General features: G+C 34.4%; 1 pseudogene; it reads left to right on the top strand.

The window, feature by feature from the left end:
* The first annotated feature begins 78061 nt into the window (after positions 1-78061).
* LOC124237283 (polyadenylate-binding protein 4-like) lies at positions 78062-140016 on the top strand (annotated as a pseudogene).
* The last annotated feature ends 4163 nt before the right edge of the window (positions 140017-144179 follow it).

Here is a 144179-nt window from a genome sequence, read left to right as displayed (position 1 = left end):
TCCTGATACCAAAAGCAGACAAGGACAACACAAAAAAGAAAATTGCAGGTCAATATCACTGATGAACAGTGATGCAAAATCCTCAACAAAATATTAGCAAATCAAATACAACAATTAATTAACAAGATCATACACCAGGATCAAGCAGGATTTATTCCAGGGATGCAGGGATGGTTCAACATCCACAAATTAATCAATGTGATACACCACATTAACAAAATGAAGACTAAATATCACATGATCATCTCAATAGATGCAGAGAAAGCATTTGATATGACACAGCATCCATTTATGATAAAAAATATAAATAAAATGGGTATAGAAGGAAAATACCTCCACATAATAAAGGGCTTATATGACAAACCCATAGCTAATATCATTCTCAATGGAGAAAAACTGAAAGCTATCCCTCTAAGAATAGGAGCCAGACAAGGATGCCTACTTTCACCACACTTATTTAACATAGTATTAGAAGTCCTAGGCAGAGCAATCAGGCAAGAAAAAGAAATTAAAACGATACGAATTGGAAAAGAAGCAGCCAAACTGTCACTCTTTGCAGATGGCATGATTTTATATATATAAAGCACTAAAGAATCCACTAAAAAACTTTTAGAAATAACAAATGCATACAGTTAAGTTTCAGGATACAAAATCAAAAGACAAAAATTGGTTGCATTTCTATACACTAACAACGAAGTAGCAGAAAGAGGAATTAACAATACAATCCCGTTTATAATTGCAACACAAAGAATAAAATACCTAGGAATAAGCTTAACCAAAGAGGTAAAAGATCTGTACACCAAAAACTATGAAACATTGTTGAAAGAAGTTGAAGAAGACACAAAGAAATTGAAAGATATTCCATGCTCTTGAATTGGAAGAATTAACATAGTTAAAATGTCCATACTTCCAAAAGCAATCTATAGATTCAATGCAATCCCTAGCAAAGTTCCAATAGCATTTTTCAACAGAAATAGAAAAGAGAATCCTAAAATTTATATGGAACAACAAAAGACCCTGAATAGCCAAAGGAATCCCAAGGAAAAGAAAAAAACTGGAGGTCTCACACTCCCTGATTTCAAAATATACTACAAAGCCATAGTAACCAAAACAGCATGGTACTGGCACACAAACAGACACACAGATCAATGGAACAGAATTGAGAGCCCAGAAATAAACCCTCGCATCTATGGACAGCTAATTTTCGAAAGGGAGCCAAGAGCAATGGAGAAAGAAGACTCTCTTCAATAAATGGTGCTGGGAAAACTAGACATGAGCAAAAGAATGAAAGTAGACCATTATCTTACGCCATGCACAAAAATCAACTCTAAATGGATTAAAGACTTGAATGTAAGAGCTGAAACCATAAAACTTCCATATAATCCAGCTATTCCACTGCTGAGTATTTATCCAAAGAACTTGAAAACACAAATGCATGAATATACATGCACCCCTATGTCCATTGAAGCATTATTCACAAAAGCCAACACTTGGAAGCAGCCTAGGTGCCCATCAAGGGACTAATGGATAAAGAAGATGTGGGACATGTACACAATGGAATACTACTCAGACATAATAAATGATGAAATCTGGCCATTTGTGACAATATGGATAGATCTCGAGGGTATTACGCTAAGCGAAATAGGTCAGAGGGAGAAAGTCAAATACCCTATGATTTCACTCATAAGTAAAAGATAAAAACAATGACAAACAAAAAAATAGCAAAAGAGATTGGATTAGTGGCTACCAGAGGGGAAGCGGGGAGGGAGAAGGATGAAAGGGGTGATTAGGCACATGAGTGTGGTGATGGATTGTAATTAGTCTTTGGGTGGTGAATTTGATGTAATCTACTCAGAATTCGAAATGTATTACCATGTACACCTGAAAAAACATACGATGTAAACCATTGTCTTAATAATGGTACGTCTCTGCTTTTGTCCCGTGGCTATCGCCTCTGCTTTTTCTTACTTCGAGAGAATATTGTTCTGATCATTTTCTGCATGCTGTTCCTTTATGTGTCCTTCTGCTCTGGAATGGTTGGTTACATCTTTGTGCTAATATTATCAGAAAATTCTTCTGTGTCTGCATAAGCATATTTCAAACTTGTTTTTAACTACTTAGTTTTCATCACTAATGTACTTGGGAGGATTCCATTGCTCTCATTTGCTTTGTAGAAATGTTAACCATTAGTTCCTTATGAATAAGAAATGACTTATTCTATTTAGGATATCTTACATCTGTAAATGTCTCTAATATGGTTTGTGCTTCTTGAACAAGTTGCCACAATATTCTGCCTAATTAAAATTCTGCTTATTGTAGCGGTGTGTGGGATATTATCAATTTGTTTTCCTTTGGATGAAAAATAATAATGCCTGGTCTGTGTTGGCAATGGGTATCTTACATGTTGCACAAAACAATTGCTGCCACAGGATTTTGTTTTGTTTTGCTTTTAACAAAACGTTAAACTCCCTCACAGACTGAAGTAGCTTTTAAAGTTATCTTTTCACTCCAACTTGGTGACAACCATAAAAGTTGGTAAGAAAGAATTCTACCCTTGAGCTTACAAATGAGTAGGCATAATCAGAAGGAAGTGTAATTTTTTCTTCTCAATACTTTTAATGATTCTATAAACCTGAGTTTAAATGACATGATTAAAATTACATGCAATTTTGTCTCTCACTCATCCATCTTTGCTATAGCTTCCTACAAAGACACTCTTAGATGCACATAGCCAAGGTATGTGCACATAACATAGCGCTCATAGCCGAGTGTCCAGTGACAGGACAATATTTGTCCAATAGACAAATATAGCTGGGAAAGGATCACTTTTATTTCATGATAAAAACTTTTTCCAATCAATTATCTTTCTTATATATGATTCTAGATTTAAGACAAAAACATACTTGTGAGAAAATGGTGCTGATATATTCTCACATATGGGCAAACTGGATGTGGATGATTCCAGCTGTGGGATGAGGATGGAACCAATAGCATCACTGAGTACTTAGAATGGCAGTGATGTGTATAATGTGAGTGCAATGAGTAAAGCTCTGTGACAGTGAAGGGTGGGGTTTCACAGAGCTTGTGTGTGAGCTAATACACTTTGAGTTAAACAAACTTGCAATTGAATTATTTCTTTTTTATTTAATCAGTTTTAATGTGTGTTAACTGAGGTTAGAAATACCTGCTTCCACGTGTTGAAGTTGTGTTAATAAAATTAAGTAAAGTGTAAAAATGCCTAGTTTACTCACCAGTCATTGTTGCTTTTCTTAATTGAAGTCCAGAGACCACTGATAAATGAATTGTTAGGTTTTAGGAATGAAAATTTTCCACTCAAGTTTTTTATATTAATTTTTTTTTTTAAATGAGACAAGGTACAATTATATTGCTCTGCTAGCCACTAGATTGTCCAGGAGTGATTATAGTCCCTGAATTTGTATAACTTAATACACCTGTAAAAGTCTCAAAACTACAGAAACTATGTCATATGGAAAGCTTAATGATAATTCCATGTTACTATAAGTGATGATAAAATCATTCCAGGTAAAAGAACTTTACATGTGATTAAAATAACTATTTCAAAGCCATAAAGTTTAAAACTAAATTCATTTTGCTCATGCCCAGAAGGCATTCACAGTTCCTCAGCTGTTTGATGAAAGCTGTCCTTGCACATTAACTATTTGATTTTTCCTAATAACAAAACCGTGAAAAAAAAAAAAAACCCAAAAACCCTAGGTTTGAAACTCTTGACATACCAGCTGTTTCCAAAGGTAAACCTAGGCACTTCTGATGTTTCAATTCGTTCCAAGAGTTTTCAACCAGCTCTTTTTTGCATTATTTTCTGGAAGTTTTATGATATGGCAGTGATATGCTTGTCTTCTTCATTGTATGGGTCGAGATGAATAAAACTTTTGTTTTTTGTTTTTCCCTTGTGTTACATGAGATAATTAACTTTAAAAAAAAAAGAAAATAGCAAAAGAATGAATGAAAAGACAAAATAGCTGGTTTTGAATGACCAGACAAAGAAAAGAACTCAATATGACTAGATCTCTTTATATCAGAATGGAATGGTGGCTTTAATTTGACGTCCATGGTTTATTTTTTACATTTCACTTTTTTTATAGATAATACATTCACATGATTGCATCAACCAGTGAAATTCTCACTTCTTTCCCTGTGCTCCAACATTCCCACAATTCCCACAGATAAATGTATTTCTTTCTTATATGTCATTCCAGTGTCTGAATAAAAATTCTTCCACTTATGAGTGTATACTTATCCTTCACTTTTTATACACAAAATAGTAAACTATATATATACTACTTCTTGCTTCTTGCTTTCTCATTTAATATATCTTGCAGTCTATTTTCATATAAGTGCACCAAGTGTTTCCTCATTCATTAGAACAGCATGTCATAATATCATTTGTTGCATTGTAATCTATTTCAACATTCTCTTGCTGAAAGACATTTAGATTACTTTATTTAGTTATTCTTTTTGCTATTACAAGTAATGCTGCAATTAATGGCCTTAATGAGAAGAGTATATACGTAGGCTATTTCTCAGTTACAATTGCATCGAAGAGTGAATCCATTTGTAATTTTGGTATTAAACTGTAATTATAATAAAACTAATACATCCTCCTTACAGATGTAATGGTTTGCGCTCCCACAAGCATTATAAGGGATTGCCTATTTCCCAGCAGCCTCATTAACAGGGCACATTGTCATTGATGTCTCAGGTCAACAAGGAATAAAAGGGACCAGATATACTTCCAGAAGCAAAGGTCTTTGTTCTGGCCTTCCTTTGATTAGTGTTAGCATGACCAACAGTTTTCAATTATTTTCCTTTTAACCTATGAGAGTCTTTATATTTACGTTTATATTTGAAGCAAGTTTCTTGAAGGTAGAACACAGTGAGTTTTTTTCAGATCTCCATTTTCCACCATCAACAAAAGCAGAGGTATTTCAAGTGGAGAGGAATTAGTGGTGGTAGATGTATCAACGAGATGCTGCTTATGCTGGAGAATTTGTTATATTAGGGCTTGAAGAATAATGTGTGATATGTGTACTGTCCCAGAGGAAATAGAACTGTGATGTATGGTTCACCATTTACATAACAATTTTCATATGCTGTTGTCTATCCTGCTCTAGCCCATTTCAAAGCAAACTAATTCTATTCTCCTCCATGTTTTATTCTCCCTTATGTTTATTCTCCTTTTTGCATTGTGACCTATGGAGGTATTGTTAAACAGAAATTGTGGGGCTCTGTGCTCTCTCTCCCCATTTCCTAATATTTAGTCTCAGTACAACAGTCCCCTTGAAGATGCAGTGGCAGATTTTTACTTTCAGATCTTTCCCTTATTTGTATGTGCAATATCTTGAGTAAAGGAGGGCATGAAATTCAATGTAACCCTGTTTATTATAAAACACTTTGTTTTTCACAACGGAATCCATTTTTAATTGCTAAGTTCAGGCAATTCAGATCCATTGTTGGAGTGAGAAGAACTTTTCAACACAATTCATGAAAAGTTTGCAAATTTTTAACCTTCTATTTTTTTCTTTTGTGAAGTTAATTAAGGGAAAATTCTTGCTTCGAAGGTTAATATTCTTGTTAGAAAAACCACTATTTTAGAAAAAATAGGCTGCTATTTGAAGAATATCAATATTTGGACAAGATAATAAAGAACTTCAGTTTTTGGGAAAGTATTAATAAAGTAGTGTATTTCTGTCTTTCTTGGGACTATGTTACTAACGCTATTACAACATTTAATCTCCAGATATTGAAGACAACTTTCTTTAGAGAAGGATACTCAATTAACTTCATGGAAAATATTTAGCATATAATCCACAATCCATTCAAGTTGAATAATTAGTTTCAGGTTATACCAAAGCATTACAAAATGACAATAATTTTTAAAAATTTTCTAAATTGACAACTAATGATTATTTCACAAGAGTTTTAGGTTTTATTATTTATATACCATATATATTCCATGTTATATATGATATTTATTAATATATTAATATATCATGTACATGTTAACTGTGATTAAAATAACTTTATATCTTAGGGAACACTATGGTGCTCCTTTATGACAAAGAGGTACAGAATTTAAGCTATACTGAGAAGTATTATTTAGCATTTTGCCTAGAGTATCTTTGAAAATATGTTTCAATTGCTTCATTTTATAGGCTTGATTTTGATGTTCACTTTAATTCTTTAATTCATTAATGCTTTCAAACCATACACATAATTAATAATAATACGTTTTTACTCACTGGCTTATAAGAAAAAAGCAAAAAAAAATGCTTAAAATGATAACTATACTGTCAGAGTGTATCCAGCCTATGCCTAAGCATCGCTAGTTTTGGGGAACTTTTCTTACCTGAGGAAACCCATTCCATTTTGTGCAGTCTGTTAGCGCTTCCGGCCACAGGCCCCCGTATACACGTATTTTCAAAATAGAGATCATTCTAGTTTTCTGCAGCAAGCACCCCACTGCCCTTCAAGTTTATTCCTAAGGACCGAGAAGCAAAACCAGCATTTAGCATGTTTCTCCCGTGTGAGCCGCTTCTTTCTCTCTTAACTTGTTTGTTTTACTTAAATACATTAATTTACCCTAAACTTCCTTAATCAGATAACTAAAGATTTACCCAATATTTCAGTTGTGGCACGTTTCAAACAGACTAGTACCATTGCATCAATCCTAAATACATTTACGTTAGTATAATGGTTGATTAAGCTATAAAGTCTATAGTAATCCCATTTGACTTTTCTCTGAGAAACGAGTAAGTTTTCCTTAAATAGTCATATTTTCACTAATATTTAAGAAAACGAATATCGACAATTTACCCACGTTATAAGTTCATTCCCTAAACTTCAAACTCTGTGCTGAAAACATTTATTTTATTTTACTTTCTGTTGTCAGAGCTCTCACTAGAGCTATGGGCCAAATCAAACAGCAAGAAAATATGAACCTTAAATAAATTAAATGCACCAATGGTTTATAAAATGACTCTTCTAATTTAAATTGCAATCCTTTACATTATAAAAATAAGATGCATTTATTTATACATCCATTCACGACATGAAATAACCTGACATATTTAATCTTAAATACTTTTAAATCAATCTAATTATGTAGGTATTTTAATCATAATACAGTTTAGTCACATTGTATTAAAAGCTAATTTAATTTTTTTCAGTATCCACATAAAATTTGTACTTTATCTTGGCAGCAATGAGGAATGGTTAAAATACTTTCTACATGGAGTGACTCACCACATTGGATATGGCTAAATCATCAAATTGGTCAACTACCAAGCGTAAAAGACTCTTCCTTTATATTTATTATCATCAACTTCTTACCATTATTTTTTTTTTTTTTTTTTTTTTGCTGAAGAAGATTTGCCCTTCAGTGGACCTAACATCCGCTGCCAATCTTCCTCTTTTTTTGCTTCAGGAGGATTATCCCTGAGCCAACATCTGTGCCAATCCTCCTCTAGTTTTTCACGTGTGGGATGCCTCCACAGGTTGGTTGATGAGTGGAGTAGGTCCACGCCCAGGATCTGAATCTGCAAACCTGGGCTGCTGAAGCAGAGCATGCAGAACTTTAACCACTTGGCCATGGGGCCTGGCCCTCATCAATTTATTATTAATGTTATGGTTGTCACTATTTAGTGTACTCTTGCTGAATCTACAGTTAGAATAAAATAGCAGAGATAATATACTTTACACCATGCCAGGAATAATTACATCTATAGACAAATTTTTTTAATTCTTTTTTTTTAATTTTTATTTTTTTCAGATGTACATCATATTTCGAATTCTGTATACATTACATCATATTCACCACCCGAACACTAATTATAGTGCATCCCCTCACATGTGACCCTAATCACCCCTTTTGCCCCCCCCCCAATGGTAACCACCAGTCCAATCTGCAATGCTATGTGTGTGGTTTTTTTTTTTTTTTGTCGTTTTTATCTTCTACTTATGAGTGAGATCATATGGTATTTGACTTTCTCCCTCTGACTTATTTCACTCAGCATAATACCCTCAAGGTCCATCCATGTTGTCACAAACGGCCGGATTTCGTCATTTCTTATGGCTGAGTAGTAGTCCATTTAAGTCTTAAATAGCAGTAGTCCATTTAATTCTTAAATAATAGTAGTCCATTTAATTCTTAAATATGAAAACAAGGGTCATAATGAATATACTTGGAGGGGCCAGTTTGTTAATACAAATTAAAGAAAGAGATGAGGTCTGTGACAAATCGGAAAGCACATTTATCCTCTAAAAGAGGTCACTAATGCTTAACTACATCCCATCATTTCTTCTAAAGATTGTGGACCAGTTGTGGCCAGATCTTATGATATTTTAAGGGAGGCCAGAATCTTAATTTTTTTAACTTTACTATACTTATATTGTTGTCATGAAATTATGAAAACAAGCAAAAAAACACTATATGAGCTTAAGTTAAAAAAAATATTTGAAGTAGTCTACTCTGCCAATTTCCATGGTGTAAAACTTCCAATAAGGCCGATTTAAATCTATCAGCGTGATGCCACTGAACAGGGAGCTGAGAAGAGTTGCACGCAATCACTTCTCACAAGCATGTACAATTCACCTTCGGCACACCACTCCACAGGCCATGGACTTGCTACCTCAGCATTAAAGAGCTTGTTGGCCATCCACAAGCACCAAGAAGTCTATCAAAGGGGGTCCAGCTGTATGTCAGAACCTTTGGAAAATTTTAACTTCCTCTTTATTCTCTCCAACCTCCTTGGTCTTATTACATTTCCTCTAATTTGTATTCACTTGTTGTCTTCTTGCACTTGTTGCTCCTCTCCTTTGCCCTCCAAATTTTGTGTTTATAGTGGCCAGTATCTTTTTTGTTCTCTAGGCCACTTTTACTGAACACACGGTTTTCTATGTTCAATTCTTTTTGCTCCCCACCAACATATTCGAGACAGTCCTGCCTCTTTTCCAGTCCCATACCCAGTGCCAGAGGCTGCTGGACTTTGCTCAGGAGAGGACAATGGAAAATATATGCAGTTTGTACTGAAAAATAGCTTTTGTTATTACCAAACTGGAATAAATACCGTAACAAAGGTATGCACTAAGTATTATGAAAGTGTGAAAAAGGGGCATGTAAATGATCTGTGAGGTGGTTAATAAAGGAGAGAGAAGACACTCCAGGAAGAAATTGGGACGTCAGCCTCTTCAAGGAAAAGAATACTAGCATTAGTCCACGGGATGAATCGTTAAATGTGCCCTCACCTTTTATAGGCAGTGACTGTAATGCATCTCAAATCCCAAGTCCATTATGGAAGAAAAAGTTTAATACGCACACACATGCATGTACACCAACACACACACACACACACACACACACACACACACACACATCCCACATGAGAGGTATTCAACTTGGGCCTGGACTTTGGCTTTAAAACAAATAAACCTCTAAAGAGGTGGGAGTACACAGAAACAATTGCAAATTAAAGAACTGAGCAAATTTTCCAAGTTGCTTTATAACTCTCAAAGAGAGAAAGGAACATTTACCTCTTGTGCTGGAGTGGGACTGGAAGACCAGATAAAGGAAATTGCAAAATAGTTAGTCACAGAATGATGGGAACAAAGAGAAAGCTGTCATAACACACATATGTGGACTCACACACATGCACTCAATTCAAAATGAACCCACAAACCAAAATTCTAAAACACATAAAGAAATCTTAGGCTGGGGCCTGCCCAGTGACGTAGCGGGTAAGTTCACGCACCCTGCTTCCATGGCTCAGGGTTTGCAGGTTCAGATCCCAGGCAAGGACCTACACATTGCTCACCAAGCTATACTGTGGCAGTGTCCCACATACAAAATGGAGGAAGATTGGCACAGATGTTAGCTCAGGGACAATCTTCCTCAAGCAAAACATAGGACAGCTGGCAACAGATGTTAGCTCAGGCCAGCTTCCACGCCAAAAAAAAAAAAGAGGAAATCTTAGGCAGCCAAAAAAATCAACTATTTAAATCTGCATTTATTGAGGTAAAAAATAATTTTCTAGTCATGTCTAACAAAATCTTCTTAAGATTTTTTTCTTTTTGATGAAGATTAGCCCCGAGCTAACATCTGCTGCCAATCCTCCTCTTCTTTTTGCTGAGGAAGATTGGCTCTGAGAGCTAACATCTGTGTCCATCTTCCTCTACTTTGTATGTAGGATGCCTGCCACAGCATGGTTTGATAAGTGGTACCTGGGATCTGAACTGGTGAACCCCTGGCCACTGAAGCAGAGCGTGCCAATGTAACTGCTCAGCCACAAGGCTGGCCCCAAAGTCTTTTTTAAAAACACACTTAGGGGCCAACCCAGTGGAGCAGTGGTTAAGTGCACACATTCCACTTCGGCGGCCTGGGGTTCACTGGTTCAGATCCCAGGTGCCGATACAGCACCGCTTGACAAGGCATGCTGTGGTAGGCATCCCACATATAAAGTAGAGGAAGATGGGCACAGATCTTAGCTCAGGACGGGTCTTCCTCAGCAAAAAGAGGAGGATTGGCAGCAGACGTTAGCTCAGAGCTAAGCATCCTCAAAAAAAAAAAATAGAAAAATATACTTAAATGGTGAAAAAGATTTTTATTTACAAAAGAACTAAATATTTTTAAAAGAAGCAGTTTAAGCAAAACCAAGTAAATATGGAAAATAAATATAAATCTTAGTATTAAAAATATGTTAATTTAATTGAAGAGCACAGCATACATTCTATATTGAATACCAAAGGAGTTTGTGAATTCCAACACAGCATTGAGCAATATTTTGACTAAAAGATCAGCTTAAAAAAAAAACTGGAAGGATCTATGAAAGGCCTTTAAAAAATATTCAATAAAATCTTTTTAAAAAGGAGAGAACTTACGAATTGACAAAGAAACAACATAGCAAGAATTTGTGTTTGAGAAGTTCCTGTAATCGAAGGATGGTGCATTTCAAATCAAAGATAAAGGTATACCCCCAAAATCAAGTAGAATGAATATAAATCTACATTAATCAAAATTGTGATAAAATGATGAAATATCAAAGGGGTAGAGAAAAATTTAAAAGTTATTTAAATTTTATCAAAAGAAAAAAATAGTCATTATTTGGGTTGGCCTGGGGGTATAGTGGTTAAGTTCGGTCTACTCTGCTTCGGTGGCCCAGGGCTTATGGGTTCACATCCCAGGTGTGGAGCCACACCATGCATCAAAGCTATGCTGTGGTGGCAACCCATATACAAAATAGAGGAGGAGTGGTAACAGGTGTTAGCTCAGGGCCAATCTTCCTCACCAAAAAAAAAGTCTGTATTATGCCTTTTAAACAAACAACAATTATGTGGACTAAGTTTTCTCAGTACTGATGATCGTAGAAATCAGTGGAGTCACATCTTTAAAGTGTAAGGGAAATTCACTGACAATCTATAAGTTTTTTTATACAGATAAACTATGCACCAAGACTGAGTTTTAAAAAAAGACATGTTTAGGCATACAGGCTCTAAGAAAATTTATCACCTACATACTCTTAGGAAAAGTAATACTAAAGATACAATTCAGCAAAAAGCTAAATGAAACTGAAGAGGGGTGTAGAAAAAATTCAAATATAAGACAATCTTAAAAGTGTCAGAAATGTTAATCTGGTTAATATAAAAATTAAAAGCAATAATTTTTTTAAAGATAATATGTAAATACTAAACTAAAATACCAAGATATGGATAAGAGTATTGGATAGTTAAATCTTCTAAAGTCCTTATTACAGTTCGAAATGGATGTGGATAATTAATAACTATAGGATTTTATTTGAACTTTGATTGTTACAATTTTAAAGCTAATTACAATTAAGAAGTATACAATATACAAATAAGAACTATAAAATAGACAGCTTTTGAAAACTTTATTAAAGCAAAACAGGGAAAAGGGGAAAACGAATAAGAAAAAAATAATAAAGTGAAAACACAAGGTGAATTGATAGTAAAAATTCCACATACATCAGTAATCATAATAAATGTAAAATGGGGTGAGCAGATAATAAAAATATCCAACTACGGGTTATATATAATGACACGTCTAAAAGATAAAACTGAAAGATTAAAAGTAAAAGCACGGGGACAATTTACTATGTCTAAATTCTAAAATACAAATAAAAGTCTTTGTCTCAGTATTTACATCAGATAAAACAGATTTTAAGGCAAAGATTTAAAGGAACAAGAGAGATTCTACATATAATAATAAAATAAATCATTCAAACGTGTAAAAATTGTGAACATGAATCCAATTACCATATAGCCCAGAAATATATAAAGTAACAATTAACAGAAATATGAAGTGAAATGAACTCCAAAACTAGAAAACGATAGACCAAACAGCCAAAAAATTCATTACTAAGTATATAGAGTATTTGAATCAATTTCACTGAAACATATGGTGAAGTTCACTCATTTTAAATGTATAGTTTAATGCATTTTGACAAATGAATGCCCCTGTGATCACCAACACAATCAAGATAGGCAAACATCCAAAAAATTCCCTCCTCTTTTTTTTTTCTTTTTTTTTAGGACAACTCCTCTTTTTGCTGAGGAAGATTGGCCCTAAGCTAACATCGGTGCCCATATTCCTCTACTTTATATGTGGGACACCGACCACAGCATGGTGTGCCAAGCGGTGCCATGTCCGCACCCGTGATCTGGGCCAGGGAAGCCCGGGCCGCCGAAGAGGAACATGCAAACTTAACCGCTGCACCACCTGGCCGGCCCCTCCCTCCTCTTTTTTGGAGAAAATTCTCCGTACACCTGGGCACCTGAAACTGTATGGATATATTTTAATTTCTCTGGGTTTAATAAATAAGATTACAGAATTTTGAAGCACATTTAAAACTTTTTAATATGACACTAGGTACTATATTACAGAGCCATGTTTAAGATCGATACAGTATATATTATTATAGCATCCAAGATAACATTGAGTGCACAATGCAGCATTCATTTAAGTATCACTAAGAAGGAAAAATTGCTCCCATTTAATTGTGACATGGTGTTTATTCTATAATTTAAAATTGCTTTATTCTTTTTAAAGAGTTATTTTGGATTAATTTAGGCAAAGATGTTTTAAAAAATCACATTGCACAGTTGAGCATACATTAAAGGAAAGTATCAGTAATAGCAACATGTATTGATGTGACAGTTGCTTATGCATGAGAAGAAAAATAGTACAAAGTTGGATTAATGTTATTAATTAAAATACACCAAGAAGTGGAATAAAGCCCAAAGGTATGTCTTTAAAACTTTTAGAAGAAAAAGAGAATTTAAGAAAGACTGTTATAACACAAGACCAAAGAAGGGACAGTATTCTGAATACATATAGAATTTCTACAAATAAATAAAAAATAAATAAGCAATAGAAGAAAAACAGAGTCAAATATATGAATAAGCATTTCACAGAAAAGGAAACCTGAATACTCAGTAAACTCACAAAAATTCTAAAGAAAGAAATGATCAGGCAAATATACATTTGAAAAGACAATGCATTTTCCATAAATTGAACTGGGAAAAATAAATTAAATGGTGGATATACCTGGTATTGGTGAGAATATGTAGAATTGGGAGTTCTCTAACGATGACAGTGCAAAATTAAATTGTAAATGACACTATGGACGTAAATTTGAAAATATCATACAACATTAAGGATTTTCAATGTACAATCAACCAGTATTATTTCTGAGTATATTTTTTTAGAGTAACTCACATATGTTCAATATGATAGGTTCAAGAAAGTTTATTGTAAATTTGATATTGGTTTTCAAAAATGGAATTAACCTGTATGAATATCAAGAGAAAAATAAGCAAATAAATTGCAGTATTGTCGATTTTACAATTGTCAGTGCTCTCCAGTCAGAGAGCACTCAGACCTCACAACAAGTTGGGTGCGTTGCTCCTTGCAGGATGGCCAGTCACACCCGGGGAACTGGCGGTGTCTAATAAGGAGATATGAGAAGGGAATCCTACTTGATTTGGATCTGTGTCAGGTGATGTTGGGGAGGGTTTAAGGAAATGCATATGTTCCATATTGAAGGCTGTTAAGAAACAAGGGTAATTCTATAATTTGATATCTTAATAAATCCTGTCCAGAGGGAGAGAAGACTAACATGAGACTGAAAACTTAATTGGTAAAGAAGCAGCACTCACTCATATTAGCCAGGGTAGGGGTACATTTGGTGTTTTTGTGATTTGCACAGTGTGTTTATTGCTTTTTTCTGAGTGTAGACAGCCACTTTGTCTTACTTCATCACAGTCACAGTGTGTCCTTAATTGATGTTCTGTGAAATTCTTGATGTTTAAAAGGAGCACATAGCGCTTAGCTCTGAGTGCTGGGACAGCACCTGGATGTCTGCTTTTGTCTTTCTCATAGGAAATAAAATATGGGAGCTAAAACACAAGAAAATACACGTATCAGCTTGTATTTATTGTAGCCCCTCCCCCTCCTTCAATTTCAATTTCTCTTCTTTTGAAAATTCTATGTCCTTGTGCACTATCACTCTGAGATACAGCTCATCCTAATCCTGCTGATTTCAGTTAATTTCCAGTAACCTTGATTTTGGGCTTCTTTTCTCTCATGTTTGATGGAAAAAAAAAAAAAAAAAAAAAAAAAACCTTTGCTTTAATGTTCAATGCTTAAGTCCACGCTAGTTAATATATAGCACTGACATTGGGTAGCAAGTTAGTAATAATGTGATGATTGTTTTTATTTGAAATTAATTTGGGAGACATCATAGATCTATCTTGGATACTTTGATTTGGTTGTATAATGAATATCTTAGCAGATGGTAAGAAATTTTTACTTAATTAGACATATTAAGAATAATTAAATGACTTTGACTTTCAAGATGATATTGCTCTTGTCTTCAGTAGCTCTCATAAAGAATAGAAACTAACCGATTAATAGGGAAGGAGGCGGGCCAACTGTACATAATAATAATCTATAAATCAATAATCTATGAATGTCCCTGTCTGTGTCTTGGATATTTACACACATGCACACACACATACAATTTTTTTCCAAATCTGAGAACATTGTTAAATATATTGAGTCATTATCAGTACTAGAAAGTACCAAAGGAAGCAGAGACCTAGCATGGTCTGTCTAAAATTATTTCTTACTGCTTATTTTATTTGCTAACCTTCTAGCATCCAATTCCTAGATGCATAAAAATCTCAAGTCTTAAGTGAGCTAAACCTGTATAGTGCACATAGCTGTGATTTACTAACAATAATACTGTGAAATTATTAATATGATGTTACCTTTTCGTATTTTCCAGTACCAACATTCTCCTTTATCTGCTCAAAGTATCAGTCTTCCTGGAAGTAGATGAGTGTTTGCTACAGAAGGAACATATAAGAAAATCAAGGCAATCCACAATTTCAGAATTAAAAAAAAAACTTAACACGAATATTTCCATTGGAAACAAGGTAGTTTTTTCTCTAAAGATAGTAACAATTTCTTTCTCACCTCATTTGTTTTTTATTTTGAGGAAGATTAGCCCTGAGCTAACATCTGCTGCCAATCCTCCTCTTTTTGCTGAGGAAGACTGGCCCTGAGCTAACATCCATGCCCATCTTCCTCTACTTTATATGTGGGATGCCTACCACAGCATGGCTTGCCAAGCTGTACCATGTCCACACCTGGGATCTGAATCAGCAAACCCTGGGCAGTCAAGAAGCGGAATGTGCGAACTTCACTCCTGCACCACCGGGCCAACCCCTCACCTCATTTTTATATCTAGTACCTGGCTTACTCTTTCCTTTGTCCAATTGGGTAACCACTAGTCACATGTGATTTTTATAAATTTGAAATATAACTAGTCCAAATTAATATATGCGGTAAGAATAAAATATGAAATTTGAAATATCCAATATGAAAAAATATATAAGTACCTCATTAATGGCTTTTTAAATTATTATATGTTGAAATGCTAATTTGGGAATTTATTGGGTTAAATAAAATATATTATTACAATAAAATTGACCTAGTTGTTAATGTGTCTATTAAATTTAAAATCACATATTTTGGCTCCATTATATTTTCATTCGGCAGCACTTATCCAGAGCTTTTATAAGAAAGGTACAGATGGAGAAAGGAAAACGAAAGGAACTTCAGAGCCTGGTGAAGCTGAGATGGATACCTTCTCAGTTGGTATCACTGAAATGAAGGAGAAAGAAGAGGAGCAAATGAGCAACTGAATAGCAGGCTTTAGGGAAAATACACATAAACACACAACTGAAAGCATGCATCTCTTCCTACTAACCTTTGCATTCTATATGAGGAAGAGAATGAAGTGTGAAGGTCGTGGTGGGGGGATAAAAAGTGAAGCAATTGTTTAAAGTATAAGGTCAGGGTTATTGAGCACTTTCTCAGTTTTATTTTTACGAGCCTAATAGCTGTTGGGGGCTTGAAGTGTGCTTGCCAAGCTAGTAATCTTGTGCAGAAAGAGTATTTCCTGTGTAAAGTTAAATGGTAGTGAGATGTTTTTTATTTCTTCTTTTGTTAAACAATTTTATTGTGATGTAATTCAAAATAAAATAATTCAATTCACCTATTTAACATGTACAATTCAACGGTTTCTAGTGTATTTCCAGACATGAGCAATCAGAATTACAGTCAATTTTAGAACACTCTCATCACCTCAGAATGAAACCCTGTACTCTGTAGCTATCACCCTCTATATGTTGCTGGATCTGATTATTAGCATTTTGTTGAGGATTCTTGGAGCCATATTTATACGATACATTGGCCTATAGTTCTCTTGAAATGTCTTTGTCTGGTGTTGATATCAGAGCAACGATGGCCTCATAAGATGAGTTGGGAAGTGTTCCCTCCTCTTCTGCTTCTTACAAGAGTTCATGAAGAATGAACTTTGAATGTTTGATAGAATTCATTGGTGAAGACATCTGGGCCTGGGCACTATTATGCATCATTTTGATTACTACTTCAATCATTTCCCTTTTTCTAAGTCTATTCAATGTGTCTGTTTCTTCTTGAATTAATTTTGGTAGTTTCAGGTATTTGGCTATTTCATCCAAATTATCTAATTTACTGGCGTACAATTATTCATAGCATTACTTGCAATCCTTTTATTTCTAGAAATTCAGTAGTAGTGCTCTATTTTCTTTTTTTTTAAGATTTTATTTTTTTCCTTTTTCTCCCCAAAGCACCCTGCTACATAGTTGTATATTCTTCATTGTGGGTCCTTCTAGTTGTGGCATGTGGGATGCCATCTCAGCGTGGTCTGATGAGCAGTGCCATGTCCACACCCAGGATTCAAACCAACGAAACACTGGGCCACCTGCAGCGGAGCGCGCCAACTGAACCACTCGGCCACGGGGCCAGCCCCCAGTCTTCTGTGTTTTTCTCTTCGTCATTGTAGCTCAAGGTTTGTCAATTTCGTGGATTTTTTCAAGGACCAACTTTTGGTTTGTGGTTTTTCTATTGTTTTTCTATTCTTTATCTTATTATTTTCCATCTTTATTACTTCCTTCTTTATGCAGTTTAGTTTAGCTACATCTTTTTTTTTTTTTTTTAACATTGGCCTTGAGCTAATATCTTTTGCCCGTCTTCCTCTTCTTCTTTCTCCTTAAAGCCCTGGTACGTAGTTATGTGTCCTAGTTGTAGGTCATTCCAGTTCTTCTGTGTGGGATGCTGCCACAGCGTGGCCTGATGAGCCGTGTGTAGGTGCACATCCAGGATCAGAACTGTTGAACCCTGGTCCACCAAAGCAGAGCATGTGAACTTAAGCACTTGGCCATGGAACCGGCCCCTTCTTTTTAGTTTCTTAAGATGTTTTAATTGTTCCTTTCCAATCTGGATGCCTTTTATTTCTTTTTCTTGCCTGATTGCTCTGGCTGGAAATTCCAGTACAATCTTGAATAATAGCAGCAAAAATACTATCTTTGTCTTGTTCTTTATTTTAGGGGGAAAGTTTTCATTCTTTCACCACTGAGTAAGCTAGCTATGGGTTTTCCACAAATGCTCTTTATCATATTGAGGAAGTTCCCTCCTATTCCTAGTTATCGGAGTAATTTTGTTATGAAATAGTGTTGGATTTTGTCAGATACTTTCACCGTGTCAATTGAGATATACATGTGTTTTATTTTTTCTCTTCATTCTATTAATGTGGTGTTTTATATTGATTTTCCTGTGTAGAACCAATCCTGCATTCCTGTGATAAATCCTTATTGGTCATGGTGAATAATCTGTTTAATATTCTGTTGGAGTTGGTTCACTAGTATTTTACTGAAGATGTTTGTCTCTATATTCATAAGGAATATTGGTCTATAGTTTCTGTTCTTGTGGTGTCTTGGTCTGGCTTTAATATCATGGTAATGCAGACCTCATAAAATGGTTAGAACTTATTTTCTCCTAATCTATTTTTTTGGGAGAGCTCAATGAGAATTGGTCTTAATTCTTATTTAAATGTTTGGTAGAATTTACTGGTGAAGCCATCTGGTCTTGGACTTTGCTTAGAGATTATAATGGCTGTTTTAAAATCTTTTTTTCTGCTAAATACAGCATCGAGTCACATACACAAGCAATTTGCATTACCTGCTTTTTTTCTGGTGTATGGGTCATACTTTCTGGTTTCTTTACAAGCCTCAAGTTTTTGTTGGAACTGGACATTTTAGGTAGTATATTGCAGCAACTCTAGGTGCTTTCTCTCCTCACCCCCTCCACAAGGCTGGTTGTTGTTTTGTGCTTGTTTACCTTTTAGTAACTAGGTGGATTGTTTTAGTGAAGTCTGTTTATTCCTTCTTCACAGTGTTAAGCCTTTGATGTTGTTCCTGAGGGTGGAGCAGCTATGGATGTGCCCCTAGTCTCCCAGGGAAGTCAGGGTATGGACAGAGCTCTCTTTCTCTCTTTCTCTGACCATGTTCTGCTGTTAAACTCCACTAACTGCAGGCAGTTTGCCCAAGTGTTTTCAGCAATGCCCTGGGGCATCAGTTGCTCTAGGAACTAATCCAATCACACTTGACTCTGACGGGTTAGTTTCTGGGCTCCTTGGTTGACATCTATTCTGGCTCCAGGAGAGCTCCCTGCAGCTATCTCCTTACCTGGTTCTTTCCTACAAACTAGCCAGCTTACAGTCTGGACTGTATTTTCAATAAGTCCGTGAATCTCCACCTTGCTGGCTTTCGCCACACTCCACTATCTTTGAGAGGGCCTTTGGGTTTGAACTTCTCCATATTCTGCTGGAAATGAAGTCAGTTGCTTTGGGAAGAAATTAGGAACTATCTATTTAATGGCTTGCCACTTCCCTTAGGCAAAATCTGACCAAGGGATCTGGAGTTTGAGGTAGGGACATGCTACTCTCTGAGTGGCACCTCCACTTTTGATTAGGAGCTGAACACTAGGAATTGAGCAAACTGCCCACAATTTGTGGAGTTTAAAGCAAAGTGTGGTCAGAGAAAGTGAGAAAGAGATATTTATTAATGTGACATCCCAGGGAGACAGGAGGCATATCCTCACCATTGTCCTGAGGTCCTCTTGGCTTGCCTCTCCTGGTTCAAAACCACCACCACGTGATCTGGTGCAAGGACAACGGAGGCCTTAGTATCAGTAATGTGCTGAGCCCAAGTTAGAGCCTCTGTTCCATGAGTGGCTGCCTACACCTACCAAGAGAGACCCCACCTCCGAACCGCACCAACCCAGGACTTGGTCTCATCAATGAGCACCTGGGAAAGGATGAGAAACGCTGAGGTCCTGCACCACCCAGGAGGAAAGCCCTTTGAGTGGAGGCTGAGGGGAAGGGAGCCTTGTATTCTTGGCTGAAGCAGGCTGGAGCAGAGTCTGATGCTTGGAACTGGGAAGGTGGAGAGAAGCGGTTTTGGTTCAAATATCGTAGATTCTTGAATTTCTTACAAATTTTTATAGATTTTTATTGAATAGATGTTTCTTCCTTTGCTATTTTCTCTTAGGAACACTTTGGTTTTAAATGGTTGTTTTTTGTTTCTGTTTTTTTAGACTTTATTTTTTAGAGCAGTTTGAAGTTCATAGCTCAGAAAGACCAGAGAGTTCCCCATATGCCGTGTCTCCCCCATAGGCAGAGGCTGCTCCTCTAACAACAGCCTTCTCCACAGTGGTATGTGTGTTATAATCGATGAAACTACCTTGACGCTTATTGTCACCCAAAGTCCTCAGTTTACGTTAGGGGTCACTGTTGATGTTGTACATTCTATAGGTTTGGACAAATGTAATAATGAGACGTGTCCACTATTGTAGTATCATGCAGAATAGTTTCGCTCACTAAAAATCCTGTGTTCTGCCCACTTATCCCTCTCTGCCCCCTAATCCTTGACAGTCACTGATCTTTTTACTGTCTTCATAGTTTGCCTTTTACAAAATGTCATTTCGTTGGAATCATACAGCATGAAGTTCTTTTAAGACTGGCTTCTTTAACTTAATAATATGCATTTAAGGTTCTTTCCTGTCTTTCTGTGATTTTCCAGCTCATTTGTTTTTAGCACTGAATGACATTCCATTATCTGGATTTACTCCAGTTTTCATTCATCTACTGAGGAATATCTTGATTGCTCCCATGTTTTGGCAATTATGAATAAAATTGCCAAAAACATCCATGTGCAGGTTTTGTGTGAACATAAGTTTTCAGCTCCTTTGGGTAAATATCAAGTTGAGTGACTGCTGGTTCATATGGGAACAGCATGTTTAGGTTTGTAAGAAACTGCCAAATGGTCTTCTAAAGTAGCTGTACCATTTTGCATTCCTGCCAGTACTGAATGAGAGTTCTTGTCACTCCACATCTTTGTCAGCTTTTGGTGTTGTCAGTGTTCTGGATTTCGGCCATTCTCATAGGTACGTGGTGGTATCTCACTGTTGTTTTAATTTACAATTGCCTAATGACATTTGATATTGAGCATCTTTTCGTATGCTTATTTGCTGTCTATACATGTTCTTTGGTGAGGTGTCTGTTCAGATCTTTTCCCATTTTTTAATCAGGTTGTTTTCTTATTTTTAGTTTTAAAAGTTCTTTATATATTTTGGATTAGCAGTCCCTTATCAGATATGTTTTACAAATATTTTTCCCCTGTCTGTGGCTTATTTTCTCATTCTCCTGACAGTGTTTTTCAAAGAGAAGTTTTAAATTTTAATAAAATGGTTCCTTTTTAAAAATAGTTATCATCACTTTTGCTGAGGAGGAGGTCAGTGGAGCTCCTTATGCTGTCACGCCAGAAGTCAATTTCTGAGATATTCTTTGTATATCATAAATTAATAATTGTGGAAATAGTAGACTAAACTATTCTCTAGCGGAAGAAAATCTATTAGTTGCAGTATATAGATATTTTACTGCATATCTGCTACTGGCTACAAACATAGGTTCTTTACCTGCTACATAAGAGGGGCCAAATAAAAACCAGAATGCCAGGCTTATAGCAAGGAAATGGTTTTTATTTTGTGTGCTGTCAGCTGGGAGACAAGAGTGAGCCCTCAAATTTGTCTTGTCTCCCTGAAAGATGGGAGGCAAGGGGTTTTTAAAGATTGCAAGGAAAGCAGCTGCTTGTAGGGAGGGGCGGCAGTCTGTAGCCTTGCTTGTAGGCCATTTCCCACCAGCCTTCTGCTGATTGCAGTGGGGGGGCAGGAGGGAGTCTGTGACCTTGTAGGTGGCTGTCCCTGGTTGTCTACCTCCATGCTGGATGGTGGATTCTGGTACCAGGAAGCCAGGAAGTAAGTAGGACAAGGAGATGAGTGTTTTTATTTTAACCTCATAAATGCTAGGTTTATGTAGGGGAACTGACATCAGGACCAGTATCATATCCACATATTTCAATGTTTAGGGGCTATAAACTTACCCGTAAAAAAGTGAAGATCACATCCTTCTAGACTCCAAACCCAAATTTGTGTCTTGGGGAAGCAGTGAGGAACTTAAATAGAGACTATCAAAGCCTCTTCAGGCATGCAAAACTAATGAGGGATAAATGTATTGAAACATTTGGGCCGTCGTCTGCACCCTGCACTTTATTATGGACTGAGAACAAAAAGAATAGGTTGGAATACGCTCTAATACATGTAACACATATATAAATAGTTATTCAAAACTCCAATCCATGCAATGTTTCTAAACAGATTTTCTTTTAATGATGAAATAACAGAGTCTATCTCTTCTTGCTTTCTTCCTCTTCGAAACATACTGAGAGATCCCTGTAAACAGGGTATCCCTGTTAAACATTTGGAATATATCATGATCACAACTATTTCCAAGCATGGATCTGCACATAGGGCTTCTAGTTCGGGCAACTGTGCCCATCTGCCAGCAAGATGGAAGTCACTAAAACCATCTTTTTAATAGTAGATACAATCTTAAGTGGTTATTAGCCTAAGGCAAAGATTTAAAAACAACTTCTTTCTACTTATTTTACCTCCCCAAAGTAATCTTGGTAATAGTTCCTTATATAAAACATAGAGAATGAAATTAAATTATAAATTTACTAAAAAAAGTAAAAAGATGCTCTGTTTCTTCATTTAGCTCAATGTCGCATTGCATCTAACATATATTTTTAATAATTTTCTTTTAAAAATTATTTTCAATAGTAGTTGGAACATATCTACCTTAAAAATTTATTTTGTTCTATTTTCTTGTTTGGGTGAATATTATATTCCATGTTTTCTTGCCAGTCTTTGTCATCAAATACTGCTCAGTGACTAATATATGGGTATGTGTATGTGTGCATATATACAAAATTTTAAATGATTATATTCTTAATGCTATGATTTTATAACTTTATAACTCAATTGTTCAAAATTTTTGAAATTTACGTGTTTAAAAATGCCTAGATTGTATCACATGACATTTATTCAAATTATCCCATGTTGTTGGTCAATTAGGAAAATTCCAGTTTATTGTTAATATAAACATTGTTGTAATAAATTTATTGTAGATCTTTTCATTGACATAGTTGTTTCCTTAGGATATATTTCTCAAGTGCTATTTCTTGCTCATTTTTAAGGCTTTTGGTACTCATTACCGAATTGCCTTCCAGAAAGTTCATACCAATTTATATTCTCATATTAATACAGTGTGAAGAAGACATTTTTATGTTTTTGATTGGGAAGTTAATTGGCAAATGCTTTCTATAGTTTCAAGGAAAGCAATTAGCCTGTAATTCTAAATTAAAGCAAAAATACTATAAATGGATGTTATAGCATATATAATTACTAAAGGATTTTCTTCCTATAAACCAGGATGTGGAGATTAGAAATACGCCCAAAGTTCACATAGTCCTCCTCCTGCATTTTCCTCTTATGAGGATGGTAACTTACTGAGGTGACTCACTCCAGAGAAGAAAGCGTTCGTAATATTCTGTAGTCCAAGTTGTTCAACAGGTAGAAAGTTTCAGTTGTGCACGATGAGTAAGTTCTAGACATCTACTGCACAACAAAGTGCCTACAGTTTACAACACCGCACTGCACCCTGAAAAATCCGTTCAAAGGCTAGGTCTAGTGTTAAGTATTGTTACCACATTAAACACAATAATGAAATAAGATAAAGTAAAACAGAGACAGGAGGAAGCTTTTGGAGATGATGGATATGGTCATTGTGATGATAGTTTCGTGGGTTTATGCATAGCATCAAATTGTAAATATGTGCAGTTTTTTTGTATATCAATCATACTTCAATAACCTGTTAAAAAATAAAGTCTATAAGTAGAAAACATCAAAATTTGTACCTCTGTATCTAATTTGATAGATGATAGCTGTGCAACCTAGCCCTCTTGTCTGCTCAAGAAAGCATGTGGGAATGCCAGTGTATGCTCAGTGAAGTTTTGTATAAATACCATTGACTCTATTATATATACATTATGTAAAGGTGGGTCTGTGAATCTTTACACATATTGTGGTCTTTGACAACCTGCTGAATTACTTGAGGCAGATGAAACAAATAGATTCTTCAAGACAAAAGACCATGAGCAGGTTTTATCACTGCTGATGACACCAAAATACTATTTCTTCAAGATTAAGCTGGTTTTTAGCAATCACTGCCTTGCCATATCTGGTACTAATTGATCTATTTAAATTTGGTCTCAACTTAATTTAGTAATTTGCATTTCTTCAGTTTGTTTTTATACTTATACTATTATTCATATATTTGCATTTTTATGTAAAACTAACATTACATGAAACTTGTGGCTGTGTTGTGGGGGTGACCTACATACAAAATAGAGGAAGACCAACAAGAGATGGTAGGTCAGGGTGAATCTTCCTCAGCAAAAAGAAAGAACAAAAGAAAGAAAGAAGCATATCAACCAATTTTATTTTAAAATATGATTTTGCTGTGTTCATAACTCTAAGTTATAAGTGCTACACTTTACCATACTATAGAGGTCAAGAGCCCAAGCTCTGGAAATCTGTCTTTGTGACTTAGAGAAAGTCATCAATTCAACCTCTGGGAAACTGGGGTGTGTATGTATGTATGTATGTGTGTATGTGTAAAATCTTAGTAGCAACTGAGATATCCATGCACATCTCATATATATGTGTGTTTGTATGTATGTATACACACATATATATGTATCTGTCGCTATCAAGATTTAATGAGACAATATTTGTGAAATATTTAGTACAATGAATGCCTAGCACAAAACAAGGGCTCAGTAAATATTAGTTATTATTTTTCATGGATTTTCTGCATATTTTTATGATAAAGTAACTTATCATAAATTGCAAAACACATTTTATACAATATTTTGTAATAAAAGTATTATGTTCCTTATCACTGTGAATAGTAATATGACATCCATTAATTCTCATTTGTATTTGCTATTATGAATATTAAGTAAAACCAAAAGGAGATTTCTTTAAACATGGCAATTTTCACCTCTTTTTTCTAAATGTATGGAAAAACCTTTAGTCAAATATTGCATTTCTATAAATAGTTTAAAACATTTTTTTACCAACAAAGGGAGTTAAAGGGATTCAATATATTTGAGAAAAGAAAATAAGAGCTGAGAAAATGTGGCACAGAATGGCTCTGACATGTATATTATCTTACCTGGAATCATTTCATTATGAGGTCTAAAAAAATAACTGTTCTCTGGGACTGAGTGAATATAGCTCTAATTTCAGCTTCTAATTTCAGGTTCTCATATATAATTACTCTCTCTATGAGTGTAGTGTGGAAGGTTTCTGTTACCTTGGGTATGAGCTTTAATTTAAATCCTCAGATTTCCAAAATTCTAATTTAAACTGCAGAGCAGCACAGCTATGATCAGATTGTTCTCTCACAAATGGGGTTTATAATTTGTGAATCCCAAATGAAACAAATCATTTAGCAGAACTGAAAGAAGCCAGTTAGTCTATGCTGTAATTTTTTTCTTTTACAAAATGAAAGAAAAGTAAAGCTTAAATACTAATCTGAGAACCTAATCAAGAAGAAGAACTATAGAGTTACTCTTGAATTATATGCCCAATGGTAATTTAAATTCAATCCTTTGGAGAAATATTAATAAGTTAAAGAAATAGCATAATGAAACAGTCTGAAAACTTTAGTATCATGTATCTGATTTTTTCTAGTTTATATTGAAGAGAAAAGACTTTTCCTCTATAGATTATATTGCACAAGTTAGATGACATTGCTACTATATAGGGAAGAATCCTCTATTCCTTATATTCAATTCTCAAGGGTATTTAAAATGTCAGGTATCAAACATTGCTAGTTCTTTGCATTTGTCTTCTTTCTTCCTCTATTCTGCATCCCCTGAAGAGCCACTGGCCCTAAAATTGATGAGAAGAACAATCCAACCAGATATAGAAGGTCAGAGAGATTCTTTTTTTTACAGGAAAAAATAACCAATATCTGTCTGAGAGAGGAAAAAAAATACTTCACAAGCACAAAGTGAGTTCAGGGGTCTGAAGGAAGGAAGATCAAAATCAAGCCAGAAAGCAGTCTGCAAGTCTTTTTAAGAGAATCAAGTTGGGCCAGTCCTGCTCATGTGGGCTCTAGGTAGAAGTTAGCTGACATAAAGATGTCAAGAGAGACGTATTGCCCTACTCTTAGTTTATCTCTCCTGACGCTATAGTTCAGGACTTTGGTATTCATAATGGACAGATGTTGCACAAAGTAGATCTTTTTTGAAGATGAATAGCTGTGATCACAAATATTAATCTCATCCATACAAAGTCTACCACATTCGCAATCGCTTCAAGTCCCAGGAATGGCCTAAGTAGCAGCCCAGATGTTGAAAATATTAGAAAATGTATTCCTTATGTTTATTTGAAATCATAAAGCAAGCTGCATAGTTATAAGTAGTTGAAAGGAGAAAAGCAAGTTTGAGCAGAGTGGATGTGCCAAGAAGTAGTAGGTCACAATAGCTATGCGCGGACAGCTGAAGGGAGAATCTTTAATCAGTAAGTTGTATCTTGATTATCTTATTGTGAATAGGCCCAAGAAATGACTCTTGAATTACCAATGTGATAGAAAAAGAGTCAGAATAAGTTTTCAACTTGAACATTTTCCTCTGGAGCCTGGAGCTCAATAAAATGCTATGTTCTAGTTCCTTTTGGTGTGGCCATAATTAACTTCAATTGATGAAACGGAGTTAGAGGTCCAGCATGTGTTTCAGGAGCTCCAAATGGAACAAATACAAAGTGGAATGGCTCTAGTTCTATTTTCAGTAGGAACCGGGGTGATTCTCTCAGCTTAAAGGTGTTTGATTGCTCCCGGTAAATAATCAAATTAAATACTTGAGTAAATTTGATGACCCTGAATGATGAAGACAAACATATATCAATCCCAACCAGGCAGATCTTGAAAGCTCAATTAATTATATAAATGTGTGGACATCTAAGTGGAGTGAGATCTGTGAGCGAGTGTGAGAAAAGCAAGAAGCATAAAATGTAGAGAGTGGTGGAGATTTTTTACCAAATCTAATATACGTTAATGGAGAATTTTAAGCAGGTTTTTTAATCTATAAAAAAGGATTACCAGAGTACATGAAAGTGATGTAGGTCTCACATAAAACGTCAGGCTGCAATATTCAGTTATACTTAGGGGATGTGAAAAAAATTGATGGAGGATAGTCCAGTATGCAGACTACAGGAGAAGACGGATTCAAAATGTCATATTTCTATAGGTACACAAACTTTGGGAAATCTGTTGCTCTTTTGGAACTTCAGCCCTCTGTGTCTGAGAAATGTTACATAATTTGAATCTCCTGGGGCTGGTGAAGGATACAGAGGAGTATCCATATAACCCACAAGGAGTTTAACACGTGAGGATTATTGATAGGATAATCCTAAACCTTCTATCTTCATTTTATCTATGTAATATGTATATTATGTGAAGCTTTTTGTGGCAAATTTCTTTTTGAATCCAGAATGAAGCAAACAAACAAAAAACTATACCTGACAAAAAACTAATGTTCTTCTTTTTGGATATCAAGACTGAAGCTTCAGGGGCCAGCCTGGTGGTCTATTGGTTAAGTTTGTGCAGTCCACTTCCACAGCCCAGGATTCACAGGTTTGGATCCCTGGCATGGACCTACACACTACACACTACTCATCAAGCCATGCTGTGGTGGCATCCCACATCCAAAAATTGAGGAAGATTTGCACAGATGTTAGCTCAGGGTCAATCTTCCTCACCAAAAAAAAAAAAAAAAAAAAAAGACTGAAGCTTGATTTAGTTCTTTATATTCCTTATTCTGACTCAGTACTCCAGATTGCCCTACACTTCCCTCTTCTTTACTCAACCCTTTAGTTTACCTTTTCTTAATTTTATGACATACGTTTTCTTGAGTTACTTACCTTCAAAATTATCATTCAGAAAATAATTCTACATATATTGATCTACTGATTTAAAAGTGAAAAAATTCCAATTTTTTAAAATAAAGAATATTTAGAAAATATTAATATAGTTATCTAACAACCAAGACTTATTTTTCAATTAAAAGTAATGGTTCTACATAATGATTACATGCAATATTTGAACACATTCATTTAAACTGTATGTATCCATGTTCACAAAGGTTGAAATGGCAGCAGGAATTTATCTTATATCCTCTAATTGATGTCCATGGATAACATCTTTCCATTTTTGATATATTTAATCAAAGCTAGCATGAATTATTCCACTACACATAGAATTTATATAATCAAGTACTCTTGTGAATCAATTTGGTTAGGAATAAACCCTACAACATTTTATGCAACACAAGGACCTTCAAATTAGCAGTAATGCAGAAAAAAATTGTTATTAATATTTGATCATGATGGGGTTTTTGTCAAGCTGTAGCATATTCTTAACCATCTAATTCAAATTTCAATCACTTGTTTCCAAATTATTCAATCTATTGATTGAACTTGACAAAGACAGTTAGGGCAAAGAAAAACTAAAGATAGACATTCTTCAGTTGTCCAAGTATTGACATTTTTATTAGAATGATTAGTTCTATTTATCACTAAACCATTAGTGCTACTCTTTCAAAATACCCCATGACAAACTTCTAAATTAAATATATACACAGTTCATGACATTCAAAGACATTCTAGACTTTAATAAACCATACTATTAGACCTCAGGACCCATAGCCTAGAAAAATATGACTTTTCTTGAAAGAGTAGGGGAAATAACTCCTGCTTTTAGAAGACAGTACCTGGCTGGGGAATTACCATGATCTATACTTGGTTACCCAATTAACACTTTGCAGTTGTTGGGGCCCAGGGCAGGCCAGCCCAAAATACCCCACAATAGCATATTGATTACTTCGAATTAAGGTTACTGAGAAGCAAAAAGGGTATTCTGCCCCTCCTGTGTCTGTTCCCCCGACAGCAGGAAATAAACCTCCCCTGTGAAAGGTTCTCTCCTGCATCCTGACCTCCAGAGCTGGGGGATTCAAGGCCAAGAAGCCTGCAGAAACAACCCTGCTAATTTACTACCTTAGCCTAAACTCTGGTTAAATTCCTCGCTAACTACATACGTCAAATCTGAGTTTCTTGGTCCTGTCATTCCTCACAAATTTATGTTTCTTGGTGTGAAAGATGTATATACTGCCTGCTCTGTTTACTCCCCGAGCACCGTTTCTTTATGGTCTCCAATACACTTGTATTAAACTGGATGTTTTCTCCTGTTAATCTGCTCTTGTGTCAATTTTACTGTTAGTCCATTTAGGAGAACACAAGAAGAGAAGAAAGAGGACTTTCTCCCCACCCCGACAGACTCATTTTTCTTTATCTCTTACTTTTTCTCTAATCCTAAGAAATGTAATATTTGAAATCTGGGCTATTATGGAAGTGTAATGAGAATTTAAGAAGAGTAATGAGTGAGTGTGTTAACCCAGAAAATTCAGCTCCAGGTGTCTATTTTCCCTTCCTGTCATGATTTTCAACTCAGGGGCCCTTCTTTCCATTCAGGATTCTGCTGACGTGATACAGTGGCCTAGCGAGCCCATCTGGGTAGTGTGGCTTCTCTGCCTGTAACATCAACCAACACAGCCCTTCACATCTCAGTGGAGATGGTATTGGCACTTAGGTAGAATTCCAAACATTATCTATATCTTGTAAAGCCCACATCGTTAAGGCTACACCAGAGATGAAAGGATTAAAACTCAAAGTTTTAGTCCTTTATAAGCCTACTATTAGACATAAAGTCATATAATTCTTATAATAAATTCTGGCAAGTGAGAAAACTAACAAGAAGAAAAAGAATAAAAAGGAAGAAGAAGAGAATTTAGAAAAAATCTCCAAGTGCTGACATTATTCACTTCAGATTAAATAAGAATGTAGAAAATATCATTATGTCCTAAGAAAATTTACCACACTAAAACATGGTGACAAAGACAATTAAGTAAATTTGTCATTTTATCGCAATATACTAAGTGAATTTTGATTCGGATTAAATTAATTTTATGGATAGATTTACAGAAAATGTATACAGGATAATAAAGTAATCCAGTGCAGGAATACAGTGAAACATGCCACTTATTTAGATCTTCTGGAATCAATTGCTGTAATATATTGCTATTTTCTATATGCGGATCTTACACATATTTTGTTGTATTTATTTGTTATATTTATTTTGTTAGATTTCAGTATTTGATATTTTGATGCTACAAAATAGTGTATAAATTAAACACATAAAATCATTGTTTTTGATGTCTAGAAATACATTTCTATATCTATCTTTATCCACCCTCCAAAATAAATTCACTAATTAATTCCAATGCTAATAATAAATGTTTTACATACCTCCATAATATGTGTGATTTCATTTCTGTTTTATGTCTTATTGCACTGACTGGAACATCTGAAATACTGTTGAATTGCAGTAATATTTTACTATTTACTATGATTATTTACTGTGTTTTTTTTTACTGTATGCAAATATCCTTAATCTTATTAATGAGGTTCTCTTTCAATGCTGGTTTGCAATTTTTTTAGGATAATTGAATAATGGGTTTAAGTAAATACTTGCCTTACATCACTTGCATTGATGATATGATTTATATCTCACATTCTGATATGTTGGCAGATTATATTCACTGATTTTTACATGTGAAACAAACTTGCAATTCCTGAAATTAACCCACCTTCATTGTTACATACTTTACTTTCTTATATTACTGAGTGGGGTTTGTTTATGCTTGGTTTAAGTTTTCTAAATTTATGCAGTTAAGAAAGAATTGCCTTTGACTTTTCTTTTCTTGTAACGTCCTTGTAAGGTTATAGTATCAAGATTAGCTGGCCTCATAAAGTGAGTTGGGAATAGTTCATCCTTTCATAGTATCTTAAAAAATATAGGATTTCTGTAATTTCTTTCTAAAATTTAGTAGAACTCATTGGTGATAATTATAATCTTGATATATTTGCTTTTGATATTTTAAGTTATAGATTCAAACTGACAGAAAATTCCAATTTTCCATTTTATTTAGTGTTAATTTTGTAAATGGTGCTTTGAGTTTTAGGATTGTTTTTTCCATTTCACATAAGTATTCAATTTATAGTCTTACAATTATTTATAAAATGTCCTTTATTCTTTTTTTAATGTCTATAGCATTTATTTTTATTCACAATAATTTTTAACTTTTGCCTTCTGTCTCATACACATGGACTCTTACTCTATAGCCATTCTCACCATTTATCAATCTGTTTTATTTGTTTTCTTTCTTTTAATAGCTTTGGTACTTCATGGGCTTCATAGAATAATGTTAGCTACCTAAACAAAAATGTCTCCACACATGTTCCGAAAATCATAGAGATCAAAAGGAAGTACATAAATTCACATATCACCATCACCTACATCCTAAAATACAGACATTGAATATTTTTTTAAAAACATAAATTATGCATATCGAGGGGAATAAACAGTAGTAGAAATAAAGATTAAATTGTACTAAAAGTATACACAGAAATTAATGAGGTAGGAGAAAAAGTAAACTAATTAACAAATCGATGTGCTGAATTCTTGAAGAAGTTAAAATGTATAGACAAAGCACAAGCTATCCTAATCAAGAAAAAATGCAAAATATAAATATGAAATATAGGGAATGACATCAGGAAAATAATGATTGAAACAGAAGAAAAATAGTCATACAAAGCTTTGCATAATTCTTCACAAATCTTTTTGAAAGCCAAGATTAAACGGGTAATTTCTCTGCAAAATGTAGAAATTAAAATTGGCACCAATTTTAAAAAAATATTCAATAGATCAACTTCCATCAGATAAATGGAGAAATATATCAGACATGCTTGTCAATTATTTCCTTTTGGAATTTTGATGGTAATCCGTTTCTTTTTTCTTCGATACTTCCTATCTTGCGGTTGCTTCTCTCTGGGAAATACTATTTTTTCCTGTAGCTACATTTTTCACCAGTTCAGTTCAATGGGCCCAGAGGAGGTTTGCTTGGTGTTGATCTCGTTTTGTAAGTGTGCTTCTCTCTGTGGCTTGTCTTTCAACAGATTTGGAAAATATCAGCCATTATCTCTTAAAACATTGTTCTGCATTTTCTCTCTCTTCTCTGCTCTTGGCACTTAAATTGCAGATGTGTTAGATTCTTTCACAATATCTCACAGGACTTTTAGTCTCTTTGATGTATTGTGTTTTTTGTCTTTCCGTGATTCAGTCTGGATAAGTTCTCATATAATTTATTTTATCTTTCTATTTTCAGTAATGTATGATTTTTAATTTCATTCATAAACATCTTTATGTCAATTTTTAAAAATTTTTCCGATGTAGAATATCTATTTTGTTCTTTTTTATAGTTTTTGTTCCTGTTGTAATTTGCCAATTCGTTGTTTAATTCCTAGAACTCATTAATCAGAGTTACTTTTAATTAATAATCTGAAAATTCCAAAATAACCATTTATTCCAGAAAACTACTTCTTCTTGGAACTTAAATGACTAACTCTCTTGTCTGAGCACCATAAATACTTATGAGGATTATTGTGATAGCTCCTAATTACTCTGTTTCCTTTATCATATATTTCACAGAATAGCAAGAGTTATCCATTTATTTTAAAAAAAATTTTTTTAAAGATTTTATTTTCTTCCTTTTTCTCCCCAAAGACCCCGGTACATAGTTGTATATTCTTCGTTGTGGGTCCTTCTAGTTGTGGCACATGGGATGCTGCCTCAGCGTGGTTTGATGAGCAGTGCCATGTCCACGCCCAGGATGCGAACCGACGAAACACTGGGCCGCCTGCAGCGGAGCGTGCGAACTTAACCACTCGGTCACGGGGCCAGCCCAAGACGTATTTATTTAAACAGAAGTGATTATCATGTTGCTTCTTTCCCAAATATCCTCCATGATTCCCCAATTACCACAGTAAAAACCATTGTCTTTTAGTGGTTTACAAGGCCCTGTAGTATCTAGGGTTTTATTAACTCATCTCTTACTATCTTTTCTCTAGCTCACTGTGACTCAGTCATTTGGGCTCCTCATTGTTTCTCAAACGCAAGTCAGGACTTTGCAAATTGGCTATACCCTTTGTCTAGAATGATCTACCCCTAAACATCCACTTCCTTCACCTCCATCAGTTCTTTGTTTAAATAACACATTCCTCATGAGTTCTACCCCAAATACCTTAACAAAAATTGCAGCCCTGCCATGCACCCTGATGCACCCAAACTTTAACTATCATTACATAATTATGTAATATGTTTATTGTCTGTCTCAGTAATAAAAACATACAAACAGCAGAATTTTATAATGCTTTGCCCCTATTAATTTATTTAATCCACAAAATCATTCCTATTTTATTTGTGGAAACCTAAGTGCATAGAATTTAAGCAATTTTTCCACAATCACTCAGCTATGAGTTTCAGAGGCAGAATTCAAACACAGACTTTCTATCTTTTCCCTTAATTATTATTGTAGATTGCCTCCAGATTGTAAGTTTCACAGGTGATGTAAACACAGCCGGATGAGGGACCGTGGCTTGTTATTTACTGGTTTATCTACCTTGTTCAACGATAGCTGATACACTGTGGAGACTCAGAAAATATTTGTTTATTATATTAAAGACAGGTTCATTAAGAAATTTGATAATGGATTGTTTAAACAGAATATTTAATATAAAACACCTAGAATAAACTCAAGAGATATTTTGAGGATTCACTAAGAAAATGAAAATTCTTCAAAACTATTGAAAGATCAGACTTGAGGGAAAGTTACATCATTCAGGACATATATACAGTAGAAACTTTTTTTATAATGATCAATTCGAGCAGTCTTTTTTGATCATTACATTAAAAAATGATCAATATATAAAGAAAAGTTAATAATTAATTTTCCCATAAACCCTGAATAAAAAATTAAAACATTCTAGTAAGAAAGCAGTAGATGAATCAAATTATAAATAATTTGAGACCTCTCAAAACCATCAGACCATTGTGAAATTTTTATAGTTCTTTTCACAGACTGTCATTTTTTACTTAAGTGAAATTTATCATTTAAATGATATAAAATATATATTGATTTTGAAAATTTTGGATTAGTTAATTTTCCTTCTTATCTTTATATATATAATTGAACCAAAATCAGTATAGACTTATGCCAAATATATTTACACAGAAAGAGAATCATATTCAAAATTGAGATTTAATTCTTTTGGACAAATATTTATTTTAGATACAGTCGAATTCAAGATATATTGTATAATACATTGTACAAGAAACTCTATTTTAACACATTTCAACTTCTCTAAGCAGCCCTCACCACCCACTGGATGGAAATAACTTTTATAGCAATATATTCCAAATTGTATATTTCAAAATAACATGTTATATATTACCAGTTATGAAAGGCAGAAGTAAGGGTGGATGTCCATGCCTATTATGAAAAAAAATCTGTCTTAATCTTAGTATGCGTTTACAAGGGTATTGAGTCAAGAGCAGGAAAGCACAAAGTTTGTATGAGTTAAAGAGAATTTTAATAATGAAGAAAGTGGGAAGATAAAGATAGAAAAGTGTGTCTCAGTTTTTACTGCAAAATCACAAAGCACAAGCTTTCAGTGGCATGGAACACTAAACATTTATTTCAAATATGTGTGTGTGGCCGGACAGTGGCAGAGCAGCTTTGCAAAAGCTGTCTTCATTCTCCGCCCTGGACTGAAGGAAAAGCAGTTAGCCCTGGAAGCTTTCCTCAAGGCAATAACAGAAACACAATGGTGCGTGAGTGCGTGCTGCATTCTGCTAACAAATCTTGCTTTAATTTTTTTTTTTAATCGTGTGTAAGTGTTGAATTGCATCAAATTATTTTTCTGCAAAATTGAGTTTGTAAAATGAGTTTTCTGCTGATTTATTTTCTACTATTTAACCACTTTCCAGTTATGGTAGAAACCCAAATTCACTATAATTAGTATCCATTTTTATATATTGCTTGTTTCCATTTGCTAATATTTTGCTTATAATTTTTGTGTCCTATCTTGTAAGTGAGATTGGCTTATAGATTTCATTTTCTCTACAGTCCTTTGTGGAGTTTGGAGTCAAGGTTATGCAATCTTCAATTAACACATTGGGAGTATTTGAATAACATAGCATTACGATCTAGCAATGTTAATAGCACTCTACAGAATGACGTGTCAAAATGATCCATTTAAAGACATCTTTTTATTTTTGAGGAAGATTAGCCCTGAGCTAACATCTGCTGCCAATCCTCCTCTTTTTGCTGAGGAAGACTGGCCCTGAGCTAACCTCTGTGTCCATCTTTCTGTACTTTATATATGGGACACCTGCCACAGCATGGCTTGACAATCGGTGCCATGTCCACACCTAGGACACAAACCAGTAACCCAGGGTCACTGAAGCAGAAGGTGTGAACTTAACCGCTGCGCTACTGGGTCAGCCCCTAAAGGCATCTTTTGATTCCAAAATATGTTGTTTCTTCTAATATTATCCATAGATTTGTATAATGTGTACTAGAATTATAAACTTAAGAATATTTATTTTTGGGCCCTGTCCTGTGGGGTAGTGGTTAAGTTTGGAGTGCCGCAGTTTGGCAGCACAGGTTCAGATCCCAGGCATGGACCTACACCACTCTCCAGCCATGCTGTGGCGGTGACGCACATACAAAATAGAGGGAGCCTGGCACAGATGCTGGCTCAGGGCTAATCTTCCTCAAGCAAAAAGAGGAAGATTGGCAATAGGTGTTAGCTCAGGGCCAATCTTCCTCAACAACAACAAAAAGAACATTTATTTTATCTGTAAGAATGGTTCACCTTTAACAGCAGAAAAGTACACATACATTTATAATGTGGCAAAAGTGACCAACAAAACTGACTGATTACATCCTGACCTCTTCTCTTCCATGTGCTCCCAACCGTGGTTCCTGAAATGTCAACCTAGCATATTATATATAATATGTATATATATATGTAAAATTCCAGTAAGGAATTCCCACATGGAAACCTTAGTAAAACCTTTTCTACAATTACAAAATAGCACTAGTCAGAATTTCCTAGGATGGGGGCAAGAGATTAATTGCAAAGGAGTAGAAGTAAACTTTTTTGGTGAATAAAAATGCTCTATATCTTGATTGAGGTTGTCATTATGTGGATGTAGACATTTGTCAAAACTCATCAAACAATGAGTACATTTATTATTTGTAAGTCAGACTTTAATAAAGTTGATTAAAAAAGGAAAATACTTCTTTTTTGGAGTTTACTAGCTAGTAATTAACTAGAAGTTCTAGTTAATCTAGTATCCTTTGAGGGATACAGCATGAAAGGAATTCAAGAAGGTGATATTGATTAGAGATATCTTTTTTCACACTAATTATTATTATAGGACTTCTCTAGGTAGCATTAGCTAATAAATTTTATTTGGCCAAATTTACACTCAGGACATTTGATAGGAATTGAATTTAACAAAATTAATTTGGGCAGTGTGTTATGAAACTCTGTTGGAAAATATCACTTCAAGCTGGGAAGGTGGCTTGTCTTCTGCAGGTTACATTAGCATAATATAGAAAAAGCTAATTTGGTCATACTATAGAAAAAACAAATACCCCCTAAATTACAATTTTGTCTCACTTTTTTGGCCCTCAGCAGCAACTGATTAACTTTCAAAACTAGTTACCACCCACCAGATAATACACCAGGATTCTATGCTTGTCAATCATTGAAGACAAACCAATGGCTTTGGAATATATATTCAAATTTGTATATGGTTAAAATATATAGATTGTATAAACACCATTATTTTTGCAATTGAAGTATATATTAACAGATCTTAGCATAATTGATGATCTAGAGATTGATCAATGAGTCTTCGATGCAAATGACCAGGAAGGAAGGAGAGTAGGCCAGGCTAAATGTCATATTATGTGGGCGAACAAGATCTCTCACATAAACTGAAAGTTCCACACAGAAAACTTAGTCTTCGTGTCTTTAGGCTGCTCTTTTAAATCAGAGGTCAGCCAACTTTTTCTCTAAGGGACCAGAGAGTCAATATTTTAGCCTTTGCAGGCCATGTCATCTCTGACACATTATTCAATTTTGCCACTGTAGTCTGAAAGCAGTCAAAAACATTAATTTATTTTCAGACTTTCCTTCCAGCACTCATTTTCTGTCCCATTTTTGTATGTTTGTTTCAGTTATGTTAGTTTTCTTTTCACACAGGAGAGCTAGTAATAAATGAATGAGTGTGGCTGTATTTTGATACGAACTTCATAACGAAAGCAGGAGGCTGGCTGGAATTGGCCCACCGATTGTACTTACCCTTGTCCTAAATTATCATTAGGAAACTAACAGTACTTGAACATTCCTTAGGGCTGATATACTTTATGCTTGTCTTACCTAAATTTAGGAATATTTAGATTATATTAGTACCAGAGCTGATAAGTCAATGCTGTAATTGTAAAAGCTATTTTCTATTTCCTAAAATAAGTTCAGAAACGAGTTTAAATATGGGTAAATGTTTAAGGAAACTTGGTCGAGTCTTATAGATTATAACACTAACTGAGCAGTGTTGACATCTCTGATACCTCCAAACATGCTATATCTCCATTTCAACCAAGTTCTTCATACTGAGAAATAAATCAGAGGAGTAAAATAGAAACTAAAATGTCAAACATATTTCTGACAGAGGCCAGGTCAAAGGACAGTGCTTAGTGGAAAAGCCACATAGCATTAAGCATATTTATCCTCCCCAGAAAGCGGTGCTTGACCTAACAGGGCTCTGCCCTTTAGAGGCAGAGAGCAGAGCTGTTCTGTCCGCTGTCAACGTCAAGACAAAGATGGTCCGAGTTGAGATGAGCACGCCCGATTAGCTCTCCCAAATTTGGCTGTCCCATCATGCATTTCACCTCCCAGGACCTGAGTGATTATAATGAATAGATTATGAATCTCCACTAACGAATAGATTATGTCTCTTAGAGATTTTACATTTAGTAAAGATGTTTTACCCATATATCTAACTTGCTTCTTCTGACAAGTAAACATTATTATCAATATCTTAACTTCAAAGGTCACTGTTTGATACGTAACGTGTTTTAGCCATTTTTCAAAAATCATTAATCTTTGATGGATTGTAAATAATTTTTTCCAGTTGTTGCAATAATAGTCATAAGACCCATTAGTAACTTTAATGACTATGATACTAACTGATTGTAATGGACTCATCTGAGATTTATGCAGACTAACATTTATTTCCCTAAAATATTCTACCATAATATAGAATTAGTTGAGTTCTGCTGATTTCTGCAGTTCTGGAAGGCTGCCAAAACTGAGTCTTTTTTTTGGTCTCATTGTTAATTGTGTTAAATAATATTCTCCTTTTACACATTATGAAATTTTATTGCTAAACTAAGCATATTACAACTGTCAGAAATAATGAATGAAATATTCTAATTTTATGCTGATATATGGATTAGACGAATACAACAAAACTGTCTCACATTAAATATGTAGTTGTAACTTTACATGTATATATGTATCATGTATAAAAAGATGTCATTGCTTTTATTATTTTTTCTCCAGTTTAAAAGGAAAATAAATAAAACAAATAAACAAACACAATAATAAGATAAAGTCTCAGAAGGAAAAAGCTAAGAAGTAAATTAAATGAGTTTTTGTTTGCATGTATGTAGATAGGTGTATATTTTTGCCTAAATTAACTAAGACTAGGAATTAGTTGGATAAATAAAAGTTAAAATGGAATACAAATGTGTTATGAATAAAGTGTCATGAAAATGAAAGGATATTTTCTTTATGAATCACAGTGTTTATGTAAAAGGACAGATTTCAAAATTTGGATAACATTTTTCCCAAAAAGATGCCTCTGACATTCTTTGGCTTGGTCAACACTTGTTTTTTCCCCTGAACATATATATCCAGTAGATGATATTTAAAATACAAATGGATAGATAGATATGTATATATAGAAAGAATTTTTTTCTCTCTCTCTTCTTTTGTTTTGGTGAGGAAGATTGGCCCTGAGCTAACATCTGTGGCAATCTATGTTATGTGGGATGCTGCCACAGCATGGCTTAGTGAGCTGTGCTAGGTCCACACCTGGTATCTGAACCTGTGAACCCCCAGCCACTGAAGCAGAGCGTGTGAACTTACCAACTACGCCACCATGCTGGCCACAAGATGGCACTTTTTGTATTAACAAACTCTGGGAAACAGAATTGCATTTATTTCACTGTCATATTTTAAGTTCAAGGTAGTATAACTTTAACAAGAGTGGGAAGAAGCCACTGGTAATGTTGGTCTATGTTTCTAAAATGCACCTCAGCACAGTAGGATGCTCCCTCTGTGCTTTCATTTGGATTTATGATAAATGTTCCGTGTGCTTGTTTTTGGCCTGACATCATTTTCTATTTTGGGTAATAATTTAAGTATCTAGAACATCATAATATATTCAGCTTGTTAATCTGCTCAATATGTAGCATTTTGTTTATTCAAAAAAAAACATCTTCAGAGGCCCCTCTGCATTGTGCCAAACCCCCTGACAGTTTCTCCCTTCCCTCAAGTCATTGTTATGATGAATTCAGAGTTCATTACCCCCTGGATGTTTATATACTTTTACTCATATGCAAACATAATCTGGCATTGTTATGTATGTTTAAATCTTTATATAAAGTATTCCTACCGAGTGTGCCATTCTAAATTCGCTTTCTTTCATTCAAAGGTACTTTTCAGAGATTCCAAGTTAATAGATGTAATGCTAATTAGTTTTAATTCCTCAATAGAATTCTATTGGATGGATATTAAAACACATATTTATCCAGTAACTGTTGAGGGGCATTAAAGGTATTTGAAAATTTCTCTTTTATAAACAATGTTACATTGAAATATAAGTGCATGTTAATTCTAGTGCTCATTTGCTACTTTTTCTATAGAATACATACAGAAATGAAATCTTCAGATACAAGGGTGCAAGCCTATTCAATTTTAATTGATTTCAGCAAATACCAATCAAATTCATCAATCTTGCTATTATGATTTTTGCTTTGGTGGTTTGTCAAAGAAAAGTTTTCCTACTTACATATCACATAGCTTATCTTCTGTTTTCTTTTACATTTAAATTTTGTCTCTATTCATTATGACAACCATTGAAATTTATTTTATTTGTGGTATGTTGAATGAATCAAAATTTATTTTTCTTTATGTATCACCAGTTGTCTCAGAATAGTTATTGACATTTAATTTTGCATTTGTCATATAACAAGTTTCCACATGTTTTTCTGATTCTGAGCTTTTTAATCTTAGCTACTTATCCATTTGTGTATCCTAAGACTAATAATAATAATGATAATAATTCAACTTCAGACTTTTTAATGTGTCAGATACTGTTCTAATCATGTTATAAATACTTAATCGTTTAATCTTACAATCATCCTATGAGGTAGGTAATTAATATCCCCGTTTATTGGATGAGGGGCAGAGAGTTTAAATAATTTGCCTAAAATCACACAGTACATAATAGAGTCAGGTTTGAACACAGACATTTGGCTCCAGAGTTTAGACTTTTAACCCTACAGCTCTCCTGCCAGTCTAACATCATCTGGTCTGTGAGAGACACTGCTATGTTTTACCAAGACCCAGCGCATTTTCCTCTTGATTTAGTAAAAACCTCTAATTCCTCAGCCTCCTTCTTAGCAAGATATGGTTGTGTGATTGTGTTCGGACCAATGGACAGTGAACAGTGATGTGTGTCATCTTGAACCTTGGTTCATAAGAAGTTCTCGTGTATAATCTTTTCTTCCTCTGTTTACTAGCAAGATGCCGAGGATGAAGTAGAGGATTACGAGATCCTACAGTCTAGAAGATGCTTTGAGCTTCATCTCTGAATCACAGTGTGGAACACAGATGCCAAACCATTGTTTTGGAGATTTAGGTGGGCAGGAAATAATGTTCTAGAGATGTGCTGTTATATACAGTAGCCACTGGCTACATTGGCTACTAAATTTAAGTTAAAATTAATTAAAATTAACTAAAATTAAAGTTTTAGTTACACAGTCGTAGTAGCCACAGTTCAAGTACTCAGTAGGTGTATGTGGTTATCATAGTGATTATCATATTGGACATCACATATACGGAATATTCTAATAAACACAGAAGATTCTGTTAGAGAGTACTGTTCCAAAGTGTTAACCTCCTGAGATTTTGGACACTGTGTATTACAACATTCAAATTACTTTCACAAAATTTTTATTACAAGTACTAAAAATTTGTCATTAATCTTAAAATCTTGTAAGTGAAGTCACAGAATAACCTTTATTTTTCAAAATATTCTTGGATTTTATTTTCCCACTAAATTGTTATGCTAATTTAAAATCCTAACTAGTAGTGTGTGATAATCCCCAGTGTTTCATGTCTTCACTAGCACTTGTTACTGTAAGTCATTTTAATTTTAGCCATTACGGTAATGTTTCTTTTGTGTTTATTGATAACTAATGAGGTAGATGTTTTTTCATATGTTCATTAACCATTTTGATATCCTCTTTTGTGAAGGACCTACTCAAATCTATCATTCAATAGTCTTCCTTTCTCTTATCAATGTGTAGTGTGCCTTTTTATGTCTGTTATCAATCCTTTTCAGTTAAACATACTTCATATTGAAAAGACTTAGAAAAGTTGTGCAAAATTCATATTTTATGTAAGAAAGTTCTTACTTCGTTTATCTTTCTGACCATCTTAAAGATAATTATATAAATATGATATAAAAGTAAGTTCTAATTATTAATGTTGCTGTCATCTCGCTCTGTCTATTCGTCCCTCCCTCCCCACCCCCAACTCCTGGCGACTAAAGATATTTTGACGGTCTCCGTAGTTTTGGCTCCTTGAGAATGTCATAAAGTTGGAAACATCCATTATGCCGTGTTTTCAGTTTGGCTTCTTTTACTTAGTTAAATGAATTTTACTTCATGGCTTTTTGTGAATTCAGACCTTATTCATTCATCAGTTGATGGGCATTTGTGCTGCTCCCACTTTTGGGCTATAATGAATAATGCTACTGTGAACATTCATGTACAATTTTAAGTGTTGCCATATGTTTTCATTACTCTCGGTTATCCTTAGGAGTGGAATTTCTTGGTTTTATGGTAACTTTGTGTTCAACATTTTGAAGGACTATTAAACTGTTTTCCAAAGTGGTGACATCTTTTTACATTCCCACCAGCAATGAAGGACAGTTTTGATTTCTCCAAATCCTCACCAACACTAGTTATTGTCTATCATTTTGATTATAACCATACTAGTAGATGTGATTTTTTTTTTTGTGCTTATGATTGGCATTTCCATAATGACTGATGATATTGAGTATCTTTTCATATGCTTGTGGACCATTGGAATACTTTCTTTGGAGACGTTGATTCAGGTGCTTTCTAAAATTAATTTTTTCATTAAAGAAAATATTTTTAGAACAGTTTTAATTTCACAGCAAAATTAAGAGGAAGGTCAAGAAATTTCTCTTTTACTCCTTCCCCCTACACATACCTATCCTCCCCCATTATCAACATCCCCCACTAGATTGGAACATTTGTTGTAATTCATCAGCCTACAGTGATACATCATAATCACCCACAGTCCGTAGTTTACATTAAAGTTCACTCTGGTGTACATTCTATAGGTTTGGCTTCTTTTATGTAGTAATATATACCACAGTTTACTTATCCATCCTGTACATTGATGTTTAATGACAGCCTTATTCATAATTGTCAAAACTTGGAAGCAACCAAACTGTCTTTCACTTAGGTGAATAGATGAATGAACTGTAGTACATCTGCATAATGGAATTGCATTCTGAACTTAAAAGAAATGAGTTATCAAACCATGGGGAGACATGGAAGAATCTTAAATGCATATGACTAAGTGAAAGAAGCCAATCTGAAAATATTACATACTGTCTGATTTCAATTATATGACATTTTGGAAAAGACAAAACTATGGAGTCAATCAAAAGATAAGTGGTTGCCAGGGGTTGAGGGTTGGTGGGATGGATGAATAGGTGAGGCAGAGAGGATTTTTAGGGCAGTGAAAGTAGTTTGTATGATAATATAATGATGAACACACATCATTATAAATTTGTCCAAACCTACAAAATGTACAACATCAAGAGTAAACTCTAAGGGAAACTATGGACTTTGGGTGATCTTGATGTGTCCATGTAGGCTCATCAATTATAACAAATGTACCACTATGGTGGGGGATGTTGATAATGGGAGAGGGTATTATGTGTGGGGCAAAGGAGTAAAAGGAAAATTTCTTTACCTTCCTCTCAGTTTTGCTGTGAACCCAAAACCGCTCTAAAAATATTATCTTTAATTTAAAAAGTAATTTAGAAGGCACCTGAATTGACATTTCTCCTAAGAAATTATTCCAATGGCCAGAAGCGCATAAAAAGATACACAATAGCATCAGTCGTTATGGAAACGCCAATCATAATCACAAAAAAATACCACTTCACATCAACTAGTATGGATATAATCAAAATGATAGACAATAACTAATGCTGGTGAGGATTTGGAGAAATTGAAACCATCATTCCTTGTTGGTGGGAATGTAAAAAGATGTCACCACTTTGGAAAACAGTTTAATAGTTCTTCAAAATGTTCAAAACAGAGTTGCCATAATACCCAGAAATCCCACTTTTAAGGATAACCAAGAGTAATGAAAACATATGTCAACACATAAAATTGTACATGAATGTTCACAGTAGAGCTATTCGTTATAGACCAAAAGTGGGAGCAGCACAAATGCCCATCAACTGATGAATGAATAAATAAAATGTGGTACATCCGTAAAATGAATTATCATTCATCAATAAAAAGAATGAAGTTCAGGTACATCCTACAACATGAATTTACCTTAAACTTTATGCTGAGTGAAAGAAGCCAATCACAAAAGCTCTGAGTGTGATTCTATTTATACCAAATTTCCTTAAAAGACAAATTCATAGAGACAGAAGGTAAACTATTGTTTGCCAGTGAATTCTAAAATACAGGAGTTTCTTTTACAGTGATTAAAGGTGTTCTAAAATTACATAATGGTGATATTTGTGCAACTCTGTGAATATATTAGAACCAGTGCCTCATGCACTTAAAAAGGTAATATTTATGATGTATAAATAATACCTTAACAAAACTATAATAAAAATATTATGTTGTATGCACATCTTTACATGTCTCTTGCCACACAGGTGTATATATTTCTTCTGGTATATACTTCCTGGTGAAATTTCTCGGGTTGCTGTTGACCATATCACAGTACAATTTTACTATCTTGTGCACTGAAAGGAAACTCCACGTGTTTTGACTCACATGTAGAAAGTAGAGAGCATTACGTTGTAATAACTTAGGCCTTATCACAGCTCTAATAGGCTGAAAAGTCAAAGAAAATACACTTAGTAAAGAAAACAAACAGGAAAAGATAAATTGAGTGCTATTGCTAAGACAGTCAAATTGTTAATAAATACATAAAAGGCTGAAAGAGGAAGAGTGACTAATATTATGGGAAATAAACGTGACATGATTTCAAACATACTTACTATTATGTACTCAAATGGCATGCATCTCAAGCTATTTTTCCCTAACATTATCTCCTCCTGGTAAAATATTCAAGTAGGGCTTTTTTCATTAAATTCTCTTTTGTTTCTGTTTCTTGATAGAAATATTGAAAGAAAAACAACCAATGCAAATGTATTTTTAAATATCTACATACTAAACACATTAACTTTTGACTTCTTTCCACTAGAAATAACTAGATATTAATTGATCATGCAATGCAAAATATAAAAATAATAGTAACACTTACCTAGTGCTTACTATACATCATGCATAATTTTGAGCACTTTACATAATTAGCTGATTTAAAATTTGGGTGATACAATTGCCAGATGCTGGGAGATGTGACAAGGAAATATTAAACATTTAGTCTGCCCTATATGAATATAGGACTCCTGACACTTGAGTTCACACTTTTTATTTGCAAGTTCCATCTAAAATGACAAAGCGTCAGTTTATAATTTAATGCAAATTGTACTTATGCCTGAAACAAAGCCGAGTCTATAGTCAGAATTGAGATCTCCATAATACAATTGTTTGGCCATCTTTAAAATCAGTTTTTGTGGCTCACGAAAATTCTGTTTTCTAACTATCAATCGAACTGGCAAAATCATATATTTATATGAAGTTAGCACTTCATTCACATATACATGCTCTGAATTTGCCTTGTGTTTCTCTGAGTTGAATCTTATTTTAATGTTCTATAACAATCAAGTTCTGCAACACATGAGAAGTGGATTTCCTTCCAGTAGCATTTTCCAATAATCTCCAACAATCCATTCATGCCAGATTATTATTTTCAGAGTGTTGTGCCAGAGTTTATGACTTTCCACATCTATTGACATCTTTAGAATAAAATCTTATTCCAGAATATGTGAATATAAGTGAATTCTGCTCCCAGTGAAAGTGTGTCTATCTTAACTTTTCTTCTGAACGATTATGATATATTTTCTCTGCTGCATGTTCTAACTTTTTTGAGGGGTTATGACTTTCTTTACAGTTGGTATATTTTGTAACAAATTCTGTATTCCCCATTTCCACAACGGTGAGTTGTGGTAGCAGCCACATTATTGTAGCTATTTTGCTTAGCAACTCCAGATTTCACTGAAAGAAATTCAATGAATAATGCTCCATAAATTGATTATATCCTCTGAACTCAAAAGAATCTTTTCGGACACTGTAACTCCTCAGTTGAGGGAAACAATAGAAAGAATAAACAAATGGGACTTCATCAGACTAAAGAGCTTCTTCAAGGCAAGGGAAAACAGAATTGAAACAAAAAAACAGCTCACTAATTGGGAAAAAATATTTACAAGCCACTTATCCGACAAAGGGTTAATCTCCATAATATACAAAGAACTCACACTGCTTAACAACAAAAAAACAAACAACCCGATCAAAAAATGGGCAGAGGACATGAACAGACATTTCTCAAAAGAAGATATGAATATGGCCAATAGACACATGAAAAGATGTTCATCATCGCTAATCATCAGGGAAATGCAAATCAAAACTACACTAAGATATCACCTTACCCCCGTTAGATTGGCAAAAACATCCAAAACCAAGAACGACAAATGTTGGAGAGGTTGTGGAGAAAGAGGAACCCTCATACACTGTTGGTGGGAATGCAAACTGGTACAGCCACTATGGAAAACAGTATGGAGATTTCTCAAAAAGTTAAAAATAGAAATACCCTATGACCCAGCCATCCCATTACTGGGTATCTATCCTAAGAACCTGATATCAGATATCTCAAGAGTCCGTTGCACCCCTATGTTCATCGCAGCATTATTTACAATAGCCAAGACGTGGAACCAGCCTACATGCCCAGAAACTGATGATTGGATAAAGAAGATGTGGTATATATACACAATGGAATACTACTCAGCCATAAAAAAAGACGAAATTGGCCCATTCACAACAATGTGGATGGACCTCGAGGGCATCATGTTAAGCGAAATAAGTCAGTCAGAGAAAGACGAACTCTATATGACTCCACTCATAGGTGGAAATTAGTATATTGAGAAGGAGATCTGATCGGTGGTTACCAGGGAAAAGGAGGGGTGGGGGGAGGGTACGGAGGGGGAAGTGGTGTACCCACAACATGACTAACAAAAATGTACAACTGAAATTTCACAAGCTTGTAATCCATCATAACATTAATAAAAAAATAAATAAATAAATAAATAAAAAAAGATGGATTATTGAAGAACCTAATAAAGTGGTAAGAATTTTGGGAAATTGGTCAAAAATAAGATGCAGATAAACATTATTAGTAATAAAAATGTATAAAAAATAGAGATTTTAAAAAGCTTAATAGAAAACCATAAAATCTTTATCCCAATTAATACTTTGCAATTAATACTTTGCGATAAAATACAATTTAACAATACAAGCCCAATAAAATAAGAAAATGCAATGATAATGGGCTATTGGAATAGGTTGAATTCTTTGACAGAGGCAGGAATCAATATCTGTGCTTAAGATGCAGGAAGGTAATCCAAAGGATGCACAAAGGTGAGAAAATCCTTAGTGGCTTTTAACTGTTGGCTCTAGAAGATTGTTAAATGTAATGGCAAGGAGCCACCACTTTACATAATTTTATGCAAGGCTTGGAGAAAATTGAAAATAAATATCCATATTTGCAAAATAATAATCATGAAGGATACTGAGAAAAGTAGTAAAGTCTGCTGTGAAGGTGTTGGAAGGTTGAGAGAGGGAACTGAGAAAAGGGAAGGAATTAACTGCATACATTTTTATACTTCTTGGCTTTAGAAACACATAGTAATTTATTCAAATGTTAAATAAGTAAATCAAATACTTAAATGACTTCTCACTCCAAATGTGTAAGCAGTTTACATCACCTCAGAGATTATAAAATGAAATTAAAATTTTAAATGGAGTCTTAAAGAAAAGAAGCATTTAGAAGTCATAGGCACAAGCTTCATAAAATTAAGAGAGTGAGTTTGGCCTTTGTCTTATTTTCTGTAATTGAACCATGGGGCTCATATACATCCTAATTGATGGTCTATGCTACCTGTGGGAGCCCCAATTGAGACAGAAATCGTTGACATTATGAAATAGTAAATACCCATACAAATCACAAATAAGATTGTCTTCAACCTAACATTCTTACACTGATCTAGATTCAAAGGGGAGTTGGTGAAAACTCCAGCCTGCTTTTGAAAACAATTAACAAGAATGTTTCTTTTTGAGGGGAAACCTGTATTCAAAAATTGCAGTAATAACCCTAAACCTAATGACAGAGAGAGAGAATGAGACAGAGTAAGAATGAGTAAGATGGAGAAATCTTGGATCACGATGAAAAGCCCGTAAACTGCAACATAAAAATTTGTTAGCCTGGAGTTGAAACATGCTCCTTTGGGTTAAGTAACCCCCAATTTGAATTCTCACCTGAAGGAAACCTAGAATGTTTACTAAGGGAGAAAAATCTGAGAATATGGTAAATACGTAACAGACTTTTTTAAGAGCCACTGAGCAACGTCTAGTAAAACCGATGACGCACATGCTTATGACCCACCAAATCCATATTTAGAAATCTATCCCAGAGAACTCTTGCATATCTGTTGGGTTGGGTATATGTTAGCATATTTATTACAAGGTTATTTACAAAGTAATACTAATAATAGCCAATAACCCAGTAGAAGAATAGAGAAATGGCGATTTATTAAAATTATGTTATATTTTGTAGAATATGTTTAATTTAATGACCTGGATTTACAGGAACCAAAATAGTAGAATCACCAAAAAAACACAAAATACGATCCTGGCCGAAAAGAAAAAGAAATCATAGAGAGATATATTATATACATTACATAAACTTTTCGAAACAAACAAAACGATAACATATATCACTTAGGGACGCAGATGTACGTAGTAAGAAGTTCTGCAAAGCAAATCCCTTTGAAGAAAGGGGATGGGTATTGGGGGGAGGATGTAGCTGACATGCAATGTTTGATTACTTTTAAAAATACCTGAGGTAAATCTTGCAGAGCACACACCTTTCACGTAGCTTTCACATTTGTTAAATCCGGGTGCTTGGTGAACTTTCCTCTAGGTTTAGATATGTCATTATTTGTTATTTTTTCATTTAAAACTTTGTACCAGGTAAATGTCAATGAAAGACTGCAGGTGTAACCTATTTAATTAAAAAACAGACTTCAAGGATTAACATAAAATGTTACAATTAATATTGATTAAAGTTAAAATCCACAAATTAGAAATAACAGTCATTAAACATTTATTCACTTAACAGATTTCAAATATAGACATAAACTGGGCCATAAAACATATCACAATAAGATTAAAAATATTAAAATTTTACAGTGTGTGTTCTCTGATCATGATGGGATTAATTTAGAATTAAAAAATACAATACTAGGTAGAAAATCCAAATATTTGGAAATGAACCAACATAATTATAAGTAAACCATAGTCAAAGAAATTTTAAATATATATTTTGAATTGAATTGAATGAAAATGAAAACACATCACAATAGAATGCAGCTAAAGCAGTACATGAAGAGTGACATATAGTTGTAAATGCCTAATTTTGAAAAGAAAGGGAAAAATAAAATACTGAAACTTTTACTTTAAGAAACTAGAAATTAAAATCATATTAAACCCAAATAAATACAAAGAAGGAAGACATAAGGAATGACTATGACTAAACTAGGAAAGGGACATTTGAGAAAAATCAAGGAAAGCTAAAGCTGATTCTTTGAAGAACAAAAAAGAGAGAGAAAACATATACCAATTATCGTAAATATAAAGGAAACATTACTACATCTTGTGAGCTATAATACGTTAAATTATATTTAATTGAATATGATATGGGGAAGTGCCACACCCAAGACGTAACATAACACTCAGCAGAAATTAGAGGTTCAATGGATATTTGCTTATGGAATTCACAAGCTTCATTTTCATAGTCTAAAATCCCTCAAGTTTTAAATATATAAAGTATTTATTGATTTATTTTCTCCCCAAAGCTCCAGTACATAGTTGTATATCCTAGTTGTAGGTAATTCTAGTTCTTCTATGTGGGATGCCATCACAGCATGGCTTGATGAGCAGTATGTAGGTCAGTGCCGAGGATCCAAACTGGCAAACCACAGCTGCTGAAGCACAGTGTGCAAACTTAACCACTTGGCCATGGGGACGCCTCCCAAAATATATAAATTATTTAGATTTGAGTCATTGAATGTTCTTGTAAAATAGTTTTACATACCAATACTTTATTCAGATCTTTAATTCTTTCTATAAACTTCATTACATTGAAGTATTTTGCTTACATTTTCGATGAAAATTTTCTTTGAAAAGAAATTCTATGTGGTTTAAGGACACTGTTGCAGCCCATTAAAAAGAAGAACCAACCAAACAATATTGTTTACAAATGTCTCTTATAAAGAAAAATATAAGGCCTCTAGTAGGTAATGATTTTGGTACTGGTTTGGACATATTATGGCAAAACATAGACCCAATCAAATCCTCTTTTCATGACATCCCTTCAAATAACAAAATATTTATTTCCCTCCAAACTCAATCAAACCAAGAGACAATTTTATTCAAAAATATCCCTTAAACATGTCAGAAAAACCTTTCCTGAAATATAGCCTTATTTATCTCTAGACTTTCAAGTCTGAGAACGTTATAATAACATTCAGGCCAAGGGGGGAGCTAAGCTCTTTCAGTAGCTGAGAGTTGTATCAAGACTCAAACTAAATAGAATGGGTTTGTCTGTTCATTCACCAAACATCTACTGAGCCTTGAGTAATGGAGATACAGTAGTAAAAAAAGAAAAAAAAAGTCAATAATCCTTGAATTTTACATACAAATTCTCTGTAACTGTGCTCCATGAATTTACATATGTATGAAGTCAGGTGAGCTCTAGAATTTTCATTTTCTTCTGGATTCTCTTACTGTAGAGAACATTCTTACAGAATTTTATAGGGTGAGGAATTAAAACAATATTACAGCACTTGAGATACAATTTCTGCTGTAGGTTGCCAATGTGTAGTACCATAAAACCATCATCTCTTTATTTCAGACAGGATTTTTGCATTAATATTGCCTAATATAAAATAGAGTCGATGATTATGTCATATTTTGACACAATGTACCCATGATATAAATTAAATAAACTGTAAGTATTTTTAATACAAATGGATATTCAAGTAAAGATGTTGTTCAAGTACAATTGCTTTATAAAACTATGTGAACTTTTGTCTATGGCCTTCTAAACATTTCTATTTCATTAGTTGTGACCCAATGAGATTTTATTTCAGTTCAGCTTATGCCATGAATTATTAAATTCTTTCTATTACATGCCAATTTAATAAGGATAAATTATATTTTCCTTCTACGTGGTTCTTAAAGACAGTGAAGAGAACATGTCAAATACAAAATTCTGTGGTGTTCCTAGATGGTTTTCTGAAAGTTGAGATCTAGTTCCTGAAGCAATTATAGGCACAGGTAAGTGTTCTACCATATACCAATCATTTATTCGCTTTCTCCATGGGCACGTATTAGAAGATTTGTTGCAAGTATCTAATATTCAGCTATGAACCAACAAAACTCCTTTCACTAGTAGCCAGCTATCCTGTCAAAACTTTAAGTATGCTTCATTTGGCTTTACTTTGCTTGACTTTATGAATTTATGTTAAATCTTAGTGATTTCCACCTTCTCTTGCTTAATATTCACCAGCCAGCTATCTAATATCTTTTAAAATTATTTCCAGAATTCAAAAATCACTCTCAACCTCTCTGGAGATTCTACAATGAATACTTTGAGAATTTTTATTTCTTTTTAAAAATTTTATGTCTTCTAACATCTTTCCTGTTCACAATGGCCCCTCAAAAATTACCAACAGGAATTTTGCAATCTAATTGGGCACTACCTAAGCTACTAACTTAAATATGTAATATCATATATTTATGATACTTTACCGTAATTGAGTTTCATCTCCCCAAAAATATCATTTCTATTATTTTTAACTTCAAATAAATGTTTTGAAAAAATAATTGGAAAACATTCATACTTTTTAAAATTATAAAAGTGCTTATCATACATTAGGTATTGTATGTGTTTTGGTGCATGAGAGTGAGAGAGAGCGAGAGATGTCCCTTTCTAACTTTTTTTTGGTTGTAGCTGAGGAAGATCTGCCATGAGCTAACATCTGTTGCCAAACATCCTCCTTTTTCTCATAAGGAAGATTCCCCGTGAGTTGACATCTGTGCCAATCTTCCCCTATTTTATATGTGGGTCGCTGCCACACCTCGGCTCACAAGTGGTATAGGTCCATGCCTGGGATCTGGCCTGCAAATCTGGGCCACAGGAGCAGAGCACGCCGAACTTAACCAGCAGGCAACCAGGCAGGGCCCAAGCCTTTCTAACTTTTAAGCTTGATTCTTTCCCCACTCCCCCTACCCCATCACTCCTCCTCCTCTTCTTTCCCTTCTCCTCCTCCCACCCCCTCTCCTCCTCCTCTTCCACTTCTCCCCCTCCTCCTTCTTTAAATCTAGCATTCTTCTGTGTTTGAACAGGAGGTGAAATTTCTTGTATCAGCTTAGTCTGTGATCTTGACAAAAAGCACTATTACATGCTACTATTCTTCCTTTATTGACTTAATTTACCTACTAACACTCTCTTTAACGAGAGCTAGAAGTGACACTTCCTAATTGAGTTATATAGATTTTCAGTCTCCACTGTCGGGGAGAGTTCCCTGATATCTAGTGAACTTATGTTTTCTAAAGATTTAATCCTAGTACCCCTCTGCCCCTAACTTAGAGAAAGTAGAAATTGAAAACTGCTAATTATTTTCTAGTATCTTAAACAGTATGATATGGTCTTTTAAATAATGTTTTAAAATTTCTATTACTAAATATTACTATATGGTGATAATTGCTACAATAAAGATAAGTATGGAGTGCCACAGGGAAAGCAAAACGCAGCATTAACCTTGTTCTAGTAAGAATTGGGGTAGATGACTAAGTGAGGTATAATAATTTAAAAGGAAAGCGCACGGCATTCCAAGAGGAAACACATTGCTTGCAAAGACCTGCTGTTAAGAGGGAAACCAAATTCCAAATGGCTGAAGTATATGAAGTTTGGATGTAGGGGTGAGAAGCCGGTATATTGGTTGGAAATAAAGTTGGAACAATAATCAAGGTCGGATAGCTTTGTCTAATATGCTGAGGAGTTTTATAGTGTAGGCAGTGAGAAACTATTGAAAGGTTAAAATGGAATTCATAGCACAAAATTAGTCTTTTTAGATTTGTAAGTAAAGGGTTAACAGCTGTTTCTGTGGTCTTTCCTAGCCTCAAGAATGCCTAAAAATTTGACCCATGGTTGAATTCTTCTTGTATCATTAACTTAAGGAATTTATAAGAGGTACATATATAAGATTGCAAATATTTGAGTCTCTAGTCAAGGACTATGTTCTAGCAGTCAAGCATGTGTACCTCGTTGTCAAGATAATTTATTATGTAGGGAATAACCAGAATTGCTAAGATGTATCTGAACCAGAGAATAGGAATTACATAGTCCACTACCCATGAAGGGGCTGAACGCCTAGCTTTGTGAGAAAGATGAAGGAATCTCCCCAAACGATGGCTTCTCTGAGCTGAAATAGTTTATGTCTACCCATACTTGTTACTTTTTAGGACACACGTTCCCAACTGGAGTGACTTGATTATCAAATCTGTGTCTGGAACTGGAGACATGGAAACTCTGCTATGCTGTTGCTCTGAAAATGATATTGTTGGCTATCCACATTATCCTCCAAAACAAAATAAATTTATTGCTGGGTGAAGCCTACTGTTTCTCAGGAGTTTGTTAATCCAAACCCAAGTTCACTGCTGTGGTACAAGACAGGGTAGGCGCCATAAAATCTGTTTATCTGATACATTCAAGTGAAAGAACACTAGAGGCAAGGAGATTTGTTTAGAAGTCTGAACATTCCACCAGTAGTTGGGAGTAAATAGGACAAGAAATGTATGTAACATGAAATAAAATAAAGGTAGTGAGGATGAAGAGATATGGAATGAAGAATACGGGTTAGGGAAGAAGACGGTGGATTCTTTCCTATGCTTCTGGAGCTATACAAAGAAAAGGTGTGTTGGAATTAATGGCAGTTAGCTGTTTCATTTGAAGAATTTAATCAAACGCAAATCAAGCCTTTTTTATCTTACTAATATTATAGAAGTGTATTTAATGTCGCTCCAGTTCTTATTTTATTTTTATCTCAAAGCCCTTCCTTTGAATGGATGAAATGTATTATTTAATACTCCCATAGATTTACTAAATTTTCTTGTCTCACTGCCATTGTTCAATTTCTAATAAACTTTCTTAGCTCCTAGCTCAAATCAGCCTTTTTAATCTACAAGACTGCCATGTTACACACCTACAAATAAACTCCTCATCTTTGAAGACTCATTTCGTAACATAAGCCATAATAGTAGAATTTATTTGGAGTTTTCTTTGTGCTAGACCATGTATTAAGATATACACATATATCTTAGGATACGTATGTGCGTCTGTGTCTATATATATATGTGCACATATATATATACATATATATGTATATGCCCTTTATATATTCTTTCTTATGGCACTTAACTCTTCCTACATTGAATTCTGTGTGTGTTTACATATCTGAACCTGCAGACAGGATTATAAGACTTCCAAAGGATGGTTCTATATCTGACAATATTCATACCCTTCACAATGCTTTCTCAGTGGTTTTCGATTCATTTTTAGTTGAATAAATGGCTGAGTGAACAAATAATGACCCTTCTCTCTATAGGTGGAATGTAGAGGAGAAAAAAGAGCCTTGTGTGCTCTACTCAACAGATATCTGAATGGGAATTTGTGAAGACAATAACATTCAAATACATATGATTTCAGTCTCATAGAAGCTCTCTATATTTTTATAATAGCTACAAAATCACCCTCAAGTAAATTAACAACATAATCCCTTAATTATCATAAATAAACTTAAATAAAGATATTTTATTCATTTAGGCATACATCCTGTTTCTAATCTGGTAAATACTGAAGACTTTCCAAGAGGATAAAATCTCTATAATGTACGTATGTGTACCTAGACTGAAAAAATATATTCTCTTGGAAAAGTTTGAAACTTAAAAAATGTTAATGTAAGGAAGCCAGTTTCTCAGGTCTGAGCAATTACTTTTAAATAGAATATTTTTCAGAAGAGAAATTAGCAAGAGTGATTTTGTTGCTTATGCTGCTTTTTGGAGATTTATAAATACATTCTTAACAGTTTAAAAAATACTCAAACATACAGGAAAAGAGCAGGCTAATTTTATTTATTTTGTATAATGTTGTCATGTAAAGCCATACTTTTAAAGAGAAAACTTCCAATATAAATTATATAAAGTCATGTACTATCCAATAGAACTTTCTCTGATGATAATGTTTCATGTATGTGTTTCCCTATGTAAATATGGCCAGCCCCAACTTGTTACTGAGCATTTGAAATGTAGCTAGTGAACACAGAAGAACTGAATTATTAATTTATTTCCTTTTAATTAATTTTAATTTAAATATCCACATGTGGCTAATGGCTATGATATATGAAAGCGAAGCAAGAACCGATAAATTTTACTCAGTCAGGACTTCATGTACAAGCTTGCATCTTCTTAAAGCTATTACACATAACTTCCGTGAAAATGAACCATCACTTTCAGCTTTTTATATTATGAAATTGGTACAGGGATCCACAAAATCCTAATTTTGAAAAGAACAAACAAGTATAGACTTAACTGCCATATTAATTAGTGTTTAAGGATGTTAAGAAACAATAAACAGACAAAAAGATAAGGATATGCAAAGCTACCTATTGGAACTATTCAAAGAACAAGAAAACATTCTGCTCTAAAGGCCAATTTAGCCACATTTCTAATAGTCTGCCAAGAAGAATTGTTTTCTTAAAGATAAAATTGTCCAATTAAAATATCCTATATGGAATTTTGTTAATATGTTCATCTTAAAAACTGAGATAATCTTTACTTTTTGAAGTTTAGTGATAGACTAGATGTATATATAAATATCTATATTATATATAGACACATGATTTACATAACTTTATATGTAATATATAAATACATAAAATATACAAATCAAATTTATCATCTTTCTTATTTCCAGTTATTTTGTTTGGCTTGTTATATTTATTTGTAAGAAACAAAGGAAAACTTACAATTATTTTGCCCCTGGTTATTTAGATAATTTGGAAAACTCTTTCAAATTAGTCTAAGTCTTTGAAATACTCTAATTTGGACTAAAAATGAGCATTTCTGTTGAAAGTTTGCACAATGTAGTACAACCCTTTTGACTGGACATCTGGGTAAACATGTTTAGTATAATTTTCAAGAGACTGTAGAGATACACATTCTCTAGTTCTATGTAACTAATGTCAAATTGTTTTAAAATGCTCTCATACACGTCCATAAAGTAAATTAAAAAGCAATCACACTGATTATAACATCATGGATGCAGCAAATACTTTCAAAATAAAGACTAAAGGGCAAAGCACAAATAATAAAGCAAGATATAGGTAAATTTACTAAAAATCATTAGTTGCCCTAAGCATAAACTCTTGAACTTAAAAATTAACTCAATCCCTTCTATCAGTCTATGAAAAATGAAATCAAAGTGAATTATGTAGATCTTACTTTCTAATAAAATGACTCCTAACACCATGAGAAGAAACAAAGGGTTTTCTTTATCTGAACTCTGATGAGAGTTAATTTAGTATGTTATATCTTCCATGACATACAGATGTTTTTAATATGGTCATTCATTGTTTTGACCTTGTACAAAAAAATAAAACCTAAATGTGTACTTGTCAAAGTATTAACTTAAAATTTTGCTTCTGAAACTAGTCAGATCACAAGAAAACTTCATGCCTGAGTATGCATTAATCTTATTAGTTTGGGATTTTGTGACTATAAATCAGGAGTGTACCAAATAAGCACCATAAGGTAGAAATTAAGAGCATTTCCCAGAGGCAAAAGTTAAATAAAGTGTGTGCGTGTGTGCATGTATTTTCTTTTTAATAATTTAATTCTCTGTTTGTCTGTTTAAAGGCATTAGACAGCTGCCAAAGCAAGCAGGATTTCAAAGGACAGGATCACGAACAAGCTGTCAAGGGTGAAACATGAAGAAGCGAGATGCCGTTTTGGCTGATGGCAGCTGCATTTTTCCTGAGACATTTGCCGATTCTGTATGTTCTACGAGATGCTGATGACCTGAGTTCCCTTAGCTGAAGGCCAATGTGAAGATGTAGAGAAACAAGCAAAGATTTGAGAGGGTTTGTGAAACAATATTAGAAACTAGAAGGATGAGGATCCTGATGAGAACAGCAGGACAGAGAACTCAGTCAATCATCTGCTCTGTTTTCCCCTCAAGACGCGGGCTGTAAGCAGAAACTATGCAAGGGAGACGACTACAGAATTAAGTAGGAAGCTTCTTAAAAGCAGAGCAGAAATTTTGAGACTCTTCCAATCCTGAGGATGCAAAGAATATAACTCAGAGAGACCCCAGTGAACATCACAGTTGGAATTCCTCAAGGTTACACCTTAATAGCCAAGGTAAACCAGAGGCAAGTCGACTAAACCTTACCCTTCTCAGCTCACTCTCTAATGAATTAAGGGGATGATCCTTTACTCCATCTGCCTAGTAGATGACAATGTAAGCCCTTACAGGAGAAATACAACATCATCCAGAAAGAAAAAACTAAAAAACAAGTAAATAAATAGAAACATCTTCATTACAGATGCAAAAACATCACAGATCTTAGAGACATTCAAAAAGCAGAAAGAGAGTATTATAGAAATCTTTATGTCTATAAATGTGACAACTTAGTGAAATGGACAGATCCCTTGAAAGTCACAAATTGTCAGAATTGACACAATTAGAAACAGAGAAACTAAATAGCTCTATATAAATAAAATTAAACTTGGTGTTAAAAATCTTCCCAAAATAAAAATCTAGACCTAAATGGCTTACCTGTAAATTCTACAAAATGTAAAATTATGGGAAATATTCATGCAAAAACTTTTTCACAAAATACTGGAAGAGAATAAATTCTAATTATTTTTAAAAGATCACAATATTCCTGATGCCAAACTAGTTTAGGAAGCTATAAAAGGAGAAAATAGAGACTAATATCCATCATGAATATGGAGGCAAGAATCATTTAAAAATATAGCAAATGGAATTCACAAGAACAGAAAACAGATGATGTATTATGACAAAATAGAGTTTATCTCAGGAATGCAAGGTTGTTTTAATGTTGAAAATCAGTCAACGTACTTTACCATGCTAACATACTAAAAGGGAAAACCGTTTAATTGTCTTAATAGATGCATAAAAAATCATGTGTAGAATTCATCACTTACCTATGGGGAAAAAATATTAGTGAACTGGTAATATTTGGGAACTTTCTCAAGTTGATAATGTAGATATGTACAAAAATGTACAGCCAACATGATACTAAACATGAAAGATTGAACATTACTACCCTAATATCAAGAAAAAGGCATGAATTCTTGATCTCACCATTTTTATCCAACATTACTTTGGAGGAAGTAGTCAGCACAAAAAATAAAAACATAAAAAATTAAAACAATGAAAAGGAAGAAATAAAATTGTCTATTCAGAGGTGACATATTTGAGTACATAGAATATCCTAAGGAATCATAAACAAAGAAAGAAACCAAGAAAAAGTGCAAGAACTAAGTGAATTCAATAAGGTGACTAGGCTATTTTTGCATAAAAGCAATAAGCACTTGCAAAATTAAAAATAAAAATACCATTTACTAGCCTGGCCTTACATAAAATATTTAGGAATAAATGTAATAAAAGATGTTCAAATGATCTTCACTGAAAACTACAAACAGTTGTTGAAAGAAATTAAGGAAGACAAATAAAGAGGCATACTATGTTTATCTATTAAGGGATTAATATTGTTGACATGTCCATTTTTCTCAAATAACTTTATAGATTGGACACAATCCCATTTGAAGTTATAACTGACAATCTTCTTCTCAAATTTATTTGAAAATTCAGAGCACCAGTCCTGATGGCCTAGTGTTTAAAGTTCAGCATGCTCCACTTCGACTGCCTGCGTTCCAGTGCCGGGTGGGGAACCACACCACTTGTCTGTCAGTAGCCATGCTGTGGCAGTGGCTCACATAGAAGAACTAGGACCTACAACTAGAATATACAACTATGTACTGGAGCTTTGGGGAGGAAGAAAAAAAGGAGAGAGGAAGATGGGCAACAGATGGTAGCTCAGGGTGAATCTTTCCCAGCAAAAAAAAAGAAAAAGAAAAAGAAAAAAAGTGACTGTATCATAACAAAAAAGGGTCTCAAACAGGGAAAATAATCTTGAGTTACATGTCTATTGTTGGAAGGTACTACTACCTGATTTCAAGATGTACTTTAAAACTATAATATTTAAGGCATTGGTGGTATTTGTGTAAGGATAGAAACATGTGTCAATAAAATAGAATAGAGAGTAAAATATAGACTAATATTTTTGTGGTTTTGATTTTTTTACAAGTTTTTTTCAAATTGATATAATAATTTAATGAGAAAAGACACTCCACCACAAATAGTATTGGAACAATTCTATATCCAAATGGGGGGAAAAAAACCTTAATCTTAACCTAAAATCATATACAAAGTTAAATGATCACAACTTATAAACTAAAACTGTAAAACCTTTTGAATAATATACATGACAGCACCTTTACCAACTTTAGGTAACTAAAGATTTCTTTGATAGGACTCAGTGAATTCCAATGATAAAATAAAAGAAAGAAATAGGACTTTATTACATTAAGAATTCACTCATGAACTGGCAGTATCAAGAAATACAATCAGGGTCTGGCCCAGTGGCGCAGTGGCTGTATGTGCACATTTCGCTTTGCCAGCCTGGGGTTGGCTGGTTGGGATCCCAGGTGCGGACCTATGCACTGCTTGTCAAGCCATGCTGTGGCAGGCATCCCACATAAAATAGAGGAAGATGGGCTTGGATGGTAGCTCAGGGCCAGTCTTCCTCAGCAAAAAGAGGAGGGCTGGTGGCAGATGTTAGCTCAGGGCTAATCTTCCTCAAAAAAAAAAAAATTAAATAAATAAATACAATTAATAAGCAATACACATATTCATATATATTTTTATATATAGGGATGTGTTGGGAGGGCTAAAAAATAGCAACATCTTTAAACATGATTGACATAAATCAAACGAAATTTAAGACCACAATGAGATGTGAATCCACTAGAATGGATAAAATGAAACAAATGGGCATCATCAATATTGATGAGCATATGGAGAAATTAGGGCTCTTTTACGCTATTGGTGTGAGCGTGAAATTTTATAACAACTTTGGAAAACTGTTTTGCAGAGTTTTAAAACATAATATTAGGGACTGGCCCAGTGGCGCAGAGGTTAAGCGCGAACATTCTGCTTTGGCGCCCTGGGGTTCGCTGGTTGGGATACCAGGTTCAGACGCTGCACCGCTTGACAAGCCGTGCTGTGGTAGGCATCCCATATATAAAGTACAGGGAGATGGGCACAGATGTTAGCTCAGGGCCAGTCTACCTCCAAAAAAAAATAATAATAATATTAAACATAAACTTATCCTATAACTCAGCAATTTCATTCCTAAGTATTAATCTAAGAGAAATGAAATCACATATTGTATAAATAGACTTACATAAATGGCTATTACAGCTTATTTTTAGTAGCCAAACATTGAATCCATATCAAATGTCCATCAACAAGTGAATTAACAAGCATTGTTATATGTTCATATAATAGAATATTAACAGTAAAAAGAGAAAAGCATTCTTACATTTAACATCATCTATACATCTTAAAAAATATGCTGAGTGAAGGAAGTCAGGTAAATAAGAGTGCATTTTATGATTCTGTTTATGCGAACTTTTGGAAAGGGCATCATTTATTCTGATCTAAATTGGGCTGCATTATATCATAGTATGTGTGAGTTACATATATATCTATATTTTTGTCATCATTCATCACGCAATAATATTTAAGATCTGTAATCATGTTACTGTATGCAAATTTTGCCTCAAAAATTAAAAATAGATAAAGGTTAAATATTGCCTAAAGAATAGTTTCTTGTAAAATTTAATATATAGGTAAAATTAAATATCATAAATAATACTAATGCCCGATATTGTTATTAAAGGGGGGGGTAGATGGGAGGTCGTTTGTAACGATTTGGATTAAGTTGTAGTGATCTAAAAATGTAAGCTGCATTTTCTTCTTCAGTACTATAGAATAATTCAAGGATATATATACTACTACATAATAGAAATAAAATATAGTAATAAAAATACTGGATTAATAACAAAGAATTCTTGAAAGAAGAAAAAGATGAAACAAGTAGCAAACAAAATAAGATGGTATATTAAACGTGGAGCAAATCCACTTCTAGTTTGCAATTCTGCTTCCAGGTTAGGTGCAGTAATTTTGCACGCTACCAATGTTCGACTGAGAAAAGCTAGAAGAGCTGGATAAGTTAAAAAATCTTCAGTTTTATAGCATTCGGGACATTGTGAAACAACAAGGACAACAGGAATTAAAATTACCTTAGAGAGAATCCCGGAGACGTGAGCTAGAGGTAAGGCAATCACTTTTTCATTGGGCCTGGGCAAGAGACTGAAAATCAGAGCTTTCCTAGGACAGAACATGGCCTCTGGGTGCATCAAGAAAAACAGCCAGCTCTTTGGCAGTCTTGCAGGACTTCAGTGACAAAATTTTAGATAGGAGCATCAAACACGCAGAGTTTTCTTCTTAAGACATTTGCCGTCTTCTAAAGCTTCACCAGAAGTCACATGAAAAACTAAGCTGAACCTTTCAGGAAAGAACAGCACAATATTTTTGCAGTCTTGTGCTGCCAAGTAGGCAACACGCTAACATTCGGGACCTGTCAGGGAGTGGGGCCCCAGTGGACACAGGAGGATCTCAAGTGAAATTATTGGAACAATGCTCTACTGGCTAGAAGTGAACCAGAAGCATATGGATACTTACTAAAATTACAGCACAGTTTAAAGTCAGCCTAGATCATAACCGGATCATGGTGATAGATGCCCTGTCTATCCGCCTAGCACAGGAAAGCTGAACCATCTCTTGTGGAGGAATATCCATAAAATCTGACTTGTAGTTTTTAAAAAGAATGCCAACAGAAAACAAAGCACAGAAAGAAGAAAGAGGCACACAGGTGATCTAGAAATTGCATTATGAAAAAAGGACTGTTAAAGGTTATATGTTCAAGTAAATAGAGGAAATGTTTAAATAAATCAATAAGAAGATAGAAATTTTCAACAGAGAATTGAAATCCACAAAAGTGATCAAATAGATGTCTAGAAAACAAAAAAAAATACCTGAAGAACACAAAAATACACAAAATACATATGTGGGACATATATGAAATTAAAAAAAATTATCTTCCTTTTTAAACATTTTTTTTCTGGGACACTGTGAAAGTTTTATGTTATTTTTCAATTTATTTTATGAAGCTAGAATTACAGAATTATCTTGATGCCAAAATTTGGCCAGGATAATTAAGTAAAACGAAAATTTACAAGGTTTCATCTATCATAAATGTAGTTGCAAAAATCCTACATTAAATATTAGCAAATTGCATCCAACAATATATAAGATATCATATCATGCCCAAATGAAGTATAGTTCTGGAATGTGTTTTTTAACATTTGACTATTAAATTATGTAATTCACCATAGTAACAGAAAAATAAACATATTAAAATGTTTTCATCTGTAATAAGGAATAAGACAATTATGCCCAGTAAGCACCACTTCTATTCAACATTGTATTGGAGCTCTTAGCCAGCAGAAAGTCGTAAGAAAGATATGACAGTAACAAACATTATCATAGAGTATTGGTTGCCATTTTTCATTGTCAGTATGAATTTGCATATAAAACATCCAAGACTATTGGCAAATTAACATTTAATAGTAATAATTTAATAAAATTTAAATTGGTAAGTAAATTTAATAAAGTTACTGGGTAGTTACTGTAAAAATGTTTTGTAAATTGAACCAAATAAAAATAAATTAAGTAAAAATACTATTTATAATAGTACCACAAATGTCTGAATAGTTAGGAATAAATCTAATGAAAAACAAATAATAAAATGTTACAGTGAGATATTTAATTAGATCTAAAAATTGAGAGATATATCATCTTAAGTGATTGGAAACTTTCATAATGTATATAAATTCAAGTTTCTCCAAATGTGTAGTCAATAAAGTTCCTATCAAAATATCAAATTACTTTAAGAAGTTGAAACGCTGATTCTAAAATTTATATGGAAAAACAAAGGGCCAAATAGAGTGAAGACAATCATGAAGAAGAAGAAGAAATCTGAAGAATTTGTCTTATCAGGTTTCAACTCTGGTCATTAACAGAGTGTGGGATTCTAGCATTGACAAAGAGACTGATGGTATGGAATCAAGAGTCCAGAAACATACTCATGTATATAAAACCATGTTATTTTTGGCAAAGAAAAGATAGTCTTCTTACTAAGTGGCTCATTTTATTATGGGAAAAAATAATCTTGACATTAAAAAAAGCTAAATTGTTGGTAAATTTTAAAGCAAAATCAAAAATTTTTAGGAGAAATAAGATAATGTGGTTATGACTATGAGGTAGGCAAACATTTTGTAAAAGTATTCCAAAGGAATTAACTATAAAGGGGAAAATGGCAAATTGGCTTATATCAACACTTAGAACTACTCTTTACCAAAAAAAAAAAAAAAATGCCATTAAGACAAAATAAAGCCACAAAAATGGAGAATATAGTTTTGTTTTTTTTTTAAGATTGGCACCTGAGCTAACAACTGTTGCCAATCTTCTTTTTTTTTTTCTGCTTCATCTCCCCAAATTCCCCCCCACCCATACATAGTTGTATATCTTAGTTGCAGGTCCTGAGAATATAGTTTTTAATAGCATATGTCTGACAAGGACTGAGTTCATATTAAATTAAATTAATTAATTCTTTGTATCTTAATTAAAATAAGAAAGAAGCAGAAAAACTAGTAGAAAAGGAAATCAAAACACTTCAACGAAAGTTCCTAAAACGATAGCTATATAATGAATAAACATATGAAAAGGCATTCGACATCATTTTAGTGATCAGGGAAATGCAAACTCAAATTACAATGCAATGCCACTACATACGCACCAGGATAGATAAAATGAAAAATCCAAACTATGCCATATGTTGACAAGGATGTAAAGAATTGGTGCAGAATTGGTGAAAAATCATAGTCTGTAATTGATAGAGAAGGTTTAATTTTTTATATTTACTTTGAAAAGCTATCAGCATCTACTAAAGTTTAATATACACCTACTTCTGATTCAGCAGTTCCATTCTTTGTAGTACATAGCAGAAATCCGTATTCATATTCACCAAATACAAGTGTACTTTTATAAGAAACTAACAAAATGTTTTCCAGAGTGATTCGGTGACTGCATCTTCACCAGCATTCCATGTTATCACTATTCTTATTTTAGCTATTCTGATAGATATGTAGTGGTATTTCACTGTAGTTTTAGTTTTTATTTCTATAGTGCCTAGTAATGTTTAATGTATTTTCTCATGCTTATTTGCTCTCTGTATATTTTGTTTAGTGAAGTGTCTGCAAATCTTTCCCCATTTCTTAATTGGATGCTTATTTTTTTAATATTGAGTTTTGAGAGTTATTTATATATTGTTAATACTAGCCCTCTGTCAGACATGTTATTTGCAAATATTTTATCCTCGTCTGTAATTTGTCTTCACGTCCTAATGAGCTCTCTTGCAGAGCAAAAGTTTTTGATTTCCATGAGGTGTAAACTTAGCAAATTTTTCTTTTATGATCCATGCTTTTTGTGTCGTCTATGTAGTCTTTGCCCAGACCTAGGTCCTAAAGACTTTCTCATTTTTCTTTTTTCTAGAAGTTTTACAGTTTTATATTTAAGGCCATGATTCATTTTTGTTGACTTTTATATAAAGTGCGATTTAGGTCAAGTTTCGTTATTTGACTGTTGATGTCCAATTGTTCTAGCACCATTTATTGAAGATTATTCCTCCTCTGTTGAATTGCTTTTATTCCTTTGTCAGAAATAAATTGGGCATCTTAGTGTGGATGTTTATCAGCATTCTCTATTACAACTTCATTTTTAATAGCCAGAAACAAAAATCAATTCAAATTTCCATGAATTTTCAACTGGCCAAATAAATGATGGTATATTCATAGAGTGGAGTATTATTATTACTGTGTACACAAACACAATGGATGGCTCTCAAACATAATATTGAGCAAAAGAATCCAGATAAAATAACAAAGCATAATATGTATTCTCATTTGTACAAGATTCAAAATGAACAAAACTAATTTATGGTGTTAGAATTCAGAATAACAGTTACATTTGTCATGGGAAAGCGACTGGGCAGGGTCAAAGGGGGCTTCTGGTGTGCTAATGTTCTATTTTTTGATGTGTGTGCTGGTTATCCTAGTGTGTTTAGTTTGTGAAGATTTCCCTAATTGCAAATTTATGATCTGTGCATTTTTCTGTATGCTGACTGTATTTCAATACTTCAATAAAAATCTGAGTAAAAATATCGTAGTCTCTTTCATTCCTTGATCAGTTTGAGTGAGAGAATTTATGCTGTTACATACGTGTAATGTGCTGGAAGGACGTAGAATCCTGCTCAACTTTTGGATAACTTCATACATTGTGGAAATTTCTCACTGATATCCTACAAGTCCAATTCTTCTATGTTTCCCAACACTGAGACCAATGTCTTCATATTTTATGTTACTTAAATATTGGATGTGATGTTATGAAAATCAGGAATTAACTTTGTATACTCAAACTGGTTTAAAATAGAAAGATTTTAATTTAGCAGAGTTAAATCTATATTTTAAAGTATTAGAAGAGTTCTTGGCACATAATCAGTCCAATGTATGGACAGAATATATACAGAATAAAGAGTAGAAATGAAAATATGCAAAGCTTAACATATTTTTTTACTCAATATACATTTTAAGAAATTTGATGAAATGAAATTATAATGGGGTAACAAAATTCTTTGATGGGTCTCTATCTTTTAGTGTCTTGTTATTTCTATAGCATCGTGAAAAACAAATGAATCAGAGTAAGATGGCACGCAGAGAGGCGAATAATCCCTTATTTTGAAGAATTTAAAATAGGCTCCTTGTGGAGGAATCCATGGCTTTCCAAAAGATTCTCCTTATTCTAATCTCCCTCCAACATTTAGGAAACAGTACCCATAACCTACAGGATTTGGTGCAGGATATATTTGTCTCATCTTTTGAACTGCATTGCACAAGTGTAAATGATAGCATCTGCAATAAAGAGTCAATATCTGTTTCTATCTATGATATAATCTGTATGTAAGGTTTTATTAGCTGGTAGTACTTGCTCCCATTTCACATTATTATGCAGAACATTGTTAATTCCCGTTGTACTCTTTCTTCCTTCAGCCTTTCATATTTTTTTTGAGATAAAAGCTATAAACTCTTCATGGCTAATGGCTCCTCTATTACACAAAGACCTTGTCAAAGCTTTTAAATACCCTTAGTGATCTTTCATTAATCTCTTGGACAAGTCTCAGTTTCCTGCAGTTTCTGTTGAATATGGTTGTGGGCATTGTGGTTCATTCAGTTATTGAAGAAAAAATTTTAATTGGCAAATAAAGGAGAGAAGATTTTTCTATATAAACAATTAAAGGAAGACATGATGGAAGATGTATGATTAACAGGGATGTAGGGAATTAGCCAGTGGCGTTGAAATGATAGATCATTTGACAGGCCTTAAATGTCTGATAAGTAATTCTAGTTTAAATTAGGGAAGCAGCAGTGAAATAAACAGTGCAGTAAGTAATTTGGCAAGATCACTCAGGATGAATTAAAGAAACATATCAAGATTAGATTTTGAAATGCCTGTTAGGAAGTATTGCATTTGACCAGGACAGGGAAAGTAAAGGTTAAGTCAGTGAATCCACACTCAATGTGGAAAAGATACGATGTGAATGAATGATTTAAAGAGTATCAAAAACAAATTGCAATTGACATATTAAGGGGACAATGGCTAGGATGATGTTGGTCTCTTAAACCTAGATCACTGGAATAATGATTATGTACTGGTGATTTTTTTTTTTTTTTTTTTGTGGGGAAGATTGGCCCTGAGCTAACATCTGTTGCCTATCTTCCTCTTTTTGTTTGGGGAAGATTGTTGCTGAGCTAACATCTGTGCCAATCTTCCTCTACTTTCCATGGGATGCTGCCACAGCATGGCTTGATGAGCAGTGCTAGGTCTCCACCAGGGATCTGAACCTGAGAACCCCGGGCCACCAAAGCAGAGCATGGGAATTCAACCACTACACCACCGGGCTGACCCCAGTATTGGGGAAGTTTTTAATCAGATTAGGGAATTTAAGAAGAAAAGTTGAAATGATGAGATGTGCATGGGATATTCGCATACATTTAAAAAAAGAACAACGTCTATTTACAGTTTTCAATTACTAACTATATTTGACTTTGGATGTCCTAGTTATTGTTTTCCTGTTCATTATCAGTCATAGAGCATGAGTGAGACCTTACTTGGCACACCAATGCCCTGATATAGAGGCAGGGGACAGTTTTGCCGTGTTTCTCAAAATTCAGGTTCAGATCTATTAATGGATCCAGATTAGCACTTTTAAAAATGTAGTGAACGCGGGGCTGGCCCCGTGGCCGAGTGGTTAAGTTCGCGCGCTCTGCTGCAGGCATCCCAGTGTTTCGTTGGTTCGAATCCTGGGCGCGGACATGACACTGCTCGTCAGACCACGCTGAGGCAGCGTCCCACATGCCACAACTAGAAGGACCCACAACGAGAAATATACAACTATGTACTGGGGGGCTTTGTGGAGAAAAAGGAAAAAAAAAAAATCTAAAAAAAAAAAAAAAAATGTAGTGAACGCAATGGAATAGAATATGACAGAAAAAAAGTATCAGAACATAACCCAAGTAGGATGTGTGTGCGCGTGCATATGCATATTGGATTATTATGTAAAAAGAATTTATTTTTCACTGTGGATCATTTTAAAAAGGTTCAAAACTACTAGTATAGGGAATGAAAAAGCACCCTGTGAAGGTAGAAGTCCTGAATTTGAATCCTGGATCCATCAATATCAAGTTTGTTGTACTGGGCATGTTACCTAAAATCTGTGAAAAATCAGATGATATCATAGCTCATAACATCTCTTTACATATTTGCTGGAATCGTTAAATCAATAAATATATGGTTATGAATAAATATATGTGTATGGCTTATAATGGTGCCTAGATCGTATTAAGGACAAGGAATCAAGTCAGATGTATCCTCTGTCTGAGCAACATGCAGTGAAGACCACGGACCATTCAGCAGCGATTAGTAAGTCACATTTTTTATTACAGATGCCAGAGAAGTCCCCAGCTTTAATACCATGGCCACTAAATCAGTACCAGGCTCTGGAAGTAAATCTTTAGACAGGCGTATAGTCCATAGGACTATAGTCAGAGAAAGGCTATAGCTAAACTGGCCAGAGACCTTGAATTTAAAAGTCTTTCAATTCCTTTCATTTTCCATATTCTCAGTGGAGGCAGGCTTTTAAGCCAACTTGTCAGAGTCATTTGTCTTAAAGTATTTGAAAAATCCTCTTTGGCTCCAATAAGTTCTTAATGGAGATCAACTGAAAGTTAAAGTCATTTAATATGTGATCAGTAGTACACGTGGCTTGTATTAGTTGATTTTAGGACTTTGTAATATCTAGTTCACTAGCCTTTGGGAAAATCATGAAACCACAAGGATTTCTGTTTACAAAAAGAGGGGGGAGGGCAAAAGGGGTGATTAGGGTCACATGTGAGGGGATGCACTATAATTAGTGTTCGGGTGGTGAACATGATGTAATGTATCCAGAATTTGAAATATGATGTACATCCAAAAAGAATAAAAATTAAAAAAAAACAATAGTTGTCTTTATTAACACACACCACTTACTGGAACAAGATTAATGTCAATAATTAATACAGTAAATATTAAAGAATTAAAAAAATCAGAAAAATTTGCTTTTTTTTAATGCTCAATTTAATAAAATAACTTTAATTTTAGAAAACAATAACTGTGATAGTTTTGCTAGTTTACACAGATTTTTTAATAACAATTCCCATTTTTCTCCACAATAATGTTGGTAAAATTTAAAAAAAAATTTCACTGTGCTCTTTCCCACGCTCTTTGGGCTTTGTACTTGATACTTGACTCTTCCAGTAATGTCTTCCAACTCTCCTCCTTCCTCAGATATAATTCAAACATGATTTCCCTTCCTCTCACCATATCACCTTTAGCTTTTTCATCCTGTTTTACAAACAGGCCCGTCTCAAACCTAATTTAAAGCATTATGTTCAAAATACAAAGTAAATGGGGGCTGACCCGGTGGCATAGTGGCTAAGTTCTTGCACTCTACTTTGGTGGCCCAGGGTTCACAGGTTCGGGTCCTTGGTGTGGACCTATGCACGGATCATCCCTGGCGCATCCGATGTACAGAATAGAGGAAGATGGGCACAGATGTTAGCTTAGGGATAATTTTCCTCAGCAAAAAGAGGAAGATTGGAAACAGATGTTAGCTCAGGGCCAATCTTCCTCAGAACCCATTGCCAAGCTTCCTCACACACACACACACCTACAAAATACAAAGTAAATACATCAATGCTTTAAACAATGCTGGTAAATCAATTACTTGAGTTAATATTTTGGGAAGGAGAGTAAGAAAAATAACTTATTAGGCATTATATGTTTTCCTAATACTTTTTATGAGCATTATTTCCTACAAAGTAGGTATAAAGATATTCTAAAACTATCACAAAATAATTGTACTTGTGCTGTTTTCAGACAGTTTTTTCCTCTTTCATGTATGTTTGGATATACGTATAATTTTGAAACACAGGAATATTTTAAAATTCTAAAATATGAGTAACATTTTGAAAACGTAGGTAGTAATGGCACATGAGTTTATAGATGTAAATATCTTTGTAAAGATTAGTATATTTTATCAGATAACTGTCTTTGAAAATACAGTCCTTGAAAGTTCAAAAGAATATTTTCAACTGTGCAATCCATTGAAATTAACTTTCATGTATGTTGAACATAGGAGCATTATTAAGAGGCTTTTTAAATCTTATTCCTTTGGGATAATGCACATAAGTTGGAGAGCAGAGGGAGCCATCTCTGCACTTTTATTATAATTGGTCAGTTCCTTCAAATTTCTGTGCTTTGGTTTCCTCATCCATGAACGGGAAAAGGTATGAAGCCCAGTAGGCAGTAGTAAAGACTAAGAAAGTTTATATATGCAAATAACTTAGAACGAGGCCAGATATGCAAGCCATAAAGCTACCTAGTGTTCCCTAATTATGCTTGAGATTAATATTGCAAAACACAGAGAACTCAGAATCTATGACGTTTTCATGACTTTATGTCATCAAATAAAACTGCCTTTCTTGGGGAAGTAAATTTAACAATTTCAGCTTATTTCATTTCACAATTTTGTATTTAACATATTGTTAATGGCTTTATTATTAAGCAAGATTCTTTCACGTGAGCACTGTTCCAAGACTATCTATCTGAACTTGAAATATTAAAAAAATTAAAGTTGCAATTCTCAAACTTTACTATGCAAAAGTGTTATTGAGACACATGCAGATTCCCATCCCTAGAATCTCTGAATTCCAGCTCTGGGTGAACGTACATATTAACTGGCGGCTATAGGAGAATTGACGCAGGTCGACCTAGAAAATCACAATATAATGTAAAAAGCTATTTCCCCCAAAGACCGTCCCCAAATTTCTTATCTATGATGAATGATATATACATTTATTTGATTTCATATGTAAACTCTGAGATAGTAAACATTACAAAAGGTCATTCTTCAATACTAAAAATATGGCTAAGAAAACTAAACACGCAGGAAAAATTTACATCAGATAAAATGTTCTTTTTCCTACCAATAGGTATGTCCAATTACAAGATTAAAAAGAGAAAAATAATGATTAAATGAGAAGTATATGTACACAATAATTCTATCTTATTTAAAATAACTACCATCATGTTTTCAGATGAGAACAGATCAGACGATATAAATATCTTGATATAAATATCAAGAAAATTTGAGAAAAGTTAAGATTAATGCAATGGAATGGAACAAGGAGAAAGTTTATAGGTGTACTGTCAAGATAATTTCACAGTTTTGTCTAGTGAAATATTGGAGTGGGTGAAGGATAATCTGTATTAAAATCTTAACTGAGCTTGAAGTGATTGAGATTCATGATGCTGCTAGTTGGCTGTCTTTTCATGGATTACAGAAACGTTCTAATATAACATTCTTAAAGAACAAAACAGATTTGCTAACAAGGGGCTGAGGCAGCATATACAAATATTGGGTTGTCGGATATTGACAGAAGAAAAAAAATTTGTCCTAAAACTAAGAAATGAGCAAACTGTGCTTTGCCTCATTGTTTGCGGCTTGAAAACAAAAGCGCTGGTGCTGCCCTCTTGAAAATGAGAACTGACTGCTTGGTACTCTGCTTATGATCTCTATGTGTACCATTGCTTGCCTTCATTCTTGTTGGCCCTATTAGATCCTATTGTTAGGGAGTGGAATCCTCTTATTCCTATTTCAGACACAAATGTTGCCTTTTCATTTGCTTCTTCAATGTGTTGATTTTGCCTCCAGATGCGTGGATTGCCTGGCAATCCACACACCTGGCATCTCTTACCACCAAGCCCAGAAGTCCTATGTAAAATCCAGTATGGACACGAGACTTGTAAGATCTGTGAATTGAAAATGCAAAGCTTTCTTTTTCTTAATATTAGCTACTTATATAAGTATCCTTGAACTTTTTTTCCCCTCACCTTCCTGCTTTCTTTGCTAGCAAGTTTAAAATTTTTGGTATGTGGTTGATAATAACAGGATTTTGTTTTTAACAAAAAATATTTTTAACAAAACAATAGTATATATAAAAGGAAGAATAAAAAGAGGAAAATAAAGGAAGCATGAGTAAACTTCAAAGAATAATTAAAATGAGCAATTGCCAGAGTAATATTTGAAAGATGGAAAATATACATTTCAAAAATCACACATATGAGTAGCACAGCATTCTAATCCATGAATTGTCTTTTCTTTTTGCTTGTCTCATATGGAGAGAGCACTGTAAAGAACTTTTTCTTTTTTTTCCTTTTTTTTTCCTGTTTTGACACAAGAGAACAGAAATACTGTTCTGTGCAGTATCAAGAGATAATTAGAAGCTAAGAAATCAAAATTATGCATCCTGTTGTTCCCTGAGAAGGACAACTAGCTAGTTAGGGCCCACCTGTAGAGGTGTTTCCAAGTAGATCCGTGTAAACAACAGAACGACATGACAGATCCCAAAGTTTTAGACTCCATGATGAGGGACAGGATAAAATCTACCTTTATTTTCAAATTAGATCTAGGTTAGATTAGTTAGTGACTAATGATAGCAGATGTCCAGTGTCATAAGAAATATGTGTGTTGAAATTGTTTTAAATTTGTGGTATATTTTGATAAATATTACCTTCTTAATTATAAAGTAACATTTTATGCTGTTATTTTTATAGTGTTTGATTTTTGCAGGGGAGAATATTTTAATGGATGATGTACTAAAAATCCTGAGTTTCTCTGGTTATATCATGGAAAGGTTTAGCTTATTAACTTACATTTGGATATACTGGGTTGCCAGTTAGTGGCCAGTGCACACGTTATATACATAATCTAGGAAGAATTTAACTTTATAGGCAAGAATTTGGATACATTATAGCAAACATTACACACAATCACAGATTTTGCCAATGCTTTGGTAAATTCCTCTCTCAAACCTCTTCTTTCAACTTTATTCATTAAATGATTATGTTTCTTATTTTATACTATGAATTTTTCTACATATTGGAGATATATAAATAAGAAGACTTGACAGTTGCCTTCATAAAGTTTTGACTATTATAAGAGATATATAAAGATAAACAACTAAAAACAAGGCAGTAAGAATATGAAAATTAATGTTACCAATAAATCATTACCGATTCTAAAGAAACTATAGGAAATATACCCTGAATTTGAAAAGCAAGGTCAATGTATTTTGATGGGGTCTGGGAGAGTCCAGGGAAAATTTACTGGGAAATGTGGTGCTCAAGATGGAAATGTCAGAATGAAAATAGAAAACAGAATCGTGTGCTATTATAATGAATCCCATCACTGGAAGATAACAATCCATACCTTAAAACTGTTGCAAGAAAACTATTGTTAAAAATTGGCTATAAACAAATAAATGAAGATATTTAAATATATAATCTAGAGTCCCTCTACAGCGTTCATGGCACACTCTACCACCATGAATTTGACTCAGAGGACATTCATAAAAATCAGAGCCCACTTTTTCCATACTAAACAAAAATGTTTTTGCTGCCACTGTACCTTAAAACAACTCTCTCATCGCCTAACTTTGTTTTTGTTTTACTAATTGTTCCCAGAAGGAAGATTGTTCAGCAAAATACCTATTCCGACACTGCTAAAAGTGGAATTCCACAGAATATTATTTAAATATGAGAATGAAAGGAAAAAGACTGATAGAAGCTCCTTGTTTTGTGTGACAAGGAGTTCACTGGAAGTCTCTAAGAAAATGATATAAGTAGAAAGATAATTGGTGACGAAAGTTTGAAAAGCAAAAGAAGGTAAACAAATGACTGGTAAGGAAGTAGAATGATTGTACAAATCTAGTGCTTTCAAGTAAGAGAAGTGATGAAGGTCAATAACATGTGGTGACATATCATTTACTTTTTTGTTTTATTTTATGGGTAAGGAGCATATCTGTAAGCAAATCAATTCAATAAGTATGTATACTAAATTGATCGTCTGGAAAGCACAGTCCTAGGTATTATGGGGGTAATATGGGCATCATATTCTTAATCAGAAAATTACCCAGTCTAGCAAATATGATTCAAGATGCAAATAATTCAAGTAAATTACAGTAGGGATGGAGAATAATCCAGAAGAAATAGAGTGAGCTTCAGTCAATGTATATCCACTGAGTAAGCACAGTCAATCAAAATTAGGATTGAACTAGAAAGAAATGAAATCACTCAGTTACTGAAACATTGGTTCATGAGTTTATGCTATAACTCTTTATTTCTAAGCAGAAGTTAATAAATAGAAAATAAAAGTACTATAAACACATTAATTATATGAGATCCACAGAAGAAAATGATTTGAGTTATTACTAGATAACCAAAGTGCTAGAATCAAAGATATATTTATATATCTTAGTAAGATTGTACCTCATTTATTCACCAGAAATAAGAGTTAAACAAAAGCAAAACATTTGAAAAAAGAGGATTGTGGAAAGAACCTCAAAAAAATAAATGTCATGTGGTTTGGCCAGGAAATAGCATATTTCAATACAGTTTCTGTATTGAAATTCAATACATATTGTATTGAAATACAATACAATAGTGGGTTTCTTCAGTTGTCCTGAAGAAAGTCTAGGATGCTAATAAAAAAGATATCTTTCATTTGCTACATAAAGTACGTTTAGTTCAGAATACGTATTTAGGTAACAAATAGACATTTAAAAAATAATCAATGTCATTTACTTAAATTAGTGATATAGCACTTCAACACACAAGAAAAAATAAATCATAAAAAGTTTTATGACTCAATAGTTTATACTAAGTAGTATAAGGAGCTTTTAGAACATTATGAAGTTGCAATTGCAAGAGGAAAATCAATCATGATTCTCTTGCTAATATTTCTGTAATAGATTGTAAAGTATTAGAAATCCACTTGTATGTGACTACGAAGTGATGAGAAAATATAAATAAAAACCTCTAACAGTGTGTGTATATATAGAGAGAGTCAATTGCCATGAATCTGATTAACGTGATTAGGTTATGAGCTTTTTTTGTTGGAGAGGGTAAGGTTATATTTGAATATTGCAATTATAAGGGAAAATCTACTTTGTCTTAAACTGCTTGTTAAAACACAAGGGAATGCATATAGAACAAATAGAACACATACCTGTCACTGCAATTAAAATTCAAGTTGGCATCTTAGAGATGACAAAATGAAATCATTTTTAAGAAATCAAATTAACTAACACAATCTCCATACAAACACTGGAGAAGGAGACTTTTCTTAGCTAAGCTCTTTGGAGACCAAAGCAAACAATAGACAGTTTTCCAACATGTGTGCAAATATTTAAAATTGCCTATTCTATAGGATAAACCACTTTGCTGTGACACTAGATTCTAGCTTTCTTGGTGTATATTCAAGTGACTGTAGTCCACATCCTTTCAACATGTTAAAAGTTGACATACGAAGCAATTTTATCACTCACAGGCCAGTCAGGGGACAGAAACCATCTTAGTATTTTGTAAGGGAGAATGTAATATAAATAACTGTTAACTATAAATTTGTTAACTAAGAAATAGATAAAAGATGAACTCAAGCATTTATGAAAGTAGCAACCTTAAGTAGCAACTAACACCCCCGAGCTGAAGGAACAAGAGAAGAGATTGGCATTATTAAAATTTAGAAGTTTAGAGGAGGGCCTGAGAAGTTGAAACTCAGACCTCTGCGGAAAGGATGCCGCTCAGCTGACGTGGTATCTCTCAGGGGAGGGGCCCCATGGGGCTGAGACCCCACCTATGAGATAGGGGCATCTGCTACTTGGTGCTGGTGTCTCTGAAAGAGATAATGCAGCTATTTTTTTAAACGTTGGAAAAACTGCAAACAATCCAGGTGCTGCTCCAGGAAGGAAGTGCTTCTGCCAAGTTGAACAAACGAGGCTGGGGTGATGCTCACGGAAACTGCAAGCAGACAGGAAGCCAACAGGTAAGAGCAAGTCTCTTCTCTCTCCTCCAGCCTCAAAGTCTGCATCTACGGCCCCCTCTGGAAAGAGTCTAACAGGGAGGGGCTGGCAAAGGAGACCACAGATGAGTGGATTGGGAGCAGAGAGAAAATAACTTTGTAACCTGCCTAGCACTGAATTTTGTGTAAGAGGATTAAAGAAATTTATTGAGGTAAATGTAAATACTTTTAATTCAAAAACATAAAGCAAAAAACATTTCTTCACTGGCATCAAGCCTAGATTTAAACTAATCCAGTAGCAGTTTGACCAATAAGTATAAACAGCAATATGATCAAAAAAATAATCAAAATGTAACCATAATATCATATACTTTAAATATTGAAAAATCTTCGGAGACATTTTGTAAAGGTGAAAATATTTCAAAGGATCATTATATAACTCAGCCAAACTCATAAGAAAGATTAATGATGGGATGAAAATCAGAACTCAGTTTCTTGACTCCTGTTTTCTATTTATCAGAATACAAGGCTCCTTTTCTCATTTACAGATAGGTAATATTTGCAACAGAAAACATTTTTTCATATCTTTACTTTTAATATAAGGAAATTGAGTGCGGCCCTACGGAGGGAAATGACTGTAACGTCGTGGAGCGAGTCAGTAATCAGCATCCTGCCGTCCGAGACCACTGCTTCTCCTCTGCTTCCTGCTATCTCTTCCAACACTGTTGGGAGTCTGATTCAATTAGGGAAAAACACAGAGCTCCTGTTGACTACTGTTTTATTAATATCTACTGACTGAACATTTAAACATGGTGTTTAGATATTAAATGTATTAGATAATTATAAATGTGCCATGAGCCTTCAGAATATATCATTAAGATATGGTAAAATCTAATGAAATATTCCCCAAGTCTAGATACAGAATGTGTAGAAGAAACTAACAATATAGAAAATCAATAACATACCAACATGGCCGTATTAGGCATCTGTTGCTACATTACTAATTATCTCCAGACTAAATGTTTGAAAACAACAAAAGTTTACAATCTCACAGTTTCCGTGATTCAAGTCTGTCTGAGCCGGGTCCTCTAGCTCTGGGACTGTCACAAGGCTGTAATCAAGCTGTTGACTGTGCTGCCATCATCTCAAGGCTTGACTGCAGGGAATCCAACCCCCAGTTCACAAAGCTCTAGGGAGGCTGCAGGTCCTCGATGGCTGTTGACTGGTCTGGGAAGATCCACTTCCAGTTCCCTCACATGACTGTCAGCAAGCCTCAGGTTCTTCCTGGCTGTTGGCCAGATGTCTGAGTCCTTTGCTACGTGGATCTCTCCATAGGGATACTCACAATGGGCAGCTTGCTTCTCCCAGAAGGAGGATACCATCAAAGAGAAAGTGAGATTTGACAAGAAAGCAGAGGTCACATTCTTTTTGCAACCTAATCTTGGATGTGACGTCCAGCCACTTTGCTGTATTCCACTCATTAGAAGCCAGTCACTCGATCTAACCCATACTCAAGGGGAGAGATTACACAAAGGCAGGATTGCTGAGAGGTTTGGATCATGTGGAGCCATTTTAGAGACTGTCTACCACAAGGTCTGTCACCAGTGCCCAAAAGGAAACAAAACACATATGTAGCCATATTGACTCCTTTCAGTCTCTAGTCATTCCAAGTTCCTCCCCATCATGTCCTATTTAAACATGCTAATTAAATTTTAACACAGAACAAATGAAGAAGAATATTTTGAAATGTGACAGAGCTATCAAAAGTACATCATATAGATAACATAATTTGTGAAATTAAAGTAGATTAAAAAAAAGAGAAACATTATGTAACCCTTCCACCAAGGATCTCTCATTAATACAAAAACATTATCTGTGAAATTGGGAATTTTTTCAATGTCTGTTTTCATTATATGATTTGCTTTGTCCTGAATCCAAGAGCTTCAGACTTCAGGGTAAAAAAAATCAAGCTTTAAAATAGAGGTACTAAAGATTTTAGTCTACTATGATTTTGAAACCTTACTAGTGAACTCTGTACCATTATTATTTAAAATTCTGATGGAATGATATTATTGCACACTCATTGCAATGTTAAATTTATTAGTGATTCAAAATCCGTGTAACTCATATAGTGTAACTGCCATTTATGTTTTCGTCTTCCAGCACTGAGAGTTCTTTTTTCAGGTAAGAGACTCCAAATTACAAAAGACCCTTTTTCTCCCCTCTCAGCTCAGTACTCAGTGAATTCTTCTTTTTGTTCTTTTGAGGAAGTTTAGCCCTGAGCTAACTGCTGCCAATCCTCCTCTTTTTGCTGAGGAAGACTGGCCCTGAGCTAACATCTGTGCCCATCTTCCTCTACTTTTTTATATGTGGGCCGCCTGCCACAGCATGGCTTGCCAAGCGGTGCCATGTCTGCACCCGGGATCCGAACTGGCGAACCCCGGGCCACCCAGAAGCAGAACGTGCGCACTTAACGGCTGCACCACCAGGCCGGCCCCTCAGTGAATTCTTTACCCCCGGTCATGGCGATTATCTTCAAGGTAGGTATTTGACCCAGGTTAGGATTATAAAGCTCTGGTCTGGACTTTCCTTGTTATGTGTTGAGATACAAAAACTTCTCTCCTTTCTTCTGGTTTTACCAAGAAGACGAACCTAGACTACAGATTCTGAAGACTCTGTCCTGAGTAGAGAGACCACCTGAGAATGACACCGGTGCGGAGTATATTTAGAGTTTAGTGAAGTAGACATGGTAAATCAAAGAGCTCATTCTTGGGCCACTTAATTCAGCTATGCCTGAAATAAGCCTTGTTCATAATCTGATCTAAGAAACTCACCTTCTGTTTCTTATGGTTTTGCTAAACATGTTTGAAACGGTTTTGTGGAGTTTGCTACCCATTGAGTTCCAACTCATACAACTTTTGAAGTAACAGAGTGATGACAACCTGAACTCACGTCTCTCCAGTGTAATTCGATAATGGAAGTAAAGCCACTGTCCGCCATCTATAGAATTCAGAATATTTTGATTTAGATTTCAATATTATAGAAGCAGAAATGACTTATTCTTTGAATAAAGAACTTTCAGGACTTATTTGATCAGTCACATTTGTATGCAGAACTTAATTATCTACCAGGGAAATGATGTACTTTCACTTCAGGATCAAACTTTTAAGCAAATGTAGGGGATGTTTAAATTGCCACTTGATGCATCGAGTCACAACTGTGTTAAGAGGAACAAATTCTTTATCTGCAATTGAAGTAATGTAAAAATGTACAATTAAATGAAATCCAAAAGCTATTTTTATAAAAAACTTTCACCTTGTTATTAAACTGTTTTTAGTTATTAGTTTGACAGATCAAAGATGTTGATGTGTGTAGGTGGAAGGAAAATGTTCTAAGGTAATTAAATGTAATACTTAAGGAAGAAAAATGAGTTTTTGTTGCACTCAAGGCAGTTAAGAAGCTGTGTGACTTCAGAATGTTTTCTGTCCTCTCTGATATTTGAAAGTCAAGTTATTTTCTCTACAGTAATTGTTGTGGACTTTCTTCCATGGATTCTTCTAGATAAAAAAATCAAATGATCCAATAAAATAATTTTGGAAAAAATACTCTGAGTGATGTATTAAAAATGAGAAGGGTATCATGCCATTATCCCGCTTATAATTTTTCCAGCTTATATGCCCTTGAGATGATGTTTAAACTTTTAACTGGGAATATTAAGCCTCGAATATCTGTTCACCTGCCTGTCCAGGCTTTCTTTTTTCTCTCCCATTCCTTGAATACACTCCAGCTACTCTGACCTCAATCATTTCTTCTTCTAACCTGATTCCAGTTTTATATACTTTGAAAATGTTATTTTTTTCTCTCTCTGGAAAGGTAGTTTCTATATTCTCGGCTTGCCTACCCCCTCCTCCTTTTCCTTGTATTATTTCAATGCCACATGCTCAGTTATTCCTTCTTAAACCCATCACCACTAACCCAAATTTAATCCTTTCTTCATTCTTTCTCATAGCATTTTACTAATTTCCTAAAGATAACTTACTACAGTTTGCAATTTTACATATATATACATATACATAATATACTATACATACATACACATATGTATATATGTATATGTCTGTGTATATGTGTGTATATGTATATATGTGAATATGTATGTATCTTTACTCTGTTTAATGTCTGTGCCATCATCTATGCAGTCTGACACTTCTGTCTATTGAATATTAAGATCCATATAAAACTGTTAGATTGATTTATATTTAGAAAAAACTAGCAAAAGGATAAATAATGAGGTGATTTTCTTCTAAATCCATGTCTTTATGTCATAATATGCAAATCTAAAAGATGGTAGCTTTTTAGGCTTATAAACAATGTATTCAAGATTTTGTGAATGTTTTATTGCCTTTACTTGCTCAAATTTCTAAATAATTTCTAAAATTTAATGCACTACAATATCATACATGAAAATATTTATCATAGTACACAATATGATAATTTAGAGTAAATTACAGTACAGCGAAACGCTTTAACTAATAAACATAACATTCCCTTCAGAAGGCATTGCGACCTTCATTAGAAATAAAATTTGAATTTACACTTATTCTACTTTGTACATCTTCATTATTTCCCCCATAGGTGATGATTGTTTTGCTTCTTTCTTGTTATAAATATATAGACCTCAGCGTACCTGTCTACCTTCACTGTCAGACTTGTGACTTCAATTCAAAACTCTACTCGTTATTCCCTGACTCTTTCTACCCTCTGCTCCCCTGAAATATGTCCCTAACTCCTCTTTCTGGCTGGAGAGCTCATATTTATTCACTAAGATCTTATTTTAAATAGGTTCTTTTGTTGATATGATTTTAACCCTCACATTCAATTTAAAATGTTTTATTTTCTAAAGCATTATATAGGAGTATAACAATCACACAGAAATTGAATAAGTTTGTAGCATGACAAATTATCACAAAGGACAAATATCCACATGACAGAAATGGAATATTACTCCTCTCCTAAGCTCTACCCTCTTCTCCTTCCCATCACTTCCCTGTGCCTCCTCTTCAGAGGTAGCCATTATTCTGATTATTAACAGCATAATTGAGTTAGCCTGTCTTTGAACTTTGAAGAATGGAATCATGCTTCATGTGTTCATTTTGACCTGTGGCCTTTGGTCAGTATAATATTTCTGAGACCCCTCCATACTGTTTCATAGACATGGGGTGTATTTTCATTGCTACATAATATTTTATTTTATGAACACATCTAACGTTTTTTCACTATGAACATTTATGTGTCCATCTCCTGTTATTAGCTATAATGAATAATGCTACTACAAAATTCCCAGTCTATGTCTTTTTTTGAACGTACACGTCTATCTATTCAAGATACACACAAGTGTGAGCACAAAACCCAGGAGTGAAATAGTGAGTCATAGGACATCCTTATCAGAATAATGCCAAACAGTTTTTCCTCAAAAACTTGTGTTGATTTACGTACCCTCCAGCAGATAGATGGCACCAAATGGAAAGCACCAACTGCTCCACAGCCTGAGCAATACTTGCTTTTGTCTTTTTTATTTTGTTTTTTCCCAGGCATGGGCACAGTACCACATTTCTTATTTATATACATTAATGCACACAAACATGTTGGGATATTGAGTGAGATTGCATTGAATATATGATAAATTTGTGCAAATACTTGTCTTTTGAATATCAAGTTTTCTAATAAATGAACATGATATACTGATCCATATATTTGGATTCACTTTAATTCTTGGCAACGATATTATATCATGTTCTGTATAGAGGTCTCGCACATCTTATACTTACCTTTCATATTTGACATTTTTGAAACAATGAAGATATCTTTATTTTTGAAAATTTTGGTGGTGTAAAATAATTGAAATGATTTCTTATTTGCCTTACATTCAATGACTTAGCCAAATTTACTTATTAATTCAAATAATTTATTGCTAGATTCTTCTAGATTTCTACCTACTCAAACATGTAGTCTGTTAATTAAAGATGGTCTTATTTCTTTTTCCCAATTTTATAACTTTTATTCCTCTTGCCCTACGGAATTGGCAAAGACTTCTAATGTAATTTTGAATAAGCATGATGATGGAAGACATGATTTTCTCATCACTGATTACAGAGGAAAACCTGTGAATTGTTTGTAGATTTTTGTTGTTAATGTCTTTATTTGGACTTTTTTAAAAATTTTCTTCTTCTTAGCTTGTTAAAGCTTTATATTTTAATTAGACATGAAAATGTATTGAATAATTTTTCTGCATCTGTTGATATCCCCATATGACTTTTCTCTTTCATTCTATTAATCTGGTAAATTATGTTGATGGATTCTTGGATGTTAAATTGACCCTACATTCCTGAAATGAACCTAAATTTGTCATGACGTATTTTTCTTTACAATAAACATTTAAATTTGGTTTAATAATACTTAATTTAAGATGTTTGTGTCTATGTTGTTGGGAAAGATTTTCCAGTAACTAACTGTTCTTGCAATATCTATGTCAGGTTTTGTATCTGGGGTTATTATAGCCTTCAAAGCAAGTTTAGATGTAATTTCCTCTTTATCTATTCCTTGAAATTGTTTTGAATATCTGGAATTATTTTTTCCTTAGATATTTAGTCAAATTTTCAGGAAAGCCATCTTAACCTGAGGTTATTCTTTTGTGAGAAGGATTTTATTAAAGATTAAATTTTAGGGGCTGATCCTGTGGCACAGCAGTTATGTTTGCACGTTTCTCTTTGGTGGCCCACAGTTCGCAGGTTCAGATCCCAGGTGCAGACCTATGCACCACTTGGCAAGCCATGATGTGGTAAGCGTCCCACATATAAAGTAGAGGAAGATGGGCACGGATGTTAGCTCAGGGCCAGTCTTCTTCAGCAAAAAAAGAACGATTGGCAGCAGATATTAACTCAGGGCTAATCTTCCTCAAAAAAGAAAAAGTAGATTAAATTTTAATAGATATAGAATAACTCAGATTTTGTAACTTTCTTATGTCACTTTATATGCATTATGTTTTCTTGGACATTTTCCTATCTCATCGGTGTTATCAGATATGCTTCTATAAAGGTGTTCATAGTATGCTTTTATAACCATTTTCATATTGATAAGATCTCTATTAAAATCTCCTTTATCACTCCTATTATCAATTATTGGGACTTTTATAGAATCTTGATGTGTCTCACAAGGGGATTATTGTTTTTAGTAATATATTATAAAATATATTTCTTATATGATTAATTTTTAGTCTTTATTTTTTATCTTATGATTACTTTTGTTAATTTTTTAAATGAGAGGAATGCTTTGATCATTGATTTTCTCACCTTTATTTTCTTCAATATGCAGTAGGCATATAACATTTTTCTAGCCACAACTAAAATTTTTGGCATTCAATTAAAAAAAAGATTTTTCTAATTGTGTTATGATTCTTTTTCATCTCAGGTGTTGGATATTTAGGATTCTGCTTTTTAATTTCCTGCTTTAATTGAAATTTGATAGTTATGTGTTTTAATATTGTTTTAAGTTAATCTCATAATAACTAGATTATATGTTTATTTTAAGCCTTTGATATTTCTTGTGACTTTCTCTGTGACTCCGCATGTGGTAAATTTTAGTTAATGTTCTATCATGTGTACTTACAAAGAATGTATATTTTGAAGTTGTTCAGCTCAGGTCAAAATTATTAATCAGATGGTTCATATATTATAAAGGCTTACTGTTTTGTTTCTTATCACCTTGTTTTATCAGTTACTGAGAAAACTGTTTAAATAGATCCAAACATTTAAAAAAAATTTTCAATCCTATTTGTCCTGTTAATTTTAACTTTATATATTTTAGGGCACATTATTAGGCATACATACTTAAAACGTTAAATCTGTATGGTGCGATAAATTTTATTATAACATTTCATCACAGTATTTCATTATCATTATACATTGCTCTTTATCTCTAGAAATGATATATAATTGACAAATACCTTAAGAGAAAGAACAGCATCAAATACAAGGTTCACTTCCTTGAGTTTCCCTTCTCAATAATACCATGACCACTAAACACTTAACTGTGTTGATTGCCTCCCAGTAGCTTCAACAAATAGTGGTTATTTTTGTTTTGATTTGTCCAAATGTTTTAGTTTTCGTCTTTAGGAGGGTTTTCCTCACAACCAAGTCCACCATTTTAGAAGACCACTCTATTTTTTTCTTCTTTTGCTTATTTTATCAATTGAACTTTAGTATCCAGGAAGCAGATTTGTCTTTTAAACATAGAATTCAGTAACTGTGTCTAATCTAGTTGGTGCCGAATGACTTTTAATGACTTATAAATATGTATATGATGAACACATAAGAATTCCTCAAAAGACTTAGACTAGTATGAACAAGTATAAAGGTTTATAACTGGAATGCAGTTTAAATCAGAATTATCCTTCTACTGTAAATCAAAAATTCACAAATGGTGAGAAGGAGATAAACTTTATAAAAAGAGAAACATTATTTTTCTGAATTCAAAGCTAAAGCAATAGTCATGTCTCACACATTTACAGTAACACACTTGAAAATGTTTTTACATATGTATCTGATTTCATCCTTAATAGAACTCTAGAATAGCTGACCTACTGTCATTCCTAAGCTTTCAATTCAGGGGATTGTGAGCCTTTTGTGATGAATGCATAAACATAGAAATGACTTATAATTTCTGTGTCTACTTCGTAGCACCTTTCCAGCCTAAGATTATGTAATTTTCCATTTAAATTAATTAAATATGCCACACTCCTTAGTCCATGGAGCCTTTGCACGTGTGATTTTCTTATTGTCAAATGCTCTCAGTTTTTATCTCTTTGGCTGCCTTATTCCTATTCATTCTTTAAACTTAAAATCAAACACAATTTCCCAAGAAAGTCTTGCCCCATCATCCAGAATAATGAGGCTTGCTTTATTGTTATCCTCACGGAATTTTTTCTTCAGAGCCCTGAATGAACACAGCCGATAGTACGCATCTCATAGGTTTGCATAGGATCACTGAATAACTTGAAAACATTAAGCATTCAGAAGAATGTCTGGCATATAATAACAGCCCAATAAAGTTTAGCTGTTACAGTTATTATTTACGTTTTAATACAAAATGATGAATCTTCGAGAGAATAAATGATTTTCCTCAAGGATACAGAGTCGTTAAATGGCTATCTTTTACCCCACATACAGTGATATTTTAATATATCCTTCTTGCTTTTCTTTTTTAGCCATTTTGTGTATTTCCCTAACCCTTCCCCAATTTATGTGTTAGTGTGTGCATGCATCTGAATATATAAATATCTACACACACAGACTCAGATTCATTCATTGATACACACACATTTATAACAGATAGTCAAATGGAATCTTATACAGTGTTTATGATATAGGAGTTAAATAAATGCTTAGTACATCACTCCTTCCATAAAATAGTGAAAATCCATACTTTATTGGAGCAGTTATTTCAAGAATTTGGAAAAATTTGTTTCATCTCTGGTTTTATTATTTAAATACCTTAGGGCTAATATTCTTTTATGTTTGTTTGTTTGTTTCCAAATAGCCAATATTTATCTAGACGGCAACTGGAATGAAAAAGTTTCTGTTTAGGCTACAGACAAGTTTTGTTATAATTTATTTATTTAACAACACTCATGTTTCCTATATTTCATTCCTTAAAAGTGGTTGAATGTAATATTTTCTGCACCTAAAAGAAAGGTGAAATGCAATTAATAATAATAAATATTACAAAACAGGAGATTTTGACTTGATGTGACGTGGTACATCACCATGTCATCTGCTTTCCTTTGCTTTTCCTTGGCTACTGATTAGAGTTGTTTATTTCTCTCCTAGGGAATAAGGGGCAAACTATGAAGATTATCAGATTTAGCAAACCCATGATCATTAGTGTATAGTGCTCAATTTAGTTTTAAAGCAGAAATGCAGGGGCCAGCCCGGTGGCACAGTGGTTACGTGTGCATATTCCACTTAAGCAACCAGGGTTCACCGGTTCAGATCCTGGGTACGAACATGGCATCACTTGGCAAGCCATGCTGTGGTAGGCATCCCACATATAAAGTGGAGGAAGATGGGCACGGATGTTAGCTCAGGGCCAGCCTTCCTCAGCAAAAAGAGGAGGATTGGCAGCAGATATTAGCTCAAGGCTAATCTTCCTCAAAAAGATAAATAAATAAAGATAGAAATGACAAAATATAATGTATTTTATACTTCAAACTAAATGTTAAAGATGTGTAAGTACATATATATGTATACGTAAAACAATTTTAAGATATTTTACAATTCACATTCTTTTTGGCTAGGCATTTATGTAATAAATAGTTAAAAAAATACATCTGATAATAGCAATTATCCTAAGCCAGTGTATGTGTAAGAAAGTGTGTGTGTGTACACACGCACTAAAAAAAGAAAGAGATGAGAAGGAAAAGTGTTATTAAAATAAAAGAGTTTCCTATACAGATTAATGTGAGTATAGGAGTCTGTAGGAAAGTCATTGTATCTTTGAAAATACAAACACATTATTTTATGGCTACTTGAGATGTGAGTGAATGCTAGCCTCAAAAATTAAGTATATTCACTAAAATTTTATTCGATGGCTACTTGGAATATGGGTGGATGCTGACATAAAATCAGGAATATTCATTATAATATAAAATGTTTCATTGCTTCTAAAAATATTGTTTTATGACTTTTAAAAGAACTTATATTTTAAGACTCATAGCAACATTTATTTTTATAGTATATAAGACACTCTCCAGATTGCTAAAATTCTCAAGAAAAATTGCATCACATCCTAAATAGGCTGTTTGCCTCTGGGTGTGTTTTCTCAAGTTTTCTATTTGTCAGTAGCAAATGTTCATTTGTCACAAGCAAATATATATGTATATGTTTATTAATTGTATTTATTGATTATTTTATAAAGACCTACGTAAACTTTAAAACAGATACGTGAATCAGAAACATTAAAAAAAATATGTTCCAACTACTCAGCCATAAAAAAAGACAAAATTGTGCCATTTGTGACAACACAGATGGATCTTGAGGATATTATGCTAAGCAAAATAAGTCAGACAAAGAAAGACAAATAACATATGATTTCACTCATATGTGAAGATACACAAAAACATAGATAAAAAGAACAGATTAGTGGTCAACAGATGGGAAGGGGATTTGGGGAGGGCAGAAGGGGTAAAGGGGCACATATTTATGGTGACGAGTAAAAGCTAGGCTACTGGTGGTGAACACGATGCGATCTATACACAGGCTGAGATATAATAATGTACACCTGAAATTTACACAATGTTATAAGCCAGTATGACCTCAATGAAAAAAATATTTATTGCAAGCATCTTTTTCCTGTCTAACCTACTGTTTCAACGTACTAAATATTTTAAACTTGTGGTAAAATGTAAATTTTCTTTCGTAAGTTTCTCATCACAAATAAAGTATTAATAAATGTGAATATCTATTTTCTTACATAAACTCAAGTACATACACATTTATTCCAAAAATAAAACCAACCAAAAATAGCCTTAAATATCAACACAAAACAGCAATATTGAGTATAGATTTCTTCATTTATAATATCTGTCTTCAAACAGCAGGCAATAGAGTCTGGAATTAATTTTTGTAACATAGACTAGTAGAACAAAACAAATTAAAGCTAAATTAAATAAAGTCCAAGAAATGTGTATATTAAACAAGATTATTTTCAGGTATTAATTAGAGTTAAAATAATTAGAAAATCCAAATTTTCTTTTTGATGTATCTCAAAATGATAGCTCAGAATTGGGCCTTATTTTGTTATATGGGAGAAAAGACATATTATTTTAGGTATACTACTTTATAAACAGCTTATATCATCTAGTGATATGTTTAAGAAATATATATAATTGATATCTATACCAAAAATGTTGGCTGCAAAACATAGTCGTATTTTAAAAATATTGTACTGTATAATTGTTGTATATCTTTGGAGCATGTTAGTCACAGTTTTATAAACCATGAGCCAAATTTTCAAATTTCATTTCAATTATAACTGCCCAAAGTTAGAGGAAATATTCTTTAAGTAAAGCCAGCAGAATAATTTTTTTCATGTACTATATTTCGTGCTAATTTTTCTTGAATTTTAAGAATAGAAAAATACTCTATTTCTTTAAATTGAATAAAGCCACAGTAACTGATCTTAATAAAGAAATTTCCAAGTTTTAATCACATTTAACTCTTCTAAAGTATATCTAAAACACGAGGCAAGAGTTATATAATGTCATAATTATTAAATTAACTTACTACTGGCGTAGGCGTTAACAGACGAGAAAATGCTGAAGTTCATATTGGTTTCTTTAAACCCTAAGGAAAAGATGTTTGAAAGGGAGAATGTCTTCCCTTCCTACTTCCTTATCGTCTCTCTTTAACTCTTGCTTCCAATGAAAGCCATGAAAGAAATATTCTCCCAGAGTGAACAAGCTAAAAACAATCAATGCCGCTGAACATTAATCTTGTTTATTACGCCTCTTTAGATTACACACAAATCCCAGCACAGTGCCACATACACATGGAAGATAGTACAGAAATATACTTTAATCGGATTTGAGTAGAGAGCTTATGCTTATTGTTGCCTCTCTGCTTGAAAGAAGTAAACAGAGGCAATATAGAAAAACATACTCTCTGATAGTGCCAAGTTATAGGGGGGCAGAAAAGAAGTATGTTACAAAGGAAAGGGACACATTCTTACAGAAAAAATAAAAATAAAAAAAAGAAACAGAGTTTGGAAAGAGAGATCCAAGTTTTCAAAACCTGTAGATTTATCTACTGGTGTACACCATTCCTTCTTTCAGTATTTCCTCTGTCTGCTGACGGGCAAAGAAGTACCATTAGAAGTGATGATATAGCCATATGAACATGGAGTCGTTTTCTCCATTGCTAACATCCGACCTCCTGAATGTGCTTCCCTGTCAGTTGTCTCTTCAAGTGGATATATTAGAAGCTGCTCCTTGTAAAGAGACTTTGGAGACTACCAATTTGGCCCAAGTTCCTCATTTTACAAAGGGAAAATTGAGGTTGAAGAGGTTAAATGACTTTTCATGGTCATGCATATATTCAACAGGAAGTCAGTACAAGAGCTCTTGTTCCTTTACTATCCTTCAGAGATCAGAATATGGCCAGAATATGAGATATGAAAAACCCTGACTCTGAGTCTTACTCTTTTAACCAAAATAGTGTATATATATATAGATTCAGTAACTGTGGATAGCATCGAAAGACAGTGTTTCTTCATAATGAATATGTATGTGTATATATATATATGTCTACAGTTCCTGAATCAGAAAAATTTTGAAAATTCAGAAATTTACCAGTATTAATTAATTTATAGATGTTATAAGTGTATACAAAATCTGAAAACATTGAATTTCATCAATGTCACACATTTATTTGTATTATTTAAAATAAAAGCACTTCATATGAAGATACTAATTGAGAGAATAATTTCCTCTGTTAAAATAATTTATTATTGGGTTATGTTAAATTTCAAGTAGTAATAAAGAAAATCAGTTTCTTCTCTTACTTCAACAATATCATTTTAATTTTTACAAATAAAGTATGTAGTTAGCATGGTTTTATATATGCAATGTTTTGAACTGGCGAAGTATTTGAAGAGAGTAAGATCATCACCCTAAACATTCCATTATTTCTAATTTGACTGTAAATTTAGTAAATTTGAAATAGTGAAAATAGTGATAAATTTTTATCTGTGATCATTTTCCTTATTTATCACATTCTTTGGAACTCTTTCAAAGGTATATATCAATTTAGAATACGTGTAATTTTATTTGGGGGCTGGTTCACAAAGGCACTTCCTTAATTTCATTATGGTGAGCTTATTTTTCCCCAGGTTTCCCAAGGTTTTGATCAAACTAATTGCTCCAATTTAAAATATCACATGAAAATATAGTAGATTTTTCTCTACATGTTAGAGTTATCCTCATTTACTTTCTGATGGAGGAATTATAACAGTTGATTTAAACTGAAAATGGAAGATGAGCTTCTCCAAACAGTAGGAAAAAAGTGAGTTAATGAACTCTTCTATTTTCACACAAGATCAAGTTTTATTAATAGAAATCTGAAGAAGTGGCACAAGCTCTAGCTATGTTTTCACAAAACTGAATATTCTTTCAAGCATAACATCACTGAGTTCAATTGTATCGGAGGTTATGTTCATCTATAATGTGGATCAAGATGTGTCAATTGATACTAACTTCTGTATTTCTATATGAATTTTTCATACCTCCTAATGAATTTATTTAACATATTTTGTAAGCAAGCATTTACTATTCCATGGTATACTGCCTGCTAGTGCTATTAGAATATATGGCTTAACACATTAGTTTTTCAGTTGGATATTGTTTCTGCTGGGGATCACAATAGAAGCAAAAATATCATCATCTTCTGAGGCCTTTGCAGACTTGGGTCTGTGAAGATCTAAGAGCATTTAGCATTTTAAAAATCCTTCAAAAGTCAATATTGAATTATTCACTTCACTGGATACAGACCCCATTGTGTATTTTGTATGTTTTCCAAAAATATGGCATTAGACTCTAATTTGAGCATTGCATACTGGAGTATAATTTTGATGCCTATTTCTGTGTTGCAATGAGATTTTGAGATGCCACTAAATTTAGGGAATAGCCTTAAAGAGCTAAAACAGTGTTTCTCAAAAGCAGTCCTCAGATCTCCTGCACAAACTTACTTGCTATTGAAGATTTTTAGATCCTTCCCAAGACACACTGAATCAGAATCTCTGGGTCTGCAATGAATCATCTACGATTTTAAAACTAAGTACGTATAAACATTCATTTTAGAACCCTTGATGTAAATTGTATAAATGCTACTTATATCCTGACTCCACTTGTGTTCCCTTAGAAACAGAGACGTGCTGGTGCATCATTTGAGAGGTGGTGTCAATGAGCAAAAGTGAAGAAGATGGGAAAATGGGATTTGAAAAGTGATTAAGCAAATAAATATGAATGATTTATCAAGGTTACAGCTCTGGACAAAAGATGCTCATTTCTACAGGGATCTTTGAGAAGCACACAGAATGCTTCTCAAATAGTCCTCAAAGGAGGGGAAGCTGAGGCAGTGATACACCATTCATTCCATCCTCCACTAGTTGAAGGTTGTGTGCTAGGAGAGCTAAGTCTCTCACACTTCCAGGAGACCTGTTTTTGCAGGCCGAGTGAATTCCCACATTTTTAGAGCAGGTCTAAGGGCTAAGCACAAAAAGATATGTCGTACAGATTTGAGGGGGATACTGTTGGCATGAGTCTGAGCTTGCAAAACACAGTGAAAACAAAAAGTGACCATCACAGCCATAGTGAGCCTGGAAATTTAAGCAAGATGCCAAATGTCCTGCATATAATAGGCTGTGTCTTGGCATTGCCGAGATCCATTCATGCCATGTTAGGGCCCCTCTGTCGAAAAGTTTTAAAGTGTTTTCTGGTTGGCAATTTCTATAAAAGTCAACACACAGGAGAACTAGTGGAAAAGCTACAGTCTCTACTGCTGGGAGAGAGCGTTATTATTTCCTTGGTGAGAAAGAGGCGATAATGATGAATCCATGTAAAATACCATTCCTATCACCAATGCTACTCCACTCATGGGCACATTATGCCAGGATGCGATGGTCAAGTACAGAGGACGGCTGACATATAAAGGACAAGTCATCCATTGTAAATGTTTGTTGAGAATTTTCTCTGTAGTAGTCTTCTGTTTTGTGAACTTTAACGTGAACCACAAACCCCACAAACTTTGTATCTATTCCTGTAGTTCCAGCCACAGTTTCTTCTCCAAATTTCCTTTATGCCAATCTTTCCATATTGATCCTTCATGGTCCTGGAAAAACTAGGTGAGCCACTTATCATTGCTCAGGAATTCTTATATATTCTTACCACACAATTCTTGTTCCATACATACTTGAATACCAGCTATAACATGTTGTCCAACTGAGAGAATTTCCTTTCAATGATATTATTTAGAGCCACTCTTGAATGGTATTATAGCATAGCAGGAGTCCATTTTCAGGTGTGTTCCAATATATAAGGCCTGAGCCTCTTCCTTTTCCATCAACTAATCATAAAGAATGCCCACGAGGTCATAGGTGAGACTTCAGAAAGATGAGAATGTACAAAAGTAATAGATATCATGGGGATTTGATCCGGCAGTACCTGTAACACACTTGTGTCACGTGGACCTGCCCAGGTCCAATCCTAAAGGTAGTATTTATATCATATAATGGATAGCTGCTGTGCCTGCTGAAACTTCTGGTATGGCAGATCTTACAGTACCCAGCTTTTGATGGAAGGCAATTTGTGCCACACAGCCATTTAATGTCTTATATTTCACCTCTCACCTTTTACTATGGTCTAGTAGTATGAGAGGAATAGCTTTTCAAACAGTGAATAATGTTTTTAGACAGAAAGAATGCCCTAAGGGTCCAGTTGTGATGCTCTTTTTAAGATTTGCACATATTAAAGACTCTCCACATCTGTCTTATCTAGCTCAAGTTCCTCTAGTGCCTTTGGATCTGGAGCAAATGGCTAGAATGGCAGGATATCTTATAGCAGCCCCTTGATTTGATGCTAAACCTTCTCTCTAGGTTTCACTTCAAACCGACAATCTTGAGTCACTTGATTAATGATCTTTCCCAAATGTTGTATGTGCTGCCTCCAAAATCCAAAAAGACACATTAATACTCAGTCAAGCAGTGTCCAAGTAGGGTCCCCAGCTCTCACCTGCAGGGAAAATATGGTTTCTTAGCCATTACTATAGATCCTGCTGGATCAAAGCACACTCATTGCCCCATGGTAATTATGTCTACTGGTCCCTGTAGCTAAAGTTCAGCAACCTGACCTCTTCTCTTCTAGAATCCTAACATTACTACTGATGCAAGGATGCCTAGCCTAGTTCTGTGAAGCATCAAATACTATCAACCCTGGCCGCTGCTGACTTCTCACACTGCTGGTGCACATTCACTACTGCTTTTTTATTCTCTTGCTGAAAAGTATATCCACTGGCCCCTTCTTGGCAATGTAGCTAAATAACAATTTTTCTGATTTCAGATAATAAAGCTATTCAAACATTTCTACCTCCTTCCATCTGGTGACACCTTCCACAGTATTCTTTACAAGCATTTTTGGATCTCCACCTCATTTATTGTAGATGATGATAGTGTCTGCATCTCAAGGACTGAGCCATCTCTCCAGTGTATTAAGACTGATGAATCCTGAGCAGTGGGAGAGTGCTCCCATGACAATAAACTCCCTTGTCCTGCCTTAAATTTCACCCCTTCTGTTTCAGCATGCTCAAGATCCATACGCACAACTGCTTCCTAATTCTTTCAGGTACATTTTAGCTGGGTCCTGCAATTCTTTTACTGAGTAAGCATTTTCTCTCAAAACAGAAACTGTATTTCTCTGTTTGGTCTACTCAAGACTTTATCACAGTTAGTTTTCTAAAGCAGAGACAGGGGTAAATCTTAAGAAGTATGAGCATCATCTTGTGAAGGACCCATCTCAATGCAGTCCCCAGGTAAGGATTCTGAGTCCCTTTCCTCTATGAGACCTTACTGTAGCCTAGGTTAACTGTCAAACCTACATATTTAATCACATTGGAGCTATTAAATGCTTATAATTACACGCATGCTGAATAATACAGGTTTATTATTAAAAATATTCAAATAAACATAAAATTAATAATATAGTAGTTATACACACCTATACACATGTACACACAGAAATACACAATTCCAGTTATAGACAACTTTTAAATTAATAATTAATAAGAGTAGTAACTAAAGAAATTGCCAGAAATTGTACTGTGCTACATTTTAAAAATGTTTTATTACCAAATTACAATGTTCAAGAAAATGTTTTTTCTTTACATGTTTTAAAAATTATGATTTAGACCTTTAAGAGCTCATATGTTTTGTCCAAATTTACCCCAATGTAAAGTTTCAAAACTTGGTTTCAAATTGAGATTCTTAGGAAGTTGGGGTGTTTACTTTTTTCTCTACATTGTGGTCAAATAAATTTTTGGAGAAATTTGATGTTTTTAACTTAGCTTAATCATCAGAAATAATATCAGAAAAATCATGAAGAAAAAATGATGAAAATTTTGTCTTTCTTCTAATAGTCGAACATATTGATGATTATATGCATAGGTATATATTATACAGTTACAACCAATTATCAGATTGAAATTTTGAATACATTCTTCTAGTGGGCTGGCCACGAAAATGTACTGCTGAGATCTTCTGCTCTGGGGAGTATAACTGACTGATGGCCCACACTGTTGCCTTTATGAGTCTACCATCACATTTGTGCTGAAGCCATTCTTTTCACCGAGTTCTCCCAGCAATGATTGAGTACAGCAAGTGTTCTAACATAGGCCTATTACTGTGAAATACAGGAGTCCTCCACTTGGTGACTTTGGCCCAATGTCAGCCTGGATAAAACTTTCTTGGAACTGTGCTGCAGTTTAAGACTCTTTCCACCTCTGCACCCCAATCCCCCATCAACTTCACAGGGGTCAGATCCTTTTTGGATCTGAAGGCTCTCCCCATGTTCCCTGTTTACCTCCCTCTTTTTCCCTTGTAGGCATCTCTCTATATCTACTCTTGTCTTGGTGTCTGCTTCTCTAAACTAACACAAATTGGTGCAAGAAAACAGGATGTAAGATGAGGTTGGGGGACTGGCTCATTGCCAGACAAGCAAAGAAGATGTTATTCTAAGTGGTATGTAGGACACAGATAAGCCCTGAGACAAGACGGTGATCCAATTCATGGTGATTTCACCAATGCTTACCTAGGAAAATATCCCAGGTATTCATCCTTGCAGTCGAAATGATCTAGACATTTGAAATATATGGGAGCAATAAAGCCTATAAATAAAGGCATCAGATGTGGCTATTAACTCCTAAGTTATATTGATTGTCTACAGAGGGATGATTAAAAACTGAAGGTAAGTAAAGGGTAAATATAAGAGTCAGAGGAACTCTTTCATAGCTAACAAGGAGTCCCTTATCTCCTGGAGTGGAAAAGCAGGAACAGCTGAACAGTAGACCAAAGATCTGATAGATAGAATTTCAGAGTTCCAGAGAGAATTAAATGCTCAGTCAAGGCATGTCTGTTATGCTAAGATGGGAGCCCTTGTTGAAAAGCCTGGCATTGAAATATGTATCCAGGTAATTGAGAAGGATGTTTCTAAGGATGTTGGCTCTGATGAACCCTGTGAATGCTCAGAGATTGCAGCGATGGCCCATATTTCCCTACTAAGAGCTAAAACTTCCTCTCTACTGATTAGCCAGCATACACTGCCAGTAGCCAGAGGATTACACTGGGTATGGGCTTTGAAGATGTGTGATCACAGAGGTCAAAAATAAAAATAAGTCTGGATAAGCAAGAATTTTTTTCTCAGTTGGGTACACATTTTTGGGAAATGATTTTTAACACCTTGAGAAAGATTCCATGGGAATGGGACGAACTCACTGTGATAATGACCCTGAGAAGCCTAGAGAAAGTGTTGGCCAATGTTGAGTCAGGTGGAAATTCCTAAGTTGCACTATTAAATATTAGAGGAAAAAAAATAGAGCTTAAAGGAAGTAGGCATACATAATAATATATTTTGAGACCAGAAAACTCATCAAACGATTATGTTCCACAGGAAAGGAATTAAGGCACAAAATGCACCAACACTATTATGAGAGAGTCACCAGTTACACCAAGAATTTCCCTTGTAGCTCTCCTCTGGAGCCCAGGGATTATGGTGATTGTGGTAATTACAAAGATAGGTTTATACATATCTATGAGGATGTGGAGCCTTGAAGTAACAGAGGTCATATGGCAGCAACAAATACAATAATTACCAAGAGGAATGAAAGGGAATCCAAAGGAGCTTAGCACATGGAGTATTGTAGAAATTCTTAATACAGTATATCATCCCTAGAGAAAGCATTGGTAGTCAGTCAATAAAAGTGTTACTTATCATATACAATCCCCAAATTTGGGGAGCAGGAATTTCAGAGCACTTAGTTCAATTCAAAAGTCATGATCCTTTACCCAATTTCAGGACCTGAGCCAATATTACCTCCAGAACGTAATGAATGAAGAAGAGGTAAGGTCTCTGGCCAGGAAACCTCTCCAGTACCATGGCATATTAATACTGTAATTATGTCTTTAGTCTTTCCCCAAAGGGGCCTAAGTCTGTTTACTAAGGTGACAGTCAACTGGGGAAATGGGAATATCCAGGTAGTCTGAGAACAGTTAAACACAGAATCTGAATTGAAATTGACACCTGGATACCAAACGCATCATCGTGGCCCCCCTTCGAGTATGGGCTTAGAGGCCAGGTAATAATGAAGTCCTCGTGAAATTTTGGCTCACAACAAGCCACAACTTCCTTGGATCTATCAAGTAGTCATTTTTCCTGTCCTCAAGCACTTAATTTAATTAATATACTTGGCAGTTAGAGTAAGCCCCAGATTATGTCCTTGGCCTGTGAAAAGAAGAGTTATTATACTGGGCAAGAACAAGTGGAAACTGCTAAAACTCCCCATCACCCCAAGTCAAGATAGTAGATAGATAGATAGATAGATAGGTAGATATGGATAAATATGTATGTGTGTAACAACCCAGGAAGTAACAGAGATTAGTGTCACCATTAAAGACAATAGATGAAGGATGTTGGTCCCTGTTGTATCTTTTTAATTTTCCAGTCTGGTTCCTATAGAAACCAAATGGAGCCTAAAAACTGACTATAGATTACCACAAGCTCAAACAATTGCAGATATCCATTATGAGCTTGGTTCCATCAGACCTCTCATGTCATAAAGTCAGACAGGTCCAGCAGCATGCCACTAAAAGATGGAAAAAGCAGGACAAAAGAGCATGCCTAAGTTATGAGCTGGTAGCTCAGAGCCCCATATCATCCATCAATTTGTATTAGTGCTGCTCCCCAACCATCTGGGAAATCTACCATGACAACACAAAGGGAGAAGAAAGTCTGAATATGATTTATGAATGGGTTGACTCAGTAGGTGGGAGTAAGCCACATACTGCATTACAAATAAGTTGCATTACAATCACATTCAAAGATGATCTTCATCCTTGGAGAGGGAAAATAATCTCAACTGATGAAGTATGAGCTGTGCACCTGGTCATCAACTTTGTGCGAACAGAGAATTGGCCTAAGAATATATACACATTAATGTGTGTTAGTCTGACAATTTGGTCATAAGCCTGGGAGTGTAAGATTTAGAAAATAGGAGGTGAGGATTTCTGACAATAAGTATACAATAAGGCATGCCAATGAACATATAGGAATGGGCATAAAGTGTGAAGATTTTTATATCAGATGTTAATTTCCATCAGAAATTCTCCATCATGTAGGAGGCACTGATAAAACAAAGGAGACAAAATGACTTGGCAATTTGGTGTCAGCCTAGCCAGTGTTCATCATTAGCCACCTCAGAATGGCATGATGAAGAAACTGATCACGGTAAAAGAGATAGAGGCTATAAAAGTCCCAACAGATAAGAATGGACTCCTTATCAAGACCTGCCTAGCTATGTCAGCCTCTGAAGTAACAGAAGAATAACATTGAACCCCTATTTTTACATTGTTCCTTGAGGAAAACAACTGCCTCTTGTGGTAATTCAAAAACATTGAGTGTCTCTTATCCAAGAAGAGACTGTGGTTTGCCATCACAAAGACAGATAGATACATATTCTTGGCATGTGTTTGTCTTTTCTGCTAACAGAACCTCAATCAGCACTACTGTCCAGGGGAGAATACCTGGTCTGTAAGCATGGAATCCCACACAGCTTAGCTATGAATAAGGAATCCACTTTACATCAAAGGAGGTACAGGACTGAATATATGACAATGGGTTCCACAGGTTGCATTACATTGCAGGAGAGAGGGAACATATACCAAGTTGACCAACTGTGGTAAAGGGAACTCACCCCATTAATCTCCTTTTCTAATCTTCCCTCAGGAAAATAAGTGCACAGGAACCATAGAGGAACTGGTCCTTGAACTTGTGTAAGAAATAGATCTATATGGGAATTGGCAAGTGCCCTGATGGAACGCTGCAAAATAGGAGCCCACCTACCTAAGTGATTGGTCCTCTCTTAGATATTTGTCCCATACATTCTTATTGTTTCATCTTGTTTATACCATAAGATATTTTAGATATTTCTCCTGTAAGTTCTTATTGTTTCAGCATCTCTGTGATGTGTTAAAAGAGATTTTTTTTCATATATATTTTGGCTTTTGTTTTTTCTTAGAGAGAGAGTTTTTCTTCTGTAAATTACTCCATCATAGCTAGAAGTGGATGGTCACACTCATTTTTAAGGAGACTCCCGGGAAATTCCATACAAAATGTTTGCTTGCGTTCTATTAACTAAAATTTAGTCACATGGCTATACAAACCTACAAAGGAGCACAGAAAATATATCCAGCCAAAAATCTGAAGTTCTATTACTGAAGAAGAAGGGAAGAGTAGTAAATGAAAGACAGCTAGCAAGGTCCACTACAACCATTAAATCCAGTCTAGGAAAGGAGGGAAAAAACCAATTAACAATGGAGAAGCTGATGTATTCTATGAGCATCAAATCAATAAATATTAAAATAAGACTGGAAACCTAATTTACATTTAAAAATAGTATATATACACTAGAAATATTAACAATGTTAAAATGATATAATGACCATACAAGATCTGGGGCATTTGAGAGGTAATAAGATTTAGATGCAATCATGAGGGTGGGGCCTCCAGGAAGGGATTAGTGTCCTTACAAAAAAGATGATAATACCAGATATTTCTCTCTCTCTACAATGCAAAGACATAACAAGATGCTAATCATCCACAAGTCAGGAAGAGAGGCCTCATCAGGAACTGAATCAACCAGCACCTTGATCATGGACACCCCAGCCTCCAGCACTATGAGCAATCCATTTCTTTTACCAAGTCTGTGGTATTTTGTTACAGCACCCTGAGCAGTCTTAAGAGAAACTCCTAAAAGATAATATTTAAGAAAATTTAGGTGACCTTTGGCATGGTGACAACTTTTCAAATCCAACATCAAAGGCACGATCCATGAAAGAAAGAATTGATAAACTAAGCTTCATTAAAATTAAAAACTTTGCTCTCTCAAAGACACTGTCAAGAGAATGAGAAGACAAGCCACAGAATACAAGAAAATATTTGCAGAAAACATATCTGATAAAGGACTGTTATCCAAAATGTAGAAAGAATTCATAAAAGTCATCAATAAGAAAACTGAACAACTTGATTTAAAAATGGGCAAATGTGGGGGCTGGCCCTGTGGCCGAGTGGTTAAGTTCGCGCGCTCCGCTGCAGGCGGCCCAGTGTTTCGTCAGTTCGAATCCTGGGCGCGGACATGGCACTGCTCGTCAGACCATGCTGGGGCAGCGTCCCACATGCCACAACTAGAGGAACCCACAACGAAGAATACACAACTATGTACCAGGAGGCTTTGGGGAGAAAAAGGAAAAAATAAAATCTTTAAAAAAAAAAAAATGGGCAAATGTGAAAGACACCTTGCAAAAAGGATATACAGATGGCAAACAAGCATATGAAAAGATGTTCCACATCATATGTCATTAGAAAACTGCAATTTAAGACAACAAACAACAAGATACCACTACATGTCTATTAGACTGGCCAAAATCTGAAATACGGACACCACCAAATGCTGATGAGGATGTGGAGCAACAGGAATTCTTATTCATTGCTGATAGAAATACAACATGGTACAGCCACTTTGGAAGACAGTTTGGAAGATTTTTACAAAACTTAGCATACTCTTACTCTATGATTCAGCTATTGTATTCCTTGGTATTTACTCAAAGGAGTGGAAAATTTATGTCCACACAAAAACAGAGATGTTTAAAGCAGCTTTATTCATATTTGCCAAAACTTGGAAGCAATCAGAATGTCTTTCAGTAGGTGAATAGAAACTCTGGTACATCCAGACAATGGGATGTTATCTTGTACTAAAAAGAAATAAGCTATAAGTCATGAAAAGATATGGCGGAACCTTAAATGCATCTTACTAAGTGAAAGGAGTCAACCTGAAATGGCTGTATACTGTATGTTTCCAACTGTATGACATTCTGAAAAACAGGAAACTACAGAGACAGTAAAAGGATCAGTGGTTGACAGGGCTCAGAGGATAGGGTGGGATAAATAGGCAGAGCCAGGAGGATTTTTAGGGTAGTGAAACTACTGTCTGTGATACTATACTGGTGGATACATGCCATCGTACATTTTTCAGAACTCATAGAATGTACAACATGAAGAGGTGAACCTTAATGTAAACTACAGACTTTGGGTGATAATGATGTCTCAATGTAAGTTCATCAATTTTAACAAATGTACCACTCAGCTGGGAGATGTTGAGAATGGGGGACACTATGCATGTGTGGGGGCAGGTAGTATTTTGGAAATCTCTGGACCTTCATCTCAATTTTGCTATGAACCTAAACTTGATCTAAAAAAGTAAAGTCTGTAATAAAAAGAAATACATATTCCTAGAAACTACTCAAACCAACAGGATCAGAATTTATGGGAGTGTGGTCTTATAATGTACATTTGTAAGTTTTCCAGCCGATGTTTTGTGCGGGCCTTTGTTTAAGATGTACCATAGTCTTTCTTCCAAATTTTCATCTCAAACCATCATTGCTTCATTTCATAAAATTTGATATTAGAAACTTAGATAACTCACATTTTAGTTCACTCATACCTTCTGAAATACTTAAATTGTTAAAATTGCTTTTAGCAATTATCTAGGGAAACAATATAATGCATAAGTTTAATTTCTAAATCTATGATTGTGCGCCTATTTAGTTTTTAATTAACTGATTCATTAGAACTTTGTTTATTTTAGTATCAAATAAACAAGGACATTACATAATCTAAAGCCCTTCTGATGTGTAGTTTCTTAAATAAAAATCAGCCTTTCTACCCAGCAATCATATTCTATTCATGTGTTTAATATTACATATTACAAGGTTGCATTATAAATATTTTACTTGTCAGTTATGATTTTTAAAGTTTTATAAGACTTGATCATTCCCACATAAATATTTGACTCACTCCAAAATTTAAACTAATTATATTTCACTATTCACACACTGCCCATCTCATGCATTTACTCATACTGTCACCCTTTCCTGTTTCCATCCCCACATTTTCTCAAAATGTGGAAAATATTAGATTATAACCTACCTTATAATACCTGGTCAGATGTCTCTGATTCTTTTCATGATGTGAGAAGTTCAAGATAAACAAAAAGCCTAAAGCCAGCATTAACTTTTATGCTGAATCAGAATCATAAACCATCTTGAAGTGGTTTTTCTGTTTGAAATAGTTACTGGCAGCAGAGTTTCTATCAGTTTTCAACACTATTTCAACTCACTCATTTGATACAGTCAGTTAATATTATTAGCGGACAGTGTCTAAGAATGTGTCTTCAGTAATGTGATGAGAACTTAGCAGTCAATCAAAAGCAAATTTTCACCTTATGAAACAATTGTAATAAATTATTGTGAATCTATAATCAGATACAAAAGACTAGTGATAAAACGGAACTAGTCTCTAAGAATCATATTGGACACCCTAATCTATTTGACTTGCCTAATGAGCATTAGTGAAATAAAAATTAAGATTGCTTTCCAAGATTGTCTTTCTTTATGAGAAGAAAAATGAACTTATTCCAAAGTTTTCTCTTAATTGAAAAAGAAGGAGAAATGAAAACACTATATATATAGCTTTCATGAAATCAGCCAAGAATCTTTATTTTGATTATGATTGAGGAAGTATAGGGGTTTAAAATACATATTTAATTTCTTTTCTTTTTTGGATGTTAATCCAATTACTTACATACTTAACATTTTTTATATTTAAAGTTGAGCTAACAACTTTCCTAACAACTGTCTATTATATTAGCTGAGAATTTAATGCTCCTTAAGTACTACTTTCATCCTCAGAAAGTTGTTATATCAGAAATATTACTCAAATAAATTGTTAATATTTGTATTATTTAACTATATTAATATCACTGTTGAACCAAGTAATAAGCTAGCTTCTGATTGATTATACATACATAAACACAAACACACACGTATGCGTTTGTATATGTGGGGGGGGGTGTTCATACATGTGTGTATAATTGCTATTATTGCTGTTTGTACGATTCTGATTTCTCTTATCCTCAGAATTCTGTTTCCTTTTTAAATGGCTTTTATGTGAGTTTTTATTCAGTTGTTTCTCTGGGTACTAGATAGGCCTCTTTTATCTGAGTAGATGATCAATTCTGGGATTTTTTTTTAATATTCTTTTCATAGTCACCGCTCTTGTCTTTTTATTAGTTTTTTTGAGGGAGTTCACATTAGTGGAATATTGAAACTTCTTGTCCAGTCTTTAAATATCCTATCTTTCTTCACCTATTTTGTTTACTTTTGTTTCTTTATTTGTTTTAAATTTAGGGACAGTTCATTAATTTTATCTTCCAACCTTATTACTATTTTTTTTCCTGATTCTGATACTCTTAATTTCCAGGAGATCATTACTGATTTATAACAGTTCCTTTTCACAGACTTATATTTTTCCATGATTAAAGTATCTGATATTTCTGTGGATTTCAATTGCACTATTTAAACATTTTCTTTCCAGTCCCTCCCCTGTATTTGTTTTTCACAGGTAAAATATTAAAATGAGATGCTTCCTTATTTCACTTACAGGTGAGACTTGGAGAAAGTAAACGCATGTTCCAAGAGAGAAGAGAGATTACCACCAAAAAATATCAAGGTAAGTAGCAAAAAACTGTTTAGAAAGTTCACCAACATCTGGGATGAAACAGAAATTGAAAAAAGAATTATTTGGAGAGCATTTGACTATGAAGCTCTCTCCTCAAGGAGAGAAGTGATACTGGGAAGATGACACATTCATCACAAGCTCAGGGAGTCACATGCATTTCCTTGCAGGTGGAGGCATTTTGGATCAGCCCCTGCCTCAGGGCTGCAACGTTAGAGTGGAGGGTCGCTCTGGGGGATCAGTGATTGGCTGACTTCATGAATGAATGCGTGACTGAATGAAGCAGTGGACACCTACTGCGTATTTACAATGTGCTACCTACACAACTACAATTTTCAGTTAATTTCTCACTTGATTCTCATAATACAAATACAGTTTAATTTTTTTCCCACACTAAAACATCTAAAACTCACAGGTAAACATAAACCAGCAACAATGACAACAGTAAATCTGAGAACTAATAAACGGTAAAATCCTGCAAGGATTTTTCACTAACTTCAATTCAGTTACGACTGTGGAAGTAACATTTGTTGGCTGATTCATCTATACTCATCCCCAAGTTGAGTAGGTGGAAGCTCCCTGTTTGCCATATACCACTGGCGATATGCCCTTCATGCTTTATTTTAAAACATCCAGGGCTTGTTCTATTGTCCTAAATAAATTTTCTATTGTTTCTGTTTTTATGGCATGAAAGATTGAACCTTTCTCAAAACAGCAACTGGGCAGAAACTGAGGGGAGGTATAGGGTGTATCTTTTACCGTAAGTTCCACACACATGAAGTGTAAAGCTAAGTAAAGATAGGAAGAGAGAAGACACTCTAGCATATTGTAGATTGCAGTATATTTAAATAAGGCATACAGGTTCCATGCCACAGAGAGCCAAGAATAGGAGTTATATGGAGGGTCTTTGACCAGGTGAGCCGCTCCTGATGTTGGGCTATAAGGTTGAAAACAATTCACTGTATGTATAACTGTAGATTTGTTGAGTGGGTTTAACTAGAAACTATCTTAATGCAATCATTAAATAATCTGGGGGCTTTTTCTTCTCAGGTGTAAAACTGAGAGAAGAATTGATAAGGAGGGAAAATGTATAGAGAACAGATAAACAAGGGATGAACTTTCTAAAAGTTTAAACATCTGGAGAAAGACAAAAATAAACCTTTAACTGAGGCAGAGAGGTAGGAAGAAAAATACGATGCTCTATAAACTAAAGCAGAAAATGTTAAGGATTAGGGAGCGGTGAACTCTGAGCACGTAGTTGGCAGTTGTCAGCTCTTCCAGTGTTCTGAGACCAATTCCCAGTGTAGGGAGTGGGGGTTCTCCCTGCACCAACGAGCAATTATTGGACACCAGCACAGTGTCTTAGAATTCAACCCAATTCTGACACTATCTAACTGGAGATAGTGTCATATCCCGCACCTTAAGGGTTCAGTCCAATGGGACTGCCCACCACTCTACACCCAAATGACAGATGCCAGTCACAAGCCCATGTTGTTATTTGTGCTTCTGACCAACTGGCTATAAATCAGAGGTTCCCATGACCACTTCGTGGGGTTCAATTAATTTGCTAGAGTGACTCACGGAACTTAAAGAAACATTTTACTCACTAGATCACTGGTTTATTATAAAAGGATATAACTCAGCAACAGCCAAATGGAAGAGATACATAGGGCAAAGTGTGAGGAAAGTGCTCGGAGCTTCCATACCCTCTCCAGGCACGCCACTGTCTCGGCATCTCCTGGTGTTCACCGACCTGGAAGCTCTCTGAACCCAGTCTTTCCTGTTTTTTATAGAGGCTCCATTACATAGTCATGATTGATTAAATAATTGGCCATTGATGATTGATTCAACCTGCAGCCTCTCTCCCCTCCCTGGAGGTGAGCTCTAATCACAGGATCGGGTCTCCTGGCAACCAGCCTCCATCCTTAGATGCGGTCCAAAAGTCACCTCATTAACATGATGAAAACACCTTTATTGCTCTCATCACTTAAGAATTTCCGAGGATTTTAGGAGCTCAGCTCCAGAAACCGGGATGAAGACCAAATAGATATTTCTTATTATAAATTACAATATCACACAAATTATAAAGTTTTAAGAGCGGTTTTCTACAAATTTTGATGTTGTCAGTGAAAAACTGCCTGCCGTGGCAGCCACTAGCTCCATATAAGGACCTTCATGACTATGATATTTTGACAGCAGAGAGTACCCTGTCAACCCCCATCTGTTCCAGGAAACAGCTGGCCCAGGACAACTCTCCGTCCATAACATTAAACAATTCTTCTTCTTTTGAATGACCCCAAATTAATAACTTGACCCTTTGTAGCCAATCAGAGGCTGCTAAATGTACCAGGAAACCAATTAGAATGTCTCCCTTCTTCTAAAAGTCCCACTTTACTACGAACACTTGCCAATCAGAGACTGTCTCAGCTTTTCCTCGTTTTATTGCATAAAACCTACCTTCCTTTCTAACTCCTTGAACCCCTGCTGACATCTAAGTGATAGCAGATGGGTTCCCTTGTGGCAAGTTTATGAATAAACAGCCTTTGTATATGTTGTAGCAGACTTAGTTTTGTCTTTGACATAGTAAAGGGACCCATAAATTTAAAAGAGGAATAAATTTAAATACGAAATAACTAAACACAGAAATGCCAAATCAGCACAGCAGTAATCTTTAACATTTTTATAGTCTGCTATAATTAACAAACTGTCTTCACCAGGATTAAGCTTCAACACAATTCAGAGAGACAGTCATTCATTGTAAAGGATATTAAAAATTGGTTTTATATTTGATTTCTATTTTTCCAAATTCAGTAATTGTAAGCTAGAACTTGAACTCAGGCCCTCCATTACAAGATCCCTTTTTCTTGACAATTCAACATGCTGCTTATGTTATCTAACAAGGGAAGAATGAAGATACTGTTATTCAACAATGGGAAAGTTTGGAGTGAGAAATATAACGTGGTTTGGCTTCTTGAAGGAATTTAGCCTTGGCTAGGGATTTCAAAAAGTGATATTCATAGTCTAGGAAGGAATAGAAAAGAGAAATGTCTTTAGAATAATGAAATTTGAAAATAACACAGATATGTTTTGCAGACTAAATTTTTTCAGTTTTAAATTAGAAAATAAGACTAAAGTTTACCATACGTTATATTTAACCTATAGATTAAAGAATCATCAAAACACAATTTGTGACATCTAAATTTGGATAAGGTATAAGAGATGATTGCAAACACATTTGTAACCACAGGCCCCCTTAGAGTCAGTTCAAACAGACCCCATCTCTTACAAACAAAGTGCTTAAGGATTGTCTTTCAGAAAAACTGCAAAGTCACGTAGCCAGGACATGCGCAAAAGAAGAAATCATGACCTGAAGTGACCTCAGAACCAAAGATCCTCCTTCCCACGGAACCCAAAGACAGGGACACAACTAGAACTTGAAAGTATCAGAGACTTAAACAACAGAAATGTATTTCTCAATTCTGGGAGGTTAGAAGTGCTAGATCAAGATGTCAGTGGGATTGGTTTCTTCTGAGGCCACTCTCTTTGACTTGTAGATGACTTATAGTATTATCGTTTCCTACCTTTGTTAACATTTCATGGTTCAAAGTAACTATGATATTAAAATTAATATATGAGTGTAATAAAAAGTCTGACTCATCTTTAATATTCTACCACTGACTTATTTATGAGTCTAACGTGCCTTTTCTTCTTTGACCCTACATCTGCACAAGCTCTTGTTAATCTCCTCCTTTGGCTCTGATGAGAAATTTCCTGCAACTCACTAGCATACCATGGGAACTTTTCCTCAGTCAGACCCTCTACCTCTCATAAGGACCCAATCCATTCCCACTATTCAAGCCAGCTCTGCTCTTCCAGGTATCTGTTGGGTGAAGTGTAAACTTGCTCTCAATTATGTTAGTGTTTGGGGCATCATCAGTCTTAACATCTGCCCTAAAATTGACAGAATTCCATCTCACTTACGCAGAGCGACCTCAAAACATTGAGTATGTAAACAGCTTGTTCTAGAATGCGAATTTCTGCTCTTAACCCTAAGTATAAGAAAATTTAAAAAGAAACTAAAAATCCAAAAGTATATATTTCTCATTTCTAACTATACAATTGCATGATATCAGTTGAACAAAATATATAAAGAGGCAAGAGTAATTGAAGTGCAAACAAAAGTAAGATTCAGGATATTCTACTCCAGAGACTGAGGTAAAGCATTACACATTTAAAAACATCTGTATGTATTCAATAATTGTATAGAATGGCAGTTATAAATAGGTGATCAATTATATATACACATACATGTACATATGGGTATCTATATTCATGTGTATCTATAACTACGTGTATCTATATCTGTGTGTATCTATATCTATATATCCAAACTAGGACACTTACAGGAGCAAAGGAGAACTCTTTTAAAAGTTATGCTGAGACAAAGGGTATACAGCAAAACAATCCAGAAAAACTGACATGTGTGCTAATTTAGACAAATCAAAGATTCAGATTTACCCAGGATACATGTAACTTCCCCTAACTCTATACCCCATAGTCTTTTCTTCCTTTCCTTCTGTTAAATGTCAATATCCAAGCCTGCATTTATTCACTTAAAATGATTTTAAGATGCCTCCTTTCCTCTATTTTATCTCTGTCAAGAAGTGATAGTCTCTGCATGTCTAGGTCACTAGATTAAAGGAATATTTTATCTCCTACCTTAAGTCCCTCTCCCTTCAATCAACACTGTATGCTACTATCAAACTTAATCTTTTTATACTTTGTTTATCTTTGCTCTTAATAATAATTGCTCCTCATTATTTCCAGTTCCTCCATTAATCAAACTACATCGCCCTTCCCTTTCTGGTCTTAGCAATTTAAACCTCATCTGTAATTTACACTACTACACAAATTCCAGCTTCTCTATCAGACCATTGCAATTTTCACTAAATTCTCAAACATCTGATTTCCCATTCGATATAAGCTATCTGCTATACAACCTACCATTTTGGTACCTATTGTTCATTCTCCCTCTCTTCCCTTCCTCCTTCTTTACTTCCCTCATATATGTTAATCTCATCTCCCTAGTCTCAACTTTTAATAAATTTTTTAAATTTATTTATTCTTTCAGCTGAGGCTCAAAATACACCAAAGAAACTTGTTTCATTGGAAAAAAAATACAGACACAGAAGAATAATGATAAAAAGGTAATGGCTGATGTTTAAGGAACACTGAATATGCATAAGACTCTACTAAGACATTTATAGGTATTATGTCATTGAGTTCACTCAAAATCCCATGGGGCAGTTCCTGTGATCATCTTCCTTTTATCAGTGATAAATTTGAAGCTTAAGGAAAGTAAGCATTACCCTCCAAGATCACTCAGAGCAAGCGATGCTACTCAAACTCTGTTAACACTTGGCTTCAAAGTCCGTGCTGATTAAAATCTGCAACAGGCTTGAGGATTACGTCAGTTAAGCCACATGTGAAGCATATGATAGGGGAATGGCAGCAAGTACATTTGTTTTTTTATGTTTTGACTGTTTTTTTCAAAATTGATTTAGTTGAATCTCAATCCAAATATTATTTGACCAGACAGATGTCAAATCTGAGTGTTGTTTTATATATTAAGCTATCTAGCCTTCTTATAGACTTAGTTTCAAAATATATTTAGTGTTTCTAAATTCCATTTTCTGTCATATTCTAATAAAATTTAGTAACTAGCCACATATATGTTATCATTGTAATATAAGCGACTTTACACTGAGGTCCAAGTTTAAGGACTATTGTGGTACAAAATCACATTCTATTATCCACTATCATTAATTATATTTTGAACGCATAGTGTTAAACAAGTAGGGAAGTAATATTGGAGATCAGCAATATTTTACCAATTTTAAGTGTATCGATTATGCCAAGGATAGCTACAGAAGATGAAAAACATTGAACTAATACTACAAGCATAGGGTTTAACCACAATATAAACAATAATGTACCCAGAAAACCCACGTTTCCTAAACTCATATAATCAATGTACCTTCAGAAACATTGTCTCTTTGGCTACCAGCCGCTTACTTCAATATTTGTTTGTTTGTTTTGATCTAATATTTTGTGGAATTTCTTTTTTGAAACATCTGATAAGAAATTGGTTGTGGTTTAAAATTAGACCGATTACTCTTCCTGAAAGAACACACCTTTTTTGATACTTTGGCTAACTATACAATCATCTGAGTAATTTAACTTTTAAAAAGCTGCAAATTATTTGTCTGTAGATAAATTAAAAAGATCACCTTATCCTTTGCATTGCTAAGAATTTTAATGCATATTTATTATTACAATCTGTAGTCCCTCATGCATTATCTAACTTCATTAGTGATAATAGGTAAATTGATACTCAGGACACTTTCTTTCATTCCACTTCCATGCTGGCATGGAGGAAATAAAATCAGCTTATAATCAGATAAATATTATGGAATACACTGTCCTTTGTTTTAGACTTTGAGGTCCCTTTCCAGCTTCTTTTCTGTACTGAAATGCAATACCATTACTGACACATTTTTTAAAAGAGCATTTCAAACAACAGCCTAATCAGAAAAGAATATTTTATGTTTTCAGAAAAATCATTAAAATGTGCATATATTTTGAGTTTTTGTCTCTTGTTTCTTATATAAAATATAATTAACATTTAGAATTATTTACTAAAATTCAGGCAATTTGTAATTTTGCAATTTTACTGACCAGGTCCTGCTTAAGAGAGAAATAGCTTTAAAATTATACTACCTATTGAAATAATGGAGCTCAATGGTGATTCGAGAGACAAATAGCAACGACAAAACAGAAACAAATAAAGCCCTAGGTTTAAATCTGCAGCCTATTCAAGCAGAGTGTTCAAAGAAGAAATAACTAATTAGGAAAGAGCAAATATATAAGGATAGAAATTTTAAAAATAGACAATCACCATATCCATAATTTTATTAAGCTCCATTAAAATAACAAGGAAAGATAAAATTATACTGCTTTCAATTTTTATATATAATTTAAGATGATTTAGAAAATTTGTTGCAAAAGAATTAACGTAATTCTTACAAGAAAATCTTGGAGGGTACCTGTATAATTTCGGAATAAGAAAGTAATCGTTAGACATTAAAAAGTATATGTGTTAGTATACACAAATACAAACAGAGCTTAAGTAATTCCAGTAATATAAATGCAATTTTGATTAAAAATTATAAAGCATATGATAAAGAGTTAAACATAATATATAAAGAATACTAATAAGCTTATTTAAAAATACTGTAGGCAATAGGTAACGGTTGGCACTTCGTAATGAGGCAAATGCACAGCAGATATGTAAAAAGATTCAAATTTTCATTTTACTGTTGAAATGCTAATTTTACAGGTGTTTACAAAGCTATGACTATCTATTAAATTGAAAAATGTCATATATCTTTCACTCAAGCAAATTCAACCACATAAAAATAAGTGAGCCCACTTTTATACATATTTATATATTCATATAGGTATTCATATATATTTATATACGTACATATATACAATAATAATACACATATGTACATATATTTGAATGTATATATGCCTGTTTACTGCAGAATTGTTCATAGTGGCAAATAAGGGAATTGTTTATCAATTGGCCGATTCATACCATGAATACTATGTAGCCTTTAAAGAATGAAGTAAAGCTCCACAAGTTGGTACACAGATGTATTTCCAGATGGTATTGTAGAGTGTAAAAAATGACATGCAAAGTAGTATTTATATATAATTCCTTTTTGCCAATAAATGACCAAGAAATGTATGTGTATGTGTGTGTGTGTGTGTGTGTAATTTTAAGAACATAGAGAAAAATACAGCAGTCCTCATAAAGGGATAGTAACATGAATTTTCTGAGTGTGTCTGGTGTGTTAAGGTATTGGAACAGGAAAAAATAGAAGGACTAATACAAACCTGGTATTGAAATATTATTGTTATATGAATATGTTTATCATTTCATATAAACTATATACATGTGTTCATTTCATGCTTAAAGAAATACAAAATAACAAAACCAATGTATTTCAAACAAATTGTCAACATTGCACTTGACGATAATTCATGAAAATCATTTTTCTAAAATCAGGAAATAAAGATGCCATCTAAGACTTGTATTACTTAATATCATCTGAATAGTCTATTCCATGGTTTTTCAATATCAGCACTATTGACATTTTGAATCAGACAATTCTCTGTTATTGGACTGTCTTGTGCATTATAGGACGTATAGCAACCTCCTTGGCCTCTCTCCAGTGGAAAACAGTAGCATCCCCCAGTTGTGACAGCCAAAAATGTTACCAACTTTGCCACATTTCCCCTGGTGTAGATTTGTCCCTGTAGAGAATCACTCGTGTACAACAAACCAAGTGTTAAGTAAAAATAAGAGTTGAGGTTTACCAGAAGATAAAAAATGTTCCTTTGCAGAATATTAGTGTTGTATGTGGAGAAAACTTGATCAAATAATGAAATATAAGAGCTTTTAGTAGTGCAGATACAGAATAAATAATCAATAATTGGTATTTTCACATTACATTAAAAAGCAGGGAGGAAAATATAATGGGGAGAAGAGCCATCTACCAATAACTTAAAAGAACAAAAAGTGTTGAATGTAGACCTGATGACGTGATTAGAAATGAAATATAGAGGAAGGGATAGCTGTATTAGTAGGAAGACCCTTGAGTGCTGCCCTGATCCCTTCCGCAGTCTAACTGTATAAATGGCATCAATCCACACCTGTGGCCTCTCTGATGTGGGCTGAACTGAGCACCAGCATCCGGGCACAACACCATGAGAGAGTATGGAAGCAGGAGGTAAGAGCTTATTGAGATATAAAGTACACACCATAAAATTCACCCTGTAAAGTGTATAAGTCAATGGTTTCTAGTATATTTATGTTTATACATCCATCCTCTTAATCTAATATTATCACATTTCATCATCCCAAAAAGAAATCTTGTATATTTTAGCAGACACTCCCAATCCACTGCTCTCTCCTGCTTTCCTACCGCTAGCCCGAGACCACCATTAATCTACTTCCTCTATAGATTTTCTTATTCTTAACATTTCGTATAAATTGTCTCATAAAGTATGTAACTAACTTCTTTCGATTAGCATAATGATTTTAGGATTATCTGTGTTGTAACATATATCAGTACTTCATTCTTTTCTATCGCCAAATAATATTCTATCATATGGATATACCACATATTGCTTATCCATTCATTTGTAGTAGACATTTGGCTGTTTTCCACCTTTGGGCTATTATGCATAATGCTGTCATGAATACTCATGGAAGGTTTTTGTGTGGATACATGTTTCATTTCTCTTGTGTACATACTTAGATGTAGATTGCTGGGTAATATGGTACCACTATGCTGAATATTTTGAATAACTGCCAATCTGTTTTCCAAAGCGATTGCATCACTTTACATCCCAACCAGTAATGTATAAGGGTTCCAATTTCTCCATATCCTAGACAACACTTGTTATTATCTGTCTTTTTGATAATGGTCATTCTGATGGGCTCTCCCTCAGATCTGGTGGGATTCCGTAAAGTGGAATCTCCTCGTGGCTTTGATTTATGCTTCCTTAATGGTAATGATGTTAAGCATCTTTTCATGTAGTTTTTACCAACTGTATATATATTTTTGAGACATATATATTAGATTATTTGCTCATTTTCCAAATTGAGTTGTTTGTCTTCTTCTTCTTGAGTTTTAATAGTTCTTTATATACTCTGGATACAAACGCCTCATTAGATATGTGATTTTCAAAATTGTTTCCTTGTCTTTGGATTGTCTTCTCTTGATGTTCTTTGGAGCACAAAAGTTGTTTGTTTTTGCTTTTGATTAAATCTAAATGATTAATTTTCTATTTTACTGCATGTACTTTTGGCATCATACCTAAGAAATCGTAACCTAACCCAAGTTCTCAGAGATTTACTTTATTGTTTGAACAAGAGTTTTGTATCTTTAGTTTTTATGTTTAGGTCTACAATTCAGTTTAAGCTAATTTTTGTGTATGACGTGAGGTAGTTGTACATATTCATTCTTTTGTATGTGGATATCCAGTTGTCCCAGGAAAATTTGTATAAAAGGCTTTTCTTTACCCATGGAATTGTTTTTGCCCTTATTTTAAAAATCAGTTGAGAGCTGACTCAGTGGTGTAGTGGTTAAGGTCGTGTACTCTGCTTCAGCAGCCCGGGGTTTATGGGTTTGGATCCCAGGCATGGACCTACACACTATTCATCAAGCCATGCTGTGGCAGGGTCCCACATATAAAATGGACTAATATCTGTAAAGGTGTTAGCTTAGGGACAATTTTCCTCAAGCAAAAAGAGGAAGATTGGCAAAATATTAGCTCAGGGCCCAACTTCCTCACACACACACACACAAATCAATTGATCCTAGAGTTTAGGGTTTATTTCTGGACCCCTAAATTTATCCCAATGATCTATATGTCTATCCTTGTGCCAGTACCAGACTGCTGTGATTGCGGTAGCTGGATAGTAAGTTTTGATATCAGGAAGTGAGACCCTCACACACACAACTCTATTCTTATTTTTCAAGAATATTTTGCCTATTCTGGGTTACTTGATTTTCCACATTATTTTAAGGGTCAGCTTGTTAATTTCCACAAAAAAATCCAGCTAAAACTTTGAAAGAAATTCTGCTGAATCCATGGATCGATATGGGAATTATGGTCATTTTAAGGATAATAAGTGTTCTGATCCATAAACAATAGGGAATTTTTTATTATTTAGATCTTCCTTAGTTTCTGTCTATAAAGTTTTAAAATTTTCAGAGTACAAGTTTTACACTTATTTTGTTGAATGTGCTCCTAAATACTTCATTATTTTAAAGCTATTGATAGAATTGTTCTCCTGATTTTATTTTCAGATTGTTTATTGTATAGAAATACAATTATTTTTTGCACATTGTTCTTCTATTTTGTAACATTACCAATTTTATTAGTTTTAATAGTGGATTTCTTAGAATTTTCTATCCACAAATAGAGGCAGTATTGCTATCCATTTTGTATTTGCTTCTTTGAGAATAAACCCTAAAGAAGAGAAACTTGCACTCCATCTATTTGTTCCTGTGACACTACAAACTAGGTCAAGCTCTGTATTCTGCCATAAGTCTTTTGGGAATAATTATATATATATGTGTACATTACATATATATATATATTAACCTATATAGACAATAGTAATAATACTTTATGGAGAAACATAATTGAAGACTAAAAAAAAAAAAAATAGATCAGAGTGATGCTCCAGGATGAGAAAAACATTTTCCCCAAAATGCCAAATTTGATCAAGAGATTTCTAAGTTAAACACCTTCTAATTTTGAAAAATGTGGTATTTTAAATCTATAATGAATAGAGTAATGCTTACAGATAGTATTACTCTAAACAGCTAATAACCATCATTTGGAAGAAAATATAGTATCTGTATTTTATACCATAACCAAAGTGAATCCCATGTGTAAAAGATTATTAAACAACTTTGATGGAATGTACGTGGCTAGTTTTCATTTATACATAGGAGAATTTCACTGTATAAGCACAAAATGAAGAAAGTAACTAGTTGTAAAAAACAATGAAAAGAAGTAGAAAGAAAATTAAGAAAAATATTTGCAAAACATATGAGTGACAGAGTGTTGGGGTGGTCAGAATCTTATGTGGCCTCCTAAGGTTTTTTGCCTAATCCTTAGGAGGGTGAATATTATGAGACATAATGCATCAATTAGGGCTTTTGCAGATGTAATTAAGCTTATTAATCACTTAAATTTGAGTTAATCCGAAAAGAGATTAACCAGGCGGTTCTAATCTAATCACGTCAGCTTTTAAAAATCAGTAAGATTTCTACAGCTGGTCATAATTGGGTAAGTCAGAGACACTGGAAGAACAAGAAAGATTTAAATGTTGATGTTGGTTTAAATATGGAGGAGTCCATGATGAAAACTGTGGGCAGCCTCAGGAAGCTGAGAGCAATGCCCAGGTGACAGATAGAAATGAAATGGGCACTTCACTTCTGCAACCACAAGGAATTGAATGAGCTGGGAAGGGACTGATCCCCATTGCCTCCAGATAAGGGCCCAGAATGGCTGAAATCTTCATCTTGGTCTTCTGAGACTTGAATTAGAGAACCTAGTCAAGCCTGCCCAGATTTCAAACTACAGAACTGTGAAATTACAAATGTGCATTGTTTTAATCTCCTAAATTTGTGGGATGTTTTAATGCAGCAATTAAAAATAATAAAATGCTGAGTACATTACTATAAGTAGTCAAAGGCAAGCAAGGCACCACTCATGCAATACTTTGCTTAGAAATCTCATCAGCCAAATATCCAATGTTATTGCTCACAAATCTTTCCTTCCACCACCACTAGACCACAGTTCAGTCAAGTTCTTTGCCACTTGTAACAAGGATCGTCTTTCCTCTACTTTCCAATAACATGTTCCACTTTTCCATCTGAGACCTCATCAGAGTCATCCTTAACATCCACGTTTCTATCACGCATCTCAAAACTCTCCCAGCCTCAACCTATTAACCAGTTCCAAAGCCACTTCTACATGTTTAGGTATTTGTTACCGCAGCACTCCACTCTTGGTACCAAAATCTGTCTTAGTCAGCTCAGGCTGCCATAACAAATACGTCGAGTAGGTGGTTTAAGCACAGAAATTTACCTTTTCTGAAGGCTGGAAGTCTGAGATCAGGGTGCCAGCATGGCTAAGTTCTGAAGGGAGCCCTCTGATTGGCTTGTGGAGGCTGCCTTCTTACTGTGTCCTAACACGGTGGAGAGAGAGAGAGAGAACAAGCTCACTGGTGTTTCTCATTAGAAGGGCACTAATCCCACCACGAAGGCTCCACGCTCATGACTTCATCTAAACCTAGTTATCTCCCAAAGGCCCCATCTCCAGCTACCATCACATTGGGGTTAGGGCTTCAACACACGAGTTATGAGGTGATATACAATTCAGTTCATAGTACTTGACATGACAATATCGTCCCCCAAATGACTTAATTCCTTATCAAGTTGCTTAATCTTTTCCCTTTTTTTCTATCTCATATTTTATTTTCCCTTCTGTTCCCTAGATTGTATTTTGTTTTATGCATCTCTGATTACAAGCTTTTTTCTTCACTTGTTTTCTTGGTGATAGCATGTTGGGAGGAAGATGCAGAAAATGCATGCATGTGTCCTCCCTAGTCAGAAGATGTCAATTTAAATCAATGAATAAATAATGTCCTAGATTACTTGAGGGCTGCACAATGTGGAAACATATCCATACTATCTGGCAGTCATAATTGAGTGAGGGAGATACATACAAAAAATAAGCCACTCAAGGGAAATTATTGTGCATGCTACAGAAAAGATATGAAAAAATTGCTATGGGAGCATAGAGAAAGGAAAAAATAATAACGAAAGAGAGAAACAGAAAAAAAGTAATATGTGAAGTGAGCCTTGAAATACTCTGTTGAAAGAGAATTCTGCATCCTTTCTTCCTCAATCTCTATGCCTCCCTTTTTCCTCAGTGTATAGCTCCCTTTTCTCTCCATGAACTCTTAGCGTCTTTATCCTGTTTCCCTCTGCTTCTAGCTCTGACTGTTATTCGGGCACGGTCCACTCCTGTCCTGGCATTTTTGCCTGACACACACATCTCTAGGGGCCTATGGAGGCAAGGATTGAAATCTTCCTTGGAAGCAAGAGGGAGTTCAGCCTGGGACAAGCTAATAAGAGAACGGGCCAGGAATGAGCCCCCAGCCTGGGCTAGAGGAAGTATGCCTTGGTTTTTATGCAAAAATAGAGTTTATCAGTCCTCCTGGTGGTGTTTCCCTCAGGGGTGTGGCCGACTGTAAGTGAAGTGTCTGAATCCAGAATCCTCAGGAGCTACATTTTAAAATTAAAGAGCAGGAAACACAGAAACTGATTCTCCTTGGGAAATCACTTTCTGCATTGTCTGTTTTAATTTCCTCATTATATCTGTTATATAATTGACTTTTCCTCACTTTACATTTCTATGAAAAAAGAAAATTACAGTAAAATTATAGAAAAAGACAGATATTCTAAAACAATTTTTGAATTAAAATACAATATAGATTTTCTTCTCAAAGAATACTATTGTGCTCCAACACACTTCAACAACCACAACACAATATTACAGGCTATTTGGAACTCTGAGAAGTTTCATGAAATGTAAGAGAGAAATGTGTGAATTTGAAGTAAAAGTGATGACAGCATAATCAGATGATCTGCGAGGCCTGTGTAAGTTTGCTCCAGTTATGCCTACAAGAAAATATGTGAAGGACAGAAGTTTAGAGAAAAAATATATCTAACACCTGATAGGAATCATTAATATGTCAACTTCACAATGCAAAGAACAATAAAAGTCTGTCATAACAATTTCTGGTTTTTAAACCTGGTTTTATCAATCTAAAAATATATGTATATCCACTATTCGATAGGTACTATGACGCATCTAATTTTATAAGAAAATATACTGGCTACCCATGAGATTAAGAATATTAAAATATTTTCAACTTAGCTATATCACTTAAGGAATTAAAGGATGAAGTAAATTACTGCTAACTGCCAAAGAGCATCCCTTCTTTGCTCTGTTAGTATTCTAACCCCCGCAAGGAGCTTTTTGTTAGTCATTGTTATGAGATTCATCTTTTGCAATTGGATTGCTGCTAATGAACTCATTCCTGTTTCAAGAATCCTTTTTATACTTATTTGTGAAAAATGGATTGTGCATTTCCTTTCTGTTTTCCTGAAATCAGGGGAGTATTAAATTAATGGCTACTTATAACAAGATAATAAATTAGCAGTGCTGATAAAATTACATGCATATTAATTTTGGAGATTCAAAGTACATGCTTCAAGGGTATCTCATATAGGTAAAAAATGAGCTAGCATATATTAAACACCTGCTAAATTATATTATAGCAATTACTGCATTAAGGTAATAATTTTAAGCATGTATAAAAAAAGAAAACATAAGGTTTCTTTTATCAGTGGCCTTTAACACAGAAATCATATTTTAAATATAATATGTCTAAATTTGATTCTAAAAATAATAATAGTGGGGCTGGCCCAGTGGCGCAGCAGTTAAGTTTGCACGTTCTGCTTCTGGCGGCCCGGAGTTCGCCTGTTCGGATCTCGGATGCAGACATGGCACCCTTTGGCAAAAGCCATGCTGTGGTAGGCATCCCACGTATAAAGTAGAGGAAGACGGGCACGATGTTAGCTCAGGGCCAGACTTCCTCAGCAAAAAGAGGAGGATGGCAGTAGTTAGCTCAGAGCTCATCTTCCCCACAAAAAATAAATAAAAAAAATTAAATAAAAATAATAATAGTGTGAAATGTATGTCATCACATATTAAATGTTCTAATACCTATGACATGAAAAATTTAAAAAACAAATTATATCATAAAATTTATTGTTGGTTTTAACATTGCATTGAATCAAAATACTTTAATACTGAGAAAGAAAGTCTTCCACTTTTCTTAATTATGTAGGCAATTAAAAATTTTTGCCTGGGGGCCAGCCCACTGACATAGTGGTTAAGTTTGTGCATTCCACCTCGATGGCCCAAGTCCACAGGTTTGGATCCCTGGTGCAGACCTACACACCACTCATCAAGCCGTGCTGTGGTGGCATCCCACATACAAAACAGAGGAAGATTGGCACAGATATTATCTCAGTGACAATCTTCCTCAAGCAAAAAGAGGAAGATTAGCAATAGATGTTAGCCAAAAAGTTTTGCCTGTTCTTAAGTAGTCAAAAGTTGATGGATTGTAAGATTAATAAAAATGGACCAGCACATGTATTATATGGTGATCCTTCTCCATTTGCTGATACTTTTGGCGGTATACAGAAAAAAGTTCGCTTGTGCCGACAAGATTACAATAGAAACAAATTTAGAAACAGGCGCACATTTTCATCTTTCTCAGGGAACTATTCTAACTTCATCATGTGTTTTTAAGAGAATGTTGTTTGTTTGTTTTTAGAAAGAATTACTCTATCCTTAAAAAATCTATAGTTGAAAAAGCAACAAGGTATAAAAAATATAAATAAATAAGTAAAATTTGAGCAGGACATATGAAGTGGTATTTCTAATTTATTATTCATGAAGTTGTTTTGCCAAGGAATTGCAAATAATTCTAATCAGAGGATTGATTCCCATCTCTGATATTCTGTTTCTTAGTTAATATTCCCCTAAATACTTCCAATCTGATTCAGAGTGTACACCAGTTCTACATCAAGGCTGAAGATAATCTTGCATTGCCATCCAATTTCTGACTAATTCAATTGGTTATTTAGTCAGCAGTTATTTATTTAGTGCTGACTACATATCAGGAATCTTCTAAACACTGGAGATACAACAGTGAGCAGAACAAATGTCCTGCTTCACTGGGCCTCCATTCCAGCAGGAGGGGACAGTGAATGGGAGGTGATAAGTGCCACAAAGAAAATAAGACAGGGCTCAATGACCAAAATGGTGATGTATGAGATCCCAGCCTCTCTGTGCTCCCACAAAGATCAACAATTAGACAGCCATCCATGAACAAAAACAGCTCTGCGAGAGCTCTAGAAGCCACTTAAGAAATTTTAGCAACACAGTGGAACAAAAAAATGAGAATAATTGAACAAGAAGAGAAGGAAGATAGTTTCATTTTGTCTGCATCATCCCATTCCCCAAGCTGGCATTTCTCAGTGCCAAGAGGAAACTTCCCAGCTAGAAAGTGACTTCATCTCCAGTAAAGGAAATGTGGGTGAGCAACCAACTTCTCTAGCCTTTTAGGACACTACACAAAGGTCCACTTCAGTTTCACCCCACCCAGATTGGCAAAGTTGAGATACATAGAGGCAGCTAGAAACAAGGGAAAAAAGCAGGGGTTATTTATAGCAGCCCTGTAACAGGAGCAATTTTGGTTCACAGAGACCTGTTCTACAGACAAACTCAGCAGATTTTTGCACTAAAGAAGGAACCCACAGCCAGAACAGTTGCATGGACTCCCTGAAGACTTCGTCAACATTCATCCCACAGATATTGTTGTTGGCAGACTTATGGTACACCATCAAGATAATTCATGCATCTTTGAAGTCCCACAAGGAGAAGCAAAGGAGAAAAGGGTAGGGAGCTTATTTAAATAAATAATACCTGAAAATATCCCAAACATGAGGAGAGATTTGAGCAGCCAACTTCATGAAGCTAATGGGTCACCTCAAAAATTTCAGTCCAGAATGATCTTCTCCAACACGTAATAATAAAATTGCATGATAACCAACAGAAAGAGAGAATTTAAAAAGCAACAAGAAAAAATATTTCTCTCATACTAGGGAAACTCCATAAGGCTATGAGCAGATTTCTCAACAGAGACCTTGCAAGCTAGTAGAGAATGGCATGAAATATTCAAAATGCTGAAAGAAAGAAACTGCCAACAAAGAATAATTTACCCAGCAAAGTTGTCCTTCAGAAATGAACATGAGCTAAAGACTTTCCCTAATAAACAAAAGCTGAGGGAACTAGTCAAACTAAACCTACTTTACAAGAAATGCTGAAAGGAGTTCTTCAAGCTTAAATGAAAGGATGCTAATTACTAGCATGAAAATATATGAAATTACACAAGACACTGTTAAAGGTAAGCATATAGTCAGATTCAGAATACACTAATACTTTAATATGGTGATGTGTTAACAACTTAATCCTAATATAAGGTTAAAAGACACAAGTAGTATAAATAGCTATAGCTACATCAATTTGTTACTAGATACACAATATAAAAAGATGATGTAAATAGTGACATCAAAAGCATAAAAGGGAAAAGTAAAAAGGTAAACTTTTTATATGCTTTTGAAATTACCAGCATAAAACACACTGTTATATATATAACACGTTTTATGTAATCCTTATGGTAACCACAAAGCAAAACCTACAGTAGATTCATTTAAGATAAGAAGGGAATCAGAGCATACTGCTATGGAAAATCATCAATTCACAAAGGAAGATAGCAAGAGAAGAAGAAAGGAGCAAGGGGACAACAAAAAATCTAGAAAAAATAAATGAGATGGTATTAATAAGTCCTTATCTATCAATAATCACTCTAAATGTAAATGGAGTGAATTCTCTTATCAAAAGACATTGAGTGGCTGGATGGATAAAAAAAATTGAGACCCAACTATATGCTACTTATAAGAGACTCTCTTCAACTTTAAAGGCACATATAAGCACAGAGTAAAATGATGGAAAAAGATATTCCATGCAAGAGAAAATCAAAAGAGAGCAGAGATAGCTATACTTATATGAGACAAAATAGATTTCAAGCCAAAAAAGGTAATGACAGACAAGGATGGTCATTGTTCAATGTTAAGGGGATCAACTCATCAAGAAGGTACCACAAACATAAATATATACACATCCAACAGCAGAACACCTAAATATATTAAGCAAATAAAGATCTGAAGGGCGAAATAGACAACAATACAATAACATTAAGGGACTTCAAAACCCAGCTTTCAACAATGGATAGATCATCCAGACAGAAAATCAACAAGGAAATTTTAGACTTGACCTACACTTTAGACCAAATGGACCTAACAGATGTATACAAAACATTCCATCCAGAGCAGCAGACTGCACCTTCTTCTCAAGCACACATAGGACATTATCTAGCATAGATCATGTGATAGGTCACAAGACAAATCTTAGCAAATTTAAGAAGAATGAAATCACACTAAATATCTTTTCCAACCACAATGGCATTGGAGGGAATCAAAATTGACCACCTCAAAGTGGATCTCTTTGGCTTGATTATTTTTAAGAACAAAAGACTCTGAAAGAAATTTTGACCTTCCCTCTAACTGCCTAAAAGAATTTAAGCTAAAAGACCTGTCCCTAGGACAGGCCATCACCATAGATAAATCTGGGTAAGCCTAGGTTGGGAGGATCCTTGCTGGTGCCCACTCTAATCCAAGTTCTGTTTACCAAACATTTGTTTTTCCATTTCCATGTGAATTGCTTTCCTCCCCTTTGAAGTCCCAAACTACTACGCCCAAGGTCCTTCTTTGTAAACTACCAAAGGGTTGGATTTTAAAGAAGAAATCGAAAGGAAAATAAAAAAAAAAATCTTGAATTAAATGAAAGTGAAAGCACAAAATATCAAAACCCATAAGATGGTGTGAAAGCAGTTCTAAGAGGGAAGTTTGGATTGATAAATGTCTATATTAAGGAAAAGAAAGATCTCAAATAAACAACCTAACTTTATGTCTCAAGTCACAAAAGAAAGAACTTACTAAGCCCAAACTTAACAGTAGGAAAAAATAACAAAGATCAGAGTAGAAATACATGAAACAGAGACTTGAAAAACAGAAGAAGATTGACAAAACTAAGAGCTGGGTTTTTTGAAAGATCAACAAAATTGAAAAACTTAGCTGGACTAAGAAAAAAAAAGAGAGGACTCAAATAAATAAAATCAGAAAGGAAAGAAAAGACATTACAACTGATACCACAGAAATATAAAGGATCATAAGCGACAACTATGAATAATTATACCTCAACAAGTTAGATAACCTAAAAGAAATGGATAAATTCCTAGACACATACAAACTATCAAGAATGAATCATGAAGAAATAGAAAATCTGAGTAGATCGATAACAAGTAAGGAGATTAGATCAGTAATCAAATAACTCCCAACAAAGAAAGGTCCAGGATCAGACGGCTTCACCAGTGAATTCTACCAAACATTCGGAGAAGAATAAATACCAATCTTTCTCAAACTATTGTGTGAGAAAGGAAGTTCACAGTATCAGATGGAATTACAAAAACTAAAAAGCAGTAAGTTAAAGTATATTGCTGTAGTATTCTTACTTTTTACATGAAGTTACATAAAATTCTTTCATGAAAGATGGTGTTAAGTTGCAGATTTGAACCCTAGAGCATATACATGAACACACACACACACACACACACACACACACACCTTTGGCTGATGATGAGGATTTTAGGCTGGTTACTTTTAAAACTGCAGATGAGAAGCAGGCTCCAAGGAGCAGAGTTTGCTTACCCTTTGTTGGGAGGCATTCACATTTGTGGGGGAAACCCCCATCTGTGGGGATGCCTCCCTCTCTGTGCCAGGAAGAATGGAGATGACCTTGTCTCTAGAAACTCTTAATCAATGCCAAAGGCAAGAACTTAAATTGGTTACTGTCTGGCAACCTCATGTAACTGATTTAGGGTGGTGGCTTCTGGCCCTTGCTTAATCCGATTTGATTCTTATCTAAAAGTTGTGGGACCACCCAATGGCCAGACCCCACCTGCACTGATACCATTTTAACTTTTTTATGTGTTCTTTCCTTTGTCTTGTAAAGGCATGGCTCACATACCTATGCCTTAAATTTAGCCTTACTCTCCACCCATGTTTGCAGCAGTAGCAGGGGCAGCAGCAGCGGCTCCTCCTGCCCGTAGGTCCTGTCCCCACGCAGCAGCCTGACTGCCCATGGGTCCTGTCCCCATGCTATTCCACACTATTCTCTAAATAAAAGAGCACTACTGCCAGATCTTGAGAGTCCAAGAAATCTTTCTTTCGACTCTTCAGCTCACCGACCCGGCATCAGCTGAGAAACCAATAAAAGAGATCAAATATAATACTAAGGAATACCAGATTAATCCAAAATATGAAGGAAATAAAAGGGAAAAAAGGCACTAAAAAACAGAGGGGTCGAACATAAAATAAAGAGGAAGATAGTAGATCTAAACCAAACCATGTATAAACAACTACATTAAATATAAATAGAATCATATCAGAATTAAAAGGAACAGTTTGTCAGACTGCATTACAAACAAGAGGAGGAAATGTGTTGATTATGAGATGCTCTATAAACATTAAAAAAAGGGACATTAATAGTAATAGGATGGAAAAATATGTACTCTGCAAATATTAATCATGCAAAAACCAAATGGCTATATTAAAATAGAAATGTAGACATCAAAACAAGGAGATCTAAAACAGGTATTGAAGGTCGTTTGATAAATAAAATAGTTGATTACTCATGAAGACCTACCCAGCAAATTAATTTGCCCCAATACAGAGATTCTGAATATCTAAAGTGAAATTTGAAAGAACTAAAGAGAGAAATAAAGAAATCCACAATTGTAGTTAAAAATTTTAATATCCTTCTCTCTATACTTGATAGAATTATACAAGAAAAAATGTATAAAGGATATTAAACATTTGAACAATTATCAACCAACTTGACCTAATTGACAAGTGAAGCACAATAAGCCACCAAGTGCAGAATGTGTATTCTTCTCAGTTGCACAGGGAGCATTCAACATTAATGTCAAACGCACACAGAAAATTCAACTTGATTGAAATAATAAAATGTGTTTACTTTCTAAAAAAAGAAATCCATGTGTATGTACATAGTAGGTTTATTCATGATAAACAAACCACAACACCTAAAATACCCATCAACTGGTGAATCAATAATAAAAATGTGGCAAATTCATATAGAAGAATGCTACTCAGCATACATGGGAAAAAATATTTATACAAACAACATGAATGAATCTGGCAAACATGCTGAAAGACGGAAGCAAAAGGAAAGAATAGAAACTGTGTTATTACATTTATAGGAATTTATAGAATAAGTTAAGCCAACCAATGTTGAAAAGAATGAGAGTATGAGTGTTTTCTGAGTGAGATTTTGACTGGGAGGGCCACAGCATAGCTTCTAGGGCAAAAGAAGTTTTCTGCTTCTTGAGAGGTGTATTTGTTTCACAGGTCTATGCACTTTTTAAAACTAATTGACTAATAAACTTAAGATTTTTTCATTTCACTGTATGTAAATTTTAGCTCAATTAAAATATACATGTGTTAAATTTTGTTGTATTAGATTTTTATCAATAAAAATCTCTATATTGTAATTGAATAGAAATACAGGTTAGTAAAGATTATATTAGGACAGACTAATACTTTATATATGTTATATTAATATCTCTGTAATATGCATTGGCTTACATATGCTACTTTTAGACATATTTCAAAAGTAAATACTGTGGATGTTTAAGAATGTCAAATACTACACTAACAGAATAAAACATTTTCAAAGTACTTTCAAATAATATATTAATACTTTTCTAAGATATCATAAATTCAGTGATGTCACAGAAATATGTTATCCTAACTTTTAATGTAAAACCCAAGGTAATATGCTACAATTATTCTACAAAAGTATTTTTGGCAATTCTTTACAATAGAACCATTAATTTGTTTTAATTAAGATTTCTAAAATTAATTTTCAAATGTTTAACTGCTGGACTATGGCATCCTGAGAAATAATAATTACCTGTCCAATTGCAAAAGCAAAGTGCACTATTACAATTCACTTGGCTTTCTTTAGTCTTGCTTCCTATATTCCTATTCACTTGAACAATATCATTAAGTTCTGAAGTTGATTATATGGGCTGCTTTGTGAATAGGGACAAGCAGCATTTCAGACAGCTAAAAATAACGTTCTATCTGCTTTTAAGTGAAATACTTACACCCATCATCCGCTTTGAAGAATATGTACTAAATATTAGAATTAAAATGTTCACTACTTTAAATCTGCTCTGGAAAACTGAGAATTAACTTAGCGATAGTTAACATTTTAGTTGTACCTTTAAAATAACATTTTAATATTGTGTCTTTCCATTCACAAAATTTAAGTCCTTTAAAGCATTCTCAGTCGTTAATTATGAGTAGAATAACAATACTTTCTGTTTGTTTCTTTTACGGTTTGAAGAAAAACAATGTTATGATGTTAGAAACAATTTTCCAACACATTATGTAATCTGAAGAAAGGTTGATGTACAGAAGCTAATTTTTATATGTAATTAAAGGAATTAGATTTTAAGGGCAATATTTGTGAAAATATGGATTAATAATTGTAAGATAAAATATAAATATTGGTGTTATTATTGTTTATAATTTTGACATGCATAACCTGAATATTTTAATTAAATATTCCAGTAAATTAATCTAACATATCAATACAACTTACATAACATTGAGATACTGTGAATTATGAGATACATAATAAGTGGATCATATATGAGGGGAAATCTTTTATAAAAATATGAAATCTATAGAGTTTTCTTCTCACACTGATAGTTCTCAGCAAAATCAACATCTTTCATTTTACGCTCTCACATTAAAAATAGTAGTCCTTGCATTCTGTTTGCATCCAGGTAGTCTGATTTAGGCTCGAATTGCCCAGGTGAAGGTGTCAGTTTGTCCAGTATCAGCTGCAAGTTCAAGTGTAGGGTCTGTGTGGGGTCCTCTAATGTTGACACCAGTTAAACAGTTTTGATGGAGACAAGCACAACATCCAGTGCTTTCAGACCTTGTCCTTGATCCTGTCCACGAGTGTACTCTCTCATCCATCCCTTTTAATTACCTTCTCCAAACAAATTACAAAGCCTCAAGCTTTGAGCACATATGTAAGTTTTCTTCTTCCACCCACCTTTGGCTATCACTATTTCAAATATGTGGCTCTCGAATTCTCAGCCAGAAAGCACAGTACCAAGAGGGAGTGACGATAGCTTCCCGTCTTGACGTATACTTTGTTCACAGCGGAAGGCGATGCTCTAACGCCTGGCTATATTTACGTTCTCCAGGTCCCTTTCTTTGCCCACCAACATACTCCACCCCAAATACCCTTCTGCCACACTTCCCTGCCCCAATTATTGAACGTCTGTCACTTTGTTCCTCTATTTACTGTCCCTGGTCTCCAGTTCCAAAAACATATGAAGTCCCAGATCTCAAAGTGGTGGACTGCTTGCCCATTAGGAAGTGGTGAAAACGTATTTTATAGGAGAGAGAAAATAACCTCGTAAGTGTTAGGAAGTCAACGTGACAATGAGTACCGGAATTCCCAGTTTTATAGACAGCCCAAGAGGATTAAATAGTAACTGCAGAACAAGGGATGGGATTCCATCTCATACCCTTTTTTGTCCCATTAAAAAAAAGGAAAAGAGGGGCTGGCCCTGTGGCCGAGTGGTTAAGTTCACGTGCTCCACTACAGGCGGCCCAGTGTTTCATTGGTTCCAATCCTAGGCGAGGACATGGCACTGCTCATCAAACCACGCTGAGGCAGCATCCCACATGCCACAACTAGAAGGACCCACAACGAAGAATATACAACCATGTACAGGGGGGCTTTGGGGAGAAAAAGGAAAAAAATAATATCAAAAAAAAAGGAAAAGAAAAGAAAAACAAGATTACCTCTGGGAAAGCACTAGAGAAAGAATGTTGTGCCAAATATTATGGGCCTAATTATCCTTAAAAATCGTCACCAGCTGTGGGTTACAATAATTTACAAGGCTTGAAATACTTTTGTCTCAAAATGGGGTTTTAAAAATATAAACATATAGGTAAGAAAAGGACATAATTTAAGCTGTATGAAGCATAAAAAAATGAAATAAACAAACTAGATTACCTGTGGGGAGATATTAGAAAGAATGGGAACTTTGATGGAACAAAGATAAACTCTTATTTCTTTTTATTATTACCCAGGGCTTCGTCTGTAAGCAAAATATTGGGAGCTCAATTCAGAGGAATTTAGCCTCCTGAATTGTTGCCTACAGATGTTCCTTATTAGGAAGTAGGGCAGTATATTCAGTAAATATTATCATCGCTCCTTCTTAAGAAATGGGAAAGTCTCATTAAATAGAAAACTATGTTCTTTACTATTGTCTTTCCCCTGATAGTGGCTTAAACCATTTTTCTTCATTAAATGAAAATGTACTTCATACTTTTTAGGAAAATTATCACCCAGTTTGAAAACTTGTGTAGATATTTTTTGGATGGAGCTGGGACTTAAAATGAGTGCTTTTGTCTATTAACTGTCACCCACATTAAACTTGTGAGTATAGGAAGAAGCAAAGAGATGTGGATTCCATGTAGACAAAGCAGTGAGATAGAATGAGATGCCCCCAAATGCACAGCTCTATGATTCTCAGCGTAAAATTACTGATAACAAAGACACTAGAAGCTGTGTCTGGGGAGGCTGTGCTGACAAAAAGAAGGGCATCACTAAACAAACTGTGTGGTACATGCGAAGTATCGTGTATGAAGAGGAATATAGGAAAATGGTGGTGATGTTGATCTTCCTGTGAATTCAACGCTTAAGCTTCAGAGAGAATGAATGAAATCAGCTACTTAATGTGTTTTCTACAAAATCAGAATTTAGAAATTTACTCAAAATATTTTAGTTGTTTCAGGCAAAGCTTAAATAATATGCTTTTCATTCCAGATCTCGTATTGTCTAACTTATTGCATGTGTACATATATACATATATAAGCACATTTAACCATGACAGGTCACACAAATAAAACAACCTGAAAGGAAGCTATAAGTAAGTTTTTGAGACAAGCGAGATATTAGTGGAATATGGAAAAATATATTTTAGAATTTCCCTATGATTTATTATTGGGAGGGGGAATAATTTAAGGTAGTCAGTAAAAACTGTATATTATCTCTGATTCTAAGATATCTCTTATGTTTATAAAAGAAGTCACTGCCAAGCTGTGATTCATTATATCTGAAGGTGAGTCCAGGGAAAGTACACGCATGTGTGTGTATGTGTGTGTGTGTGTGTGTGTGTTTAAGCCATCTGTAAGATTCTGATGATCAGCTAGCTTTAATGACTGATAAAATAATTTATCCAAAGAAAGACGTGATACCAGGCCAGTTGATATGAACTGAGTCCACGAGCTTTCACATAATTAACTATTGGGATTGAGACCTGAGGTCACCTTTGTCAACATGATTTAACTATTTGTTCTGGAAAATTATTACTCCATTAAATGTGACTAAAAAAACACACACTCAATAAGTAATTTCACTGCTTGCTTCAGAAAACTTGTTACTAACTGTGCTAGTTCCCTAGGGCTGCCATAACCAATTACCACAAACTGAGTAGCTTAAAAACAGAAATTTAGGGGCCAGCCCTGTGGCTGAGTGGTTAAGTTTGTGGGCTCACTTCAGCGTCCCGGGGTTCATTGGTTCAGATCCTGGGCACGGACAGACACACCGCTCATCAAGCCACGCTGTGGTGGCATCCCACATGGAAAAACTAGAATGACATACAACTAGGATATACAACTATGTACTGGGGCATCGGGGAGAAAAAAAAAGAGAGAGTAAGACTGGCAACAGATGTTAGCTCAGGGCCAATCTTCCTCACCAAAAAGCATATCTAAAAACAAAAAAAGAAACACTCTAAAAAACCCAGAAATTAGTCTGCCACTGTTCTAGAGGCTGGAGTCTGAAATGAAGGAGTTGGCAGGGCCGTGCTCTCGTCTGAGGCTCTCCGGGAAGACCCCTCCTTGACTCTTCCTAGCTTCTGGGGATTGCCATCGCTCATTGCTATCTTTTGGCCTGGAGACATACCCCTCCAGTCACTGCCTCCTTCATCACGTGCAGGTCTCTCTGACCATGATGGTGTGGAAGGTCTCATCTTTGATCTGCGCTTTGATTCCTTTTTTGCTGAGCTGCAAAATCCTGAATTTATTTTGTCTGATAGAAATGCAAAACTCTTTTATGTGAGTTCATTGATTATCTAATAACATTTGAAAAATCTTATTCCTAGTAGAAGTTTGCTATGTTATGAGTGACCTATTACCGTTTTTCTTTCTGACTCTCCTAATCACTTTGTGCTTTGAGTATCCAAGGATAGAGTACAGGTGGAGATTGATACAAACGTCTCTTAGGCTGACCTTGAAGATGACAAGTTCAGAAGGTCTTTTCACACGGGCATCTTTATAGGGAAAATTCTGCATTGGAGTCATCTCAAAGTGTAGGAAAAATTTCCATATTATTGTCTTGTCTTATTTCTGAAAGCCTGATTCCAGAAGACACCTCCTCTCTGAATATCCTGTCTACTGGGAATTTAAAATTTGGGAGATTGAAATTAGAGATAGCAAATCATTAGTTAGGGGCCAAGACACAAAGTAAGCAAATAAGATGTATCACCAACGATTGCCATGTTAATTTCAGGCCAACTCCTTGCCACCTCTGGCCTGGACTCATGCTTCTATAAACTTATATCATGTGTCGACTCTTTCTAAGTGTCATGATATCACTGAGCATAATTTGGAATTCAGTAGTCACATTAGGGAACTTTTGATATGAACGATGTTTGAGAGGTGCCATGGAAAAAGGAGGATCAATAATTCAAATATCCAATGCTCTGCTTTATTTTTGTTATAAGGAATCTTCCAAAAGAAATTCAAACTGTAAAATTGTTTTTTTAAAAAACAACCTCAAAATATCTTTCTTTAAGATACCCTCAAATCACAGTTTAAAACTGCTTTCAGTATATTATTTCTCTTCCCATTCTATGATCTTCCATTATCCTCCATTCATATCCCTCCTTTTTTACTTCTTCATTTTCTCTCTGGTCAATCAGAAACCTCCAAAATCTGATAGCCTCTTGAAGTGAAACTTGCTTAAAAGCAGGATGAACCATTTATGATTGGTTTTAAGCCTAGTTTCAGCCTGATCAAAGAGTCATTGCTCAAGATTTTAGACAGGAAGGAATTCAAAGACTACAATAATTTGTAAAGAAAGGCTCAAGAAGACAGAATAATGACATTTTGCCATTGCATGGTAAAAACGAGACACTTACAGCATGGACGTTACTTCTAAGACCACTGGTATGGTACAAGGTGTAGTGAAAATATGAACACTGATATTCATTTAGCTTCCCGAAGGACTACTTCTGCAGTCATTTGTCAGGAATGTGGTCCATATATTCCAAAAGATCACTTTTCAATCTTCATTGTTACTAACATGTATATAAAAATGTAAAATTAGAATAATGGGTGATTTTTAAAACAGACTGGTACCAAATCTAGAAACTTCTCCCCAGTTGTTCTGTTATTTGGAAGCTGGGTTAACTAGTTTAGACATACACTTTAATGATTGTCTTAAATATTGTTGTGCATCCACAGATAAAAAAAAAGATAATCCAACAAAAAGAACTGAAATATTTCGTTTTCACAGGTGTTCAAAGAACCATCATAGGAAACTTGAAACTATAGAGCCTGACCCTTCAAACAGCGGTGCAGATCTGGATGGAACACAGACCTAGATACTATCAGCCTATGTTTCAGGTTAGGATAAATGGAGAATGAACTTGAAAGTGACAGAAAGCTGAGATGATCTACTTAAACTCAACTGATGGGAATGTTAACTGAGTTGAACTATGTTGACATCGATTAACAGTTTGCTCCCAGATTTCTTAACCAGGAAAGTCAGACTCTAAACCAGTAAATAACTTCACTGTTTGCTTTAGAAAATTCTGGTAAACCAATTATGTGGGCAAATAATGTGTTCACTTGGCCAAGTCGCTTTCTATTCTTGTCAACGCTTTGCTCAGCTGGACAAACCGCTCACTTTTTGGAACAAAAATTTGCTCATCAGAATCCTCTTCAAGATTTTCATCCTACTGGGTCTGCTGATGCTACACAGTGTGCCAGGAAATTTGCCCAGTGCACTCAGTGGCCTGCCTTTATAGATGTGCTTTAAAGCCCGCAAGCCAAGACCCTCAAACTCTGTACATATCTTTCATCAGATTCCTCCTTTTGAGACATTACTGAGGCAATATCAGGGTAGTAATTCTTCCATGTTGCAGCAAAGGGAGTGAATTCAACTTTGATAAAATTTATTTTAGTGGTCCTTATTCAAATGTGACAGCGGAAAGCAGACTAAAATATACCGCGACAGTTTACCCATTAGAAACCTTTGCCAGCAAGTAAAGGGGCTTATTGGGAAAGCAAGGAAGTTTTTCAATTTAAATATATTCCAGTTTGTTAAGGCCACTATTATTTACTTGCTTATTAATTAATTGATTTATGGGTTGATTTTTAAAGTCTAGGATTTTGTTTTTTGATAATTCAGAGCTGATTCAGGGTAATACGTTTCGTACCCTCCTACTTCTCAGTTAAGTACTTTAACCAACTAGGAAACCTGAAAAATTAATTATAGATTCCTCCAATTTCCTGTATTCATTCTATTATAACTAGCATTGATGTTAAAATGATATTCAACAAAAATACATTTTGCAATACATTCCAAAATAAGGCCTTTTTATAAGATGTATATGGATAGATAGACAGATAAGAAGATAAATAGATAGATGATAGAGATTAATAAATATATGTATACATAGATGTATAGATATACAGATATATTGATATACAGATAATGGCACTTTTCAGTTATGTCTAGGCTTGACGCTAGCATCTAAGTATGTTAGGCTGAGCAGATGTTAGTATGTGGTGTCTTTCTAAAATGCCAATAGTTTTAAAATGGAGACGGTGTATGAAGTTGTGTTATATTTCAGAAGCATTAGAGTGTTAAAAAGTATGTTTTGTTATGAAGGATATGCATCATTAAATCTAAATCACTGATAATTTAACCTAGGAATAGGCAGTTCAAGTACTTTACCTATGGTCACAAAGAAAATAAAAGCTGAATTATAGCCACCTAGAGCAAAAGTTCTTTTTAAATCTAAAACCTTTAGGAGAAATGTCCTGATGTTCTTTTGAAAATCACAGAATCTACTTTTTGACATATAGCTCATGTAAAGTGTTAATAAAATTGCAATCATTTGTTAAAATAAACTATTGCTTTTTGAAACTTCTTGAATCTGATGTTTATAGCAAAATGAATTTCAAGGTTATAGGTTTTTGTGTTTCTTTCAGCAAATCACCACTCACATCAATAAATATCTCTAATTGTTAACATGTAGGAATTTTAGCAATGCAAGAGGTGAATGTCTATATACTTCTGTAGAAAGAAATATGTGACTATAGTATATAAATTAACCTATATGACATATGTCACAGTGTTTGAAGAATTTAGCGATTTTTCCAAATCTAGAGATTTATATATTCTAATATCTCTTTTTTCTTTGATATAAAAATATGTTTGCATACATAGATAAAAGATATATCACTCATTGAAATGATTCTTTTCCAATAAATACGCAGGGGAAAATAGTTTACAGTAATGATCATTGTCAATGTTTACTTTTAGTTCTTATTCTTCCTGGAATTTATTTCTAATTACCAGCTTATGTTATAAAATTTATTTAACATCATTGAAGTAGAGTAAATAGGCGCCTTAATATATTCAATGTAATAAAGGCTACCAGCCTAATGAGTAAAATAGAATAAAATTTGAAGAACATAAAATGAGTTCATTATCGATGTTGAGGAAGAATTTGCATATTTTAGAAAACATCGACAATTAAGGAAGTATTCAACTGACAGAGAGTAGGAGACAAAGAACTTAAAGCTTGCCATAATAGTTTTTTATGAAAAGAAACTTAGACTATAATGATTTGGGATGGATTATGAGGTATCCCACAGTAGAATACAAGGCATTCATTGAAAAACAGTCATGTTTATAAAACAGTCATAGGTACCATCATCTAAACATGTTAGCACAATATAAAGTTGAAAATCCGGAGTTGTTCTACATTAGTATAAATAAACTGGTGCAAGAATGAAGCTTTGTTTATTTTTATAACAGCCATGAAGTTTAATGGCAGATCAGAATGTCGTGAATTGCAATGATTTAGCTTTTTTTCTCTGAGGAAACTATGAAACATATGAAAAATAAAACAAATGCCTTAGAGAAAATCATCATATTAATTAATGAAATTTGATGTGGTATAATGTAAGAAATCTGTGTCTTAGTTTATGAACATTCATTCTCTTTGAAATTAAGTTGAGGCAATAAGGATCTGGGTGCATCAGCGAGGTTTATTGAATTAAATGATTTTAAGAGAATTTCATAGCTAAGTTTGGGAACAGTGATCATTAACCAAAGCACAGCAAATGTAGAGGTGAAACTACAGGATGGTTCCAACAAAAAGCCAGGAAATTAAGGCATTTAGGTCAGAGGACTGACAACACTTTTTACTTTTAAGTGACAGAGCACTTATCTTTTCTGCCGTGCTATAATTATTTCAAAGCATCAGAATTTGTGAGTTTATTCCTTCCAGTTTAATGTGTGAATGCTTTTGCAGTTCTCATTTTGTGTTATTTAATGGAGACTTTTGAAGGCTAAGTGAATTCAAAATTTTAAATTTTTCTTCTGCTACACAATTTGATATTCAGAATAGTCATTTTTTATTTTTAATTGAATACATATACACATATGTTACTTTTTGATGTGTAACTTTAAAACATTTCTATAAATTTTAATGATTTTTAAAATAAATAAATGACTGCTTTTTGAAAAATGAAATTGTATATATAAATGTATATATATTTATTTGTTGTATATTTATAAACGTGTATATGTTATATAAGTGTGGGTATATGTATACATATATATATATACACACACACACGTGAGATTATATACATAATATCACAAATATCATGTCCAATTTGGTAATTTGGTGCATATGTATTTATCCATGTAACCTCATCCAAGAAATGGAGCATTTCCAGCCCCCAGGAATACACAATCTTGCTCTCTACCAGTAAATTAGCACATTTGTAAATATAACCATTATTCTGACTACTATCATCATCATTTTTTTATGTATTCTTGAAATAAAGAGGAATGTATTCACACGATAAGTATTCTCGTATGTCTGATTTTTTTGGTCATAACTGTATCTATGAGAGCCGTTAATGTTGTCTTTAGCTTCAGTTTTTTGTCATTGTTGCCAAATTGTAAGTATAAGTACCTATTATATAACAGTGTACTTTTACATTATACCATTGATAAATATTGTGTCCAGTTTTAGGCAATTATTAATGAATTCACTGTGAATATTGTGGATGTCTTTTGTGGTCGTACACATTCATTTAACATTCTTTTGATGGTCATATACATTCATTCATTGGACGTTTTGTTAGTTGCCTATTGCTGCAGTAACAAATTGACACAAATGTACTTATGTAAAACAATAAACGTTTATTATCTTCCATTTCTGGAAGTCAGAGGTCCAAAATGGAGCTCATAGGGCTAAAATCAAAGTGTTGGGAGCACTGCATTTTTCCTGGAAACTCTAAGGAAGTATTTTTTTTTTTTGCTTTTTCCAGTTTCTATAAGCTGTCCCCATTCCTTAGCTCTTTGTCCTCTTTCCATCTTCAAACTAACAGTGAGTCACAACTTTCTCCCACTGTAACACTCTTACAGTTACGCTCCTGACACGCTCTTGCTAAGGACTCTTGTGATTACATTGGGCACACCCAGATAATCTATCTTAAGATCCTTATTTTAATCACATTTGTGAAGTCTGTTTTTTCATGTAAGTATCATATTCATGGACATTTGGCGGGGGGGGGGTCGTTATTCTGCTACCACAGGTGTACTTGGAAGAGTAGATTTGACAGGTCACAGGGTCAACATAAGCTTATGTTTAATAAATACTTCCAGTTACCCAAGTGTTTTTGCTGATTTGTATGGATTTACGTGTAACGTATGAGGTTTCCAGTTGTTTACATCCGTAGCAACACTTGATACCACCAGTATTTTTAACTTTAGCCATTCTGGGCATGTAGGGGCATTTTATTTTTGTCTTAATCTATATTTAACTTGAGGAATTATTTTGAGCACTTTTCATTTGCTTCCTGGAAACTTGTAACGTGTTTTTGAAATATATCTGTTCAAGTATTTTGACTATTTGTATGGTGGTTCATCTCTGGCTTATGGATTCCCTGGAGTTATTTATATATTCTCAATATTAGCCCTTTGTTTTAGATATATGTATCCTAAGCATCTTCTCCCAGTCATTATAAATGCTGCCTTTCGGAGAAAAGATGTTTTAAATTTAATGCAGTCCTATGTGACAATCTTTCCTTTTCTTATTTATGATTATTGCTTTCTTTGTCCTGTTTAAGAGAGATTTGTCATTCACACTGTGACAAAATTTTTATCTTTTAATCAAAATAACTATTCTTAACTATACTAAATTTCCCAATTGAAAATAATTCCAGTGTATAATTTTTATGAATAAAATTGATAAATCTCCATAATAGTTTTTTCTCTGAATAATGTATGTATTGCATTGTTTTTTCTTCTATTGTTTACGTAGCTCTTAACAATTATACACAGTATTCTAAATATAAAATGAAATATCATTTTATATTTTACTGTTTTAAGAAAAATAGCTTATTTTAATTAATTTTTAAAAGTAAAATCATAGAATTATTTATATTCCATGTAAAACAAAACATTCAAGGAGATTTTAATGGTTGGAAACAAAATACTGCTGTTCTTTTCTAAACAGCAATACACACGACGGCTGAACTTTATTGAGCATTTTGTTTACTATGATTTTGGCCACAAATTATAGAAATACTATTTCAAAATGGCTGTAATAACACAGAAATATATTATTTCAAAAACAAAGAATTCAATAGAGCCAGCTCTAGAGAATAACTTTCGTGTGTCAATAGGGGCTCACGTTCTTTCTCTATCTCTTCACTGATATCTTTGGTTTTAGCTTATCCTTAGATAATTGCTGATGTTTCAGGTTTCAAATATTGATGGAAAGCTATTCAAAGCAAAATAACACTAGGCTTTATGCATTTATATTCTAGAAGTAAACGGTGCTTCAGCAAACTTACTTTCACACATCGTTGGCCAGAAATGTGTCACAAATCCCCTTCTGAATCAATTTGTGATGAAGAATATGGCAGCTGAGTGTGTAGCTGAATGAAGCTGGGATTTTGGGGGGCACTTACTTGTTAATTTAAAGATATATGTAGGGGTCAGCTCAATGGCATAGTTGTTAAGTTTGTATGTTCCGCTTTGGTGGCCTGGGGTTCACGGGTTTGAATCCCCAGTGTGGACCTACACACTACTTCTGAAGCCATGCTGCGGTGGCATAACACTCACAAAAATAGAGGAAGATTGCCACAGATGTTAGCTCAGCAACAATCTTCCTCAAGCAAAAAAGAGGAAGATTGGCAACAGATATTTGCTCAGGGCCAGTCTTCCTCATCAAAAATAAATAAATAAATATATATATATATACACAATAAATATGCTGTAATACACTGATTTTTACCTAAGCTATAGCGATTTCCCTATCCTCTACTTTTAAATGGATTCTGTGAAATATATTGATCAAACAAGATACAACATACGTATGCCATACTTCATTGCAGGGCACATATTCACTGTGCTGTCTGATATTATGATGTCCAGTTATTATAACGTGTTATTCTACTAATTAGATCCAACATTCTATTTGACTTTTGTTTTTACCCTCTCTCTCTCTCTCTTTCTCTTTCCATTTCCAATTGTTTTTCCTCTCATTCTCTTTCTTCATCATAGTAGAGTTCGTTTCTATCTATAATCCTGTGTTAACTCAGTTAATGTTTTATTTAGCATTTCTCCTACAGAAGAATGTATTTTAAAACTCCTTAAAACTGTCAATTTGATTAAGTAAATATATTCTCAAAATTCACATAAAATAATTTAGGTAAGTAGATAACCACTGAGGAAATTATATCATTTTTCTTAATTTTATTTCATTGTTTGGTGTTAATACAAGCAACATTATAAAGCAAAACCACATCTTATAAATCAGAGTAAAAGTGGTAAAAATAAAAAGAGTAGGGGCTGGCCTGGTGGCACGGCAGTTAAATTCGTACATTCTGCCCCAGTCTGCTTGGGATCCAGGGTGTGGACCTGTGTACCCTTTGTCAAGCCATGCTGTGGCAGGCCTCTCACATATAAAGTAGAGGAGAATAGGAATGGATGTTAGCTCAGGGGCAGTCTTCTTTGGCAAAAAAGAGGAGGATTGGCAGCAGATGTTAGTTCAGGGCTAATCTTCCTCAAAAAATAAAAATAATAAAAATAATAATAAAAAGGAAAAAATTAAAAAGAGTAATAAAAATATCTGTTAGGATGACTGAAAGAGTCTCTCTCATACACTGCTGGTGGAAACATGAATTATTACAATTGTTATAGTCAACATGAAAAGTAATACATCAATAGCTGTTAAAATTAAAACTATAAATACAGTGCAACCTAGAAATTTAACTCTTAGGGATCTATCCCATATAAGTAAAATCAGCAATAATGAAAATATAGGTATGTGATTGGTTATTACATCATTACTTAAGTTAAAAAACAAAACTAAACTAAAAAACAGCCAAATATCTATTAACAGAATTAAGGTTGAGAATAATACATGTTTCACGTATGCTTTATATTAAATATACGTTTTATGTATTAATTGAAATGGAGGTATTTCTATAAGGCAATATTAAGAAAGAAAAAGCATGGAAAATTACATAAAACATAATTTCATTTTAAATAATGATTTGTTAAAGACCCCTTCTATATTTATATCTAGTTTTCATATTAGGAAGAAAGCTAAGGTTGGATCCACATAAAGCTCTTACTGATAATAAGAGATATTGAGCTTGACGTGTGCTTCTAGAAGTATGCACACATTTTGAAAATTAGACACCAATGCTAACTATACAGTATTAGTGTGTGTGTTTGTGGATGTGTTTGCGTGTTTCAGAAATGTCATCTTGCAGCACACCAAGGGTTTGCAAACATCTTCCATACAGTACGATGGTAAATATTTTATGTTTTGCTGGCTATACATACAGTCTCAGTGGCCATGGCTTCTCCTCTTTGTCCTCCCCCCTCTTCTCATCCCCCTCGACCATCCCCCTCTTCCTCCTCCTCCTCCTTTTCCTCCTTCTTCCCACTCTATAAAATGTGATAAATAAATGAAAAGTAATAGGATATATTGGAGTATATGAGGAAGCCATTTGGTTCCAAACTAATTCAGCCTGATCTTATTTTTCCAAAAGGGCCTGATGTGGCCTGTTGAACATGCACTGTACATCTGTTTTAAATATTTACAATGTCCCAAAGACAAGAATGATGCGTTTAAAGACAAGAGATGTAGCTTCTCCCCATATCAGCATTTCCTTAAGGATAAGCATCTCTTCCTGGGAACTAAGGATTAATTACCCACCTGCTGTGCTCACCTTGTGACTACTGACCCGCTGTGCCAGTTAAGTATCTTGTGACAGTAGTAAAAGAGATATCCCTATCATATGTGATGTATGATCTTTGTCCCAAGATGGTATATAACCACACTGTACACCCTACTTCTTTGGTTTCCTTTCTTCCTTGGGGAAGGAAGACCCCAGGCTATAGACCTCGAATCTGGCTCAAAATAAACTCATCATAATTTTGATTTACATATTGATTATCCATCAACAAATGTAAAAATCATTCTTAGCACATGCAACGCACGATAACAGGCCATGGACTGAACTTGTTCCATGAGTCATAATTTACCAACACCTACTGTGTGCAAGATTTCTTTAACTTGCTTTTCTTCTCTCAAAATATATTTTATGAAGCTCTCCACTTTTAGTTATAAATTTCCATTATTTCTTCTAACATTGCTAACTATTCTGTGGTATGCACTGTTTACTTTAAATTGATGCCTGTCTATAAACATAGAAAGTACCCTACTAAAACTAATATTTCATTGAAAAATATCTTATACTTCTTACAGTGCGTAAAAGAAGGAAGGAGCTTTCTCTGCACTCTCCGATCCTTCCTTTTTCTTCTGCTCTGACCTCCTCTGCTTTAAGGGAAATAGTTGACTATTCTGTGGGATGTCAGTGAGAAGAAGGACTCAAAGATTCTATCGAATACAAACACCTGCTCATACCATCCTGCTCATACCTTCGGGGAGGGGAGGTTGCTGGATTCAGTGGATCTGTTTGGGTGGGTTTAGGAGTGAGAGAGGGCAGCTCATGTGTCCTTGTGGAATGTTGACTCCAGAACCATGAAGAGTCTGCGAAGTCACTCTACTTGCCACTTAACAAGTAGCCTGCCACAGTTCAATTATTCATTAATATGTATGTGTATAATATATACATATAATGTAACTACTACAGTATATACTATTAAAATACATAAAAATACACAGAGAGCCAAGGCCTGACCAACAGTTGGCAGTCTGGAGGTATGCAAACATCTGTGCAGAATTTTGCGCCGCCTGCTGCTGTTGCTGCCATTGCTCCTCGGGCTGTTGCACCGTACAAATCTGCCTCCAATGTCCGCAGCCCTCATCCTGCCACACGGCTTAGGCCGCCACCCCAGACTGTGGTCTATGCACCAGGGCAGGAGCTCTTGAATACCTCCCTTGTGGCCACACCACCGCCTCAAGAACAGAAGCAGATGCTGAGAGAACATTGGTTCCTGCTCGTCCCAACAATGCAATGAAACCCATCTGGAAAGCTATGGAAGTGCTGCTGAGGATCCACACCTCTGAACAGCTGCACATGCCGAAGCCCCCCCAAATCTCTTTGTTCCAAGGTGGATGAAGCTGTGGCGGTTCCACGCGCTCATCACCTCAAGAAAGGAGGGGCCCAGAAGGTGGGCGCTGTTACTGCTGCTCTCCCTTAGACCAGGAAAAAGCCAAATAACCCCTCATAGAATTCAGCACAAAGTTTGAAGACTTCCTAGCTTGTCCTGTGGACCTCAGCACCAAGAACCACAAATTAAATTGTTTTATTTCAAAAGGCGAATTATGAAGTCAAGAAGTTTTCTATTGAAAGAATATATTCTCTGACTTCTGCTGTGGGCCAGACAGTGTTAATTTTTCTTTTTTCTATTGTGGGTTTTGATTGTTTCCCTCAGAAAATGACTTTATTTGATGTACCCAGGTCTTAAGTTTCCCAATTAAAAACCAAAATCTCCATTAAAAATAAATTGGGTAAACCTCTGGATCAGGGACTAGATCTTTTTCTTACAGAGAGTCCTGTTCCTATTCCCCATGCTTCATTTCTCCAGGAGGCAGGTGGCGGGAACTAGATGTGCCTATGACTACAGGGGTTACACCACAAAGAGGGATCCGCAAAATTATGGAGCTCTGAGCTTTTAGCGGAGCTACGAACACCTCTGGGCACATGTTCATATTATCCTTTGTAAGGTAAGCAAATACCTCCAGGGAAGATGGCACTAAATCTTGCCAGGGCCCCCTGTCTTTAACTTTGAAGGATCTTTTGCCATTCACTCATCCTGTACCTCAGTTCAGCTCTCTTTACCAAAGACCTAACTGTGCAGAAATACCAAAATATTGATGGATTGTTGAATCCAGAAAGTGGAGATCTTTGAGTCAGTTAAACGCAATGTTTCCCTTGCTTCTACATTTGAATCTATGCCAGGAATTGATGTATTAATGCCTGAGTTCCCCATCCCATGTCTGCTAGAGAGGATTGACTCAACAATGAGACAGTGGCAGATAGAGATGCTATTGCAACAAACTCCTCTACCATTTGCCACTAGTTGGTAGATCAGGATTTTGCCTGAGTGTCTATTGTCTGATGTTCAAAGGTTTTCCTGTTTGAATAATGTACTGTTGGTTGGCAGGTCAGAAGTCCTGTGATGTAATCTTCTCTCTGCAACAGAGGTTCCTGAGAATCTCTTAAAAATTCAGAGTCCTGCTTTCCAATAAGGTTGAGACTATGTGGGTGGATTCACAATGCTGAATCCTTTTGATATTCATTGGAAATACTTCATCATTTTGGCCCCAATATCAAAAGGGAGGCCTAGCACCTTATGGGATACTTTGGGTACTAAGGATAGTTTGTCTCTATAACTGATGATTTTGCTAATTCCAGCCCCTGGCAAAGGGAGGCAGCCTTCACTGAGAGATGCCCCTGGAAGTTTTAGACTTACAGCCTCTCTGAAATGCCTAACAAGTGCACTACATTTATAAAGCAACTATTAGCATGCTACTGAGCCCTTGTTGAAACTGAATACCTCATCAACAGAGTCCTTTTTACTCTCCGGATTGAAATTCTCATTTGTAGTGGGTCAATTCATACTCCACAACTAACAAGATAGTAAGGACTCAAACATTCTTGTTCAGAAATGTAAATGATATACTCAAAAACATAGCCTGCTTGACCCCAGGAACATCTTGGCTTTACATTAAAAAAAGGCAACTATTCCACTAGGAAAAATTTATCCCCCATTTTCATTCAGATTGTTCAGGTTTGCCTATTGCCAAGATTTTCAAATATTCTTTAAGAAACTGAAAAATATATGTTTTTGTTAATGGGACACGAAAGTCTGTATGTATCAATAACATGAAGTTTTTTTTTTTTAATGGTATTGCCTATTTTATCTCTCTCTGAGGCTAGGACTTCATTAATTGTGTGTGTGTTGATTAGAGGTGCCCATTTTTACCTGAAAAATTCTTTCAATATTTCTTTTTCTCCTTCTGCTTTCTATTTTCCCTTGCTTAATATTCCTTTCTCTATGTTTTCAAACTGCATTTCCTTAAATATTCCTTCTGTACAAAAATTATTGCTACTTTCATACTGTCACTCTCTGAAAAAATCCAGCCTATTGATGTTTAGTGTAACAATTCATGTATCTAATTGTGTTCTTCTCAATTTAAGTTTTGTCTCTATAAAATATTCACATTTTTTATTCCCTCACTTTTTGTGTCTGATCATGTTACTATTACTTTCAATTTGTCACCTTGTTCATTTGAAAATAATTCTATACGTTGTCTATTCACTAAATGCTTGTCTTCCATTAACATGTCCTAATTAGAAGCACAACTCTTTCTTATTATTCCAAAGAAGTTATCACTTATTTCTGCCACCATAATAACCCTTTTCCCCTGGCATCTTTTACTCTACTAAAAAGATACCTTGACCATAATGACCTTTGTCGTCTCTTCTCCTCACTTTTCCCCCGATGAAAGGTCCTTGGGTCATTCTTAATTTCTGTGTCCACTACAATGAGTTTATGAGATAATTTAGTATTTTTACTTTAGATCACTAATATAATTTTCCTTGTATATTGTACTACTTTTATGGAGTCTTTATTTAGCACTTACATTACATTTTCTGAGGATTATGACTATCTTTTTAGCTTTAGCTATATTTATGTTACAAGGATCAATGATCTTCATTGTTTATTATGTTCTTTATCTTTCAGTACCATGTGGTCTTCATTTAGATTCATTTCTTGTTTGGTTAAAATAACTTCTCATAGTTTTCAGCTGAGTTATTCAAAGGATGTTAACTCTAAATAATTCTATGTTTCTTTGCTTTCTGAAGGATGAATCACTCTTTGATTAGTTATATGATTATAAACATAAGAACATAAGACCATCCTGCTGTCAGAATACCTTGGACTTTTTTGTATGTTACAAATATCCAATGCTGAAAATCACACTCTATTGTTATCTTAATTTTGAGTTACTATTATAGAATACTCACTATACTTACCACAAAATTAGAAGATGAACTTTGGTTTCAGTCTAGTGCTTATCTGGAAAATCACGTAAGTGGCAAAAAGTCACAGATTACAAAAAAACCTGAATGTTGAGCTCTGGGGTAGGGAGAGGAGAAATAAAAGTCTGTTTGAATTATAACAATCATTCCTTCTTTGGTTTGTTTTAATGTGTTGAATAAAATCTCTAACTCCAAATAATGCACAACAATTGGTCAGTAAGACATTGGAAAATGGGCTGAACATAAATTCAATCTTAATATTTTTATCACCTGTTCTCAATTTTAAATTATAGATCTCTAAACATGATCCAGAAATTTCAATTCACATTTATATATTCAAGTCAATAAGTATAAGTTTTTTTTTTATTCAAGTCGTGTATTTTGTTGTGAATATACGTAATAACCTCAATTAATATCCACATCTGGGCCAGGTTCAATATACATTATAATGTCATATGACTCAAACACACGATTCAAACACTACATATGTCACAAAGAAATAAATCATCGGACCCCAGAGTCCAGATAACAAATAAAATAAAAACACAAAACATTCTTTGGTTTTTCAGATACTCTCATTTTATACATTTTCTTAAATTATGTCTGATATGTGAATAGACATAAAGCTTCTAATGGTAGTGTTTAATTTACTGACATTTCGATTTTCTATTCTGCTTTTCAGAAATAAAAATATCTTCTTTGATATAAGAATCTATGGTCCTTCCTGTTAAACTATATATTTAAAGGCTGATTATTTATAATTACTCCAATTCTATGGATTAAATTCATGATTGCCTTAAGTAGAACAAAGACCTAAGAAAAATCACTCATTCTTTGTGTTTACTAAAGACTACTTTTTGGTTTAAAAAAACTAAAATGCCTATTTTTGTATCTGCCATTTGACAGAGAAACTAAAAGAGATTTTCACAACAAATTATTCTGATCACATTGGATAGTGTATTAGAAAGAGTATAGTGCCATCTATTGGATAACATTATTCCCAAGTTGTGCTCATGGTTTTTTTTTTTGTTTTTTAAATATGTTTTTAAAATATGTATTTTAAGTATATTTTGATAAAACTGTAAGATGTCAAAAACAAAGGGAAGGGTTCATCATTTACCTACATCTTCTTTAAGTTTTTCTACGCATACACAAAATTTATATTCGCTGTTGTTTGATGATTCCATGGTGTTACTGAGTTAACTACCATCAAAACTAGGTAGAAAAATGAGATAAGAGTTTATATATAGTAACTAAAGGATCAGAAAGACAGATTTGGTGAATCTGTCTATTTTGAGGAACTACTTTCAATGT

The sequence above is a fragment of the Equus quagga genome, chromosome 3, assembly GCF_021613505.1.
Source record: "Equus quagga isolate Etosha38 chromosome 3, UCLA_HA_Equagga_1.0, whole genome shotgun sequence".
Classification (NCBI taxonomy): Eukaryota; Metazoa; Chordata; class Mammalia; order Perissodactyla; family Equidae; genus Equus; species Equus quagga.
The sequence above is the reverse complement of the archived record's forward strand: the minus strand, read 5'-3'. Positions and strand labels throughout refer to the sequence as shown.